The sequence below is a fragment of the Crinia signifera genome, chromosome 19, assembly GCF_055691185.1.
Source record: "Crinia signifera chromosome 19, ASM5569118v1, whole genome shotgun sequence".
Classification (NCBI taxonomy): Eukaryota; Metazoa; Chordata; class Amphibia; order Anura; family Myobatrachidae; genus Crinia; species Crinia signifera.
The window spans coordinates 28,674,884-28,819,062 of NC_139226.1; the positions used below are offsets into that span (position 1 = coordinate 28,674,884).

The 144,179-nt window shown below is 46.7% G+C and overlaps 2 protein-coding genes across 8 annotated transcripts in view; both read left to right on the forward strand.

The window, feature by feature from the left end:
- The first annotated feature begins 40,832 nt into the window (after positions 1 to 40,832).
- Positions 40,833 to 89,377, forward strand: LOC146042297 (carnitine O-palmitoyltransferase 1, liver isoform-like). Of its 4 annotated transcripts, none has more exons than XM_083162245.1 (19): positions 40,833 to 41,060; positions 49,864 to 50,029; positions 52,707 to 52,846; positions 54,193 to 54,361; positions 59,769 to 59,870; positions 60,843 to 60,980; positions 61,985 to 62,062; positions 62,741 to 62,848; positions 65,266 to 65,353; positions 71,656 to 71,851; positions 72,052 to 72,240; positions 72,562 to 72,667; positions 78,922 to 79,038; positions 79,196 to 79,360; positions 82,898 to 83,032; positions 84,366 to 84,518; positions 84,606 to 84,719; positions 85,255 to 85,347; positions 86,376 to 89,377. In XM_083162245.1, exons 2-19 carry the CDS (start codon positions 49,889 to 49,891, stop codon positions 86,451 to 86,453), a joined length of 2,310 nt encoding a protein of 769 aa, XP_083018371.1. In that variant the 5' UTR covers positions 40,833 to 41,060; positions 49,864 to 49,888; the 3' UTR covers positions 86,454 to 89,377. The 4 variants fall into 4 exon arrangements, with proteins under 4 accessions (XP_083018371.1, XP_083018368.1, XP_083018370.1 ...); XM_083162242.1 differs by having other exon boundaries at positions 40,836 to 41,060; positions 54,190 to 54,361; XM_083162244.1 differs by lacking the exon at positions 65,266 to 65,353 and adding an exon at positions 66,220 to 66,304 and having other exon boundaries at positions 40,837 to 41,060; positions 54,190 to 54,361.
- A 22,043-nt stretch (positions 89,378 to 111,420) lies between these two features.
- Positions 111,421 to 144,179, forward strand: part of LOC146042299 (AP-2 complex subunit alpha-1) — a 40,425-nt gene continuing 7,666 nt past the window's right edge. Inside the window, exons 1-22 of one of the 4 annotated variants that reach the window (XM_083162247.1) lie at positions 111,421 to 111,756; positions 118,804 to 118,872; positions 120,940 to 121,082; positions 123,051 to 123,244; positions 123,403 to 123,532; positions 124,356 to 124,457; positions 125,587 to 125,695; positions 125,775 to 125,925; positions 126,980 to 127,148; positions 127,697 to 127,834; positions 128,514 to 128,696; positions 129,272 to 129,369; positions 129,464 to 129,695; positions 130,478 to 130,642; positions 137,348 to 137,502; positions 137,858 to 137,920; positions 138,894 to 138,959; positions 140,716 to 140,798; positions 140,885 to 140,974; positions 141,772 to 141,895; positions 141,968 to 142,084; positions 143,177 to 143,246. In XM_083162247.1, the coding sequence (XP_083018373.1) occupies positions 111,690 to 111,756; positions 118,804 to 118,872; positions 120,940 to 121,082; positions 123,051 to 123,244; positions 123,403 to 123,532; positions 124,356 to 124,457; positions 125,587 to 125,695; positions 125,775 to 125,925; positions 126,980 to 127,148; positions 127,697 to 127,834; positions 128,514 to 128,696; positions 129,272 to 129,369; positions 129,464 to 129,695; positions 130,478 to 130,642; positions 137,348 to 137,502; positions 137,858 to 137,920; positions 138,894 to 138,959; positions 140,716 to 140,798; positions 140,885 to 140,974; positions 141,772 to 141,895; positions 141,968 to 142,084; positions 143,177 to 143,246 (2,718 nt within the window). In that variant the 5' untranslated portion in view covers positions 111,421 to 111,689. Of the gene's footprint in view, positions 111,757 to 118,803; positions 118,873 to 120,939; positions 121,083 to 123,050; positions 123,245 to 123,402; positions 123,533 to 124,355; positions 124,458 to 125,586; positions 125,696 to 125,774; positions 125,926 to 126,979; positions 127,149 to 127,696; positions 127,835 to 128,513; positions 128,697 to 129,271; positions 129,370 to 129,463; positions 129,696 to 130,477; positions 130,643 to 137,347; positions 137,503 to 137,857; positions 137,921 to 138,893; positions 138,960 to 140,715; positions 140,799 to 140,884; positions 141,010 to 141,771; positions 141,896 to 141,967; positions 142,085 to 143,176; positions 143,247 to 144,179 lie in introns of those variants that run through there. The other 3 variants (XM_083162248.1, XM_083162249.1, XM_083162246.1) reach the window with 3 other exon arrangements.

The window sequence follows — 144,179 nt, forward strand, 5'->3', positions numbered from 1 at the left end:
CGGGTTGATAGACCAAGGAAATTGATAAAGGCCCTTTCACATCACACAGAGAACCAGGTCAACCAGGCAACATCCGTGGACCGACATGGCTTATTTTTTGTGAAGTGAAAGGGGTATTAGATGGGTGGGCCTAATTCAGTAGTGAACGTAGACTACGGAAACTTGCTAATAGGTGATTTGGTTGTAATCTGTGCATTCCCGCTCATTTACAACCCCTTAAACTGCGGTCTCTTTCTGAAGTCTAAGTGCAGGCACGCGGGGGGGGGGGGCTCTCCCACTTGTCATTACTGGCTGCAAACTGCATGGGAGAATATTACACTGTCAAAACACAGAGTGAAGGCAGTATAAACTTGGTCAATGGGTAACTGCAGGGGGGGTTAATATAAACATAAAATATATATATTAAAAACCCTCCCATTAAAAACCCTCCCATGACAAGGCCGCTGCTGCTGCTATCCTCCATGGGCCAGAGAAGCATATGATGAGCTCCACCAAGCAAAGCTCAGCATAAGCCTCTCAGCCTCTGACCTCTTGTGCAAAGTCTCATCGGACTTAGTCAACTCCCAGTAATGCACTGCACACTTATGCAGTCAGTGTGCCTTGGCTCCCAAAGCTCAGCACCATTAATCATTGTCACATTGGCAGATAGGTGAAGCTGCAGCACTACCCCACTCCCATGCACAAAACCTTTAGATAAAAAAAAAGTAAAAAAAAAAAAATACATGCCAACCACAGCGGGCCCCTAGATAGAGGGGGGGGGGCAGGGGTACTGAAGTACAACTAATACTGAATCAGACCCATTATCCTTTACGCAGGCTAGTAGTCCACCTAATGAAAATGGACTTCGTATTGGCCCATATGGTCTACAGTATAGCACTGCTCTCTGCCCCAATTTTAAAACTAAAGGGAAGTTTTTGAAAAGTGTTGACTGTGTTCCACATATAGAACCTTTGGGGAATATTTACTGAAGTGTGGGTTCTTAGAAGTGGAGATGTTGCCGTAGTAACCAATCCAATCAGTTTCTACTTATCATTTATCTAGAACTGCCTACAAAATAATAGCTAGAATTTCATTGGTTGCTATTGGCAACATCACATGGAAAACCTTGATAAATCTACCCCATAATACGTACAGAACATAAAACGGTAATTTGGGGAGTAGTGATCCGCGTCTTAAGATATTTTCCGCTTTATTATAATACATTTTCCACTGAGGGAGATACTGTAAACATACGAGATGTAAATATATACTGTATATACACACACACTACAGATATTTATAGTTTTTACATTTTATTGTATTTTTAAATGATATTTCTAAGTTATATATGGTTGGGAATTGAAAATGATTTATATATATATATTATGTGACAACACTTTGCTCAATGACAAACAGTATGTATCTTGTTCATCAATTAAAAGGATGTTTATTCATATGAAAGTGTGATGTGATATATACTGTACTTTAGCTGTAACCTGATGTATGGAGTTTTATTATTGACAACATGACATTGGGGGAGATGTAGAAGCAGTGATAAGGGAGGAGAATTGAGCCAGAGGAGGAGTGGCCTATGGTAACCAATCAGCTGCTCTGTATAATTTTATATTATGCAAATTATAGATGTTACTTCAGTGCTGATTGGTTGACCCCCATTATGATAAATAACTGTTCAGGCAATAGTCAGCCATGTTAACTATCAAGCAGTGACATCATCACATGAAGATACCACAGGTATTACTTCATCACAAAATGGCTGTCACAACTATGCCCAGTACACTCGGGGACAGATTCAGACCTTTTCGCTCAGGTCCGAATTCGGCCCCACCTCCAATGGTGGGGAACTACGCATGCGCATAGGCGCTAATGCGCAGACCCCCGAAGTGAGAAGGCATTCGATGGTGAGCAACCATCGAATGATTTCTCTTCTGTGCTGGCGCTTGCGAGCGATTGTGTTAGCGTACACATCCACTTGCAGTGTAGCGAGGGGATCTGGTCGCCGGGGCAACGTTAACCAGTTAGCTAGGCTCCAAATACACGCAATGTTTTGGGGACTAAGCGTGCACATGGTCTATGTGTGAATGGATTCAGAGACTTGCATCGTCGCCGAGCCATTCGCAAGCATCGGGGCGGGCCGGGGACGGACGGTGACGGGAATAGGCCCGCCCATGGAAACGTCCAACGTTTTATGGGCGTCCCCATGAAAATGCTAGGGGTTCCCATTGGTACAGAGACGGGCCGATGCCTGCCGTTAGTTAGTTGAGACTGACTTTTATTTGTGAAGGCAGGAGAAATCGTCGGATGGTCGGTTTCTCCTGCAGTGGAGGCATGCGAGGGGGTGTGTTCTCGTACACATCCCCTCCCATGTTTCTGAGGAGATTTGGAGGCAGTGGGGGCATGTATTTGGCCGGGAGGCAGGCGACGTCTCAGGCACTCGGTAAGCAGCGATGTGTAGGAACTACTCCTGATCTGCTCAGACAGAAAAATACTGGAGGGAGCCATGTGATAATAATACCATCTCAGATTCCCTGTGGTTCTACTACTCCTACTCTGACAGAAAAATACCATTGGGAGCCTTGTGATAATAATCCCTTATCCGATTCCCTGTGTTTCTACTACTCCTGCTCTGCTCTGACAGAAAAATACCAGTGTGAGCCATGTGATAATAATGCCATCTGATTCCCTGTGGTTCTACTACTCCTGCACTGCTCTAACAGCAAAATACCAGAGGGAGCCATGTGATAATAATGCCGTCTCAGATTCCCTGATGTTCTACTTCTCCTGCACTGCTCTGTTAGGTGCCAGTGATTGGCTATGTGTGTATAAAATCATATACTGATCACAAAAAAAAAAAAACCGCACACTGCTGCCCAGGGATCAGTGAATGAGGGGCTCACTGGCTCTGTGACCCCGGTCATTCCTAGTCTTCGGATATCGCAATGGGGTTTATTTGGGTGACTTTATCACATCCCATTCGATATGTACCATCTTTACCTCTCCTATGCATGGGTTAGCTGAGTATGCGCCAGGCCTACGTGTCCTCCAAGCAGGTCTTCAGTCAGCTTTTCTACGCATGTGATCAATAATACCCAGTACTGGCTAGAGACAGATATACCGCCACAAAATGATCCGGACTCATTATCAGACATACATACCAGCAAAAGAATACAGTTGTGTATTACCACTAGGGTAATTACCAGGCGCTGCACAGGGCCCCTTTTTTCAAATCAAGCAGCAGTTAAAATTAGGGATAGTCAGTCCCTGATAGATGCAAGAGAAAAAAGGGTACTTGTGTAGTTTCACGGCGCCACCGCGCGCACAGTCTGTAACAGAAACTTGGCAGCCTGCCAGAGGCTCTGTTTAACTGTGCGCGTGCCGCTCTAGCGCTGTCTGACTGTGCTCGTGCCGCTCTAGCTCTACGTTAACAGCGTAGCGGCCGGCCAGCAGCAGCAGCGCGCTGCCCAGGCGCTGACAGGTCACTGTGGTACTTGTAGTTCCACAGTGAAATAGGCAGCGCCTGGGCACCGCTGACAACGGGGGGCATGTTAAAGTGGACCTGTGTGTGTGGATCCTGCTCTTAATGGACTCCACGGACAATGTTAATTCTGTTTATTAATTAATAAATTGTAAAGAATAATTGGGTACTTGTTTCCTAGCACGGCGCCCATCGGGTCCCATCGCATACCATAACTTAAGGTATGCGATGGGACCCGACGGACACGATTTTCCGGCTTTTTTGAGGTTTCCCGACAAATGTAAAATCGGGTCCATTGCATGCCATTATAATGGCATGCGATGCGACCGACGCGACCGACCCGATTTTACATTGTAAGCATTGTATGTAATGTTAAATTCCTATGTAAAATCGGGTCAATTGTATGCCATTATAATGGCATACAATGCGACCAATGCGATGGACCCGATTTTACATAGGAACCAATGTTAAATGGCCCCCCATACCCAATTTTTGATTGTATACCCACCCTGATGGGTAATTTGTATGTCAAATGCCCCCCATTGTTAAGCCACCCCACGATGAACGCCAACCCGAAACATGGCAAGCGCAAGCCCGCAAAGGGCGGCGGTACGCGTCCTCCGACCTTTTCATACCCCACTATCCACATCGGCGTGGAGTTGATTTTATATAGTGTGGCGTGCGCAGCGAGCCACCGAGCCCGAAGCTTGGCGAGCGCAGCAAGCCCCGCGAGGGGACGCGTAATACGTCTGAAGTAATGCGCGGCCCCTCGCGAGGCTCGCTGCGCTTGCCACGCTTCATGCTCGGTGGCTCGCTGCACTCATCACACTATATAAAATCAACTCCACGCCGACGTGGATAGTGGGGGTATGAAAAGGTCAGAGGATGCGTACCGTCGCCCCTCGCGAGCTTGCTGCGCTCGCCACGCTTCGGGTTCACGTTGATCGTGGCATGGCGTTAACAATGGGGGGGTATACAATGAAAAATGGGGTCTGGGGGGCTTTTAACATTGGGGCCAATGTAAAATCGGGTCTCAGGGACCATTTAACATTGGTTCCAATGTAAAAAATCGGGTCGGCACTTTGGTTGCATGCGATGCGATTGACCCGATCTTTGCAACCCGATTGCATACATTAAATTAAAATCGATGGCGCCGTGCTAGGAAACAAGTACCAATAATTGTGTTCAATTTTTTCCTCAAATAGAGCAGTTACAAAACTTTTTTTCTCATACATACCAGCAAGACAGCCGTATACTTAACCTCCAATAAGCCGGAGGTTAACTATATGGCACCAAAGGGCAGAGGTCAGAATCATAAGGGAAATGACCCCAAAAAAGTTTAGTTAAAAAAAAAACAACAACAGAGAGACTGAGTCTTGTAGAACATTCCACCCCCTTCTCCCATTCCTTGCCAAAATTGAACTTCTTAAAGGATAAAAACAGGATATACGTTTGTCTGTTTATGTCTGCTCTATTTACACTTCATCGACGAACACAGAAAAAACAGGCGAGGCAGACAGTAAGTTATGAAAGGGGTATAAGGGACAAAAGGAACATAACAAGCAAGAAATTAAAAAATATTGCTTTTTTCTAGCTAAGATGCTGGGAAAAAAAACACTATTTTTTATTTTTTTAAAGGTGGTGTGGCCTTCAGTCAAAAGGCATTGTCCAATGGTTGCAGTACTCCCGCAATGCAATGCCTCCCCCCCCCGAGCAGGATCAAATCGGCCCCTAAGTGCACTAAGCCAGCAGCCTGCCAGTGGGTACGCTCTTTAAATCTCTCTGCACATGTTCATCTGCCCACCTGCAGCGCAGCACGGTTTTGCACAGTTGCATGCTTTTTTGCTTTGCTTGCCAATCAGAATGCTTAGATATCACACACATTTACTAAGATGGGACTTCTATTGAAGATCGCATGTTGCTATTAGCAACCATTCAGTTTCCATCTATCAACTTCTCTAGAAGGTGCTAAATAAATAAAGAAGTAGATTCTGATTGGTTGCCCGTAGCAACATCCCATGTTCAATAGGACTCCCATTTTCGTAGATAAACCCCTAAGTTTGTAAAGTTGTTTGAATACTACACCGCACCTATCGGACCCCTGTTGTTCTTCATAAAGAAGGTTGAAGACCGACTCCGGTCTGCCCTAGGTGTGGTGTCTCTGATGCTGATTTTTGGCATATGTTATGGGGATGCCCACCGGTATTTGCTTTCTGGGAGGGTATATGGGTGGGTATATGGGCTGATATCTTCCACCTATGACACCTAGGGTGACATTCTATGCTATGCGAGTATCGTTATTTTGCGGTAATTAGACCACAAAATGGCGATATCGCATTTTCCCATTAAATCGTTGATTTAATGGGATGCGCATAGGGGCTGAAATCGCATATTTTGTGCGTTAAGGTCTGGTGAATAAAAATGCGAGATTAATTCGCATTTTTATCGCATCCAGATGTTTGCGCACAGAAAAGTATACAAGTCGCTTATTTAATGCTATGCGCATTTGCACATCGCATTTTTTAAGTGACTAATTTTCGCACTAATTTCAGACCTGGGTCTGTTAGGCGAATAAGCCAGAACCCTGCACAGATCGCAATGTTCCATGCAGGGTTCTGCTGTAAAAAATAAAACAAATGGTTAAATTAAAAAAAAAAAACAAGCGCGGGGTCCCCCGCCCGAGTGTAACCAGCCCCGGGCTCACTGAGCCGGTGCTGGTGACATAAAATCAGGGTCCCCGACAAATAGGGGTCCCCTTGATTTTATGAAACCAGCACCGGGCTCAAGGTCCGGCGCTGGTTCCCAAAATACGGGGGACAAAGTGACTAGGGGTCCCCCGTATTTTAAGAACCAGCACCGGACACAACCAGCCAGCAGGGTAATGCCACAGCCGGGGGGAGACTTTTTATACAAGTCCCCCCGGCCAAAGCATTAACCCCCTGGCTGGTCAGCATGGGCAGGGGTCCTGGGGAAGTGGGGACCCCCCCAATGAAGGGGTCCCCCCCCCTCCAGGACTTACCAGCCCATGCTGATAGTCCGGGGCTGTCCTCCATGCCCCTGGGCTCTGGGCATGGAGCTGATGCTTTGTGTAAAAAAAAGAATGATAACTATTGTTTTACACTGGCGAACTATGAGTCCCAGCAAGCCTACCCCGCATGCTGGGACTTGGGGAACCACAAGTCCCAGCATGCGGGGCATTAAAGGGCCCGCTGGCACTTGTAGTTCTGCAGTGTAAAAAATAGTGCACAAAATCACACTGACACCCTGTAAAATAAAACTTTAATACACACAAAACACACTGATACTTACCTACCTTGAGCCCGTAGGTCGGTCCCTGGATCCTGGATTCTTCCTCCGGGGCTCCAGGGCAGAAGAGTCCGGTTCCGGGGCCTTGGTCCTGGTTCCGGGGCTGGTCCTGGGGTTCCGGGGCTCCTGGCGTGAAGAATCCGGGGTCCGGGATCCGTGGTAGTCCGACTCCAGAGGGGTACCTAAGGAGGAAAATCCTACTCACCTGCACCCCGGCGGCGACCTCCGGTGACAGCGCTGCTCCAGACTGGTACCCGGCTTGCAGGAGGTTGTCCGGCGCTGAGATGTTTCCTCCTCGCCGTCTCTGAACAGAATGATTTCTCGGCCAATCAGGAGCCGAGAAAGTCGGCTCCTGATTGGCCAGAAATCATTATGAATATAGACGCCGAGGGAGTAACATCTCAGCGCATCCAGAGCTGAGATATTTCCTCCTTGCCGTCTCTGAACAGAATGATTTCTCGGCCAATCAGGAGCCGAGAAAGTCGGCTCCTGATTGGCCAGAAATCATTCTGAATATAGACGCCGAGGGAGTAACATCTCAGCGCATCCAGAGCTGAGATGTTACTCCCTCGGCGTCTATATTCAGAATGATTTCTGGCCAATCAGGAGCCGACTTTCTCGGCTCGTGATTGGCCGAGAAATCATTCTGTTCAGAGAAGGCGAGGAGGAAACATCTCAGCGCCGGACAACCTCCTGCAAGCCGGGTACCAGTCTGGAGCAGCGCTGTCACCGGAGGTCGCCGCCGGGGTGCAGGTGAGTAGGATTTTCCTCCTTAGGTACCCCTCTGGACTACCACGGATCCCGGACCCCGGATTCTTCACGCCAGGAGCCCCGGAACCCCAGGACCAGCCCCGGAACCAGGACCAAGGCCCCGGAACTGGACTCTTCTGCCCTGGAGCCCCGGAGGAAGAATCCAGGATCCAGGGACCGACCTACGGGCTCAAGGTAGGTAAGTATCAGTGTGTGTGTTTTGTGTATTAAAGTTTTATTTTACAGGGTGTCAGTGGGATTTTGTGCACTATTTTTTACACTGCAGAACTACAAGTGCCAGCGGGCCCTTTAATGCCCCGCATGCTGGGACTTGTGGTTCCCCAAGTCCCCGCATGCGGGGTAGGCTTGCTGGGACTCATAGTTCGCCAGTGTAAAACAATAGTTATCATTCTTTTTTTTACACAAGTCATCAGCCCGATGCCCACAGCCCAGGGGCATCGGGGACAGCCCCGGACTATCAGCATGGGCTGGTAAGTCCTGGAGGGGGGGGACCCCTTCATTGGGGGGGTCCCCACTTCCCCAGGACCCCTGCCCATGCTGACCAGCCAGGGGGTTAATGCTTTGGCCGGGGGGACTTGTATAAAAAGTCTCCCCCCGGCTGTGGCATTACCCTGCTGGCTGGTTGTGTCCGGTGCTGGTTTTTAAAATACGGGGGGACCCCTAGTCACTTTGTCCCCCGTATTTTGGGAACCAGCGCCGGACCTTGAGCCCGGTGCTGGTTTCATAAAATCAAGGGGACCCCTATTTGTCGGGGACCCTGATTTTATGTCACCAGCACCGGCTCAGTGAGCCCGGGGCTGGTTACACTCGGGCGGGGGACCCCGCGCTCGGTTCTTTTTTTGACAACCTTGCGCTGTCCTGCAAATGTGCGATTTTCAGACATGAAAATCGCACATTTTCAGGACTAAAAACAGCGCACCACTTCGCTGCAAATCGCCCCTCTTCGCACTTTTCAGCCTCCAATGCGCATCACATTAAATATGCGCATTTAGGCAGAAAAATGCGATTTCAAAATAGACGATTTGCGGCGATGTGGTGTGCGAATTAAACATGCGCATTTAGCGCATAGCATAGAATGTCACACCTAAACTCTGCTCATTTGGTCTAGAGTAGACCTGAGCAATCTCATTCCTTGTGATATACTGTACAAATATGTCTTGTGTTTGACAAACTTGGCTTAAGTCATCATTGCAAGAAATTGAGTAGAGCGCATGGAGCTTGCAGGGACTGAGACTCCAGTGCCGGGATCTCGCGATATCGACACCCGGAAGTCTCGTCCATTGCATGCTCTGTGGAGTCCGGCAGGTAGTACGGTCCAGGCGCCAACCATAGCCACGGCGGGATAGACAACGGCGTGGGACCGAAGGAGGGATCTGACAGACCACACTACACAGGTTAGAGGTGCACTGCGGGCGGGACGGGATGCCAGCCCCCCACACCACCAGCCGATCGTACTTTCCCCTTCCCCTACTGTGCCACTACCCCACCAGCCCCTGTGCGGCAATTACCACACTGCCTACTCACTCAGGGCCTTATTCTAGTTCACTCTTTCTGACAAAATCCTTCTTAGATGGACAAAACCATGTGCACTGCAGGGGGGCAGATGTAAAATGTGCAGAGAATTAGATTTGGGTGAGTTATTTTGTTTCTGTGCAGGGAAAATACTGACTGCTTTATTTTTACACTGCAATATAGATCTCACTTTGAAGTAAAACCCCACCCAAATCTAATTCTCTCTGCACATGTCACATCTGCCCCACCTGCAGTGCACATGGTTTTGTCCATCTTTTGTCAGAAAGAGTGAACTAGAATAACACCCTCAGTGAGAACCCACAGGCAATAGTGTATATATTTATTCATTTGTGTATATTTTCATTGCAATTTATATACAGCATTTGTATTTTCGTATTTTATCACCTTTTCACTGAGATTTGTCATTTGTAACCATTGCAGTGCATTACGTAATAAACGGGTTTTCTTTTTGAACTCACACATTGGGATATTTCATTCTTCTCATACACACATTGAGCGCAGGCCTCATAACCCCCTATCTCCATTGCATGAAATTGGTTTGCTGTATCTCACCCCAATCAGTGGCATAAGTTTGTAGAAAAAGCCCGAAGGCAAGACTAAAATTGGTGCCCCCCCCCCCCCACACACACACACACAAAGCTAGAGGGAGGGGGGGGAGAGAGAGAGAGAGAGAGAGAAATCATTGTCAGGGTGACATAGACTCACCCTCCTGCGCTGCAGCGTCTCCCACCCAGCTGCCGGCTCTTTCTTTCCACCTTCAGTGACAGTCATCTCACACGCGCACTGGCTGTGTGAGGTGGGCTGTCTCCGCGGCCCGACTCCCTGCTGTTGGCTCAGTCCTCAGGTGACTTCTGCCGCGCTGCCAGGCGGCAGGGAGGAGCGGCGACGCAGCAGCTACACACAAGGGAACGGGGAGCTGCCTGCCCAGCCCACCCGCAACACTGCACGCACGGGTACGGGGGAGGGGGGTCGCCCGACCGCATGCACCAATGCACGCCGCACAGGGCTACGGGGGCTACCCAACCGCAACACTGCACGCACGGGTACGGGGGAGGGGGGGGTCACCCGCCCACCGGAACGAACACTGCACACACGGGGGATGCACGCTGCACAAGGCTAGGGGGGACGGGGCACACAGCGCCCGCACTGTGCTGCATACCATAGGCAGCGGCACTAATGAACATCAGAGACAATGGAGCCAGTGCCCCCTTTAAGCCTGGCGCCCGGCGGCAGATGACTCCATTGCCTCAGGGAGTTCTGCCACTGAGCCCAATATATACCAGTAGCAAGCATTAAGGTGCCCATACACTGAGCCGATTTGGACCGATTTAGTCAGATTCTGACGAATCGGGCCATGAAATCGGCTCAAATTGATGTCGCCTCAGGTTTGATGCGTGGTCCTGTGTGCATCGGACCTGAGCTGGTGGTCGGACCTGCTGGTCATCCGACCACCCGATCTGGGACCTCCCTCCCCGTTTGGCGGGGGGTGGGCAGCATGATCCATTGGGTGGGCAGCTCCTAGTGGCGGGGGGGGGGGGGGGCAGGCAGCTCGTAGTGGCTGTCCGGCCAGTCATTTCAAAATATTCATCAGCTGCATCCTGCCCCGCCGACTGCCAAAATGCGGCTGCAAGCTCCCAGCCGCCACCGCCGCCGCTCAGACGGCTCCTGCTGCCCGCAACTTCGAGCCACCACCACCCCGCTGCCCACCTCCCGCCACCACAGCAGCTGCCTGGGAGTATTACATAAATCGCATTCGATTTATTGCATGTAAAAATGGCACATTGAGTGCCAGATCGCACGTGAGCCTTCCAGGAAGCTGCCGGGGACTCTCACAGCCAAACTGGTCAGACTTATCCTTAAGACAAATCGTTCCATTGTATGGGGGCCTTTAGGTAATGAGGACTCGGGACATGAAAGATTTGACTTCCGTTCACGTGGCACTAGGGTGGCCAATCCCGGGATCGGGATCGGCGGGATCCCGGGATTTGGCCCCCAAAACGCCGGGATTTCAATCCAATCCCGGGATTTCGGGATTAAACTGCGCATGCGCAGTTTAATGCCGGGCAGCGTCTGAGCACTCAGACGCTGCCCGGCTTCTCCCATACCCCGCAGTGCGCAGCGTGACGAGGTCACGATGCGAGGTAACGCTGCGCAAGGCACAGCCGCACATCCCCCTCGGCCACCGAATCGCCCGCCCACCCAGCGCTCCCGGCCACCCGCCCTCCCACCCAGCGCTCTCGGCCATTGATAAGATGTTTTGTCTGCTGATGTGATGGTACTATTGCCTCTTCAACCATTGTATTATGTCACCTAACTGTTTATAACAATTCTATTGTGTTCTGTTAGTCTGATTTATGGAACCCAGCTTCTATACTTACGGACATGTTTCTGTTAGAGATGGGGCCGAAGATTTGGATTTGGATTCGTCGCCGGGATTTGGATTAGGCTTTGTCAAACAGCAGTGAAAGGCATTTTTTTAGTCCCTAGAGTAATAATAACCTCAATAACATAAATGTCCAGCCCTTTTCAGACAATTTTGGCCACTTTACACCTCACAATATGGATTTTAGGGCAAAAGGTCGCACCGAGGTAGCTGGATAACTATGCTAAGCCACACAAGTGTGCGGCATGAACACGTGGCTCATGTAAGAGTGGCACTGCAGCGGCAGACAGGATGGCAGTTTGAAAAAGTAGGCCTCAAAAAGCACATAATGGCAAAAAAAAGAGGTGCAAGATGGAAATGTCCCTGGGACACACACCCACCTTCTGACAGCATATATTATGGGTGCACTACACACAAAGAATGAATAAATAAAGACAAGAAAATTTGATTAGGATTTTTTAAATGTAATTTGTTTTTAATGCGCAGCTTGTATAACGCTGCTTGAACACAGAACAATCACACACGCAACTTGTGGTGTATACTATTGGAGTGCAGTATACAGCAAAAAAATAAAGAACGGCCAAATGTATTTTTATATTGTATTTCTTTTTTATGGACGGTCCTTGGATAACACTGTGTGGACTGTGGAGGCAGAACAATCACACATGGAACTTGTTCTGCTTCTTCTGACAGTATATATGGTGTATAGTCTGCACTGCACAAGTTCACAACACCCCTCTGTCTGCACTGCACAGCACCCCTCTGCAGTATGCACAACACCCCTCTGTAGTCTGCACAACACCCCTCTGTCTGCACTGCACAACACCCCTCTGCAGTCTGCACAACACCCTTCTGAGTCTGCACACTAATGCAATGATGACTGAGTGATTGATGACAACAAGTACAAGTTCAAGGTTAAGTTAAACACCCCGGTGCCAAACCCCTCTGCAGTCTGCATGCACTGCACACAACACACCTGTTTCTGCTCTGCACTGCACAACACCCCTCTGTCTGCACTGCACAGCACCCCTCTGCACACTAATGACTCTGAGTAATTGATGATGACAAGTACAAGTTCAAGTTAAACACCCCAGTGCCAAATCCCTCTGCAGTCTGACTCTGCATGCACTGCACACAACACACCCCTGTCTGACTCTGCACTGCACAGTACCACTCTGCAGTCTGCACAACACCCCTCAGTTAAAGTTTAAAACACCCCAGTGCACAACGCCCCAGAAGCCTGCCACCTCCGTGAACGGCAGAGCTGTGCGCAGCAGGAAGCGTGACTGTGAAATGTCGCCGAACTCTCGGGACGCCGAGCTTTTATAGACTCGGTGTCTCGTGAGAATCCGATGCCAGCTTCCCGCATTCGGAAACTCGCGAGTGCTGCCTGTGGGCACTTAGGCCGGCTATCGGCTATGTTCGGAGCGGTTCAGATTCCGTGGAATCCGAACCGCACATCTCTAGTTTCTGTAACTAGATATATGCTCTATGATGCTATGAATGACTAATGACCCTGTTTTTGACATATCTGTATTATGTTTATTGAAATTCCTCTTTAAGGTGCCCATACATGCTGCTAGAATCGCTTGTGTTATGGACTAAATCGCATCGCACGCATGCGTTTTGCATGCAATGTGAATGCGATGTGATGCGATCCGAAAGCAGTACAAAAAGTATGTGCAGCACATCCTTTTTGTACTGTGCGATGCGATGCCCGACGGAGTGCGCATTGCATTGCATTGCACGCTGTGTGCTATCGCAGCGTGTATGGGCACCTTAACAGGGACAAGTGCTCTTTTTTTCTATGTAATGGTTTTTATTTATTTTGTATTTTGAATTTTTCAAATTTCAATAAAAATCTACACAATTTAAAAAAAAGGTAAATACTGTAATGGTAGCCAAATTATTCCATTATCATGACACAAAGGGGGTCTATAATCCAGTATTTTAGGAGAAAACAGTACTTCCATGTACTTTATTGAGAAGTGTGAACAAAACTTTTTTTTTGAGATGTTGAAAATATCTGCTAAACATGCCAGCATCACTCACATTTGTTATGTACATTCAAATAAAAACTGTGTAATAAAAAAGATGATAATTCCTATATAAGGTAATATTATTGGTCATTATGAAGAATACAAATGTTTGCTTGCCAATTTTTCCACCTATTGACAAATTCACTTGGCACTCAAAGGGTTAATTAAAAGTAGGTACACATTGCTCAGAACTGAGGCCCTTATTCTGGTCTGTTTGGATGGCTGCGTGCGTTCGCATGCAGCCAATGTTTCTGATTTGCGCATGCACATACGCATTTCTGCGCATGTGCATGAGTTCGGTGCATGCACACACGGTGAACAGACTGTTCAAGCACCCAAGATAGCGGGCGGGGGGACAGAGAGGGGCGTGGTGTGGCGGGGTGTCCCATTAGCATATGGGAACGCCCAGGGTTTCATGGGCGTTCCCATGAGAATGCTGGGTGTTCTCATGGTAATGGGTCAATGACACGGGTAAAGGCAGCTGCCTACCCACTTCACAGCTGCCCACCCACTTCACCCGAGCGCCCACACATATATGGGTCGGCGACCTTCGAATGATGGCGATGGCGCACATATATAAAAGTGACTCGGAAGTCACTTATATATCAGAACCAGAATCTACTTTATTGGCCATGTATACATGTGTACACTAGGAATTTTTTGTGGACAACTGGTGCTGCTAGTAATATACACATGTATACATGGCCAATAAAGTTGATTCTGATATATAACTGACTTCAGAGCACCATCATTCGAATGATATGGGCGGATCGCACAAGGCTGCGAATTGATGTTGCTGTGTAACATCCATTATTTATATGTAATATCCAGATTTATATATACTACAAATGCATACTGCTTTATCCGGAAAGAAGCTCTAGTGCCATCTTATGGAGAGAACAGGAATTGCTCACCTATTTTCATTTCCAATAATTCTGTCTGCATGAGCCTTACCTTGCGGTGGCGAAATTCACCAGTTCCAGATCCACCAAAACCGTCAATCCCCAACTGGACCCACCAGTGAGGAACGACGACCCTTTCGGGAATCAGGGATATTTAACATATTAAAAATGCTTGATGTGGATCCCGGTTGGGATCGGGGAATCAGGATTTTTACTTAATATTCCTGATTCTCTGACCCAGCTGGCTGGAAACATTGCAGCAACTAATTGCTGATTATTCGGCCATTATATTATTTAAAAAAATAACAAATGATATACAGATATACAACACAACATTTCTCAACTGTTTAAATGAACAAAGATGGCTGCTGTCCTGACAAGGTTACGGTATAAATAGTAGACCATGTCTAATGGTCGATGCCTTGGAATGGCTGAAATGCTCAAGGTCGACACAAGATTATAGTCCACATATACATGGACGACATTAGTAAGGACATGACTTGTTCAAAATTTTTTTGAATTGGGGGTTATTCAGTCTTGATCACTGCTAAATTGCACTCAGGTGTACGCTGCCCAATCAGAGTGACATCACACCCAGTGAGCCCCAATAACAGTAACGGTGCCACCCTCTAGTGGCCGACGCCCATAGGCAATTGCCTAAAGCTGCCTATTGGTCAAGGCCGGCTTTGTCTCTGGTCAGTACGGATACGTTCACTAGGTAGACAAGCATTAGGTTGACACCACTAGGTCGACTCGATATGCATGAAGGTGGACATGACTTACAGTTGACATGCAGGAAGGTCGACATGACTGAAGGTTGACATTGGTTAGGTTGACAGGGTCATAAGGTTGACATGCATTAGGTAGACATGGGGAAGATTGACAGTCACAAAGGGTTTTTCATTTCTTCTGTTTTGAGCCGACATGCGCCGACAGGCGGTATCTCATGCCTTACCATCCACTAGGGCTAGGTGGGAGAATAAAATAGTGTGCGGAGCGCAGCGGAGCACCGTGCCCGAAGCAGGGCGAGGGCAGCGAGCAGACACAGTGCTACGTTTCAGTGTCCATGTCGACTGTGTTGACAATCGGGAAAAAAAGTGAGAAACCCCATGTCGACCTTCCCCAGGTCGACCTAACCCATGTCAACCTTCAGTCATATCGATCTTCAGTCATGTTGACCTAGTGGTGGTAGTAGCTAGGTGCTGTCTGTCCAATGATCCATACTCGGTCAGTAGGCAGCTCTGTCCGAGGCCACACGTGAAGCAGCGCCGAGTGGAGGCATCATGATTATGGAGCCGGGTTGGAAGCTCTGTAAGCGTGCGACCATCCGGAGATGTAAAAAAGAACCTACCAGTGCATTCCTGTATTATGGGTGGAAGCCAGAGTATTGAGGAAACTCACACAAGTACGGGGAGAATATACAAACTCCGCACAGATAGGGCCATGGTGGGAATTGAACCCATGACCTCAGTGCTGTGAGGCAGTAATGCTAACATTACACCGTCCGTACTGCTCCTAACCATAAAAGTATAAAAAGTCTATACTAGTTGGGAAATAAGATTAAAGGGTTGATAGAAGCCATTAATATTTCCTAAAGAAAGAAAACTCCATCTGCGCTGATATTAACTCTTTGAGTGCCAACATTGCTTGTCCGATCATCGAAATATCTGCTATACATGCAGACGTCGCTCACAGTAAATAAATACAAATACAGCCAATTCATTGAAGTTTAGTTAAATATTGCACCCAGTGCCAGATTAAGCCTTCGGGGGGGGGGCCCGGGGTACTTTAGCCAGGGGGGCCCCCTTGCACTTGTCATTACTGGCCACACACTGCATAGGAAAATATTATACTGTCAAAACAGTAAAAGGAAGTATAAACTTGGTCAATGGGTAACTGCATATATATATATATATATATATATATATATATATATATACACACACACAAACACACATACACATAAATACATACCATATGAAAAGCCTGTGTTTTGTCCCTCTGCACCTTACTCTGTAGGAGACCTCACAGTCCTAGTGCTGCCTTTGATTAAAAACCCTCCCATGACTAAGCTGCTGCTGTTCTCCATGGGCATGTAATGAGTTCCACCCATTAGAGCTCAGCACAAACCTCTCAGCCTCTGCCCTCTGGTTTAAAGTATCATGGGACTTAGTCAACTCCCAGTAATGCACTGCACACTTGTGCAGTCAGTGTGCCTTGGCTCCCGATGCTCAGCACCATTAATCATTGTCACATTGGCAGATAGGTGAAGCTGCAGCACTACCCCACTCCCATGCACAAAACCTTTAGCTAAAAGGTGGGGGGCCCAGGGGCACTAACCCCTTGTGCCTCCATTATAATCTGGCCCTGATTGCACCTAAGAAAAAGGTGCGGTGGCAGAGTCAAGGATGGGCTGATCTGTTGCAATGCCGAGGGGCGGTTCGAGGGAGATGGAGGGCTATTCGGGATGGTTGCCCCCCTTTCCAGAGGACTGGGAGGGAGACCCGATTTCCATAACCAGAGTTGCCTACTCTGGTTATACCCCTTTCCGATCACAAAAATAACCCAGGGAATCGCCTGGCAAACCTGGCAATTCGACCTGGGTTATAAGAAGGGTTAAAAACTGGTAAATGGACATAGTGAATAGATTGACACAGCATAAGGTTGACAGGAGTTTTTTTGTGATATTCTTCAAATTTTTTACTTTTTCACACTTTACCATCCATGATGACAGACTGCTATTACAGTTGTGTGGAGACTGTTAGCGCAAGACTTCTGATCTTATTCCTGCATCTGGGTGATAAGTGCCTTGCATTGTAACACCTACCTGATTTCTTGGCCATAGAGTTCTTGAGTATCCTGAAAATTCCTGGTGACTGGATCCTGTCCCCACAGACGTTAGTTCTTCAACGGTCTCCTTTAGCCTAAATTTACTTCACCGTTTTATTGTTTCCAGGATCTCTATAGTCTATTTTCTATGGGCAGTATTCAATGAGAATTATGACGATGTGCAGCGAATCCTGTTTAGGATTCGCTGCACATTCGCCACTGCCCGCCACGTTCCGGAGCCTCGCCGGCTCAGTATTCAACGAGTCAGGGGCTCACTGCCCCTGACCGGCGAATTTTAACTCCTGCGGCGATGCCGCAGGGAGCCTGAGGACGGCGGCAGGCAGGGAGATGGAAGTCTCCCTGCCTGCCCCAGAACGTTTGTGGGGGGGAGGTGGGCTCCCCGGGATAGCCAACAGGGGACCGGGTATTCACTACACCCGATCGTGCATATGTAATGATCGGGTGCAGTGAATATATGAATATCTAATGAGCGGCTCTCGGCTCCAGCCCCCTGCTGGCTGCTGTGTAAAAAAAAAAATTAAATTAAATATATATTCATGTGCTTACAGCACATGAATAAAAATAGCATGCCCCTCCTCAGAATAAAATTCCTGATTTTTTGACACCAAATGTAAAAAACAAAACACTTTATTTTAAAAGTTCACATTCCACTTCACCATAAAAAGCGATTGCTACTCGGTGAATCATGGCGATAAAAACCTTGAAATGTATTCGCCATCTGGTCATTGAATAGGGTGATTCACCGTTTTAGTCAAAAAAATCGCCGTACAGCACGAAAATAGCACAAAATCACCATAAAACATGGCGAATCAGCCTCATTGAATACTGCCCTATGTAGTATTTCTGCTGAGTCATTGGGCAGTATTCAATGAGGCTGATTCGCCATGTTTTATGGCGATTTTTATGGCGATTTTGTGCTATTTTCGTGCTGTAAGGCAATTTTTTTGACTGAAACGGTGAATCACCCTATTCAATGACCAGATGGCGAATACATTTCAAGGTTTTTATCGCCATGATTCACCGAGTAGAAATCGCTATCTTTTTATGGTGAAGTGGAATGTGAACTTTTAAAATAAAGTGTTTTGTTTTTTACATTTGGTGTAAAAAAATCGGGAATTTTATTCTGAGGAGGGGCATGCTATTTTTATTCATGTGCTGTAAGCAGCCAGCAGGGGGCCGGGAGCCGAGCCGCTCATTAGATATTCATATATTCACTGCACCCGATCATTACATATGCACGATCGGGTGTAGTGAATACCCGGTCCCCTGTTGGCTATCCCGGGGGGCAGCCTGTGCTGCTTGGCTCCCGGGGAGCCCACCTCCCCCCCACAATTGTTCTGGGGCAGGCAGGGAGACTTCCATCTCCCTGCCTGCTGCCGTCCTCAGGCTCCCTGTGGCATCGCCGCAGGAGTTAAAATTCACCGGTCAGGGGCAGTGAGCCCCTGACTCGTTGAATACTGGAGCCGGCGAGGCTCCGGAACGCGGCGGGCAGTGGCGAATGTGCAGCGAATCCTAAACAGGATTCGCTGCACGTCTTCATTTTTCTCATTGAATACTGCCCTTAGTTGCATATCATCCTATATAAAAAAAAACCCTGCTGCTGCTCCTCACCTTGATGGTACGCTGACAGCCATTAGATGGCGCCACTGAGCTCTCTCATTTTGATGAACTGGTAATTAGTATTAAATATTTCTTTATTGCATTTACTATGTAGACCCCGGGTGTGAATGCTTAAACATGGGATTGCTGTATCCCTAATGATACAGTAGCTCATGTTTGTAATAACCTCATTCTGCCTGTGCTGGGCTGGGGTAAGAGGCTGCTTCTCTCTCAGCCAATCAGAGGGCTGCCCAGTATTTTAAATAGTTTTTTTCAAATTCTGCAGCCGCCACTGACCCCCGCTGTCCGCCATCGGTCCTGCGCGGCACTGCGTTACATCGCCAAGAATACTCTTGACTCCCACTCCCCGAACTCGCCACCAGTGCTGCTGCTGCCGATCGATATGGTTAAACCACATGTGATCGCTCATGCAATTCGATAGATATTATGTGCAGCACATAATAGCTATCGATGTGACATTCGACAGGTGCGCCTGCGCATTGCGTCGGGTCAAAATTGAAGGATTGCATGCAATATCGCCCTAATGTATGGGCAGCATAAGTGCAGGCACAGGCAGAGTCTAATCCAAGGTGAATAGGATGAATGGCTTCAAGGACAACAGCTACAGATACAGGTAACTGCGGTGCTTGTATTGGCGTCCAGCTAATGACGTGCGCAGATAAGCTCGTACAAGGCAGCGGATCACATTCACATTCTGCTCCCCTATAATCTGTATTGCTACTGACTATTCCTTTCCTGCCTTGGCTTCTGTGCACTGATGGCATGCTTCTGTGCGTAGACAGAGGGTCAGGTGTGTACTACACAGAAACTGGTGCATGCACCTAGGGGGTTATTCTGATTCACTCGGAAAGACACAATCACTCTCTAATGGACAAACCCAAGTGCACTGCAGGTGGGGCAGATGTAACATGTGCAGAGAGAGTTAGATTTGTGTGTGTGTGGGGGGAGGGGGGGGGGTTGTACTTCAAACTATGTCCTCAATGGTTAAAGTGATGATCCTGTGGGAGTGATCAAGGATACATCGGTATCTGTACTAATTGAATATTCAATTTATATTGTAATGTATTGTTTTGTTTGTTTTTGTATTTAATAAATCTTTTCTATTGACTATTTTTGTACCTTTGAGCGTCCCACGATCCTTTTTTTCTTGTGCTGAGCTTTGGAGGCTGGCATTCCTCCAGCGTGGTGGCTGCAGGGTGACACATTACACCACTCGGTACTTGTTTCCTAGCACGGCCACAATCGTGTGGATCCTGTACCTTTAAGTTAAGGTACACGATCCACACGATGGACCCGATTTCCTTTGAAATCAGGTCCATTTTGCCGGCAAAGGGTCAAAATCGGGGGCATCGCGTCGGTCGGGACCATTAACATTGGTCCCGACGCGACCGACGCGATGCCCCCGATTTTGCCATAGGCTTCAATGTTAAAATATTTTTTAACATTGAAATCGGGAGGATCGCGTCGGTCTTGTGCCATTATAATGGCACAAGATGAGATGGACTTGATAAAGTCCATCTCACCTTTAAAAAAATGTGAAAAATGTGAAATGGGCCAATATGACCCATTTCACATTATAGATGTCCCCGTCGTCACCCCACGATAGACGCCAACCCGAAGCGCGGCGAGCCCGCGAGGGGCGGCGGTGCGCGTCCTCCGACCTTTTCATTCCCCTACTATCCACGTCGGCGTGGAGTTGAGAATAGAATAGTGTGGCGAGCGCAGCGAGCCACCGAGCCCGAAGCGTGGCGAGCGGACGCGTATAACTTCACAGGTATACGCGTCCCCTCGCCACGCTTCGGGCTCGGTGGCTCGCTGCGCTCGCCACACTATTCGGTACTCTTTACCTAGAACGGCGCCCGCGATTAGAATCGCGGGCGTCGGGGGTAAAAAATCGCGGTCATCGCGGGCATCGCGGGTAAATCGCGGGTACATAAAAATCGTGTACCCGCGATCACCGCGATTTTCCCATAGGGAACAATGTTAAAAAGCCTGATTGACCGCGATTTTACTTTAAAATGCCTCAATGCCCGCGATTTTCACATAGGAATCAATGTTAAATGGGCTACAGAGCCCAAATAGTCACAATTAACCCTTAAATGGCACCCCAATTTTTGTACGCCACCCCACGATCCACGCCAACCCGAAGCGTGGCGAGCGCAGCGAGCCCGCGAGGGGCGGCGGTACGCGTCCTCCGACCTTTTCATGCCCTACTATCCACGTCGGCGTGGAGTTGAGAATAGAATAGTGTGGCGAGCGCAGCGAGCCACCGAGCCCGAAGCGTGGCGAGCGCAGCGCGCCCCGCGAGGGGACGCGGATACCTTCACAGTTATACGCGTCCCCTCGCGGGCTTCACAGGTATCCGTGGCGAAAAGCGGACACCTGTGAAGCCCGCGAGGGGACGCGTTTACCTGTGAAGGTATCCGCGTCCCCTCGCGGGGCTCGCTGCGCTCGCCACGCTTCGGGCTCGGTGGCTCGCTGCGCTCGCCACACTATTCTATTCTCAACTCCACGCCGACGTGGATAGTAGGGCATGAAAAGGTCGGAGGACGCGTACCGCCGCCCCTCGCGGGCTCGCTGCGCTCGCCACGCTTCGGGTTCGCGTGGATCGTGGGGTGGCGTACAAAAATTGGGGGGACATTTAAGGGTTAATTCTGCCTATTTGGGCTCTGTAGCCCATTTAACATTGATTCCTATGTGAAAATCGCGGGCATTGAGGCATTGAATGCAAAATCGCGGTCAATCTGGCTTTTTAACATTGTTTCCTATGGGAAAATCGCGGTGATCGCGGGCATCGCGTCGCGGCCGTTTATGTACTGCCCGCGATGTCGCGATCACCGCGATGGGCGCCGTTCTAGGTAAAGAGTACCCACTATTCTATTCTCAACTCCACGCCGACGTGGATAGTAGGGGAATGAAACGCTTCGGGTTGGCGTCTATCGTGGGGTGGGGTTTACGTCGTTAAATTTGGGGGTCTAGGGAATATTTTACATTGAATCCAATGTAAAATCGGGTCCCAGGGACCCGATTTACATTTCATTCAATCAAAAAATCGGGTCGGTCGCGTCGATCGCATCGCATGCGACCAAATCGCATGCGATGCGATCGACCCGATTTTTCCGACACGACCACCCCGATGTAAATCGGGGTGGCCGCGCTAGGAAACAAGTACCCACCACTCTATTCCCTAGCGCTGTAGACACCTTTTTCTATTACCTCCCAACTGTCATGATATTTGCTGGACAGTCCCATTTTTGGGGGGACTGTCCTGCTGTCCCACCAGTGTGCAGCAGTGTCCTGCAGGGGGTGGGGTGGGGGGCAGTTAGGGGACTTGCTTATCAGAGGGGCTCACAGGGCATGTCCCCATAGTGTAAAAAACGGGGGCGTTGTAACAGTGTGCCCCGGTGCTGGGACAGCATCCATGCTCCCAGCACCGGAGCTCCAGCAGCAGGCAGGGGAGATGGAGCTGTGTCCCCAGCGGGACGCAGCTCCAGCTAGCTCTGGGATGAAATAACTGATCCTGGCGCTGAAGGTCCAGGCGGGGGAAGAGGCGGCTGTTTGTAATTGGCCCCTTTGTGGCCGCCAATGAAAGCCGCCGCTCCCGACATTTGAACAATGGCGCCCTTCGGGAGCCAATCACGGCTCCCAAATTGGCAGCCAATAAAAACCATCCGCGGCGAGCCAATCAGAGCTCGCCGCGCTGTAATCGGCCCCGCCCCCGGCATCTGACGTCAGACGCCGCCGGGAGGTGAAGAGGAAGGAGGAGCAACGGAGGAAAATGTCAGTCACACAAGAACAAATTATACAGTAGGACCCCCAGGTATATTACAATATTTGATGTAACCATTCCATATACGGAGGTGTGCTACCACCAGAACAATGGGCAATATCGAGAAAAAAAGAGAAAAAGAGTGTCCTTTAATGTGGGTGCACCTAGTGCTAATAAAAAGTAACTTTTAATAAGCAATTGTAAAATAAACTGCGAAATATGTTAAAAATATAGCAAAGACAAACAACAATAATAGTAGGAAATCACACGTAATTAAAATAAAGGTGGCAAGTAGATCGCTCTCTCACAAATATTCAGGGTAATCTGAGTTAGGTTGTTATAGTTGTGTTGCACCACACACACTTAGTCAGTTCTAGGGCTTTGTGTTGTAGTTAAGTAGTCGTGACACATTTAGGTTTCGTTAGGCTCTGCACGGGTCTGGTGTTTGTCTCCTTACAGGGACCTGTGAGGTGAACCGAAGGTTGGAGTACAAGAGTGAGGACGGTGAGTGTCATCTTGTCTGTCCGTCTGTGTGTGTGTTCCTGCCTATCTCCCTTCCTTCCTCCATCCAGGGCGTATGTGGACCTTGCACCCCCCAGGTAAGTGGTCCGACGACACCTGCACGGAAGCAGGCACCACACCACACCGCACCGCCCCTACACCGCTCTCACATTGTGACTCACTCTTTGCATAAGCCACACCCCTTTTCTGGCTTATGTTGTGGGGAGTTCCATTTTAAATAACCACACAACGGCCACGAAGCCACTGCTTGGCACATCGTATACATTGACACTGCTTGGCACTTCGTATAATAGGCACTGCCGGGCACAATGGCCATGTAATCGCTTTGGGGCTGCATATACAGAAAGGTAGAAGGAGATATATTATGGTGAGATGTAATCAGTGGCGGATTAGCCACGGGGCAACAGGGGTGGTCACCCCAGGGCCCCCACACCCGCCACTCCACTGCTGTGGTGGTGGGAGGGTGGCAGGCAGCGTAGGGTCGGACAGTCATGTATTGCTGTCGGGCAGGGGGTCCCTGCGGCGTATGTGAACTCAGCGGTCCCATCTGCCACAGGGACCCTGCCACTGACTGCCCATCCGCCGCAGTGACCCCCTGCCCGCCAGCAGTACATGGACCCTGCTGCACAGATCCCTGTGCTGCCCAGGTACGGGGGGGGGGGGGGGGGGGGGCAGGGGGGTGATGCCTCCATCCGGGGAAGGGGGGAATGATGCCCCTGTGGGGGGGGGGGTGGTTTGGTGATGCCTCCGTGGGGGGGGGTGTTTGTTAATGCCTCCATCGGGGGCGGGGCCGACAGACCTTTTTTGTCCAGGGCCCCCACAGTCCTTAATCCGGCCCTGCATGTAATATAGAAAGATGTCTGTCCACAGCACAGGCCTACAGTCAGTGATGGAGTCATGTGAACGGGTGACAGGAATGATAAGCAGGATGAGAGTTCCTTACAACCACAGACATTCCCAGTGGGCTATTTTCCATTCTACACAGTAAATGATTACACCGTGTGCAGCTCTCGGTCTCTCTGAAGTGTTTGCAGCAAGGCGAGCTTAGCCAGTGTCTCCTATGTCTGTATTATAGAGATACATCTGTCTCACGTGTCACTCTGCCACCTCTACACTCAGCAGGTGTCAGGCAGAGGCTGGTGTAGCTACAGCACGCACCCATGCTGTCATATACACTCTGCTGCTACTGGGTGCTGAGGCCTTATCTAGGAAAGTGATAACAGGCATACATCGCTCAGTAGCAGCATGCGGTGGGGAAAATGTGTTATATGCTTGTGTGTGATACTGTCTACTCTCCAGCAATAACTGGGAGGTATCCAAAACTTGCGTGGTGCTCCAAGTCACCTGGGAAAGTGAGCAAGTCTCCCAGACCATGGTTGCCTACCCTGCCAGAATGGCCAGGAGGCTACCAAATATCGGATCCCCCGTCGTGCCCCCCCCCCCCCCCCCCACCCCCCCATCTCCCCGGAGGCAGGTAGTTAAATTGACACGATTCTCTGCTTCTCAGGGGGAGGGTGGGGTTAAATATGCAAATTGTGCCCTTTTAGCCCCAACCCCTCCTCAAAGACCCACAAATTGAGGCTTTTGCATTACTGGAGGCAGGCCTTGATGACATCTACATGTGGCCACGCCCCCAGAAGTTGCCCCGGAGAGGAGACTATAAAAGTAGGCAAGTATGGCCCAAACCCTCTACCCAGTTGCTGAGATTTGTGCTGAATCACCCTAACCACACCCCCTCCTGTACAATGAAGGTAATCTATGCATGGCATGACCATGATAATGTGATCATGGATGTCACACCCTTGCCTCTCCCCAAATGCACTGCCCCCTGTACCTCCCACACAAATACCTCCCAACTGTCCCAATTCCCATGACCGGAAGTGTCCCGCGTGGGGTGGGAGGAAGTTTGGGGTCCACCCGGATTTCACTGATCTGCTGAGTAGAGCAGCATGAGTAGATGTACATGCGTACAATGTCTATTCACTGAAGAGGGGCTAGGGGCATGGCCAGCAGCTCACACAGCGCTGGCCATGTCCCCTACAGCTCCGACAATGGGGGTGTGGAATGCGGAGTTTATGCGGTCATAGGCTACGCCCTCAACCACAAGGCCATGTCCCTAATCTGTGGGTGAATTCCTTTAACTCACACAAATGTTCCCAATCATTTTACATGACAGTTGGGAGGCAATCGCACACGCACCCACTGTGATAGTGCATCCCACCCACTGAGTGATATGCAGGCAGGTGGTGATATACAGGCAGGCAGTGGTATGCAGACAGGGGGTGGTATGCAGGCAGGAGGTGGTATGCAGGCGGGAGGTGGTGTACAGGCAGGAGGTGGTATGCAGGCAGGAGGTTGTATGCAGGCAGGTGATGGTATACAGGCAGGAGGTGGTATGCAGACAGGGGGTGGTATACAGGCAGGGGGTGATATACAGGCAGGTGTGGTATACAGGCAGGGGGTGGTATACAGGCAGGAGGTGGTATGCAGGCAGAGGGTGGTATGCAGGCAGGTGTGGTATACAGGCAGACAGTGGTATGCAGGCAGGAGGTGGTATGCAGGCAGGTGGTGGTATACAGGCAGGAGGTGGTATGCAGGCAGGCGGTGGTGTGCAGGCAGGCGGTGGTGTGCAGGTATGGGGTGGTGTGCAGGCAGGTGGTGGTATGCAGCCGGTGTTATACAGATGGGTATGGTATAGGGTTCCGACAGTCGGAATCCCCACAGTCATAAGCCCAACTTCGGGATTCCGACTGGCTGGTCTCAGACAGCATGGCGAGCACAACAAAGCCCCTTGTGGGCACGGTGGCTTGCTACGCTCGCCACCTATTCTATTCTCTCTCTATGGGGGTCATGGACCCCCACGAGGGAGAAAAGCTGGTGGCCGTCACGAACCCGTCTGTCAGTGTTTTAACAGTTGGGATCCCGACATCGGGTAAATGACTGTCGGGATCCCAACATTGGGTAAATGACTGTCTGGATCCCGACTGTTGGGACCCCGTCTGGCACCCATACAGAAAGGAGGTGGTATGCAGGCAGCTGGTGGAATATAGATAGGAGGTGTTATTCAGGCAGCCAGTGGAGGTGGTACAGGTAGGAGGTGGTATACAGGAAGAAGGTGGTATACAGGCAGATGGTGGTATACAGGCAGATGGTGGTATACAGGCAGATGGTGGTATACAGGCAGGAGGTGGTATACAGGCAGGAGGTGGTATACAGGCAGGAGGTGGTATACAGGCATTTGGTGGTATGCAAGTAGGCAGTGGTATACAGGCAGGCGGTGTGTCAGCCACTCTGACAGACGGTGCTGGTTCCCTAGCAACCAGGGACAACAGGGCACTTCTGCCCCGCCACGCCGAATCACATCCACCTGGCTCGGCGACAGGGCACTTTCACCCAGCAGGGCCCGGCTATGCCGCATCACTTCTGCCCTGCACAGCAGTGTCATTTCCATACGGCGTTGCCCTATGCAATGCCAGCAATCCGCCCAGAGGTGGCCGGGAAACAGGGGACCCCGGACAGCGCGCCCTTCACCACTGGCCGTGTTCAAGGCCAGGGGCAGGCGCACATGGTGGCAGCTGATTGGCCATCTCATCCCTTTAAAGGGATGCTGCCTTGCCCAGCCCCGTTGGTGATATTGCCATGTTGTGGACATCACTTGCCCTCCTGTCAGCTCCTGTCTTTTCAGCAGCTCCGGGTTCCGTCTTTGGCTGCTCCTAGGTCATCGTTGCATAAGTGGTCCTAGGTCTGCGTCTGGATTGCTCCTGTCCCTGTAATTGGCCTGGTGTCGGTAGACAGTTACCCCTCCAGGTAGTCCCCTATTAGGTAGCCATCTTTTTGACCTTGCACCTCTGAAGATCGCTGATTCCTTGTCTTCTCATAAGACCTGGTTGCACTGGAGTTGGGGCAGACCTAATTTGCCCCTTCAGATGTAGCGATTACAGGTGGAGTCTTAGCTTTTGCAGGTTTTAGCCATCTAACAGAGGTAGCATAGGGCCCGCAGTGACCGCTCTAAACAACGGTCCCAGCTGTGGGTTCACGCCGAAAACCAGAATATTGCTCAGAACCCTAACACGGTGGTGTGCATGCAGGAGGTGGTGTGCAAGCAAGGGAGCGTGGTATGCAGGCAGAGGATGGTATGCACCTCCTCCTACATTTCCATTGCTTAAATCTGGCATATGGTAACCTGCTGCGAGCAGCTTATCATACGCGATCCAATCTGAATAAGGCACATCGATCGCAGTTCACTACTAGTGTACAGAAAAGTCACTTTCGTGAATTGCAGATCTGATCTTGGGATGAAAATGATCTGATCATCACTGTGAATACCTGCAATGTATGGGCGTGGATTGGTGGACTGGAGAATAGTCACATCAGGAAAAAAAAAGCAGAATCTAAGAGTTGTCTCTAGGTGTGATTGCTGGTGTAAGAAACACTCATATCTCAGGGAGAAGTTGGCTTACGGCTGTTTCATTTTCAGTCTACATCTTCCAGCCCTTGTGACTCTTATTAGCAAACTGCGGAATTCTATTATAGAGCAGGGTTGCCGACTTTCTCATTCTCCTCTCCGGGAGAAGCCCGGAGAGGAGAGATTCAGTAGCCGCTCGGGGGGCGGGGCTTAAGCGTGACATCACTAAGCCCCGCCCCCATGCTGGTAAACCAGCGAATTCAGTGATCTCCGTGGAGGGGGCGGGGCTAAAATGACGCGATTGTGTCATTTTAGCTCCGCCCCCTCCTCTGAGACCCGAGGATCGCGGCATTTTAATGCCGCGATCCGGGGGACAGCGGGGGTCCCCCCTTAATCCGGGAGGGTTGCCCACCCTTCCGGGGGGCCGGGAGGGAGCCCCGATTTTCGGGAGACTCCCGGAAATTTCGGGAGGGTCGGCAACCCTGTTATAGAGTGTTATAGAGGCTGTTACTTGTTATGTTTAACAGCGTAGGATAAATTCCTCTTTCCCATAGAAATGCAGGGCATGTCATTCAGAAATATTTGAAGCAAACAGAACGCGTCACCTCCCATCCCCAAAAGTCATAAAAATGGAGTACATTACCTCAGACGACCCTGTCAGGGAACATGTGTGCCTGGCTTAGTTCCTCCTTAGACCTACAGAACCTGAAAAGTGGAGATTGGAGCTAAGCAATTGCAAATAAATAACAAGGGAAGTAAAGAGCACAATAAAACACTACCATAGTAAAGGACTGACATATGTAGGGCATGTGATCAAAGCAGAAGACAAGTGACACCCAATCTCCAGGATCTCTGTTGGTAGATGGAGTCCTGCCAATGCCAGAAGCGATGATGAATTTTTACCCCGGCTCAACAACCCAGAGCCGCGTATCGCTATTTACCTGCTCGCCTGTGGGTGCAGACAGTTAGATGGGGCGTGCCACGAGGCCAAGTCCACTTGACTTGTGTACCCATTGGCTGTGGCCACGCACCCTTGTCGTGAAAAGCTACACATTGCGGAGGGATTATTAGAGACCTTGACCGACCCCCGTCACTGTGCTGCAGACGATAGGAAGACCCATTAGAACATTTTAGATGGTTGCTTGTATAACGGTTAGGCCCTGTCTGCTATTGAGGCTCTTTAGATTTGAAATCACTATAACAGTGAAAAATATATTAAATATTTAAAATATTGATAACATTTCGCCCTATATTTACTAGCAAAAAACCCCAAACTAATAAAACATTATATTCTTGAGTATCCCTTATAATTGGTCCTGTTGTGACTCAGACAGGGGCGTAACTAGATATTTGTAGGCCCCATAGCAAAAGTTTGTAAGGGCCCCCTATTTAGCAACTGATGGTGATAAATGTATGCAAAACATATTAGTTTGACAGCAAAGATGGGCCCCCTTCAGCTCTGGGCCCCATAGCAGCTGCACCCCCTGCACCTATGGTAGTTACGCCCCTGGACTCAGATAAAGGGCTTATTACCAAGCGCGTTGCACACAATATTGTTTCCCTTGCATTCTTTACATTTAAGTTCCATGACACTCCTCTTCTAACCGGTTTACCTTCGAGTAGCTGATTTACTATACCTCAGGCATTCCCTCCAAGTGCTTCGATCACTTTTCTTCCTGGTTCCCTCACTTCCTGTCTTCAGACATTCCCTACATTAACTTCGGCAATTACCACATCCGAATTTATACCCTCACAGAGGGCCTTATTCGAATTCACTCTTTCTGACAAAATCCTTCTTAGATGGACAAAACCATGTGCACTGCAGGGGGGCAGATGTAACATGTGCAGATAGAAATAGATTTGGTGCTTTTTTGGTGTTCTTTGCAGGGTAAATACTGGCTGCTTTATTTTAACACTGCAATATAGATCTCACTTTGAAGTAAAACCCCACCCAAATCTAATTAAATCTGCACAAGTTACATCTGCCCCCCTGCAGTGCACATGGTTTTGTCCATCTAAGAAGGATTTTGTCGGAAAGAGTGAACTCGAATAAGGCCCAGAGTCCCCTGCCTCTAAACTCCTTCACCGCAAATCATCACTTGGTTTTCCAAGTGGACCTCCTGAGACTCACATCTGCATACCTCCCAACTTTTGAAGCTCTGCAGGCGGGACGATGCTCCTGCGTGCCGGAGGCGTGCCGAAATGTACGGGGGCGTGGCCTAATTTGGGGGTGTGGCCTATACTCACGGCTCTTCCGCGAGGCCACGCCCCCATTTTGCCGCTATGGGGGCATGACCCAGAGGCTCTGTGAGCCTCTAGCCATGCCCCCAGTCCCCTGGCTGCGGGAATAGACGCTGTGCGCATGCGCACAGCGTTTATTCCCCGCTGCTTAGCAGCTGACAGGGGGGACTCCCAACAGCCCCCCCACACCGTGGGACATTGCCGCCCGTGGGTGGGACATCGGGACAATCGGGACTGTCCCGATAAAATCGGGACTGTTGGGAGGTATGCATCTGGTCTTCATTCACCGTTGTAATATTTTAGCTTCTCCAACTCCCCATTTCCCCTCTCTGACCATCACCTGTTCTCTTTTAACTAATCTCTCTATCTATGGGTAACATTGAGGCCATTGACAGTTTCCTTATCCTCCTTGCTTGTCTTGCTTCTCTCCTATACTCTCTCTCTCTCTCCTGTCCTGAACAATCAACCTACCTATACAATGCTTCCATTGTATACTTCTGTTCTTGCCTTTGGTGCTTTAGCAACCCTTATTCACCCTTGCAGATCAATAATTCAACCCTAGCACTCCAAATTCACCCGATATCTGTAAAAATGTTCACGTACCGCTGAGCATCAGTGGCGGAAATCAAGCTCTAAAGCGGACTTCCTCCATTTCATGTTCTCATCCTACAGTGCTGCCCTTTCCATCTCTACACAGTCATACTTATAGAACCTCATCTCCTCTCAATCTTTTAACCCCTTTACCACTATTAATTCCCTTCTCTGCCCACCACCACCTTGACTCCCTTCTTTCCTCTCTGCACTTGACTTTGCCACCTACTTCACATCCAAAATTGACTCCATGCATCAAGACATCACATCCCAACAAACCCTCAATATCCTGCACAATCATTTAACTAACCACCCGTCCCGATCCACCTAACCAACTTTTACTTCTTTCTCCGCTGTATCTGGAGATGTATTAATGGCCCTCATCTGGTAAACCCCCACCGCTTCCTCCGCTAATTCTCTCCTTTAGGGCGAGATGTACTAAAGGGAAAATGCGGTAAAACCCCCGTTTTACCGCATTTTCCTATGTACTAAAACCCGTTCGCAGCGGTTTCGCAGGGCAGGGTATCGCCACCTTTGGGTGGCGATACCCTATAGAAGCCTATGGGCTTCTTTTCGCCGCCCGCCGCGTCGCCGCAACCCGCCGCCTCGCCGACCCCCCCTTTCCCCCCTCCCTTGGGCTTACCTTCTTGCAGGTCCTCCTGGACCCCGGAAGGTAAGCCCTTCCTCCCCCTAGCAACGCAGCCGGACGTCCTTCCGGCTGCAGGGGGAGGAGGAAGCGCCGGGGACAGCTTGCTTAGCTGTCCCCGGCGTGTATGCTGCAGAAGCCGGCTGGGAGGTGACGGAGACCCCCCGCACACCACAGTACAGGTATCGCGGGGGGCCTCCGTCACCGCATCGCGATGCCAGCCGCATATGTTAGTACATATGCGGCGGCATCGCGGCGGGGGGGGCGCGAAGGGCGGCGATGTATTTTAATACATCCCGCCCTTAACCTGTTACCATCCTTGCTCACCTCCTCAATCTCTCCCTCACATCACACAATGGGGCAGATGTATTAAGCCTTAACAAGAGATAAATGCAATGGTAATAAAGAGAGATAACATCCAGCCAATCGGCTACTTACTGACTTTTTTCAAACACAGTCTGTAACATGGCAGTAAGGAGCTCATTGGCTGGACGTTTATCTCTCTTTATCACCCTTGCATTTATCTCTTGTTAAGGCTTAATACATCTGCCCCACTGTCCCATCTGCCTTCAAGCATGCCCTGGTCTCCCCATTCTAAAAATAATCTACTCTTGATCCCAACACTCACTCCAACTACCAACCCATCTCTCTCCTCCCCTTTGCCTCCAAACTACTTGAGCGCATTGTCTACTACAGTGGTTTTTAACCACTTTGCCATGGCCTTGAGCTGTTCTCAATTGTGCCCCAGATCTAGAGATGCCCAAACCAGTTTACAGCCACCACCAGTCTCTTCTTTTCTTGTAAAGGGCCAATGTATTTTATTTTTTTCCTGTAGGGCCATTGTGTTTTGCCCTGTGATCTCATGGAGTGCCTTGGCAATTTTAAAATCTTATGTAGTGTGCCGCAAGGTAAAAAGGTTGAAAATCACTGGTCTACTACCACCCTACTGCCTTTCTTTCATCCCACTACCTTCTGCTTTATAGAAACTTAGCAACATTATTAAGACTGCTTTTGTTTTCAGGTAAGGAGAAGGCTTTAACATTACAAGGTCGATTCCTCTTTGATTTTTATAGTCTTTTTGTTTGGAAGTAACCACATGACACCAGAAATTATCTCATGTTTACTTAAGTTAATGATGTCAACAGTGAGTCACTTGACTTTAACATTCCTTACTTAAATCAGGAACAAACGTCGTCAATGCTAGAGTGTTAAGGAACAATAAAGCTTATTGTGGAAGTGACTTATAGAGCAGATGCAAAACTCTCCATCTGCACAGACTGGGTTATAGGTGTGAGGTAAATCATGCTGAATAAAAGCCTCATATATGTGGTGTTTTATCCTTGTCCTTTTATTGAGAACTAAGGGACCGATTCACACTTGCTCTGTGAGCAGCGAATTTGTCCCCGTTTTCGATGGAGTGGGCACGTGCATAGTCGCTCATGCGCATACCCCCAGAGCGAATGTCTTCAGTAAATTCGCTAAATGATGGGCAGGCAGGGAGTGGTTGCTCGGGTCCGCCCAGCATTTTATGGGCCTGCCCATGCATGTTTGGGGCGGGCAGCTGATGTAACATGGCCCGCCGCTGCCACCTGGGGCGCCGGAGAACGGGGAGGAGGAGGAGAAGTCGGTTCTCCTGCATGCAGATCCGGTGTCTCCTGGGCTGCATCACGGCAGCTACAGTGATCGCTCAGAAGGCCACCACACACGCAGACATGTTGTTGGCCTTCTGAGGGATGATAACAAGCAGGGCTGTTCTGTATCGCGGTCATGTATCGCGGTCACACTGGGCCACACATTTGTATAGCTGTGCGGGCTACACACACAGCGATAGTCAGCCACTTTCTGAGCGGTTTAGTAAAATCACTCAGAAAGTGGCTGAATATTGCTCCATGTGTAGGGCCCATAACTCTAGTTCAAGGGGTATATTCAATTCAGCCTCACAGGATGTGAGCTTTGCTCCTACCGGCACTTGTAATAGAGCATCTTCTGCCCGCAAAAACACTGTTTTAAGTTGTGTCCATTGACCATAATGATGTAACTGAATTGTTATTGGCACTTAAGCCATATATATATATATATATATATATATATATATATATATATATATATATATATATATATATATATATCCAGCATATTTCCAAATGAGGATAATGTGGAAAATCCAGACCAGGTTTTAGAGCAGCAGCAGCAGAAAAATTAGATCCAGTCCAGGTTTTGTAACTGATGTGGTCAGGGTTGGGCTGATTAGCAGCATCTGTGGCTTCCTGATATAAGTGTTTCCAGGGCAGGAGAGTGAGTGTTCCTGATGGTGGAACAGCTGCCCAGGTGATAGGCCGGGGGCGGGGGCTATGGTAGGGACCACTGGAACATACTGAGGAGTTTGTACTATTCTGTGACATCTGTATGCTGTAATGCTGTTACCATCTTTTGTCTATGATGATTACCTGGTATGTTGTTTACCTGCTACAAACACCAAGACTTCATCTTATCCAGTGTATGTGATTCCTTGTCAATATATATATATATATATATATATATATATATATATATTTATACAAAGAGAGAGATGTGCACCCTCATTCAGCCAAAGAACAGGCCAGTTCCCCTTTCATGCAGACCAGTAAGGATGATAAGTCACGAGACCAAAGGTCACCAGCACTAATATCCCCGGTGTACGGCATGTATAGAACTGCTAGTTAGGTATTGTAAGGAGACAGGCACACCTCTAACCTTCCATCAGCTGTTACTACTGGAACATATGTCTAGTACTGAATCTTCAGCCACTCCTACAACATTCCCTCTGTCTGCACTTATTTATTTATTTATTTATTTGCAGTTTCTTATATAGCGCATTCAATCAGGCCTGCTTTTCCCTTCTCACATTTGCAAATTTGAGCTCCGAGGCGTTGACTTGATTATTACAAACATGTAGAACCTGTTTGGTGGAGCTTATCTGGAGCTGGTAGTAGGGAAACTGAGCTAAGTGAATCTCCCCTACTTTATTTTCTTGCATTTCTCCAGAAGAACCGTCACTTGCTAAGGTAAGAAGCTAAGAGGGGATATAGCAAGGAAATAAGACCTTTATATTGGCTGAGAATAATGAGATGAGTTTATTAGATAGTAGATATACAGTAAAACACGTGGTAGACATCCGGCAAAAAATTGTGCAATCATTTCACAACACGTTTATGTTCTCTTGTACACTGTGTATGGAGACCTGTTGCATTAGGTTCCTGGTTGGATACAACGCATGTATGTTTCTCTAGTGCTGTCCAGGTAGGAACATTAACATATGCAAACCAGTAGAACTGTTGATTAATATGAAGTGTGACAGTGAAATGTTTTACACCCCCTGATGACAGGGAAATGTTTTACACCCCATCATGACATGGAAATGTTTTACACCCCATCAGTGGGAACAGCACCATTAACCCCCCTTTTTTTTTTTGCACTTTTTTATACATTTGTCTGTAAAGAGCATAAGAAACAGGATAAGTGTGCTGTGGTGTTCTAAAATCAGATCAGAACAGTTCAAGTTCTCCATATCTTATCTAGGAGGTATTAGCAGACAATCTTCAAGTACTGCGATATCACAGATCCAGGAGGGAAGTTCCACATAAACCCATCCAGTTTTATCTAACTTCTTTGCAAGATAATATAACTAATATACAACTGCAGTAAAATAATAAATGAAAATGATTGATATGAACACAAAAAGAAATGCTCAAAATGTAATTTTTAACACATGTGATGTCACTGCTGGCAGCTACAAATGATTGTGCATTTACTTTGCTGTTATTGATTGTTATGGTAAAGAAATGCAAGTACCGTTCCATGCATTTGAAAGTAAATGATTTGCTCTTTAAAAAATGTTGTGGGTTCAGTTGAACACTCAAACGCACAGCGTAGTTCACAGACATATTGTGACTGCTATGCAACACAGCCGATACCCGATATAGTGGTGCATCATGCTATTTCCCTTATTCTGGTTCACTCGCAAAGGCAAATTCCTTCTCAAAGGAAAAAAACCATATGTACTGCAGGTGGGGCAGATGTAACATGTGCAGAGAGAATTAGATTTGGGTGGGGTTTTACTTCAAAGTGAGATCTATATTGCAGTGTAAAAATAAAGCAGCCAGTATTTTCCCTGCACGGAAATAAAATAACTCACCCAAATCTAATTCTCTCTGCACCTGTTACATCTGCCCCACCTGCAGTGCACATGGTTTTGTCCATTTGAGAAGGAATTTGCTTTTGTGAGTGAACCAGAATAAGAGCCTATGTGTACGGGCATCTATCACCCACACACACGCTGCACAACTAGGCAGGCGCATGTAACTCCCCTCCAAGTTCTGACATCAGTATGTATCCACTAGAGAAATAGCTGCAGATCAATTGATTTGCAGATATATATTGACAAGTGTGTTTTAATGGTTGTTTGGTGCATATTTTCATGCACATCGCTTAATGCGCGCTCCCTCGGGTTGTTACCAACCCCCGCCGTCATCTATACATGCAGTCAAATCCTGACAATCTTGTCAAATACATACACAGTTCAATGTATATGCACTCTGGACCTTCTTCTGGTTGATTCACGAGGCTGCATATTCGCAGCGCCCCCACCCCCCACAATGTTGACTCTACTTCTCATTTATTTGACACCCTCTAATCTAGAAGCTAACAGTTAGAATTTGATTGGTTGCTATGGGCAACACCCCTTCGTCAATCAAACTCCCATCTTCATATATTTACCAGAATAAAACAATTCCAAAAGAACATCATTTTAACAAACTCACAAAGCAAAATGTGAATTACTGCACAAGGAAACAAGACAGAATAACTGTCAAATATGTGGTCCAACAGGCTGAGGACTCTCGTCTCACCGGTGCTTAGCATGCCACGGGAGTATGACAGATTGCTTATTCTGTATTAGTGAATGAGTAGAAACTATATTTTCATTTAGGCCCAGGGTATATTTCTCAAGGCTTGGTGAGAGATAAAGTGGAGAGAGAAAAAGTAATAGCCAATCATCTCCTGTCAAGTTACTGTGTTTAATAAAATGTTAGGAGCTCATTGGTTGGGGTGTGGACTGACAGTCAATAGGTCAAAGGGTCGACTTGCACTAGTCGACACTGGAAAAAGATTGACCCGCATAATTGGTCGACACGGAAAACACATAAGGTCAAAAGCAGTTTTTAACTTTTTTTTTGGTGTCGATGTCGACACCTGACCATGTGGAACCCCAATTAGTGTACCTCGTCCCCACATGGCTCGATTCACCCGCGATGCTTTATTTTAAGGACACAAAGTCAGCGTGGACGGAATGTATGAAAAAGTCCAAAAAATCGTTAAAAAACTCATGATGAGCTTTTTATGTGTCGACACATCCGATTTGGCCCAATTTCTCGGCCCGATCCATTGGACTAGTGTACAGGGGCCTTAAGCTTTGAGAACTATCCCTATAATAGTGAGTGGCGGAACTAGTTATGCAGAGTTGACAGAATGCACTCGATGATTGCACCACCAACAAAATGGCTACCATGTGCAGGCAGCTGGGGACACTTATTATACGGTTCCCACAGTTAACACTCTCAGCATTGATTGCACCTTAGGAATGGCCATCAATTATTCAAAACCATCGATGGATTATGGTCGATGTAGAATCTTTTTGCCATCGATAGGGGAGAACCAGACGTTTCCCTCCATCATTGTCACCCATAAACTAATAGTTTTTTTTTCTCCCTTTTTTCCCCAAGGGGCCGGGACACAGAGCATAGCTCCGCCACCAACACCCATGAAGCCCCGCCCCATGTTTTGATTGGCCCAAAGGCCAATCAGTCAAAGAAAATAGATTACCATCGATAGGTAAAAACATTGATGGTCAGCCTTCGCATAGTATGCAACAATTGATGGCGAGTTGCACTATTTTAATTGATGGCAATGGCGGCCATCCCTACTGAACCTTGCTCCCTACTTTCTTTAAAGTTTGCATCCTTGTGCTTTCCTTATATATAATGTATCTTTGCATTTCATGACCCCGGCTGACATTGGACACTACAGATATGTATATTTGCCAGTGGGCCCAAAGCCAGGAGGAGTGGCATGGAGTATTTCCTAGTTTAGTCATGGTTCAATTGTAAGTTGCTACATAGCCCATGTATGACATGCAGAGAACATGTATAGAAGTAGATGAATAAATGCTAGAATAAATAAAGAAGCCGTTTTATCAATAGGCCAATATACCTTACATGCCATTGGATATATTATTATTCATATTTATTACATATATTACCTGGAAGATAAAGATGACATATGTAATGAATTTACTTAATCTTGTGACACTACTACTGACAAGAAGTGGGGTGTAGAGTTTGTGGGCTAAAAATGGTCACAGCCCAAAGTGAAAGTAATAACTGTCACAGCTCAAAGTGAAAGTAAGGTACTTGTTTCCTAGAACGACGGGCATCGCATGTACATCGCATGCCATTATAATGGCATGCGATGCGACCGATGCGATGTCCGCGATTTTACATAGAAATGCATTGTAAAATGTAAATCGCGTTGGTCGCATCGCATGCGGCCAAAAAAAATTGCATGCGATGCGACCGACGCGATTACCGATTTTACATAGGGAACAATGTTAAATGGCCCAATTGACCCGATTTCACATAGGGAACGATGTTAAATGGCCCACAGACCCCAAATAGCCACCCTGAAGTGTGAAATGGCCCCCCCCAATTGTTAACGCCACCCCACGATCAACGTCAACCCGAAGTGTGGCAAGCGCAGCGAGCCCGCGAGGGGCGGCGGTACGCGTCCTCCGACCTTTTCATACCCCCACTATCCACGTCGGCATGGAGTTGAGAATAGAAAGTGTGGCGAGCGCAGCGAGCCCCGCGAGGGGACGCGGATACCTGCGAAGCCCGCGAGGGGACGTGGATAGCTGTGAAGGTATCCGCGTCCCCTCGCTGCGCTCGCCACGCATCGGGCTCGGTGGCTCGCCACACTTTCTATTCTCAACTCCACGCCGACGTGGATAGTGGGGGTATGAAAAGGTCGGAAGACGCGTACCGCTGCGCTCGCCAGGCTTCGGGTTGACGTTGATCGTGGGGTGGCGTTAACAATTGGGGGGGGCATTTCACACTTCAGGGTGGCTATTTGGGGTCTGTGGACCATTTAACATCGTTCCCTATGTGAAATCGGGTCAATTGGGCCATTTAACATTGTTCCCTATGTAAAATCGCGGTAATCGCATCGCATACGATTTTTTTGGCCGCACGCGATGCGACCGACGCAATTTTTTTCTTTGCGATGCCTAAGATCAATATCCTGGGCGCCGTTCTAGGAAACAAGTACCGAAAGTAATAACTGTCACAGCTCAAAGTGAAAGTACATTGCAGAAGCCATCAATTTCATAGGCTTTGAACTAGTGGACAAGAAAACGGCTATATGCTACAGATCAGGAAATGAAAACACAAATAGAATATTAATATAGATATTTGTTCTTTATTACTTAAACCACATAAAAAACTGAAATGAAAACAAAAAATAGACTCTGGAATAATGGCTTATTTATAAAAAAAAAGTAATAAATAATATCCACAACTAAAGTAAAACACAATAAAAAACACAGTACAAGTATATAAAAAAATCTTTCTTTGGTAATAAGTACCGGCCGGTATAGTGAAACACTAATACCCCATTTACTCCACCGCAAAAACCCGGGTCAGCGGTGGTGTAAATGGGTCACGCTGTGTCCCTTTACCCAGGACTTCTACCCAGGACTTCTATACTGTGCAGAGAGCAGCGGCGGCGGTGAATGGATGCCTGTGTGCGGCATCCATTACCTTGGTGCTGGGCTGCCCCCATCACGGCGATCAGTGATCCTGGCGGGGATGACTGCGGTCCCGGCGCTTGGAGATGATGTCCGTCTACACTGCGGGTAGGCACCGCAGTGTAAATGGGGTAAATCCCGGATCCGACCCAGCTTGGATCCTTGTTCCAAATGCCGGGTCGGATCTGGAATTTTTGGTGTAAAAGGGGTATTATATAGATATGATAATGATATATTTAAAAAAAACTGTTTTTTTTTTTTAAATTATATTATTATATCTATATAAGTGTATCAATATATCAACCGGTACTGCTTACCAAAGGAATAATTTTTAATATACTTTGTACTGTGTTTTTATGGTGTTTTACTTTAGTTGTGGAAATTATTTATTACTTTATATTAATAAATAAGTCATTCCCACATCCCTCCTAACTAGTCCTAAATCCGAGACCGTAGGGGGCAGCGTGAACGTGCGGACATGCGCAAAGTTCCATTATCAGGTTACTATCCTGGGGAAAGATGAAAGGTAGATGGCTCATTCTGTCCCCATTATGTCTATCTCAATGCTGGAGGAGACAATGGGCTATTTCACATGCTCCGGCTCCTGCCCGGCGGCGAAACCCCCCATGGCCAAGAAGCCGTGCTGCACTCAGAAGTTTACAATGGTGGGGATGGCCACAGCCCGGCAGCCATCCTTTCCAGTGGTGGGATCCGGCTGCAACCGGGCCGTGGCCATCCCGTGTGAATGGACACAATCGTGTCCATTATTAACTACTGTGTGCAGCACGGCTTTTGGCCGTGCGGGGTTTTGCCGCCCAGCAGGAACCGGAGCGTGTGAAAGAGCCCAAATGGGTACACACTAGCTAGGCATAGGCAACCTGTAGCTCTCCAGCTGCTGTGAAACTAGAAGTCCCAGCATGCCACAGTTTTAGCACCACCTAATAGCAAAACTGTGGCAAGGCATGCTGGGACTTGTAGTTCCACAAGCCGCTGGAGAGCCACAGGTTGGCTACACCTGCGCTAGGCGATAAATCGGACAACTTGTAGTTTTGAGACAAATCAGAATGTCAAATCGTCAGTGTTCTAGTGTATCCCGTGCTATGCACTATCCAGTCGCAAATCCATATGTAATTCACGAACCATCGACTGGTTTTTGCAAATGTAAGTCTGACCCAACCGGGGGGGGGGGGATTGTGTTTACGATCCATATGTTTCTTCTGTCACTATTTCCCCTCGCGCATGCACAGAGTATGATCGATTGATCTGTTAATTCGAAAAACAGCGGTCAGCTCAGAATTAGGCCCCCGTATCAGCATTTCAAGAGAGAACGGGGCGTATCCAGCTTTCATAATGGTAGAAACGGAGACGAGTTTTGGCGATACATTATCCTGACGCAGTGGACCGACATATCACTCACGTCGGCCAATGTGCATGTACTAGTGGATGCAGCCACTGAACTATACATCGACCAATTGTGCTCGGCGCGCCATATCGTTCAATGTGTACGGCCGAGCGACATTTCATACCATCGGTATGCATCGACCGATTGTGCGCCATATCATTCAGTGTGTACGGCCGACCGACATTTCATACCATCGGTCCTGTAGCCATCCATGATCGACTAGTGCAGGGCTGGGCAATTGCGGCCCTCCAGATGTTGCGGAACTACACATCCCAGGATGCTTTGCATTAGTTTTGCTATGTGGCCATGCTGAAACTAATGCAAGGCATGCTGGGATGTGTAGTTCCTCAACATGTGTAGTACTCAGCTTCCACAATACTCCACTGACTTATCCATGTGACAGCGTCTCCCTCACTGCCACACCACACCCCAAGAAAGGTGATGCGTTAATTGCACTGCAGCATATCATGCACCCCCTGGTGTAGCGCAGTTCCCGGGCTTTGCACGCTCCCGCTCCCTGTCCGTGCTTTCTCCCGCCACCACCGGTGACGTAGCCCCTTCCTCCTCACATGCCTGCCCTTCCTTCCCCTTCCCCTGCTGCTGCTGCCGCTGCCGCCTGCGCCGGCCGGGCCCCGGGAGTACTGGGCACGGGGCAGGGGCGCATGCGCGGAGGAACGGTTGCTAGGGTGGTGGGGGGTTACCGGGCCGCGCGTCACCGCTTCCTGGCTTCTACACACGAGACCGCCTCCTCCTCTGGCGCGCCCCCGCACGGTGAGTCCCGCCGCCGGTACATGACAGGCACGGAGCAGCCGCTCTCCTGTATTATCTCTGTGCGTGTGTGTGTATATAGAGATGTCTGTGGTTACCGACGCCATGAGTGACTGGTGTGACGTCATGGGCTTGTGGCAGCACGTAATAGCTAAGGGGGGCAGTAAGCAGCCCTCTCTCTCCCTGCCCACATACATTAGGTTCCTGTCCCTCCCATAATAAGCCTTCATAGCAGGATATATATATATATATATATATATATATATATATATATATATATATATATATATATATATATATATATATATATATATAATTATACTGTTATTATGGTGTATACATTATTATTGTATACTATGTAGTAAGCCTAAAGAGTGAGTGAGAAAGTGGCTGGAGATAAAGTACCAGCCAGTCTGCTCCTGTCACAGTAACATGGCAGTTAGGAGCTGGTTGCCTGCTACTTTATCTCCCCTCACTTTACCCCCTCTCCTAGGCTTTATACATATGTGCCCTACTTGCTTGGTGTGTACAATTATACAGTATATACAGCAGTCAGTGTGCTGATACGACCGGGTTATAATGCTACACCATACCTTATGGGGCACTTTTTTTTCTGGGTTATTGATTTTCATAATTTAGTGAATTAGGCTTAAAATCTCTGGTTTGTTTTGCATTGTTCCCTCCCCCGTGAAGCTGTTTTGCAGTGGCCGGGCTGTATTTCTTAAACTGCAAAATGCACCGTCAGGTGACTGCCAGCGATAGTTATTCGTATGTTGCTGAAGGTGACCCTCCCCTGCTGTATGATTTACTGTGGGGGAGATGTACCAATCCTGAGAGAGCGGGAAAGTTACCACAAAGCGACCAATCCGCTTTTAACTATCATTGCTAAATCCTCCGCCGTGATCCTCCCTTAAGCTACCTGGGAACCTCCTGGGTGACATGACTGCATGCGATCTGCGGCCTTTTTGAATACGATGTATCGTATGCGATCCCAGCGGCTGCAGTGCGCCACATCTCTCCTGTAGTCCGTTCAATTTTCAAGTTTCGATGCAATGCGCATGATCGATTTTGGATGCTTTTTATACCATTTACCGCCGCAATTGCATAAAGTGACCACTCACGTGTATATTGCCCTAGTGAATGGGCACTGTAAGACTGTGCCTGATTCTGAGATGTACACAATGGCAATATTTTTCGAGTTTAGCAATTAACGTCTGGCACATAGATGGTGGTTACCTGAGCGATGTCACTCGGAGCCAGGATTCATTCACTAAGTGACTGCCAGTCAGGGAGAATTTGGGAGAGGTAGCGGGGCGTGGCAGAAAAACCACAGGTGTGACAGGACTGTCTTTGCTGCATGTCTTGTCCTACAACTGCGATCTTGTGCCCAGTACACATGGCGCCAGCATGTTGGTTCCCACGGCCAATCTGCAAAATCATTGATGTTTAGTAACTAGGGTGGCCAATCCCGGGATCGGGATCCCAGGGTTTGGCCCCAAAGTGCTGGGATTTCGGGGTGAGACTGCGCATGCGTGGTGGTCAGAGGTCACGCTGCGCAGGTCGACCAGCTGCTCTGCCCGCCCACAGACTCACCGAATCGCTCCCCAGCCCCGCTTCAGCTGCCCGTCCGCCAGACGTGCCCACCGTAACTGCCACTGGCCCCCCAGATGCTCTGCCAGCCTCACAGCCGCCCTTCAGCACAGCTCCTGGCCGCAGGTACATATGTGGGGCGGCCAGGAATTTTTTTTCTTATTAGGGAAGCCAATCCCGAGATTGAGCATTTTTTTTTTAATGCTGAATTCCCGAATTTAAAAAAATGCCCCAGGGTTGGCTTCACTATTAGTAACCTATGGGGGATGCGGCCGTAATCAGGCAGGAAGGATCAGAGAATCCTGCTGCATATATTTTGGTGATACTTTATATTTGAAGGTAACCCCCCGAGTGTTTTCGGGGAATAAGCCACAAATATTATTTGATAAATGGCCCCCTTACTAGGTAAATCTCTTGAATGTGTTTCAGGACCTTTGGGACTGTCATCCAGAGTGCAGGTGTTTTCATTAACCTGGTGTTTTGGAAGAGGTTCATGAGGTTTTTGTATAGATTTAGTCAGTTATTAGGTAGAAGTTGAACTTGTCCCTTATTATCTCCTTGTGTGGCTTCTGGGTGTGTACAGTGCAGCCGTTGTGCCCTTTACCCCACAAACATACTGCACATGCATTACATCACCAGTCACATGGCTGAGGTACAGGTTACAGTAATGTGCATTTGGTAACTGTATAATCCTAAATTGTATCCGATTCATGTAATGAATGAAAAGTCTTCCCACATAACAGAGTGTGCCATTCATACAATGATGCTAAACCACATTCTATGCACTCAATTCCAATAGTGCTTATGTGCACTGTGGAACAATATATTCTACATGGCAGGGTTATTGATGTTTAAACCTTTGAATGTCAAAAAATGTATATATTTTTTTAATTTGAATGTATATAACAAATGTGAGCGGCGCTGGCGTTTTTATTGGATATTTTACACATCTGTCACAGATGTTGGCACTCACACGGTTAAAATTTGTTTCACTGGAGCAATCCATTGGAGAAGTTGCAATGGTTTATGGGGATGTAAGGATCATCATATACCTACCAACCTCTTATCTGGAGTTGGGTTCATAATGACGGGCTCTATAAATGGTTGTGAGTACGGATCGCCGGAAATATCGGCCGTTTTCGACAAGATTTGGTCAAATTTACATTCCACCTATTCAATTTAATTTCCGAGCTTCTGACTTTCGGAAACATTGCAAAAGTCGAAAAAGATGTGGATCGGCAAATCCGCTTCATTATGGTCGGAAACGGGCGCTAATTCAACACTTCAGAGTCCGTTTCCTACAACGCAGATCTGACTTTTCAACAAACGGCGGCGAGTTGCCGGTATTGAATAGTTCCTGGCCGATATTTCCGACTATCGGAAATATCGGTCAGCATTGAATATCCCTCCCCCGAAGACGGAATCACCAGTTTGGTACAGACAGGATCGGACTGATAAGAAAGGGATTTGGAATCCCTGTGTCAGGTAAGGACAGTTCAGAGGAACAGGTTATACTGGAAAGATGATATTGCAGTTTTTAGACCGGCAAGCAGCGTTTCTGTGTCACAGTTCGTGTGACAGTATTGAGCCTTGTGCTGGTACAGGGGAGAATGGGTCACATACGTTACTGATAAAGTGTACACTGTGTCAGTAGTGACTTTATCACCCTGGCACTGGAGACTTCAGGAAATGTCATTATTTACCTGTAATAAGTAAGGACATCTGGAATGTCTTCACTGGCTGCGATTCAAACACACAGGGCAGTATTCAATGCTCTTTAGCGAGCTGTGATGGCGAGCAGTGCTGATTGCTCGCCGCCACAGCTCGCGGGTCAGTATTCAACTGGGTTTGTACAGAGAGGTGGAAACAGCATGTGCGGCTGCCAAAATAGCGAGGCTCACTGCATTAGCCACGAACCTCGCCGTTTGGTGGAATCCACACCGTCCTTTAACAGCGAGGATCCCCCCCCCCCCCCGGAACGCTGAATAGGGTGAGCAGCCGGCGCGGCGGTTAAACGGCAAGGATCGCTTGTTTTTAGCAATCCTTGCCGGCTGCATTGAATAAGGCCCAAATTCTGACTGCGATGCCTCAGCAAACATCGCAAGCCTTCCCTGACTGTGCTGTGTGGTAGAATAACGAAGTGGAGAACATGTCATGTTGTCATCTGTGTATATTGGTCTATTATCATTGGTTGCATTCAGGCCCCAAAAAGGATCATGGAGGCTGCTGGGGAGGGATGAGAATAATCCCTTTGCAGTGATGATGCTTCCATAGGAACAGAGCAGCTTGCGCCATGTGGACAATGCTTTAGCTAACCAGGCCTAGCTCCGAAAAGCTGTTTCGGGGGCTTCGGAAATTGTTGCGGATGAGAACAGCATTACTTAGCTGAATGCAAGCTGTGTGTTTTAAAACAACGGCTGTTCCCCTCTGATTTATGGGGACGATAAGCTTTATAAACAGGCCACCTTTGTCTCTATCACTCACCGGCTGCGTGTGGTTGTGATTGTCTTCTCTACTCCTAGAAACACCAACAGTTGCACTTTACAACAACATAAATCACATATGCAGTGTTTCTCAGATCCATAGTAACTGATCATATGTAACTTTATAAATGCTGTCCTGTAGCACAAGTATAGTCTGTCAGTGTTGCTGTGCCGCCAGCGGCAACAGGTTTTCGTATAACCCCAGGCAACATAAAGGGATAAATTCTGGGAACACCCACGGTCTCAGCAACCTCATACTAGCATCAGCAGGAATCTGTTGCTGATATGCTGCTTTGGTCACATGTACATCTCACCCGCTTTACATTAGACGGTACTTGTTTCCTAGAACGGCCACACAGATTTTGATCGGGCCGGAAAAATTGCGTCGATCGCATCGTATGCGACCAAATCGCATGCAATGCGATGGACCCGATTTTTACATTGAATCAAATGTGAATAGGGTCCCTGGGACCCTATTTTACACCACCTGATGGCTCAAATGGCCCCATTGTGAATGGCACCCCACGATTGACGCCAACCCGAAGCGTAGCGAGCCTGCGAGGGGCGGCGGTACGCGTCCTCCAACCTTTTCATACCCCTACTATCCACGTCGGCGTGGAGTTGAGAATATAAAGTGTGGCGAGCGCAGCGAGGCAAGCGCACGCGCATTACTTCACAGGTATACGCGTCCCTTTGCGGGGCTCGCTGCGCTCTCCACGCTTCGGGCGCGGTGGCTCGCTGCGCTCGCCACACTTTATATTCTCGACTCCACGCCGACGTGGATAGTAGGGGTATGAAAAGGTCGGAGGACGCGTACCGCCGCCCCTCGCGTGCTCGCTACGCTCGCCTCGCTTCGGGTTGGCGTCAATCGTGGGGTGCCGCTCACAATGGGGGGGGGGGCATTAATTTATAGGCATAACGGGGGCATATACAATGAGAAATGGGCCATATTGGCCCATTTCCCATTGTTAGCTATGTAAAATGTGCTTAATCGCATCTTGTGCCATTATAATGGCACAAGACCAACGCGATTACAATGTTAAAAATATTTGAACATTGAACCCTATGGCAAAATCGGGTCCAACGCGACCGACGCGATCAACGCGATTTTGCCTTTGCCGGTAAAATGGACCTGATTTCAAAGGAAATCGGGTCCATCGCATTCATCGTGTACCTTAAGTTAAGGTACCCGATTACTCCCAATTGTGGCCGTTCTAGGAAACAAGTACCCATTAGACCAAAAGATCTCAAACTGTTGGCATGTGGGCCAATATCCTCAAGTGTTTACACTCAATATCGTTAACGGTGCTCGCTCCTGCACGTCGTTAATAATGATTGAAGTCTTCTAAACACAAAGGTCAATTTGGCTAAATGAACCGCATGTTCAGCAGGTCCTTGTGACATCACCTGAAGGATTTCGTTTACTGATATCTTTCGCTATGTACACACAATATTGGGACCCGGGGCCGATATTGTTAATTTTATCGGACGCGGCTCCTGTCGTTCAGTGTGTATGGGGCTATAGTGGTGTCCCAGTTGCTCGGGATGTTGATAAGCTGCATTCTCATTCATGTGGTCCCAGACCATAAACTGGTTACTTCCTGTGTGAATAGACAAGGTCCATCACAAAAGCATATGGAAGACCACCCACAGTATTGGAGCGCTGTTATGGGCTACCAGCTGGCGAGATCTAGCTACAGCTGCCGCGTCTGTGTACACAGCGGCTGTGCTAAAATGTGAAAAAGCTGCCGGGGGGCTATTGCTAAAAGACTGAATCAGATTAACTGCGTTACCATGGCACATCGGCCAATCCACGCTGCCAGGGCCAGTGAGCACCATGTCACTCATGCCTTGGCATTGGGTATGAGTCATAGGGTCGAAAAGAGGAAGGTCGGCATGCATCAAGGTCGACATGGGGTTAGATTAACAGAGTCATTAGGTCGACATGGGAATGGTCATCAGTCAAATGGTCGACATGGGGTTTTTCACTTTTTTCCCCCCAGAATGTCGACATGGACACTAAAAAAGTTTGCTGCATCCCCTTGCATGGGTTGCTGCGCTTGCCATGCTTCGGGCACAGTGCCTCGAACGCACGGCACACTATGTTATTTTACCACCACACCCTAGTGGATGTTAGGGCATGAAATACTGCCTGTCGGCACATGTCGGCTCAAAAAACAGTGAAAAAACCCATGTGGACCTTTTGACTCTCGGCCGAGCCCATGTCAACCTAATGACCCTGTTGTCCTAACCCATGTCCACTTTCAGTCATGTCGTCCTAGGGGACATCGCCATCCTGGTTCTGTGCAGGTGGAAAAACACCAGAGATTTGTGCACCTCTCATACTGAGGCCTTATGTTTATACACAGGTGCACACGCCATACAGTGGGTTTGTCTTGTATCGTGATAGTATATGGATTATTTTTCTTATGTTTTTGATAAAGTTTTACATGATCTTTTAACCCTTTTTGACCCATTGCATGTTTCTGGTGTATCCGAGTTGGGACACTGGTAAAATAGAGGGATGATGCCCTACTGTATGTAGCCCCCTAATAAATGATTTGTTCATTTGGGGCCAATGTCCAGCCTATGGATAATGATTTGCTAGCATACGCCTGAACATCACAATTTGCTCTTACTCAATATTCTGATACTTCAGCGTCTCCAATTACTGTTCGCATAATGATTTCTATAAAGTACAACATTTTCCTTGTAAAGTGGGATACTCGCTGGGGATGGCCATTGACCATCGATGATTAGAAATCATCGATGGTTTATGGCCGATGTAGAATAGTTTTGCCTTCGATGTAGATGGTTTCCTTCCATCGATGTCAAGCATAAACAAAAAAAAATGTTCTCCCCCCAAGGGGCCAATACACGGAGCATAGCTTCGGTTTCGATGCCCGTGAAGCCCCTCCCCTGTGTTTTGATTGGCCCACAAGCCAATCAGTCAAAGAAAATATATTTCCTGGCCCCACAAGCAACCAGGAACCAGCCAGGCTGAGTAAGCAGCAACCTCGCCACACTTGTACACTAATGCAATGGGATTCGATGTGACATCGAAGTACGATGTCCATCGAAACCGATCACATTTTTGGATGCAAAAGTCAGCACCCGATGTCCCATACCATCTTCCGATGGCACATCAGGTGCTGGAAGAGGGCGGGCAGGGGGCGGCGGAGTAGTGTATGCTAGCAGTACGCTTGCGGGCGGCGGGAGTCAGCGGTGGCAGAAGATTTGTTTAAAACACTGGGCTGCCCTGTGATTGGCTGAGCTCTCTCAACGAATCACAGGGCAGCCCAGTATTTAAAACCATTCTCCCTCCACCGCTGACTCCCGCCGCCCGAAAGTGCTAGCGCTACACTACTCCGCCGCCCCCTGATACGAGACGCAGGTACGCCGCCAGCGGTCCCTAGGGCCCCCTCTCCCCAAACCCCACACCTCTGAATGCATCCCCTCCGCCCCCGGATTGTATTCGAGTGATCACATGTGGTTAAAAACCACATGCGACTGCTCCTACAATTTGATAGATATTAATTTGATAGATATTATGTGCAACACATAATATCTATAGACGCGACATTCGATGGCGTGCCCATGCATTGCAATGATTGTATACAATATCTCACAAGTGTATGGGCAGCATAACCATCAGATCGTACATGCAATGCAGGATGTGTCTATTTCATACTGACGCCTCTTGTTGCCTGCGCATATTGGTGGACTGAATTACAAAGCTTGTTTGCGCCTCTGCGAATTTGTCCATCTCTGTTTGGAGCCCCCTGTATCTGCACAGTCACGTGTCCGTACAGTATTTCCCCTTGCAGTAGACTGGGACCACAACTAATGAGTATTTCCAGCCAACGTGCCCATTGTTGCTGTGCTGCTGACAATAATGCAGACGGTTGATCATTGATATTTAGCAGCCTTGGGCTACAGCAATTATTCTCCAGCCCTATTGTAGTAATGTCTGAGGTCATTAGAGTGCATTACCGTGTGTGCGTGTGTGTATATATAATTATACAGGAAGGTGACATTAGAACGTGGTGTTGAATGTTTTTGTGCATTCAAACGGCAAAACTGAGCTGCTTTCAGCTCAAGATCTCTGTGTGTATGGACCTATAGGCTGCGGGGAGTGAGGGCCAGGGATCTTATTGGCTATTGTCCGTCACGTGTTTTGAATAGCCTAAGAACAGTTTGAATAAATCTGAACTTGCACTAATTTGGCGGTAAGAACCGGGTAAATCTGAAGCCACACATCTCTACTTTTGAAAAGTCTCGTGGAGTGTGCAACAAAAATTTTTTGGGATTGACATCTAAAACTTGTTATAATGAGCCGTGTTTCAAATATGCCTCCATATTAAGCTGTTTTTACTACAGGTCAGGTGTCCCTTATCCGTGTGTTTAGAAAATCATGGTTTTTCAGGACGTCAGGGGACCAGGAAAGTATGGGGGGGGGGGGAATATTCCAAAAATCCCTTATCCAAAATGCACATGGTCCCGAGCATTTCGGATAAGGGATACTCAACCTGTATAAATATTTCTGCATGGCAAATTACACAAGTATATTGTTACTGCAAGCGGTTGCATAAAGTGTATTCTTCAAACTAAGTGCATCACTTTAAAGTTTGATTTTTTTTTTTTTGCTCGTTCATGCACCAGGAATAAAATAAAGGAGATCATTTATACACCAAGAGTAATAAATGTCCACATGTCTCTCTTATTATTTGCAGTGTTTGGGATTAAAGTGTTACCAACATGGCGGAAGCCCACCAGGCCGTGGCGTTCCAGTTCACAGTTACACCAGAAGGTATCGACCTCCGCCTGAGCCACGAGGCGCTAAAACAGGTCTACCTCTCCGGACTGCGATCATGGAAGAAGAAAGTAGCCAGACTCAGGGTGAGTAACGGACTCCTGTCCCAGCAGCATGTGACCCGTTCTGTCAGTAAGGACTGCTGGAGGGAGGGATGGATGATGCTGCTCGCTGCTGTGTGGGCTGGATTAGGCAATCGGAAACTGAAACCTGCAGGCGTTGTTAATAGGCTGTGGTTTTGGCAAAACCTGTTGGCACAGTCTTCTCGCAATCACCACAGGTGTAAGATCTCAGGGTGACAGCGAGCGTCTTGGCCTGGTTCCTTTTATGTTTTTGTGTATCTCAGCTTGGATTACAAAGCTCATATGATGAGGGTTACACTTCAGATGGATCCCAACCTCAATTAAATAACAGGGACTATGATTTGGTTTGTGGACCTGTTGATCACAGGGTATCTGGCTACAAAATGTCTAATGTATCCGATATTGACAAGTCAACATGATAGTGATTGGTTAACACAACATTTATAACCTTTTAAAAAAAATTTTGTTTTAATTATACTCTATCATTAATGCGGACTACGACTGGGAAGAGTATCCTGCCCGACTCTTCCTGTGTCGACATTTGTGCCCTAGCAAGGTTTTTCTACCTTTTTGTCCTAATTATCTTGTCGACCTTTTGACACTGGGACCAAATTATTGTGTATACGGTCGTTAGATTGACACAGTAAATGTCAACCACTGAAGGTCGACACCTGAAATTGGTCAACATGCTTACTGTCGATATCGTTGGAAGGTTGATACAAGCATTTGGTCGACATTGTCAAGCCATACTTCTTTTTATTTTTTTAAGCCGACATCTGCCGACAAGCGGTATTTCATGCCCTACCTTCCACTAGGGCGTGGAGGGAGAATATAATAGGCAGCGGTGCACCGATACGGTGCCCATGTCATCCATTGTCGACATTCGGGAGAAAAAAGGTGAAAAACCCATGTTGACCTTTTGACTGTCGACCTAGAAACTGTCCAACTTATGCTTGTGTCGACCTTCCAACCATGTCAACCTTAAGTATGTTGACCTATTTCAGGTGTTACCCTAACCCATGTCGATCCAGTGACCCATACCGAATTATTGACTGTCCACCTAATTGATCCATACCTGATCAGAGAACCACAATGTTAGACACCACTAGGCTATCCCAGAGAACCCTGTTGGGTGTTCTTTAGATGGGTCGGTAGGAGGAGGTGTCCCCTTGGGAGAACTCTAAGGTGTTCTATACTTGTGATGTGCTGCAAGCAACATTCGCCCTACCTGAAACAGGAAATGGGGTTATCTGCACCTTTACCCTACTACAGGGGTCCTAGATTACTGACATCACCTCACCTGTTTATTTCTTTTTCTGGGAGGAAATGTAAATAGATAAAGACGTTACTGGAACATTACCGCTCTCAAGTGACACTTGTGACTGTGGGCCTAGTTCAGACCTGCTTGCATGGCTGTGAATTAGCAGGCTGGGCGATTATCGATAGATACAGCCAGTAGTACGCATGCTCTAGGGAGTCCTGCGATAAAATTCTGCTACTTTTTTATCGCCGGCCGTTCGAAAGTTGATTGACAGGAAGCCAGCGTTTGGGGGGTGGCGACTGGCCATTTTCTGGGAGTACAAAGTACAATATAGTATTGTTTTGCGCTAATGACCAGATGCAGCAGGTTATGACATATAGGAAGGTCCACCAACCTTCCAAAACATAAAACAACAGTGAAAAGGGGGGGATATGTCAATGATCCAGCGCTTCGGAGGATTTGGGACTTACACTATAATAGTAACAGGAAGTCCAGAGAATGGTATTTCTCTTATTGAAGGGGAAAATCCAATTTTTTCCAGACCGACCATAGGGAATTCAATATGAGCAGAGACTTCGATAACCGATAACCACACACAAAGGGGGGGAACAATAAATTGTTCCCCCCCTTTGAAAAAGGGTATTGCGCAATTTTTTATCTCTTCCTAGACTACCTGAGAATTTGGGTTTGGAAGTGTGTGGTTATCGAAGTCTCTGCTCATATTGAATTCCCTATGGTCGGTCTGGAAAAAATTGGATTTTCCCCTTCAATAAGAGAAATACCATTCTCTGGACTTCCTGTTACTATTATAGTGTAAGTCCCAAATCCTCCGAAGCGCTGGATCATTGACATATCCCCCCCTTTTCACTGTCATTTTCTGGGAGTGTCAAGGAAAACCCAGGAGTGCCCATGAGTTTGAGAGCAAGTCATGTGACGTCAGCTCAGGCTTCGCAAGGCCTGCACTGGGCAGGATGTCACTCTGGTGGGGTAGCATGTACCTAATAGCAGCCCAGCGATCAGGTCTGAATTAGGCCCTGGAACACAGAATAGGGGTCACTCCAGGTCTACGCACCCCCATGTGTGCCCACCATAAACTAAGGCAAAGGTATAGTAAAATCTAGACTAATGCTGAACCCACACAGGATCTCTGTCAGTTCCGCACTGTAGGAGAACAGTAGGATGCCCTCTGGCATCTGATCAGACAGGTATGAGATAACAATCCTCTTCAGACCGCTTTTACCATCACACCCAATTACAATCCCGGTGATTTGGTGACTGATGATGTTACGGGAATTTCCAGCATTACTGGTTTGCAGCAAAAATATTTCCTTGATCATACATGTTGCGTTCGTTTTACACTGCTGTGAGTTTTTTTTTTTTTATGTTGGGATAACTGACCCCTTTATTTTCTATTTTTAGAATAGTTTTGTCACTGGAGTTTATCCTGCCAGTCCTTCAAGCTGGTTCTTTGTGGTAATTGCAATCTTGGGGACCATGTATGCCCGTGTGGATCCCTCCATGGGAATGATTGGAAAAATCAAAGAACATCTGCCAGCGAGGTATGTACTGCTGCAGGAGCGACGGGGGAGAGCATGCATGTCATGGTAGCACCACAGACAATGCACCTGATATGTCACACCGACCTGCAGGATCGGGCGATATGTTGTCTAGTGTGTTCCCAGTTTTAGCAGCACAGACAGAGAAATAAAGTACCAGCCAAACAGCTCCTGTCATTTTTCAAACACAACCTGCACCATGACACGTAGGACCTGATTAGCTGGTACTTTATCTCTCTACTTTATCTCCTCAATGCTTATCCCCCCCCCCCCCTGTATTTTGTATTGCAGATTCATATGTCCATGTGTTACTATATCGCTACTCATTCTATTATAAATATACTCAGAAACTTTGTGGTTGATTCAGAGCTAAAAAATGCCCCCCCAAACCGGCTGCCCCGCACATTTACTTATGCAGCAGCGTTGAGGTCAGGAGCGTTGGTACTGGAGTGTGGAGGTGCATCCAGGAGCGGTGCTGTGTGGGAGAGTGGGCGGTGCAGGCTGCGCAGCGTGACCTCTGACCATGTCATGCTGCACAGGGCCGCACAGCCAGATACGGGATCAGCCGGGCAGCGTCTGAGGTGCTCAGACACTGTCCAAAATCTAATCCTGGCAATTTTAGGGCCGATCCCGGGATTGGCCACCCTAGTCTCAAGGGAGCTTCATAATTTACAAAACACCTTTTAATACAGAGCAATATACCCCAATTGTTGGTGTAACCTATTTACCTCTTCGAAGCTCGCTGCCGGCGCGAGCACTCCTGGAATATTTCCGGGCATGCCCGTGGTGCATTCAGTAGTGCACCACCCATCACACACACACATCCCATCGTTCAATCCCCCCTTGTCGCTCATCCCATAGATTCTATGCCCCAGCTCCTCTGACGCATCCAGGGGACCAGCGACAAATCCTTCAGTAGTGAACCTACTGGCCTGGGAGGTTTGTCCTGCACCAGAAAAACTCACCACTGAAGGGGTTCATATTTTGTGTTGCGTATCTCGCCCCCTCCCCGCTCTTTTTTCCCACTGTATGTTTTCCTTGCTTTCTGTGTACCCCTCTGTTTTCCAGCTCAGTCTTGCAATACATCTCTTGACATATCTCTTTTGATTACTTACTTTTGACCTTGTTGGTGTATTTGATGTTATTCTGCATGACGTACATTATGTATTTCCTATTGGGCTTTTATATTACATAATTTTTTCAATAAAAACAAGTAACAAAGTCTTGTGCAGAATCTCATCCTGTTCTTTCATGACCCTTCAGAACTTTACAGTTTATTTTATTATCTTTTTAAATGTGCAGGCTTTATGTATTTTTAGTAAATATGCCCCCTTGTATCTCTGCAGCAGCTACCTCTCTCACCAAGGACAGAGTATACTCAGCGCCGTGCTCTTCTCCACTGGCCTTTGGTTCGCACTTATCACGACGATGCGCTACATCCTGAAACAGCTCCTGTCGTACCATGGCTGGATGTACGAGCAGCATGGCAAGATGTCGGCTACCACCAAGCTGTGGCTGGTAAGGAGCTTGCCTTCATTTTCACCATTAAACCTCCAGATTCAATTTGTAGTTGTTTGCTTTACTGATGTAACGGTTAGCATTACTGCCTCACAGCGCTGAGGTCATGGGTTCCATTCCCACCATGGCTCTAACTGTGCAGAGTTTGTATATTCTCCCCGTGCTTGCGTGGATTTCCTCCGGGTACTCCGGTTTCCTCCCACAATCCAAAAATATACTGGTAGGCTAATTGGCTCCCAACAAAATTAACCCTAGAATGTCTGTGTGTGCGTGTACATGTGGTAGGGAATATAGATTGTAAGCTCGACTGGGGCAGGGACTGATGTGAGTGTTCAAATATTCTCTGTGAATCGCTGCGGAATATGTGTGCGCTATATAAATAACTGGTAAAAAATAAATGTATGTATTCATTTTCATCATTTTCATCAACATTGTCCTGTAAGTTTCATTCCGCAATAGCTTGATAGCTAAAGGTATTCAGGATGATCTTTGTGACAGCCTCTGTCCCCACCAATGTGCACGATGCTGGTCCTACTATGCATCGCAGTAGCTGTGGTGTTCTCTGGGTGATTGCTGTTTGACTTTGAAAATGAAATCCTAAAGGTTCCACTGTGGTCTTCTCAGATCATAAGAAACTTCTCCTTCATCCAGCCTGATGCACACTGCTACTGTGCATTTGAGTTGGATCAGTCAGTAAATGTGTGTTTCTTTTTGCAAAGATGACTTTGACTTTCTATTTATGATGTTGACGATGTTTTCCTGAGACATGTCATTCCGATTCCATTTTGCCATACTGTAACCCCTGTGTCCAGAACACAGGAAGTGATCTGATAGAAATTCCTGCAGCTCCCGTTACGTTGCGTTAGAGGCCTTGTGGTGCCTTCCACATACTACAACAACTCCGGAGAGACCTTCTGGTCTTGGCGATGTCCATGTTGTGTCACATTTTCTCCACTTGTTAATGGTAGCTATCAAGGAGCTTCATAGTACGTCTTGCCTCCCTTTCTACAATGAGATCCTGTACAGGCTGCAAAAACTCCTTGCGGATCATGGCTGTACCAGAAGGGTGCAACCAAGAAACTGCAGGGAGATCCTACAGGAAGAGCTGGTCATTGAGATTAATCACAGTCCCTGTCGTTACTGGCAGGTGTTGGTTGAATAGGTTTAAACAACATTTTGATTGTAATTAGTTAACTCTGAACACAGGTACAGCGCAGTCATATTGAAAGGGTGTGCGCACTTACACAACCATGGTGTTGTAGGGTCTGTTTTTCACCTCTTAACACCTTTTCCCTAAAAACATTTTTTTCTTTTTTCTTTTCTACTTAAGTTTTGTTTCATGAAAGGTGAAAAGGGACTGATATGATTTATCTTGAGTCCAGGCTTCACATTGCGGAATCTTAAGGTGCTCATACACGGTACAATTGTTGGGTGCGAAAACGATGCGTGCTCCTGTCACACATCTCATCGCACAGCTCAAAAAAGTATGTGGTGCATACTCATTGCATTGCAAAACCTATGTGATGCGATGAGATCTAGACCAAATTATATACAATAATTGTACCGTGTATGGGCACCTATAAGGTGCCCATACAAGCACCGATTTCCCGGTACTTTTTGTGCTAAATCGCATTACATGCGTTGTGCGTGCGATGCGATCAAAAGACAGTACAAAAAGTATGTGCAGCCCATAGTTTTTGTACTGTACGAAGAGATGCCGCTGGAGCGCGCATCTCATCGCATAGCATTGCACCCGGAAAATCGGTGCGTGTATGGGCACCTTTACACTTTGAATAAGGGTTGTTTTTGTCCCCTGTATCTTGTAACGTCTAGTATAACAGTGGTAGTGTATAGTGTAGTCTGTGCCTTACAGGTGACCTCTGACACCCATCACCCACCTACCTTGTGTAATGTATAAGCGCCAGGTACGGATGAATCATTTGTAGCATTAAACTTTGAACTTTTTGATGCTGGGTTTGGTCTGCATTGGTGAGAAATGCGAAATATCTCTACTGCTATACAGAAGAGGGTGGAACCAATAATGGGAACAATTCAGCGCTGCATAGCTCATCATTGGAGATGAATAATTGAGAGGGAGGGGGGGAGGGGGCTCAAAGAATGAGATACTATTTGAAAATCTTTATTTTTCAACAACAAATGCATTTTTCCACTAATTGATGCTTCCCTCCTTCTCTTCATACTGTTATCTACTGGTGGTGATATACCGAGCTCTTTCAGCTAATTTTTACTTTTACCAGGTACAGTACCTTGCTAGGGGTGTTACAACGGGCCCGCCCAGTGTTTCATGGATGGGCCCCTCAGAACGCCCCATTGCGGGCGACTTTCTCTGCATCAGGCCACAATGCCTTATGGTTACTATAACTGATGTAAGTGCAGTCCTCTCTCACACGCCTCCTTGGCAAAACCCAGAAAAGCTGCGATCAGAACCTGCGCTGGTGTTTGGCTGGGATACATCTAATGCACCTCTGCTAGTACACATAGTCCTGGCATTCTACAGGACTGTATTGTTAAGAGAAAATAGGTCTTATTTCATAACATGGTTATAATAGAACTGATGTGTTCTATTCTAGAGCCGCCAATCCAGTATTCACTTTCATCAGGCTAATTTGCTAACCGGACCGGCCATAACTATTATAGTCAGATGATACCATTGGAAGATCGCTGCAATGTTTGTCCTGTGTTATTTTACACCGCCACAAAAACTCGGGTTTTCCCTTGTGGACCCTGGACAGCGGCAGTGTAAAAGGGGTTAACCCGTGTCCATATGCACGGGACTTCTGGCCAGGTCTTGACCAGGGTAGAACATGGGCAGGACCTTGGTAGCACGCAGTGAAAATGGGTATGCCAGATCATCCGACCCGGCTTCAGATTACAGCAATGGGGGCGTAAACTGGAGGTCGCGCGAGGGGCTGTGCAGACAGCAGCAGAGGTAGGGAGGAGGTGAATGGATGTCTGTGTGCAGCATCCATTCACCTCGCGGACGTGGGCTTGGGGGGGGGGGGGGGGGGGGTCGGTCACTGGAGGCTGAGGGTAGCCCAGCAGCTTTTCCTTGGTGCTGGACTTGCCCCAGCGCGGCGGTCGGCAGTCCCGGCGCTTGGAGGGGATTTCAACTCCAAGCGTCGTCCCCGTTTACACTGCGGGTCGGCACCGCAGTGTGCACGGACCAAAATCCCGTATCCAACCTGGCTTGGAAGTTGGAACCGTGTTCCAAATACCGGGATTTTGTTGTAAAAGTGGTATAAATGAAGTCTTCAGTAATAGAGATCTACGTATATTTTTGTATAAAGCAGCATGTGCAGGAATTGTGGTTAATGTGAGAAATGCTGTGTAGAATTAGTGAATTTCTTATTATTAGGCAAAGCAGAAAGAATGTGAGTAGGACTGATACCAATTGGGACCAGTCAACTCACAAAACCTGGCGCTCTTATATAGTGATTTAATTTCTGTGCTCAAAATATGCACCTATGTGATTTAATTCACTTGCTGCTGCTGCTGCACGTGTTATGGGTTTTCAACACATCGCGCTGCTAAGTGATTAATAAACTCTGTGTAGTGATTTATGACCAAAAATAACACTGGACACTCTTTATAAGATTATTATTTATATATTGTAAAAATATGAAGGAAAAAACATACAATTAAACAGTACAATTTATACTAAAAAAGCACCTTAATAATAATAAAAAGCATAAATATCTCAATAATTAGGCACGTGTGTCTCCAGGGATTAATTGGGCTCTCCAATGAAACAAATAATCAAGTATGAGCAGTAATTATCCATTTAAGAATCACAAGTTCCCAGTACGCGATGGTAATTGTAATGCCAATTAGCATGTATACTAAACATGCACTAGATGTAAGGCCGTTCATCCAAAGGCAACAGTAACTGTAGTTGAATTTGTAGCAATAAAGTTTCTCACCTATAGATGGTTGTGGTGGCGGGGAGCTTACTTAGCTGTGGCTCAACCCTGATGTGCTGTTTGTAGAAGTGGTAGATGCGCATTTATACAAATCTTCTAAAGCAGGGGTGTCAAACACAAGGCCCGCGGGCCAAATCCGGCCCGCCAGACCTCTTCATGTGGCCCGCGCAGCCGCCGCCAGCCTTCACCTTTTATTCTCGATTTTATTTTTTAAACAAGAAAGTCGCCTCTTCAGCGCATGCGCGGCAGCCTACAAGCCAGAGAACGTCTGCCCTCTAGCGCAGTGCCGCCGGCCGTCAACCCCTCCTCCGCTCCCACCTGCTGTATAGGAGCCAGAGAGAGGAAAGAGCAGGTCCGTCGTGGTGAATGGTGCTGCTGCTGCTGTGCGCTCCAGGTCACTTACTGCTGAGTGTGCACTGCACAGTGACCGGGAGCACGCTGCACCCCACTCCTGGATTGATAGTGCGAGAAGCGCTACTCACAGGAGGGAGGGGGAAATGCGCCTGTGTGAGAGCGCAGCTGTGTCCTTGGTGGTGGAGCAGCTCAGACTGGAGTGGACGCATCAGAGCGGGTAAGTGTCAAACTCTCTGCCTGTGTGTGTGTGTGTGCACTGGCACTTTGCAACCCATCATTAATTGCTGTGTCCCATGATAATAAGCAGGACATATGCCCTAAGACTGAGTGCTGCCCCCCTGTGCAGGCAGCGTGTGCCCTAATGCACTGCAGTTCACAGCAATAGCAGGAGGGAATGCTACTGCTGAGTTACAGTGGTATTATTTGGGACATACTTGTATGAAGGACACTATTATGATAATAAAGAGTGGACACATAGTCCTACAGATACAACCGGCCCTTTGAGGGTGACCAAACTGCTGATGCGGCCCCCGATGAATTTGAGTTTGACACCCCTGTTCTAAAGAGTGTCCAGTGTTATTTTTGGTCATAAATCACTACTCAGAGTTTATTAATCACTTAGCAGCGTCAATGTGTTGAAAACCCATCCATTTCTCCAATGTATTATTATTATTATTATTAATTACGTTATTTATATAGCGTGCACATATTCCGCAGCGCTGTACAGAAAATATTTGAACATTCACATCAGCCCCTGCCCCAGTGGAGCTTACAATCTATATTCCCTACCACATGTACATGCACACACAGACATTCTAGGGTTCATTATGTTGGCAGCCAATTAACCTACCAGTGTATTTTTGGATTGTGGGAGGAACCGGAGTACCCGGAGGAAACCCACGCAAGTACGGGGAGAATATACAAACTCCACACAATTAGGGTCATGGTGTATATTGCTCTATGATAAGTTAATGGTGCTCAGATAGCTGTAAAATAAATGTATTGGGTTCCCCACACTTGTGTTACAAGTTTATAGAGGAATCCTTTTTTTTTTATTTATTTTTTATATTATAGTGTTTCACTTCTATTGTATTCTGTATTTATCATTTTAGACTTTGGTGAAGATATTCTCGGGCCGTAAACCGATGTTATACAGTTACCAGGCGTCGCTGCCTCGCCTTCCCGTTCCAGGAATTAAACTGACAATGCAGAGGGTGAGTCCGTACAGACGGGTGCACGGATTATTATGACCTTTGGGCCTGCTTCTCCCTCATTGGATATCAGGATGCCGCATTGTACCGCAGCTCGCACTCACTGCATTCTCTGTAGGTCCTAATGCAGCGTTCATTGGGAAAGTGGCTGTCACACCATTTTCCCAGAGACCTGTGCATACGCAGTGGAACAGTGCTAGGGTACCTTAGTGCCCAGAGCCTACACCGCTGCCTGCTAGAGAGGAGGGGGTGCCTTTCTAGAAGCGCACATGTACAGTATATTATATAGGTGTTGGATATAAACATTGTACACAACAGCTGTACAACCCAGCGACTCAGAATGTGAGGAATGCAGAAAAAGTGTCTCCTCTCTTTCCCTTAGAAAGCACATTACATGGCACTGCTTGCATTCTGCAGTGTAAGGGTTAGAACAGTCATGCCAAACTTCCCCCATCGGCAAGCCTAGTACCATTGCACTCTGCAAATGTCTGACTTTTATTTTGCAAAAATGCATCTTAAAGCCCCCATTCACTTGCAATTTAGGACGGTTTCTCCCAACGACCGTTCGGGCCGAAAAATGGGGTGAAAACATCCCAAATCACATGTTATTTACATTCCATCTGATCCGATGCGTAGTCCCATGCGCATCGAAGTTGGAGGCCGGTCTTACCTGCATGTCTGACCTCTGGCTTTGTCTCAGCGGCGTGGAACGGGATCGCATGCAGAAGGACCACATGCATGCGATCCCGGGCGGCTCAGTGGGGATCGGATGGCCATACACTGCTCCGACTTCCCGTAGTAGTGTACGGCAACCTTAAAGCCCCTGACATTAGCAGCATTGTACGGGCTCTGACTCGCTCACGCCAGTCATCTCCCACTGCATGACTTATTGAGGTTGGATGTAGGAGGACACATCTGTACAGTGCTGTGTATACAGTATGTGTGTGTTTATGATGAACACCATGTTGTCCGCAGTATTTGGAGTCAGTGAAACCCCTGATGAGTGACGAGGAGTATAAGCGGATGACTGCACTAGCCAAGGACTTTGAAGTGACTCTTGCACCCAGACTGCAGTGGTATCTGAAGCTGAAATCCTGGTGGGCCTCTAACTATGTAAGTGTACAAAAAATTGATCACCAAGATAATGTCCAGTCATAGGGTAGACTCCCTAGTCCAGTAGCGATGGGGGTTTTCTCATGTTAGATGTGGGTCGTTTCTAGATCTGAGCGTATTTCTTTTTGATTGCTGTACATAGTGGCGGCTTTGAACTCTCTGGGAGAAATAGAGTTTTCTATAAAATGTTGTCTCGACTCCTACCTCTTCCGCATCGACGTCTTTAAGGGGGCAATTCAATTGTTTATTACCCCCTGATCTCCTGTCTAAAGTGACGGTGATCACAGAGATATACAATTGTTGCTTTTTATCGCACGTATCATGCTCATGATAGTTGGATATAGCCGCACATAATGGATAAACCCAACGAAACAAGCCTCAGCTTGCCTCCTTGGAGGGAGCTGAAGTGCAGGCACTGGCAGCTGATTGCGCTCCAACAGAGCAGCAATTGAATTGCTCAGCTGGATCGAATTGATAAAACAATTGAATTACCCCCCTTCCCTGTAAATAGGTGGAAACGTCGCCACTAGAAGTAGCAGCAGGTAAAAACTCCGGAGTGGCTGAAGCGCAGACCATACTTTGCGTGGTAAGGGAGAGCTGGTTAGCACACATAAGTATACATGCAATGTTATATGTACAGTAATATATGTTGTGATTGTCCTACCACAGGGATCAGCAGCGTTGTTTGTTTAACAGCAGCATTCTTCTTTACTTCTCCTTCTAAGCCCCCCCCCAGACTCCCATTGGCTAGTTTCACAGGAGTCTGGGGGTGGGCTTAGAAGAAAAAGTGGCGTTGAATTCCGCTGGGTCCCGGGTGATGCGGCTGTGGGACTGCTGATTCCAGAGGTTAGACAGCCGCACGTGTATTTCATATAACATTGAAATGTAGGTTTAGGTGCTGTTTGAGAAGTCCACCCTGTATACTGTGTATCCTTAAATATTAATTTCCTGTAATTTATTCCTGACTTCATTGCATAAACAACATGGTTATCCCTATATCCTAGGTGAGCGATTGGTGGGAAGAGTATATTTATCTGCGTGGAAGAGGTCCTATTATGGTCAACAGCAACTATTATGCCATGGTAAGCAATGAGTAAATCAGCCGTTATGTCTCTCCGCTAGGGTAAAACCTAATGTATACAGCAACTCGATTATTACCCAGACTGGTACAGAGACGGACACAAGTACATTAGTGTGGTTCTGGAGAAATCTCAAATCTGCCGCTTGTGTAGGAAGACACCCAATAAACGACCTTGTGAATAAACCCTATGGGTGCCCAGCTTGACCATCAGAAGCCATGTTTACTGTTTAAACGATTGTGGTTTCAAGCCATGTCACACACTCCTGAGATGGTTACGACCTGCCTGTTTGCGTTCGGCAGGGAGGCGTTTACATGCTCGCTAGGCAGAGAATATATGTAGCTTAGCGAGAAGGTCTGAATCAGGCCCCTTACTCCTAGAGTGTCTTCTGTAAGTTTTACCAGGATATATTCTCAGGGGTAAATTTACTAAAACTTCCAAAATTTCCCAATCACTGAGAGGGGTTTGCACAAGTCAGGGTGGGTGCCGGATGACTGACCGCCGACAGTTGGGCTCTCGTCTGTATAACTGCCCAACAGTCGGAATCCCAACAAACAGGGGCTATTCAGCTGCATGAAGGGAAGGATCTGCGTCAGGAGCTTCATTCATACCTTGCTATTGGGAAATAGGGGACATCTGGGATTTGTCAAACATTTTATAACTTGTGCGTATTTATTCTAGGACTTTCTCTATGTCATCCCGACCCCAATCCAGGCAGCGCGGGCCGGTAACGCTGTCCACGCTCTGCTCTTGTATCGCCGCAAACTCACTCGGGAGGAACTGAAGCCGGTAATGATCCTGTGCTTGTGTGTTGTGGAAGACCTGCTTGTGTTACTCTGCCTGTGGTGTTCAGTATAATATGTGCCCTGCTGCTTATAATATACTTTGGGCCTAATTCAGACCTGAATTCTGTCCCGTTTCCAATGGTGGGGCTCTGCACATGAGCAAATATATGCGCAGGGGAACCCCCAGCGTTTTCTGGCCGTCCCCATGAAAATGCTGGATGCTCCCCAGCCGATGCTTGCTCGGGCGGGCGGCTGACGTCACATGACTCCAGCACCCAGCCCTCTTTTTGGCCCTCTCTGGCAGAAATAAGTCAGCCTAGATTTGACTTCAGGTCTGAATTATGCGGCTGCATGCGAGGGGATATGTAAGCGTACACGGGCCCTTTATACCACTTGATGTGAATGAACAGTACAGAAATATATTATATTATGGGTGAGATTTAATAGGATGAGAGATTCAGGAAGTGAGAGATTTGGTGAGAAATCTCCAGGTTTTTTTTTTTAAAGCGGCAATCATTTACACTGCAAAACCAGTGTGATTTTGTAGTGTACATGATTGCCGCTTTAAAAAAAAAAAAAAAACCTGGAGATTTCTCACCAAATCTCTCACTTTCTGAATCTCTCATCCTATTAAATCTCACCCTGTGTTTTTTAAGCTGGCGTGCAGGGAACACCTAGCCAACAATCCAACAGTCCCATCCACTAGGGGGCACTAAGTGCCGAAGACCGGACTATTCTCTAGAACGGGTACGGTATATTAGATCTACAATGCCTACAGTCATAAGGTCGACCACCATTGGTCGACAGGGTCAAAAGTTTGACAGTCATAAGGTTGACCTTCAAAAGGCTGACATGGACAGAATTTCGACATGAGTTTTTCATGTTTTGTTTGGTGTCTATGTCGACATAGGTCGGTATGGACACCATCTAAGTGTACCGCGTTATTAGATTCTCCCACCACGCCATACTGTACCACCTGTCGACACATGTCGCCTAAAAAAAAGCTAATTTTTTGGCCATGTCGACCTTTTTACTGTTGACCTAGACACTGTAGATGTAATGACTGCATACCCTCTAGTACAGGGGTTCTCAACCTCGGTCCCCAGGACGGCCCAACAGTTCAGGTTCTCCCAGTCACCTCGCAGGTGCACTCATTACTCACTGACACATTTGAATAGATCCACAGGTGGAGATAATTACTTCACTTGTGATTCTGTCTGGAGACCTGGAAAACGTGAACTGTTGGGGGAATCCTGAGGGCCGAGGTTGGGAACCGCTGCTCTAGAACCTTCTTCAATTTACCACTAGCCATAATGGTATATTCAGCGTGGCATGGAGAGCGATTCTGTGTCCCCCGATCGTGCTGAAGGAGAAATCTATAACGGTTTTGTGTTAATTCACCATTAACTTGTAGATTTGATTTACTGGCTGTATTACATACAGGTTTTCCAGGTAATTTTTTTCTTAAGGTGCTAGGACACACACCCTTGCTACTAGTGCTGGCCGTTACGATTTCAGTTTATCTTTCATCTATGAAATAGGCTTAAATATAAATATACCAGCACTTATCAGGGATTTGGTTTTGTCTGCCTAAGACAGGCAAAATCCTTTCTCTGGTAACCATTCTTTCTGCGATAGCTGTCGATGGGGCGCCAGTGTAGTACTGGATTTTTCAGGAAATTTAGGGCCTTATTCTAGTTCACTCTTTCTGACCAAATCCTTCTTAGATGGACAAAACCATGTGCACTGCAGGTGGGGCAGATGTTACTTGTGCAGAGAGAATTAGATTTGGGTGGGGTTTTACTTCAAAGTGAGATCTATATTGCAGTGTAAAAATAAAGCAGTCAGTGTTTACCCTGCTCAGAAACAAAATAACTCACCCAAATCTAATTCTCTCTGCACGTTTTACATCTGCCCCCCCTGCAGTGCACATGGTTTTGTCCGTCTAAGAAGGATTTTGTCAGAGTGAACTAGAATAAGGCCCTTAGTTCTACTTTGACTTCTTCTTTGAGAAAATGTTTTGAAAACTCATGCATAGAATATAAATGTGTCCGTGTATTTTCCTTATAAATGAAACAATTTGAATAACCGTTCTAAAGGATTCCAAGGCCTATATTCAATCAGCGGCAAAAATGCTGCTGCGCACGTGACCACTTACTACAGTATCCTATGGTATATTGCCTGCATGCTGCAATGGCTTGCTAGGAGAAATCTGTGATGTTAGTGATCATGTGAGAACGGACAGAACGCCGTCACCTCACAGCCATTGCCGCTCATTGAAAACCCCCCCCATTAGTGTGTTTTTTCTGTCCTGATGGGTTGAGTGGGTCAGAATTTCAGCTAGAGGTTCATCTCAACTCTCTCACATTGTGTTATCTCCCCTCATGGCATGTCTGCGATGGTTCCCTTGCCTAATAACAGAGCAGGGTTCCAGGATCCATTATCCCGCTGTGCTCGTCTCAGTGGGAGCGGACCTTTAACACCACTCGCATACCCGGAGAGGAGACAGGTAAGAGAGAGCGGGTGTTCTAGAATCAGACTCATCCCCTCGGCCTACATGGTAAATGGGATCTAACAACCGACCAGTTTGTTTCTCTCTCTCTTTCTGATTTGTTTGCGGAAACTGCTTCCATGAAAGTTTTTGGGTTTTGTATTTAGAGCTTTGCGTCAATACGTCTTGGGAGCAACCATTGGCTTTTCACAATGTGGCGCCATATGCTTTTGAAACTTTACCGGTTTCCTGTGTAAATCGGCATCTGGTTTATTCCAAGCCACATTTTGTGTTTTGTTTTTTTAAATCAAAACTAACTAAAGAATTCGAAAACACAAAACTCATAAAAAATCTCCAAATATAATCCCCAAAAACCTAATAACAATTAAACTAGCGACCGGAACTCCTTGGAGGGGGTGATGGTTCATCTGTCATATTTCTGCATGTGTGACCGCTGATATTAACATGGATATTTGTTCTGTTAATATAGTATGTTCTTCCTATGACGGTGGAATGTCTTTAATGATTACTGTACTCTTTGCCTCCCCTTTTTCTCCCCCTTCTTTTTCTTTCTTTTTTATTTTGTGCTTGTTTTTTTTATGTTGTCCGTTTCCACCATGCTTTGTTTATTAATCGATCACCCACAATATGCACAAATCAACCCTACTTATTTTGCGTTACACCCCGTTTATGTTTTTCATTTGCACGATGCCCCTTTTCCCACCAATCTTTGTTATTTGCACTCATTCATCCATGGACCTTGCTGCCTCCCCCCCCCCCCCCCCCCCCCCCCCCTGCTCATCTATCTCCCCCCCCCCCCCCCCCACCCCCCTCACCCCACCATATGTTTTGGTGTGCGGCTTTCGTTTCCCCCTCCTATGCAGCTGATGATCCAAGATTGCTTGCCGATGTGCTCAGCTCAGTATGAGCACATGTTTAACACGGCACGTATCCCAGGATTAGAGACAGGTAGGAATAATCTTGTACATCTGGATCAATTATATAGAAACGCCTAGGGCCTCATCCTTACTGGCAGGCATTTTATTAGAGCATCTTTAATGATGAGATAAGTAGACTGGTCTGGAATTAGCACCCATTGGGCATAATTCAGAGTTCTACGTAAATGTAACACTTAATTCAGAACTCCTCTGTTTAATGATCAGCGCACGTAGTAGATATGCACTGCGTATTAGCTGACCTTGGCTTACGATCTCGCTCGCGGTGTCCTACAGGCGGTGCATGATTGGATGGGCGGCATTCCGTAGCTTGAGCCACTTTTCCTGGCTTTGGCAGCACCCCCCATATCTTTGTAGGATGCCAAGGTCTGCTTGCTGGCAGGGGAGTACTGTAGTACATTCTGACGACCAACTGTACTGTAGTACATCCTGGCCGCAAGGGTCTTCAGATGCAGATCTGCGATGCCGGCAGGAGGTGGCTTTTTTTTTTTTCAGGCTTCTCCAGCGGCATTAGCATATTTCGTCTTTGAACACAGCCGCGATAGAAATAGCATCCAACTCTGAATTAGGCCCATTGGGGCAGATGTATTAAGCCTTAACAAGAGATAAATGCAAGGGTGATAAAGAGAGATAAACGTCCAGCCAATCACCTGCCAACTGCCATGTTACAGGCTGTGTTTCAAAAAAAAGTCAGTAAGGAGCTGATTGGCTGGACGTTTGTCTCTCTCTTTAGCACCCTTGCATTTATCTCTTGTTAAGGCTTAATACATCTGCCATAAAGTTTCTAATGTTGCCTAATGTTTCCGAACCCATCTCACCTGTGAAATATGCAGTAGAGAATGCTACAGCCAGCTACACATACTACAAAGAGTAAAGCTGCTAATGCAATGCCAGTGTGTGATTGGCCCAAGGCTTCTGGAAACGTACACGTCACTTTTAAGCATGCCACATTGTTTCATTGTCAGCGGTAACTGGGACACCTCTTTCTAGTAAGCCACACATTCTGGGTAATAAATGGTTACCTTTGAGGTTCTTCCTCTATTTTCACTATATAGTGAACATTATCAAAAAGCACTTTTGTTCCTGAGTCTTGTAGAGGGAAATGCACATAGGTCAGGTGTTTTTTTTTTTGTAGTATGACTAGGACGCACGATGAGACTGTGTGCTGATAAATTTGATATGCAACTCTGTGTGCGACTAAGGTGACCAATCACCGGATTGGAACAGGCGGGATCCTGGTATTTGGCCCCAAATTTGCCAGGATTTGAATCCCAGTATTGTTTTTTCCAATCCCGGAATGTCGGGATTAGACTGCACATGCGCAGTCTGATTTCGGGCAGTGTCTGAGCACTAGCTCAGACGCTGCCCGGCTGTTCCCATCCCAGCTGCACAGTGTAACGTGGTCACGCTGTGCAGCCAGCCAGCCACACCGCTGCTCTCGAGTTCTGCCCACTCACCACCAGGGATTCCCTGCCGCTCCCACACGCCTGTGTAAGTTAATGGTGGGCAGTTTGGGGAGGCTTTTTTTATTTTATTTTTTATTAGGGAGGCCAATCTAGGGATTGAGCATTTTTCAATTCCAAAATCCCGGGATGGAAAAAATGCCCCGGGATTGGCATCCTTATGTGCGACTGAGTCTCTGAATCTGTATACAGACTTTTTTTCTAAGCCAAGTTCTACTGTGCTTCATATACAAAGTCACATATTGAATCCGTCACATATCAGATTAATAGCACACTTTCTCCGTGTGTCATAGTTGCTTTGCAGAGTTACCCAGGTCCTGTTGGTTCTGTCACACCGGGAATGTCCCTCTGTGGGGCATATTGAGAATAGATGTATGTAGAGCACATTCACAGTCCACACACATTCAGTCCATCCCTCTATATTGGCTATAAGTAAAGGTTTGATACTACCTGTTAGTTGTCATATTTTCAAGTCCTTGATCTAGTCACCCCCAATACAGAGAGGAGAAGCTAAAGAGCTGGAAGAGGGAGTAAGGGGATTATGGGAAGAAAACACAAACCCAATGGCTGCTAGTATGTACAACGGGGAACACCGCATGTCAGCGTTATATAATACAACCGAAAATAAAGAGAGACCAGACTTCTCTCGTAGCTGATTTGTCTCCTTTAGTAGACGAATAGACTGTCATCTTTCCTTTCCTTTTCTTAATTTAAAGATGTTTCACTCTCAACAAAAATCATATAGAAACAGAACAATACAATTGTGTAGTACAGGCATGTCCAAACTATGGCCCTCCAGCTGTTGTGAAACTACACATCCCAGCATGCCTTGCCAAAAGTAAGTATTCCCTAATAGCAAAAATAGGGCAAGGCATGATGGGGCTTGTAGTTTCACCCACAGCTGGTGGGCCATAGTTTGGACATGCCTGGTGTAGTATGTCCAAAAAGTGGTAAATATTCACCATCGTGATGCTATTAGAGAGAGGGCTTTGTTGTAGGCGATCAAGAAGCTCCTCCCCCCCCCCCCCCCCACCCGCGCTTCATTATACAGATGATAGATGGCATAAAGTTCTTATAATAGTGAATTTTAACGAGGTCTAATATATGAATAATATATCATACCCCAACTTGTATGAAGAGAAATGGAGATGTACCTATAAAGGTATCTTTAAATCTTTACAGAAAGAGATGTGTGCAGCGGGGAACCTGATTTCTTTCAATAATAAATGTCATTCCCCAACTCACACAGATCAAGGTGTAGATATAGACAGTTATCTTTTTGTCTTCCTCTTTCTGACAATAAACCTAGTACCCAAATTCACAGCACACAGAAGGTAAAGATATACTTGTAAAGGTTTCTTTACATATATGTCTAATAGGAACACTGGACATACTACACTATTGGGATACATGAAAAGATGTCATGTTGTGAGTAGCAACCAATCAGATTAATGCTGTGTACACATGGTCCGATTTCCTTTCCGATGTTGACGATATAGTCAACATCGGATCGGCATCGGATCAACATCGGATGCAGATCGCAAGGGTTTTAACCCTTGCGATCCAGATCCGATCCCGATGCGCGTTCACGTATCGGAAGCCAGAAAGTCTTGGCTGCCTTGTCTATATAGTGCAGATCTGCACTATATAGTCAAGATAGGATGCAAATCGGATGTGCCTTAAGATCCTATCCACGATCCTATCTGATCAGATCGTGGATAGGATCTTAAGGCACATCTAACGTGTGTACACACCATATGTCTATCGTTTCTCTATTGCATTTTGGAAAATGATACAGACTCTGGTTGCTATGAGAAACATCCACTATTTTTCAACAGTACATTTCATGTACTAAAAGAGATGAATCCGATATGAGTGAAGCCGGGTATCTCTTTTTTGCTTGTGTTATATATATATATATATATATATATATATATATATATATATATATATATATATGGCGTTGACTTTTGGTTTTCCTCAGATGTACATATTACGTGATTTCAAACTGTGATGTAATGTTTTTAGGACCAGATGTCCCAAGCTTCAAAAAGTGATAAAGTGGAGAATGATAAAACAACCAGCCAATCAGATGCTACCTGTCATTTTTCAAACCCAGCCTGTAACATGGCAGGTAGGAGCTGATTCCCTGGATGCTTATCACTCTACACGTTATCACTCTTTGAAGCTTGATACATGCAGCAGCTTTGTGTGCCAGCAGGTAACATACTTCCCTTACACAGTATCTGCTGGTGTTATTGTCAGAAAAGGGGGTGTGGAACCGCGCTTTATCTATTAATAATATGAAACAGGTGAATAATTTTGAAAATTAAAAAAGTACATTTATTCACATACACATTTAAAAAGATAGGTACTGGTACTAGTTTTCATAAAAATGGAGCAGAGATAGTCACCCAATTCTCCAATGGGATAATGTCCATGTGTCCGTTCCTAGGTGTGCTTCCTATGGTTGTCCCATGTAGGTTAGCCGATAGTGGTTTAAGGGACTGTTTAGGAGTGATGGTATCCTCCAGCTCAGGGAGCCCCTGTTGGTATAGGGCTCGACCTGTTTGTATAGGGAGCCCCTGTTGGTATAGGGCTCGACCTGTTTGTTCAGCAGAATTGAGTCCTGGTAGAATACGGCTGCAGGGATCTGCTGGGGAAGCTGGTCCGGTCACAATAGGAAAATGGGTGGAAGATCCCAAGGTGGGTGTCTGAGCTCCAGTGTACCGACGCGTTTCGCTCTTAGGGCTTTATCAAGGTGATGTCTAGTGTACCTTGCACCAGTAATTTATACCCCTAGTAATGGGGTGAATGGGTGACACCTGTTGCATGTAATAATCACTTGCTTAACTAGTTAGTAAAAGTCAATATCGGCTCATATTGTATAAAATAGGAGACAGAACTGATAATAATAAGGCCGTTTTCATCAAAAAACGAGCATTAGAAATAGTTAAACACATTTCATTACAAAGTACACTGCAAGGTACACTAGACATCACCTTGATAAAGCCCTAAGAGCGAAACGCGTCGGTGCACTGGAGCTCAGACACCCACCTTGGGATCTTCCACCTATTTTCCTATTGTGACCAGACCATCTTCCCCAGCACATCCCTGCAGCCATATTCTACCAGGACTCAATTCTGCTGAACAAACAGGTCGAGCCCTATACCAACAGGGGCTCCCTATACAAACAGGTTGAGCCCTATACCAACAGGGGCTCCCTGAGCTGGAGGATACCATCACTCCTAAACAGTCCTTTAAACCACTATCGGCTAACCTACATGGGACAACCATAGGAAGCACACCTAGGAACGGACACATGGACATTATCCCATTGGAGAATTGGGTGACTATTTCTGCTCCATTTTTATGAAAACTAGTACCAGTACCTATCTTTTTAAATGTGTATGTGAATAAATGTACTTTTTTAATTTTCAAAATTGTTCACCTGTTGCATATTATTAATAGATAAAGCGCGGTTCCACACCCCCTTTTCTGCCAATATCTCTGTCTGTTTGGGTTGACCCCCCCCCCCAACACACGGAACCGCAGCTTACTGCAAAGCCACCCATTTTTTGGCGCCCTCTCAAGACACCCAGTGCCCCACAACCCCCTTATCTGCTGGTGTTAATTGAAGTGAATAGAATCCCTTGCATGACATAGTGTAGTTCAGGGGAAGGCAACCCATGACACTCCAGCTGGTGTGGGACTACACAGCTCAGCATGCCCTACAAAACTGCTTGAGGGCATGATAGGACGTGTAGTTCCACAGCACCTGGCATGACATATTATAGCTCATGCAATGAAAAGTACATGACAACCGGGAGGAAATATTCTGACTGTTCCGATAAGTTGGGTGTGCATCATCCGGGTTAGACACGTCTCATTCTGTGTGCAGACACCATCCAACACTACTCAGACAGCAAGCACATTGTAGTGTACCACAAGGGATGCTTCTACAGAGTCTGGGTGTACCATGCCGCACGTTTGCTGAATCCCAAGGAACTCGAGCTCCAGTTCCAGCATATATTGGATGACCCAAGCCCACCACATCCCGGGGAAGAGAAACTGGCTGCCTTAACAGCAGGAGACAGGTGAGAGATCCTCGTCCCCTAGAACCTGTTCCTGTTTTGTGTTTGCTGCAGTCTTTCTCAATGTGTTGTGGGTCTGTGCGTATGGACATTGGGTACGTGCGATAAGTGTTGTTACTGCTTAGAACTCTGTATAACGTCACCAGTATCCTCCGATCGCCTGGATTAGAATGACCGATTGATTTTTATCATCCCCGCTGAAGGACGACTTGGGCTAAAGCGCGGAAGTCCTATTTCCGCAGCGGGAAGAACCTGCAGTGTCTGGATCTTGTGGAGAAAGCCGCTTTCTTTGTCACATTGGACGATAGTGAGCAGGGACTCAACACAGACGACCCAGTAAATTCTTTGGATGCCTACGCGAAGTCCTTACTACATGGGAAATGCTATGACAGGTCAGAACACATTGTATCGGTTCTCAGATAGGACCATTGTCAATATACTGGTGCTAAGCTTTCAGGTAGCATGACGTAAAAAACAAATCTGATTGGTCGGAAAACACCAAATATAGAATTTTATCTGTCGATATTTTGTTTTCTTTTACAAAATAGTTGGGCGACTGTTTTCTTCTACATTCTATATGGGGAACACTGCTATATTATAGGGGGGTGTAGATGGCGCAGAATGCATCCATGGGCTATTACGGCAGGTAGCTACTTCTTACTGTCCGGTTCTCTGTGTAAGTACCTGACCCCGTATTACTCTGCCTCCAACAGGTGGTTTGATAAATCATTCTCACTTGTGGTGTTCAAAAATGGAAAGGTGGGGCTGAACGCCGAGCATTCGTGGGCAGACGCCCCCATTATTGGGCACTTGTGGGAGGTAAGTGACTCACAATACTGCACATAGCATTACATTTGGTAGCAATAACCGTATTGTAACGCTGAAATCATTCTTGGGAATTCCCCAGAGACGCAATGGTAGATAGAATATTTGCATTGCCTTGTTCTCGAAATAAAGCTACCTTCCTTATTTGTAATGTCCTAATATACTACGCTCAATAAAAGCTGTCAAAATGACGGCTTCTGCGATGTGTTTACACTTTCAAGCCATGACATGTTTTACTTTCACTTTGAGCTGTGACCGGTTTTAGACCACAAACTCTCCACCCCACCACCAGTCACTATCTGCTCCTACCTCCTATCTCTGTCTTATGCGGGGTACACACCAGGACGATCCGCTCACGATCACACGGTGCGCACGACCCGCTCACAATGTGCATAGTGAGCGGGTTCCGATCCGATGGCAACCCGCAGCCGGGTGTATCGTCGTTTCCAGATCCTACCTGCTGCAGGTAGGATCTGAATAACGAACGACCGACCCGCGGGGCCGGGCAACCGATCGGAATCGGATCAAAACAGGACAGAAAAGGGCCCAATCACCACACAATCTACATCCAATCGGTCGGAACTGGATCTAGATTGATGGGATCGGACCCTCGTCGTCCTGGTGTGTACCCAGCATAAGCAGCTCCCTCTCTTCCTATTCAGCAAGTTTGAAACAGATATGTGTCCCAGCAAAAATTGCTTTCACTTTCTGTTATGACCTCTTTTAGAATAAAAAAAAAATGATTTGGTCCGTCTTGTGGCCAGTGGTGGAACTTCACCTCATAGAGCCATATACAGTATATTTAGACTGCAACGAGGCAGTAGAGACTAACCCCCCAAAACAAGTGTTTTCGGGGAATTAGCTGCATGTATTGCATGGTAAATGGGCCCCATAACCCTTAGATGTACTGTAGAATACACACATTCTGATTCCTCTAGATCCCAAATTGCCCTAAAAATAGTTAATCTGTTCCAATCAGAAGAAAATAGTCTATAGGTCTGAGACCAGCCCTTATGGGAGACATGCAGTTAGATTTTGCTGTAGCAATCCAGGATCGTTCTAGAGCAGGGGTGTCCAACCTTTCACCTTCCCTGGGCCACATTAGAAGTTGAAAATTTGGTTTGGGCCGCACATAAAATAAAATAACAGTAACGATACCTGATCATCCAAAAAAACATAGAAAACATAGTTAACATATTAAACTTACTTGGAAATGAAGTTAGTGAGATGTTTGACATTGTTTCTCAGCCACCAATGCATCCAGATTTGCTTCGATGGAACTTGTTGCAATTCTCAGCGAGTGCTCAAGGTGCTCATCAGATATTTTGGTTCTAGTTTTATTCTTTGTGTGCTTCATCCTTGAAAATAGCTGCTCACAAATGTAGGTGCTTCCAAATAGCGATGACATGAATAAGGCATGATTGTGAAGTGCAGGATATTTTTCTATATATTCTTTGTGAACTGCTGCACTCATCCCCTGTGTCAAGAGCTGTGGTGAGTGATCACTACAGGGGGCATCTCTTATATATTTGGCTACATCTGTCACTCAAAATGTGTCTGAAGCTGTAACGCTGGGTGGAGCCTCTGATTCACATGACTGACTCACACGACAGAGAACCAGCCCAGTGAGCCCACAGACAGTGCCAGACACCCTCTGCCTCTCCATGTTACACAGCAAAGACACAGCTACTCACCAGACACACCAGGTGAGCGCCCCATACCTCCATACCTCCCAACATGACCCTCTCCAGGAGGGACAGAATGCTCTGTTTGTGGACTTCCATCTTAATTTATGATTGTCATCACCTGTTTTAAACAGGGTAATTGATAAGAAAGGTGTTTAAGCACAGGTGATGGTAATCCATAAATTAAGAAGAAAGTCCAGAAACAGAGCAATGTGTCCCTCCCCCCCATTCACGGCAACCCCACGATTAAATGGCACATGCAAAACACTGACATGGCTATGGTCGACAATGAAAAAGGTTGACAAGATTTATTTTTCACTTTTTCAATGTTTTCATATTCATTCTCATGTGTCGACATGGACACCAATGAAGTGCCACACTTATGTCAACATTTACATGTGTTGACCTTTGTGTTGATTTTTTCTTGTGGCGATTCGCGGCACCCCCCGGCGACCCCCCTTCCGCGATTCACAGCACACACACCCCCCAATTTGCGGCGATTTGCGGCCCCACCCCGTGACACACCCCCTCCTGCGATTCGTGGCACCCCGCGACCCCCCCTCCCACGATTTGTGCCAACCCCCCAGGCCCCCCCTTCCTTGCGGTACCCCCCACCCCCCGCGACCCCCCCCCCTACCGCGATTTCCCCCCCCTGTCATTGCGGCAACCCCCCGCCCCTGCGACCCTCCCTCCCATGATTCACTGCAACCCCCCGCGTCCCCCCTCCCACGATTCGCGGCACCCGCGGCCCCCCCTCCCGCAATTCATGGCATCCACCCACGACCCCTCCTCCCGTGATTCGCGGCCACACCTCACCTCCTCCTCCCCCCCCCCCCCCCCCCCCCCCACCCCCGCTCGCGATTCACGGCAACCCCAGGATTAAATGGCACATGCAAAACACTGATACGGCTATGGTCGACAATGAAAAAGGTTGACATGAGTTTTTGAAGATTTATTTTTCTTTTTTGAATGTTTTCATATTCATTCTCATCAGAGCCGGCCTTAGGCATAGGCCAACTAGGCAGTTGCCTAGGGCATATGGAATGCCTAGGGGCACCAGCAGCTTCTGCTGATTAAAATGATATGCAGCATGCCTATATTCTGTGTGTGAGTGAGGATGTATCTGCATATGAAATAGTGTATTCATGGAAATCAATGTAACATAGCATTCCGTATGCAGGTACAGCCACAGTTGCACACAGAATATAGGCATGCCGCATATCATTTTAATCATTGGAAGCTCCTTGTGTGTCCTGGTCTCATAACAATGAAAATAAGACAAATTTTCAGAAAAAAAGGCACCCAACGTTAGCAGAACTGGCCAGGAGCTGCATGGCCTATTGAGTCAAGATGTATGAGGAAACATCTGTATCCAAGCAGAGGCAGAGGCCACAGTGTTAGCGGCTGTGCGAGCGCTGTCTGCGGGTGGGTTGGTTGTGCAATAGTGTTCGGCATATGTGTAAGGGGCATAATATGTGTCATGTGTATAAGGGCATTAATAATGTGCGACATATGTGTAACATGCATTATGTGTGTCGTGTATAAGGGCATTAATAATGTGCAACATACGTGTAATGGGCATTATGTGTGTCATGTTTATAAGGGCATTAATAATGTGCAACATATGTGTTAGGTGTCATTATGTGTATGAAGGGAATTAATAAAGGAAAGGTTGGCATAATGTGTAAGGGGCATTATGGTTATAAAGACATTAATAATGTGTGTCATGTTTAAGGGGCATTACTGTGTGGTATTATAAGGGGTGCCCCCCCCCCCTCCCACAATTCACGCCCCCTCCCACGCTTTGCGGACCCCCGCCCTCTCCCGCGATTCGCGGACACCTGCGCCCCCTCCCTCCCTTGATTCACGGCACCCCCCACGCCCCTCCCACAATTCACGGCACCCCTAAGCCCCTCTTTAGTCCCCCGTATACTCACACACCCCTATCACTACCCAGCTTCCTGCTCTCCTGAACCGTAACTTCCACCACTGGGGAGTCGCTGACGCTGTTTTGCCCACATGCCCCTATCATGCCTCATAGCCCAGCCTCCTGCTCTCATGTACCCTAACACCCACCCAGTAGGAGGAGACACTGACTCAGGGCCACCATCCTGTACTCCTGTACTGCCACACTGGACCCTCACCCACTGGCAGAAGCTGCACAGTATCTCCCACCCTCCTCTTTAGTCCCCCTTATGTCCACACACCCCTATCACTACCCAGCCTCCTGTTTTCCTGTGTCGTGACCTCCGCCAGTGGGGAGCCGCTGACTCAAAAACACCCTACTATACTATTGCACACACACACACCTAAACAACATGCACACACAGCCGCCCCCCACACCCACAAATGTCACTGTACCATCCACACTATCAATGTACATCTAACTCTGTAACCGCTTTTTAATTAAACAAAACAATACACACCCCCTTACACATCATATGCTCTCTATTTAACACATTTCACCTATAACTCAAGTTGCAATACAGGCCATCTTTCATACAATTCTAACCATCTCTTTCATATAACAATGTGCACAAATTAAGGGGGCGCAGCCCCTTAAGACGGTGTGAAGAGCGCCCGTAGGGCGCGATGAATCACCTAGTTATAAATATAAGTGGCATTACCAGGGGGCATTATGAATATAAGTGGCATTACCAGGGGGCATTATGAATATAAGTGGCATTACCAGGGGGCATTATGAATATGTGGCATTACCAGGGGGCATTATGAATATAATGCCCCCTGGTAATGCCACTTATATTCATAATGCCCCCTGTAGTGATCACTCACCACAGCTCTTGACACAGGGGATGAGTGCAGCAATTCACAAAGACACTGATGGTAGTGGGGGTATGAGAAGGCACCGCTGGCCTGGCTGCCTGCTCCTGCCGCCGCCACCACCACCCATCAGATCATCATCCAGCCCTGCGCGCTGCTGGGATGGATCACGTGGGGGAAGCGCCAGCTCAGACGTCCTTCGGACCGCGGGAGCAGCTGAGTGCGCCTGAGCATTCGCACCAGCGCTCCTGCGGCCATTTTAGGTTTGGGAGAACTCGATGCTGGCCGCGCCATCTTTACTTTGGGCACAGTGCCACGGCCAGCACGGAGACGCTGCTGCGGGCGGATCAGGTAGTTGCCCTAAATATATTATACTTAGAATTTCTTAAAATGCACTGGGCCGCATTACTACCCGACATGCCTGTTCTAGAGTCTATTGTGCTTAAAGGACCTTTAGGACTACATCCCTGGGACCCAGGTGGCTGTCTGATAATAATCGGTCCAGTAACAGAGGGACAGATGCATTAAGCCTGATGAAGTGGTAAAGCGGATCCCAGAACGGGGTCCTAAAGATCCCGAAAGCACTGTTGTTGTAGCTGGAGATGCCATCAGTTCCACACTCCAGAGTGAGGGAGACGGCATTGTGGGAAAGCCTTTTTAGAACAAGGCGCTAAGGTGGTTTTCCCATGATGCTAATTCATTTGTTGTATAGACCAAATGTTACCATAATTGTCACGATCTGAGAATCCCGGCCACGTGACACTTCTCCTGGGTACCCCAAGCGTGTGCGTATTTCACCACGATTCCGCTTGCCACCAATCAAAGTAAGCTTTTTGGACTTAGTCCGCGACAGCTTTGATTCTGCCGACACACCAAATTATGAGTTACACGGTAGCGCTCTGGCGAATTCGTCAGAGGCTTGGGCCGGAAAACAGCAGATACCAGAACTAATTATGACTTTTAATTAAGTGAAAACACTACAAGGCTTACAGTATATTACAGAAACATTAGTTACAAGATATATGATTAATAGGTAAGTCAAACGTAAAAAAACAGTTTAGAAATAAAACAAAATGGGAATAAAGAAACAAACCGCTTCAAGGACACACAGCATGAAGCGGGGTTTGGAGTGGAAATCTCTCCGGATACTGGATCATTTCAGAGACAGGTATCGGACCCATCCCATTCCAAAGAAAATGAACAACAGGTCTTGTGATACACACACTTTTAAGATTTGCAAAACACACAATCACAGCCCCCACCTCAGGAATCTCCCTGTCACGGGGTTTCCTTAGGATATACCCAGGGACTGGCTAATTTACCTTTCTTTTGAGCATGAGCAATTTAGCCATTCAATCACCCCCGCCTCCTAATTCTTATCTCAAATAAGGTGTCATTCTAGAGTTCGGGAATTGCTTTCCTGACATCTCTTCTGGTCTGGGAAGACATTTGCCAGAGACCCTGGACTTCAGTACAAGTTTTATAGATGCAGGGGGGAAGGAGCTAACCTCTGCTTTCCTGTTGAGTTTTCAAACAGATGGGCAGGGGTTGTTGGAATAACCTTTTTACCCACCATTTCTTCATAAAAATACAGGATACATGCAGGTCACTTATCAATAACATTGTATGTACAGTTAGGCCCATTCCGGCATCAGAATGGTACTAAATCATGACAATAATAATGGCCATAAAGCCGCATTTAGACATGAATGGGATCCTGTAGTAGTTCTCGTATTGTCATTACATTTTCAGTGCCCTGATTTCTCTATTTCCCCTCCCCAGTCTATGTTGGCTACAGACAGCTTCCAGCTTGGGTACAATGAAGATGGACACTGCAAGGGACAGGTGGACTCCACAATTCCTCTGCCTCAGAGAATGCAGTGGGAAATCTCCAGTGAGGTGGGTTCTAACTGATGTCATGTGGCTAATCGCACGTTGTACAAGACCATGTCATGGCCGAGCTGTGTGTAATAATGGGCAACTGAAGACGGGAGGAATAAATGCCCTAATAACCCCAGATGTTCATCCTCACATTCCCTCTGTGTTTCTGTTACAGTGCAGTGAAGTCATCCACAGCTCCCTGAAAGTCGCCCAGGCCTTAGCAGATGATGTCGATTTCCATGCTTTCCCCTTTAACGACTTTGGTAAAGGTCTGATCAAGAAATGTCGGACCAGCCCTGACGCGTTTATCCAGATCGCTCTGCAGCTCGCACACTACAGGGTGAGACCGTTATTACACTACATAGGTTTATATAGGACACATTATCAGCAAGTGTCTCCCTTTACCAATAACATTTCCTGACAGATTGGCAGAGCATTGCTTAGTGTTAGGGGTAGCAGCACAGCAGAGCATTGCTTAGATGTAGGGGTAGCAGTACAGCAGAGCATTGCTTAGTATTAGGGGTAACAGCACAGCAGAGCATTGCTTAGTATTAGGGGTAGCAGTACAGCAGAGCATTGCTTAGTATTAGGGGTAACAGTACAGCAGAGCATTGCTTAGTATTAGGGGTAGCAGTACAGCAGAGCATTGCTTAGTATTAGGGGTAGCAGTACAGCAGAGCATTGCTTAGTATTAGGGGTAGCAGTACAGCAGAGCATTGCTTGGTGTTAGGGGTAGCAGTACAGCAGAGAATTGCTTATTGTTAGGGGTAGCAGTACAGCAGAGCATTGCTTATTGTTAGGGGTAGCAGTACAGCAGAGCATTGCTTAGTGTTCGGGGTAGCAGTACAGCAGAGCATTGCTTGGTGTTAGGGGTAACAGTACAGCAGAGCATTGCTTATTGTTAGGGGTAGCAGTACAGCAGAGAATTGCTTATTGTTAGGGGTAGCAGTACAGCAGAGCATTGCTTAGTATTAGGGGTAGCAGTACAGCAGAGCATTGCTTAGTATTAGGGGTAACAGTACAGCAGAGCATTGCTTAGTATTAGGGGTAGCAGTACAGCAGAGCATTGCTTAGTATTAGGGGTAGCAGTACAGCAGAGCATTGCTTAGTATTAGGGGTAACAGTACAGCAGAGCATTGCTTAGTATTAGGGGTAACAGTACAGCAGAGCATTGCTTAGTATTAGGGGTAGCAGTACAGCAGAGCATTGCTTAGTATTAGGGGTAGCAGTACAGCAGAGCATTGCTTAGTATTAGGGGTAGCAGTACAGCAGAGCATTGCTTAGTATTAGGGGTAGCAGTACAGCAGAGCATTGCTTAGTATTAGGGGTAGCAGTACAGCAGAGCATTGCTTGGTGTTAGGGGTAGCAGTACAGCAGAGAATTGCTTATTGTTAGGGGTAGCAGTACAGCAGAGCATTGCTTATTGTTAGGGGTAGCAGTACAGCAGAGCATTGCTTAGTGTTCGGGGTAGCAGTACAGCAGAGCATTGCTTAGTATTAGAGGTAGCAGTACAGCAGAGCATTGCTTAATGTTCGGGGTAGCAGTACAGCAGAGCATTGCTTAGTATTAGGGGTAGCAGTACAGCAGAGCATTGCTTAGTATTAGGGGTAGCAGCACAGCAGAGCATTGCTTAATATTAGGGGTAGCAGTACAGCAGAGCATTGCTTGGTGTTAGGGGTAACAGTACAGCAGAGCATTGCTTAGTATTAGGGGTAGCAGCACAGCAGAGCATTGCTTAGTATTAGGGGTAGCAGCACAGCAGAGCATTGCTTAGTGTTAGGGGTAGCAGTAGAGCAGAGCATTGCTTATTGTTAGGGGCAGCAGTACAGCAGAGAATTGCTTATTGTTAGGGGCAGCAGTACAGCAGAGCATTGCTTATTGTTAGGGGTAGCAGTACAGCAGAGAATTGCTTATTGTTAGGGGTAGCAGTACAGCAGAGCATTGCTTAGTATTAGGGGTAGCAGCACAGCAGAGCATTGCTTAGTATTAGGGGTAGCAGTACAGCAGAGCATTGCTTAGTGTTAAGGCTAGCAGTACATGACAACATTGCTTAGTATAAGGGGTAGCAGTACAGCAGAGCATTGCTTAGTGTTAGGGGTAACAGTACAGCAGAGCATTGCTTAGTGTTAGGGGTAGCAGCACAGCAGAGCATTGCTTAGTATTAGGGGTAGCAGTACAACAGAGCATTGCTTGGTGTTAAGGCTAGCAGTACATGACAACATTGCTTAGTATTAGGGGTAACAGTACAGCAGAGCATTGCTTAGTGTTAGGGGTAACAGTACAGCAGAGCATTGCTTAGTGTTAGGGGTAGCAGTACAGCAGAGCATTGCTTAGTGTTAGGGGTAGCAGTACAGCAGAGCATTGCTTAGTGTTAGGGGTAGCAGTACAGCAGATAATTGCTTATTGTTAGGGGTAGCAGTACAGCAGAGAATTGCTTATTGTTAGGGGCAGCAGTACAGCAGAGCATTGCTTATTGTTAGGGGTAGCAGTACAGCAGAGAATTGCTTATTGTTAGGGGTAGCAGTACAGCAGAGCATTGCTTAGTATTAGGGGTAGCAGCACAGCAGAGCATTGCTTAGTATTAGGGGTAGCAGTACAGCAGAGCATTGCTTAGTGTTAAGGCTAGCAGTACATGACAACATTGCTTAGTAATAAGGGGTAGCAGTACAGCAGAGCATTGCTTAGTGTTAGGGGTAACAGTACAGCAGAGCATTGCTTAGTGTTAGGGGTAGCAGCACAGCAGAGCATTGCTTAGTATTAGGGGTAGCAGTACAGCAGAGCATTGCTTGGTGTTAAGGCTAGCAGTACATGACAACATTGCTTAGTATTAGGGGTAACAGTACAGCAGAGCATTGCTTAGTGTTAGGGGTAACAGTACAGCAGAGCATTGCTTAGTGTTAGGGGTAGCAGTACAGCAGAGCATTGCTTAGTGTTAGGGGTAGCAGTACAGCAGAGCATTGCTTAGTGTTAGGGGTAGCAGTACAGCAGATAATTGCTTATTGTTAGGGGTAGCAGTACAGCAGAGAATTGCTTATTGTTAGGGGTAGCAGTACAGCAGATAATTGCTTATTGTTAGGGGTAGCAGTACAGCAGAGCATTGCTTAGTATTAGGGGTAGCAGCACAGCAGAGCATTGCTTAGTATTAGGGGTAGCAGTACAGCAGAGCATTGCTTGGTGTTAGGGGTAGCAATACAGCAGAGCATTGCTTAGTATTAGGGGTAGCAGTACAGCAGAGCATTGCTTGGTGTTAGGGGTAGCAGTACAGCAGAGCATTGCTTGGTGTTAGGGGTAACAGTACAGCAGAGAATTGCTTAGTATTAGGGGTAGCAGTGCAGCAGAGCATTGCTTATTGTTAGGGGTAGCAGTACAGCAGAGAATTGCTTATTGTTAGGGGTAGCAGTACAGCAGAGCATTGCTTAGTATTAGGGGTAGCAGCACAGCAGAGCATTGCTTAGTATTAGGGGTAGCAGTACAGCAGAGAATTGCTTGGTGTTAGGGGTAGCAATACAGCAGAGCATTGCTTGGTGTTAGGGGTAACAGTACAGCAGAGCATTGCTTGGTGTTAGGGGTAGCAGTACAGCAGAGCATTACTTAGTATTAGGGGTAACAGTACAGCAGAGCATTGCTTAGTATTAGGGGTAGCAGTACAGCAGAGAATTGCTTGGTGTTAGGGGTAGCAATACAGCAGAGCATTGCTTAGTATTAGGGGTAGCAGTACAGCAGAGCATTGCTTGGTGTTAGGGGTAGCAGTACAGCAGAGCATTACTTAGTATTAGGGGTAACAGTACAGCAGAGCATTGCTTGGTGTTAGGGGTAACAGTACAGCAAAGAATTGCTTAGAGGATGACTTTACATATAAGACTATTCTCTTTCTAAGGATAAAGGAAAATTCTGCCTAACATACGAGGCTTCCATGACGCGACTGTTCCGAGAAGGAAGAACGGAAACTGTGCGATCATGTACCGTAGAGTCCTCGGCCTTTGTCAAGTGCATGATGGATCCATCAAAACCAGTGAGTGCCAGGTTATTGCCATTGTGGTAAAGCTTTACATTGTCCATGTAACTGAAACACATTCTCTCTGAGTATGTATGATGTAGTGTGATAGATCTATAGATAGTAAAACCTGAGGCCGCGCTGACCGAGCATCTGGTTCAGGTAGGTATGTACACTTACTGATCGGAATGTCAGCCACCATATGACAGCTGGGCGGGCAACTGAATATTCACACGTAGCTGTGTATCACTCCCTGCAGCCAGTGTACGGGAAGTCCCTGTACACATAGCCAGATGCATCATTATATCTGCGCAGCAGCGCCAACACGATACATCGTTCAGACATATCATTTGTATCCACTTTCTTGACCCACTGACGATTTATCTGCCAATTAAATGTTGCCCAGTGTGTACATAAGAATGTCCTGGAATGGTGCCTGTAACAAATCGATGAATACAGTTTATTGCGGCGCCGTCTGCGGTCGTCAGCCAGAACGCCATCCATTAGAGCATTTGTGGGATGATATTGGGGATATAGGATCTTCAGATTACACTAGACCTCAAACACCAGCCTAATATGTGAGACACTAGGTTGGCTAATGCTGGCGGTTCGTTTACCAAGACTCACAGAAAGTCGGAGCAGGTTTCCAGTAATGTCTGTCTTACCAGTGTAACATTAGACTCCTAAATATAAAGCTTGGCCACACGTGGGTTTCCAGGTCTGGCAGATGACACAGGCTCTGCTCAGTGTAGGCCCCGCTACACTAAGCCAGTTAGATGGTATATGGTCATATTGGGTCGACCACTGAAGGGTTGACGTCTGAAATAGGTCAACATGGAAGGAAGGTTGACAATGGCTAGGTCGACATGGGTTTGTCACATTTTTTTATTTTTTGGAGCTGACACGTGCCGACAGGCGACTATTTTCTGCCCTACCGTCCACTAAGGCTTGGAGGGAGAACAGAATAGTGTGCCGAGCGCAGCGAGCCGTGTGAGCGGACGCGGTACACTTAGACTGTGTTCATGTCGACTGTGTCAACATTCGGGACAACAAAAAATGAAATACCCATATCGACCATTTGTCTGTCGACCTTCCATCCATGTCGACATATTTCATGTGTCGACCTTAGCCATTTTGACCTTCAGTGGCCAACCCAATGCATGGAGACATTAAGTCGGTTGATCCAATGACCTATACCTGGTTAGATGTTGACCAGGATTACCGGCCTCCTCAGTCCCTTATCTAGTGTTAGTCCCGCCTCTCACAGTCACATGTTCTGTCCTAGTGATTTGGAGTACACTCGGCCTATTGCATGATTGTATAGATAACGACGTGCGTCTGGTGTCCACAGGTCCAAGAGAGACTGACACTTTTTAAAGCAGCAGCAGAGAAGCATCAGATGCTGTACAGAAATGCAATGACCGGAGCTGGAATTGACCGGCATCTCTTCTGCCTCTATGTAGTCTCTAAATACCTTGGAGTAGATTCGCCATTCCTGAAGGAGGTAAGAGCCCTGAAATGTGGATGTTCCCACTCTCACTGATTGCTTCCACTCCTGCTGGTGTTCTCTAACCTCAATTTATTTTCCTAGGTGCTGTCTGAGCCTTGGCGTCTCTCAACCAGCCAAACTCCCATTCAGCAAGTTGAGCTCTTTGATTTAATCAATCATCCGGAATACATCTCGTGTGGAGGTGGTTTTGGGCCTGTAAGTTATTTCGAGTTGTGATAATGCGGTCCTAGATGGGCTTATTCTGCCACTTCGTCTAGGAAGGGGGTAGGGGAGGGTTTTAATGATTAATTTTGAAGGTCTGCTTACATTTACTGCCTAACACTAGCCACGCCCTCGGGCTGCTGAGCCCTAGCCGCCCCCCCCCCCCCTCCGGCTGCCGAGCCCTAGCCACCCACTTCGGCTGCCAAGCCCTATAATAAATATTGGGCTATATCTAGAGTTTAGTCAGCTGTACAGTGCAACCTTTTCATTCTCCTTTTGCTGGGATAATAATCATTCACTAGTTGCTTACTGCAGTTGCCACATTTCCCAGCCTCGTAGCTTATATTCATTTTATTTTATTCGTCTGTCCCTGTTTAGTGGTTGTGTTTCTTTGTAAGCTTACACATAACCGATATCTTTACAGTATTGGCCGGAAGGTTCCGGCGACATCTGTTTCTGCTGTCCCTGTGCTGCAGGAAATGATGTTCCCACTGGTCAGTGTCTCTTAATCGGTTTCCTGTTTTTCCAGGTGGCTGATGATGGATACGGTGTCTCCTACATTATCGTTGGTGAAAATCTGATTAATTTCCATGTGTCCTGCAAATTCTCCAGCCACGAGACCGTAAGTTCCTTGAGCCCTTGCCAGAGACATTCCTCCACCTGAATCTGCCACGTAGCTCGTTTCTGAACAGTCCACAACCACGAAACATCAGTCACAGAACATTACCCAAAAGTCCCAGCTTTTGGGTAATGTTTTAATATTTGGCCTTCTTTTATACATATCAGTTTCTTTATTATTCAACAGAGGACAGTTTAACCCTAATATGAGTCCCATCCAGAAATTGCTCATTAGTTAACGAGAGAGAACTAAAAGCTATATTTGATTACAATGGAAACGCGCAGATAAGCTAATCAACCCTACATGGCTTATGTTTCGCTGATGATCGCTGTGCAGCGTGACCTCTGCCGTCACCCCACACCACGCACAGCCGGGCAGCTTCTGAGCTCAGCACTGCCCAGCATTAAGATTGCACATGCGCCGCCCAATCCTGAAATACCAGGATTGAAATCCCGCTGATTTTGGCCTAAAATACTGGGAACACCCCTGATTCTGGGATTGGCCACACTACGTGTGACCCCTGTGGATATCTGCATGTAGATGAGGGATCCGGGGCTGGAATGGAGAAGCAGAGCACTGTAGTGGGGGGGAGTGGGGGGGGGGGGGGGGAGCTGAGCTGCCTGATGACTCCCCAGATCTCTCAGCCAGTGATCCAAGGATGCTTAGTAACGTACAACTGATTTTTCAGACTCATCGGCTGAGAGATCAGAGGAGTCACTTGCCTTACAGAATAATAATAATGAACTAGGGACACTCTTTAATTAGTATTAATTACCTATTGATGCTAGCAAACTGCCCCAAGCCAATGAAGTAGAAAATGTGTATACGTCACAAGATGTTTCTTGTATACCTTGTCAGCTACCCTCTGTCTTGCCCATGCTGGCACTTGCAGTTTCACAGCTCCCAGGGATTGCCCAGACCTCCCTCAGAATGCAGCACACCCTATATCCTCTTATGAGTACAGTATAACCTACCTGCTAGCCTTTGTGTTGTACCCAGTGCATTAATCAGTGCGTTACTCCTCTCTGCAGGACGCTCACCGCTTCGGCAAACACATCCGAGAGTCTCTTCTCGATATTCTGAGCCTGTTCAAGCTGGGTAACAAGTAGAATGTGTATCGCAGATGCCATTGCCAGGCTGTCAGACATCTGCAAGTTACCCATAAAGGAGCAAGAAAAGAAAATACAAATAAATTGCTGCAGAATACTGGGACCATTGTGTTCTTTCTCAGCCGCAAAGACGTACAATAACTCACCGGACTGCATGAACGCCTCATCACGCTGACCAAAATGTAACCTCACATACGTGTTTGGACAGCAGAGTATGGTATCTCCTGTGTACGAGGACTATTAACCAATCGGAGTGGGACTCTTATGACTGATGCTTAATGTGTATAGTGCAATGTGGAGGACACACCTTGCACAGTGAGTGGGACGGACGCGTTCTGTGTGTGAGTTGGTGCCTTATCTGTTCCGTGGAAGTTCTTACTGCTTATAGTGACGTGTACCGCGCAATGACAATTTTACAGGCTCTTTGATACTTGTCAGATATAAGCAAGCTGCCTGTAACTCACATTCTAGTTTGACCCTCAATCTCATAATACCTCTACATTTGTGTTCATTGTTTCTGGAAGTTTCTGCTTCGTTCAGAGCTAAGGAGAGGATCTGATTAACTGTCGTAGTTTTATTTTACAGATGTTACTGTTGAGAGTTTTTTGTTTTCATATTGTTTTTGTTTGTGTTCCTGTTTTTAGCCACGTTCATTGCCATTCCTTAGTCATGTCCATAGGTTAGTTTGTTCTCTGTTTCGGGGTTGCACAGAGGGGACAGGTAGCCATTTAATCTATAATATAGCTGCTTTTGTATTTGGAAGCCACTCCTCTTCCCCTGGCTTATTACAGCGTCAAAGTGGCTCGGAAATCGGACTGTCAGGTGCCTGAATGATTGATACATCCTGCTTATGCTATAAACATACGTCTCCCTTAATCCTTCCAGTGTCACAGATTCACAATGTGGCTCGGATTCTACTGTACTGTGCTGCTTAAGGGACCACTAATTCCTACAATGAAATTCGCCTTATTTAAAGCAGAAGTTAGACTCATTCCCATGTCTTAGAATGTGTAACGGGATCGCTTCCATGGCTTAGGAGAAGAGATGTCCAGGTTCGGATTTACCCGAATCTCAAAACTGGATCTTACTGGCTATCCCGGCTGTCACATGCTTTGGCACCAAATCATGTGACAGCCGATAACCAATAAGATCCCGTTTTGAGTTTGGGTACTCCAAACCTGTGCATCTTTATTTAGGGTGACAAAAAAAGGTAGAAAACAATCGCAAGCAACCAAACGATCTACCACTTACACATTTTGATATACTTGCTTTTATTTTTCACTGTTAACGTTCGTGACTTTTCATGTTGGCTTCACAATCATTTGCTAATGCTGTGTGTTGCACATTCGTCAAACACATACACAGCACAAGCACATGACCCTAAATCTATACAGTCCATGGATAGCCACCCCCCAAATAAACATCCCTAGCCATAACGCCGGACACCTATTTTGAAGCACAGTGGGAAATAGAGAGTCCGGTCTTGAGTATGATTGACAGATGACCATACCCTCATGTTGACAGATGCTTTCGGCCAATCGGATTTCCAGATATACCTCGAAATTATCCAATCAGATTCAAGAACCCTGTACAGCAATGTGTATGGTCAGAATATGTTGCATTAGCAGAAGATATGTCATTTGTAATGGTTACTGAGCCAAAGAGAGGCGCAAGGGGTGTAACTTAATAGAATGTGTCACCTATAACTGACACCGTAGAAGGATGGCCAAGAATGGGGGGTCACTAATATGTTAGAAACACAACCATTTTGTTTCATTTTCTTTTCTTTTACTGGTGCAAGTCTATGACTAAATTATTTATGGATCATACTTGAGGCAATGCCAAAACGGGTACAAAATGACCTTATTTTCTGTCTCGCACTCATTCGAAAGGCAAAGCCGCACACATACAGTGCATGTCTATTATGTGTTTACGGTTTCCAATCCACATGTTTACTATGATTGAGGGGGTATTTTGTGTGACTTCTACAATGCCTTTATGTTACTGATTTACTCACAGCACTGAACGACTTTAAAAGTAAATTCAAAATACAGATTCATTTGTGACCAGTTTTAATCGATAAGCAAATACAGAGCATTCCCATCTTACGCATGCTGGACGCAGCAATTCGGCAGATTTACCATTATTCATGAGACTCTGGTCAGCCTACCAATTCTTTAGCAACCAGTGACCTCACTGAGTGCAGCCAGTCATTTCATGTGGAGCCTGTGACATCACTGAGGCTGCGGCCTATCCTGTCGCTTGTAACAGCTGAAACCTTGTGTGCCTTACTGATGCCACTGGTTCCTAGTGAATTGGTAGGGTGCAGTCTTGTCAAGTATATAATGACCGCATCCACTGTGTGTGTAGGTGATGGGTATGCAATAAAGTTGCAAATGTTCAAAGCCTGCTTTCAGCGAAATAAATTGTATGTCTGTAGGCCATTGTTACAGATGGTAAAGTACAGGAAAGTTGCTGAAATACTATTCATGAAACCATTGCAGAGAGGGCTAAATAATGTGGGGTTTTGCAGACGGTAGTAATTAATAACCCCATATAATACATTCATTTACCTAAGAAATTTGCCACTTTTGGCATAAACAATACATTGCGATCCACTTATAATTTACTATAGGTTTAGAAGTGCCAACTATAAGTTATGGATACTTTTAAGTTATGGTTCTAAGTTTTATATTACTCCTGAGCAAACTATAAAAAGGTTTCATGCACAAACACCATTCATTTATATTAGTCAAATGCAGTTTTATTTTTCATTATTATATAAAGCTTGCTTTTTTGTTGTTACTTGCATTTATTGTGTTTATTGGGGAAAAAATGTATTTTTTGTTGTTGTTGCCATTATCAATGCAATTTCAAACCGGGGAGGTCTCGAGGGCAATAAAATGTAATAGTTATAACTTTAAGCATCTTTCATTTATGTTCATTTGATGATGGTTATATTATTATTATTATGTGAGACCAATGCTGTCAGATGGTACAGTCATTGTTCATGTGCATTACCCAGCATTCCCTTAAGCTGGCAATACACTATGGGGATTATTTTGGTGGATTTACTTGGATGCGTTTCGCATACTTGCAAGTCAACCTAACCCCCGCCTTGCGAATAGTGGCGCGCCTGCCCACCATTCGCAAGGCATGTACAATTGCACTGGCTGCGAATGGATCTTTTACATCTGGGATGGGGAACCTTTGGCCCTTCAGCTGTTGTTGAACTACACATCCCAGCATGCCCTGCAACCATTTTAGCATGGACAAATAGCAAAGCTGTAGCAGAGCATGCTGGGGGGTGTAGTTCGATAACTGCTGGTGGTCCAAAGGTTCCCATCCCTGTTTTACATAAACATCCATTCACAGCGTGCTCTGAGGCACCTTTACATATGTGGGCAAGGCAGTTTGTCAGAGCGCAAATCCGCAATATATATAGCAATAATAAACCTGAATCTGCAGCTGTCACTATCAAGGGAATACTCCTCCCCTTGTAGAAAGGACAAATGGGAAAGAAATTAGTGATAGCGCTGACTCAAGTTTTTTTGTAAATATATCAAAATTTATTTAAAAGAATTAATATCTTTTATGATAGCATTTAGTCACCGGCCGGTGTTATACAATACACAATTATATAAATTTAAAACAATAATCAAAAAGAAAAAGGGGGATGGGGGTAAGTTAATTAGGAAGTGATTCCTTTTGGGGGTGCCAAGTAGATTTTTAGTTCAGCCTGTATTAGGAAAACTGGCGGTTTGGATGTTAGCCTTTGAATGATGAGTTAGTCCAATTTAGACAATAGGTGGCTCTCTCACAGCCCCTATATATTAAGGGGTATTCTTGCATGCAGTAACCAATTAGTGGGATTAGAGGTTATGATATTGGCCTGAAGGTTAGCCGGTTAGTCCAATTCACACTGGGCAGCTCTCACAGCTCCTATGTGTCAATGGAGGTTCACATGCAAAACCAATTAGTATTGTTAGTGCTTGAAAAGCTTTGATAACTTGCCAGGTTCCGGATTTTTTCAGCTGCAGATTCTCTGCAAATGCAGTGCAGCCAGGCGGACTCGTCCACGCTCCCGGAATGTAGGGCAGTCAGTCAAATGCTCAATAAGGGGTACCGGTGAGTGGCTCCTTAACGTGTTTCCCCGCCTTTAGTTTCAGCGGCTTCCTCAGAAGGACACATTGTGTCCCCAGTCCAACACTATCAATCATGCACTTACTAATAGTTAGCCAAGCAGGTGCCCCAACCATTATATTCCCCGATGGGGCCTTCATGCCCCAATTCAACACTGTCCGCTACTTGTGCATATACTGTAGCTCATGCCCAGCAGTAACATGACCAACAATGAGACATTATGCCTACATACTGTCCTTACTACAGTTGGATGCACCAGGCTGTATTACAGTCCAGCAACTGAAAGGGGGGTTTGCCAATCGCACTGGAAGGTAGGAATTAAATATATTTGTTGGACCCCTTTATTACAGTCAAGGACAATATGGATTGTGGGGTGTGCTGCCTAGGGACAATGAAATTGTAGTCAAAGAAAAAGGAAGAGATTGTCCATGTAAGGCGCACGTAAAGAGAAAAAGATTTATAAAATATAACTTTTATTTCTTATTTTAAGAACTGCGACATATAAAACACATAGGGGGAAATTTAATACAGGAAATTTGTAAAAAAAATAGGTGTATTTGTATCCAGAAATACACTTATTTTTTACATTTACTATCCTGAAAATACGGCAATTCGTATTCATATTGATGTGCTATCAATACGAATACGAATTGCCGTATTTTCTGGATCGTAAATGTCAAAAATAAGTGTATTTCTGGATACAAATACACCTATTTTTTACAAATTTCCTTTAGTAAATTTCCCCCATATAAGGGTAAGACAAGGTAAATATAAAAGTGGGGAATGACCCCGCGTAGTGGATCCCCTCTATCCCCAATTAATCTGTTATGATGCGTTAGTACTAAGTGTCAGGTAGGCTCTGCGCATTAAACAATATTTCCTTGGTTCATTGATTTATAACAGAGCGGAAAAATGTGTATAATGTGCTGTTTCCAGCTAATGTGTACAGTTAGCGGACAGGTGTTTATTGTGGTATGGAACACCTCAGATACCTGGCTAGTTTGTTTGCCGTGGGTGTCCACTATTATTTATTTCTGCTTACAACAATAATACTTGGTGTCATTGTACATGTATTAGACACAGGGAATAATCTTCAAGTCCAGTGCTATTGCCCCTGGAGTAATTGGCTATTGCTATCGTCGGGGGTTATCCACTGAACTTGACCTGTGTATATATACAGATGAAATAGATGAAAATTCAGTCAGACAAGATGCTGAACCATAACAAAAACACAGTACGAGTTTTTAATGGTCAAAAATGTCAAGATACCCACACTGTACTTGTTACCAAAAATCCACAAATGCGAAACTGTCCCACCACAGATATGTTTCGCAAGAACACCGCGACAAACTCCTTTCTTCATTGTGAAAGTGAACACTTTCCTCCGGTGATAAAAGGACTCCCCAAAGGGGAATTTTTGAGAACAAGAAGAAATTGTTCCAAACAAACAGTGTACAATGAAAGAGCGGCCCAACTCGACCAGAGACTCCAAAACAGAGGTTACAGTAAGAGAGCAATACGCAAAGCCAGAAGAGAAACTGATCAGTATGATAGAGGGCATCTGTTGGTACCAAATCCAAACAAGGAAATAGACCAACCAGAAAAGATAAGGTTCATTGGTACCTTCTGCCAGGAATGGCGAGAGGTGAAAAAGGCTCTCAATAAGCACATTGACGTTCTCAAAACTGATAAGGATTTGGAGAGATTTCTGGGAGATAAAATTGACGTGAGTTGGAGGCGGAGTAGTAATCTCAGGGACATCCTGGTACATAGTCATTTGGAAAAAGAAAATAAACCAACTATCCACAAGTAAGGCTCATACAAATGTGGCACCTGCCAGATGTGCACATATATGATCCCGCAAAAATCTTATACAGATAGATACAACAAAAAATGGGAGATACAAAAATACATACGGAGCCGGTGCATGTGAAAGAGACAACTGTCAGGCAAAAAGCCGGACAAAGTGTGTCCGGCTTTTTGCTGTCCGGTCAAAACCGGAGTGTGTGAAACTAGCCTTAAGGTGATATTATAACAAGATTACCACGTCTAAAACACTCACGGTGCGACCCACACGGAAATAATCAAAATTAATAATAAATAATAAAAATAAACAAGAAACAAACAAGGTCCTTACACTACTGTATGAAGAACCTGTATTCATGGAAAGAACCGGACAACAGAATATTAAAAAAGGATGGTCTCTCGTCAATGCCCGTTTGTTTTGACCTCCCAGCACGCTGACCCTGAGTGGAGATTTTTGATTTTGACCCTTGCCTCCTGCTATGCCCCGAATTCTAAGCAGGTGTCCTTCTGCAGAAAATTCCTTGACACCCTACAGAAGCAGAGTAAGGGAGCTTTATTAATCTTAGGTGACTTCAATATGGTCCTAGATCCCATATTAGACAAGTCTAGATCGCTACAACACAAAAGTCTACCTAGACAACTTGACAGTTCGGCACGGTTTTGCTCCTTATTAGCTGAATATGAGCTCTACGATCTGTGGAGGGCTAAACACCCTTCTGAACGTGACTACACGTTCTACTCGCATGTCCATGGTTCATATTCTCACATAGACTTAGCAATGGTTGACAGATGGACCTTACATACTGTAAGGAGAGTTGACATACTACCGATTAGCTGGTCTGATCACTCCCCATTAACGATTTTGTGGTCGGTGGATAAATGTAAAGTATGCCCAGGACCTTGGAGGATGAATACACATGTTAAATCAGCCTCTGGCCCAAAAAGCATTACAGGAGTCCTTAGAGGTTTTCACTGATACGAATAGTGTTGAGGATACATCCATTTTCGTACACTGGTGTGCTCTAAAGGCTGTACTGAGGGGTTCGTCGATACAAATTGCAGCCAGGCTCAAAAGAGAACATAATCAGAGGTTTGCTAGTGCGGAGCAAGATGCTGCTACTTTAGAAGCAGCCCATAAGGCTGACCCCTCTAATAAATCTTTATTTAACAAACTACTAGCAGCTAGAGAAAAGGTAAATTCCTTCTCACTAGCGGAGGTGCACCGTAACATACGTTGGCTCCACCAGAAGTATTATATTTTAGGAAACAAACCAGGGCGACTCAGAGGTCATAGGGCTAAAGATCGGATCCACGCCATACACACATCTAAAGGAGTTAAGGTTTCTGACCCCACAGAAATAACGGATGCCTTTGCTGAGTACTACTCGCATCTCTATAATTTAAAAAATGACCCGGACACCCCCCAACCAACCATACCTGATATAAACAATTTCCTTCAGAGCCTGTCCCTCCCTGCACTCGACTCGAGTGCCCGAGACCTAATTAACTCGGCGTGGACGCTGAGTGAGGTTGAGAAAGCCATAGATTCTCTTCCCCTAGATAAGGCTCCAGGCCCGGATGGCTACCCTTCCAACTTTTATAAGAAATGTAAAGCTAAGATTGCCGCAATACTTGTCGCGGTTTTTAATGAAGCCTCTTCCTTGACAACTTTCCCTAAGGAAATGCTTGAGGCCCGTATAATTACTATCCCTAAACCTGGTAAATCTCCCACTAATGTACAAAATTACCGCCCCATAGCCCTCCTTAATGTAGATATAAAATTATTTGCAAAACTGATAGCTACTCGAATCTCCCCCTTATTACCTAGTCTAATCAACCCTGATCAAGTAGGTTTTGTGTTAGGTAGGCAGGCATCGGATAACACCCGCAGAGTTATTATGTCATAGAATTCTGCCACACCCGTAAACACCCTCTATTAGTTCTTTCACTCGATGCAGAAAAAGCTTTCGACAGGCTTCACTGGGGCTACCTGCGCTCCACTTTACATCATTTTGGTTTCTCGGGATACTTAGCTCTATCTTGGCCCTATATTCCCTTCCAAATGCTAGAGTGTTTACGAATGGATGTTCCTCCTCCCAATTCGATATTACAAATGGCACCCGTCAGGGCTGCCCCCTCTCCCCTCTAATTTTTGCGTTAGCAATAGAGCCCCTGGCTGAGTGTATCCGTTCCCAAGTCCATATCCATGGTCCTCTCATAGGTGGGGTCTCCCACAAAATCAGCCTATTTGCGGATGACGTGCTAGGTTGTCTTGAGGATCCTGAATCCTCTCTTCCCCACTTACATAACATTCTTGATGCTTACGCTAAAATCTCCTACTACGCTGGCCCTGATCTGTAGTTGGTGGCTCCTGTGGTCCTCGTCCAGAAGCCAGCAATAAGAGGGGCGTGGCCTGGCAAGCAACCTGACCAGACGCGCAATACCAGAGCTCCGGACTGGGACGCTGAAAAAAGGCTATAAGCAGCCAAAAAACCCACCACACACCTACCCCTGCAATCCGTCCTTGCTCCCTAACACCCGGACGGCAGTTGACTGGCGTCGCGGAGCCGGGGAGTGCTTTCCGGCGCTCTCGCGGGTTGCGGCCCAGTCACAGGTCCAAGCCGGGGCCTCAATTTCTGCAGCGCCGAACGAGCGGGACCCGCGAAACGGTGCCGCGGGACGGACGGGTCCCAGAGAAACAGCAGCAGGAGCAGGGGGTATCCGACCTGCGGGAGCCCCCCAGCAGACGCCCACCCCAGGTCAGGCTTCAGACAGGAGGGACCGGCACACGCGCGCTGCTACACCAGAGCGTGCGCACCCCGGACGGAGGCCTCCCAGACCTTCACAGCAGCAGCACACACAGCACAAGCCTCAAGAGGGACCGTGCACACAGTAGGTGACCAGGGGGACGATGAGATAGCCTCCACTGGGTGACGCAGCGGGAGGACAGCCGCCATTACCCCACGCCAGCCATACTAGAGCCCTGAACTCTGGGTAACTGCTTACTACCACAGTCACCACCAGCAACGGATACCCCCCCAGAGATACTGTCCCAAGCAAACTCCTGCATTTACCCACCCCTCCCTGCCCCCAGTTCACACTAAGAGGGGAAGTAAAAGTGAGACAGGAGCTTATACAAAGCCCAAAGCTGAGAAGAGGGGTACTACCCCCCAGAGCACCCCTAACGATTGGACCAAAGTACCTGTTTCCCTCTGTTCCTGCCCTCACAGATCTGGCAGCAAACAGCATACAATCTCAGCTGCCTTCCAGAGACTATAGGAATCCCATATGATATGCAAGACTGCCCTCTAGTGTCCATAAGCACTAAGCACAGTCAATAACTTAACAAGGCAAGCTACTGATAAAGTGAATACCCTATACCCCAACCTATCAACCAGCCAAAGTAGTGCAAGCCAAACCTCTGCCATCACCTCACAGCAGCGTTTACAGCGCCCAGAAGTGAGAAAGGGTCAAAGCTCTCCAAATATGACACATCCTAAATGAGGATGTCCCCTTGAAGCCAGGTCCCCCGGGAGTCACCGCCCAATGAGATGAGCTGTTTCAATGTGAGTGCGACTTAAGACAACCCCTCTGGATCCGAGAACCCACCCCCCCCCCCCTTTTTGTTCTACACCAAGCTTCTGAGCTAATTATGGTCAAAGGCAGAAAGGCTCTACAGAAAGTCACTACTCCTCTTCCCAAAGAAAACATGTCTCAAGCCGATATGAGACCGTTTCTACAGTCCACCTCATCTACGCAAGCAGATGGCACGCCAATCCCTGCATCACCTGCTCCGCCTTCGACTTTCCAGACCTCCATGCTGGCAACGGAGCTAGCCGAAATCAAGAACGCCCTATCATACATGAAAACCCTCCCAACAAAGCAGGATATTCAAGATACGGTTCGCCAAGAACTTGCTGCTGTACGACAGGACCTGTCCCAGCTATCCAATCGCACCACCTCCCTAGAATTATCCCAAGATGCAACGAATACATTCTGCAATTCTCTCACGGAGACCCTCGCCGCTCAAGCCGCGGAGATCCGCTCTCTACAAATGCACCTGACAGACTTGGACAACAGGGGGAGAAGAAACAACCTCCGCCTGCGAGGACTGCCCGAGGAAGTCACACAGGAAAACCTGCAAGACGCACTCACCAAGATCTTCAACGAGATTCTTGGAAACGACCCCTCAGAATCTATCATCCTGGATAGAGCACATCGGGCACTGAGACCTAGAGGATCACCGTCCGACCGCCCACGCGACGTGATATGTCGTCTACATTATTACTCGCAGAAGGAGAATATTGTACGCAAGATACGGCAACTTGAGGGTATAGACTTTAATGGCTCTACCGTACAAATCTATCAAGACCTGTCCTGGCATACACTCCAGCAGCGGAAGGCGTTAAGACCACTCACCGCCGAGCTCCGCAAGCGACAGTTAAAATACAAATGGGGCTTCCCCTTCAACCTGCAAGTAACCTCAGCCGGCAAACACCATGTGCTAAACTCCTTCTCTGACCTTCCGACGTTTTGCACAGCCTTGGGCCTACCAACTCCTGATATACCCAATTGGGAGTTCAGCAATCCAGATCTCCCCCCTCTTCAGCAACGACGACAAGACCAACCCTGGCAAGAATCACAACATGCCAGAAAGAAACAAAGCCAAGCTTGGATACCCCCCGATCTCGGATCCACCTGAAGATCTACAAGCCCACTTTCGCCAAGACCCTTCTCAGATCTTAGACCGTACCCAGGACTGGTGATTATAATGTTATATTATGGTGATATTATAATGTAATTCTAATTTAGCTTAATACATATCACTGGACAGTTAACTTCTCTGTGTACGTCTAAAAGGAGATAGCCCATTCTCCCCTGTTAGTATCGTTTCAAGTACTCACCCACTGGGGCTGTAAATGTGTAATGCCCCCCTTTCTCTTTCCTGTTCTTAGTTGCACTTTCATTCTCCATTATCTCTCCTTTGGGAGAAATTACGCACTGTTTAACGACGGTGACTCCCCCTGCCCCACACCCGCCTTAGGCTCTACTGCCCTTTGAGACGCCAGTGGCCTCACACCACTGGTCGCCTCACAGCGGGATTGTACTGTGTTCTTTGTCCCCCTTTGCTTAGGTTCCTTGTTTTTTCTGTTTTTTCTTTCATGTTCCTCTCTCATTGTTATTTCTGTGTTTTAGAAATGTTTAAGCGTTCCTCCTTCCTCCATGCCTCCTCCCCCCCCCATCCCACCCCGCCACCCCTGACCTTTCACAACAATATGCAGACCAAACCTTTCCTCGACAATTATGACCTCAACAGGTAAACTAAAAATCATTTCCATTAATGCCAAGGGCCTAAACACCCCGGAGAAAAGAAGCAGCCTGCTCAGGACCCTCTGGGCAGAAAGAGCAGATGTTGCCTTAATCCAGGAAACACACTTTAGGTTATCCGCTAAAAACCCATCTCTTTCCAACCACCGTTTCCCTACTGCCTACTACTGCAATACCCCTAATAGCAAGTCTAAAGGAGTGGCAATAATGTTTGCTAGACATCTCCAGCTCTCTGACGTATCAATTCTGAAACCAGTCCCCGGTCGAATACTCATCATAAAATGTAAAATTTCTGCACAACCCTACACTTTCGTAGTGGTGTATGCCCCTAATCAAGACCAATATTCATTCTTCCGCACACACCTGACACATTTAGACTCTCTACTGGAAGGTACGACAATCCTAGGAGGAGATCTCAACTGGACCTTAGATCCAACTACTGATACCTCCACAGGCTCCAGCAGATTTACGGCACAAAAATATCTAAAAATTCAAAAGATATTCCATGACCTACAAATGGCCGACTCTTGGAGAACTCTCAATCCTTCTAGTAGAGACTACTCGTTTTACTCCCATCCCCATCAGACATACTCCAGACTAGACTACATATTCCTGAGTCACAGACACCTTCCCCTACTCCTAGACGCATCAATAGGCTCCATTACCTGGTCAGACCATGCCCCAATCTCAATAACGCTAGAAACTCCCCAACAGACCCCTGGCCAATGGACATGGAGACTCAACGAGTTACTACTACAGGATACACACTGCAAAGCAGAATTAGACAAAGCACTGTTAGAATATTTTGAGCTGAACGACACCGCAGGTATATCCGCAATAACCCTATGGGAAGCACATAAATGCGTTATCAGGGGCAAACTGATACAGCTGGGCACATATAGGAAAAAACAAAGAGCTGCACAGATTTTGGCGTTACTAGAAAATATCCATAAGCTTGAAACCCTACACAAGTCTGGGGCCTCACCATCACCCCTAACTGAGCTAATCGAATCCCGAAACACACTGAACAAACTCTTAGCCGAACGCACCAAAATGGAAATACGTAAGTGCAAGAATAAGTACTATCAATGGGGTAATAAGCCTGGTCGTTTGCTGGCGCAAGCTCTAAGAGCTCAAAGATCCGCCTCCTTTATCAACAAGATAAAGAAAGATGCAGACACCTACTGCTTTAAAACCCCGGAGATTGCGTCATGCTTTAAAAACTACTACTCCTCACTATACAACTTACACAAAGCCCCCTCACCAACAGAACATCTACAGAAAATGCTTCAAGCAAAGGAATACCTATCCTCAGTTGCTTTCCCAACCCTCTCCCTTAACGACAGAGACCTACTTGAAGAACCACTCTCCCAGATAGAGCTAGATTCGGCCATATCATCCTTACCTCTAGGCAAAAGCCCCGGCCCAGACGGCTTTACAGCAGTATACTATAAGACCTTCAAAGAATTACTCATTCCCAAACTATTACAGGCCTTCAACTCCATCTCAGCAGAAGCACACTTCTCCAAACAGTCCCTAGAAGCACACATTACGGTGATCCCGAAATCGGGGAAGGACCCCTCGATGTGCTCCAGCTACAGACCCATCTCCCTCCTCAATGTAGATATTAAATTATTTGCAAAGTTGATGGCGAACAGACTAAACAGATTTCTCCCCGCTCTGATCCAAAATGATCAGGTGGGATTCGTTCCAGGCCGCGAGGCGAAGGACAATACCACCAAGGTACTAAATTTAATACATCTAGCCTCTCGCCACAACATCCCCACTATTCTTATCTCAACTGATGCCGAGAAGGCGTTTGACAGAGTATGCTGGGATTTCATGCGGTCTGTGCTGGAGTACATTGGACTGGGGTCAAAAGCCCTCCATAGAATTCTGGCCCTATACCATACGCCCACAGCAAGAGTGAGGACTAACGGCCTTTTATCAGACCCCTTCCCTATTAACAACGGAACAAGACAAGGCTGTCCCCTCTCGCCACTGATCTTCGTGTTATGCATGGAGGCTCTGGCCAGGGCGATTAGAGCAAACACAAACATCACTGGTATACGAGTTGGAGAGACAGACTACAAACTAGCTCTATTTGCAGATGATCTACTGGCAATCATCACACAACCAGCAGCATCACTCCCCCACTTCCTAAATGAATTAGAACGATTCGGCTCCCTCTCAAATTTTAAAGTTAATATGTCCAAGTCTAGCATTCTTAACATCTCCACTCCCCCCGGGTTAATCCCCCAGCTCAAAAGCTCCTTCCCATTCGCATGGCAACATTCCCACATCACATACCTAGGCATCAAACTACCCAGCGACTTAACCCGCCTATACACCCTAAACTACCAGCCCCTTCTCAGATCCCTCCGCGCAGATTATAGCAGATGGCACAACAAACAGCTATCCTGGTTGGGGAGAATAAACGTCACTAAAATGAACTCTCTACCCAAGCTACTCTATATACTCCAGACCCTACCAATCTTTGTCCCTGACATATGGTTCAACAGTATTCGAACGCTGACCCAACAATTTATTTGGCAACGCAAAAGACCCAGAGTTAAGCGAGAGATCCTTGCGAGAAGCACCGAAAGAGGGGGGTTCCGGCTGCCCGATATTAAGAAGTACTATCATGCCATCCACTTAAATAGAGTTTTGGACTGGACCAGGAATCGTGTAAGTAAGCAGTGGGTAGAACTCGAAGGAGTGTGTATGAAACAATTCCCTGAAATATTTCCCTGGCTACCCACACTCCCCAAACCGCCACCCTCTCACCCAACCATCCCCCCCACACTGAACACCTGGAAACTTTTACGCCGAAACCCACTCATATCATCCGATTTTGGCCCACTAACGTCATTTTTATTCAACCCGGACTTTCAACCCGGGCTAAGCACACAAGACTTTTCTCACTGGGCACTAGAAGGCCTCTTCAGAGTAGGACAGATGATGCTAGGCTCAAGTATGCGCTCTTTCTCAGACCTACAAACAAAATGGAATGTCCCATCAAGGGACTTCTGGAAATTCCTACAGGTCAGACACTACATACAAACAGGCTCCAGAACACCCCCCTCATCCCGAGAACTGACAGCGTTTGAAAGACTCTGTATATCCACTTGCGACACTACCCACACAATTTCACTGCTATATAAACTTCTTCAAGACTTAAACAGCGATATCACCTCATCATTCACCCGGGCGTGGGAAAGGGACCTTAATTTACACATATCTGATAGGGAGTGGGAATCAATTTACATAAAGGCCCACACTAGCTCTATATGCATCCAAACCAGAGAAACACAATACAAATTAATTATGAGATGGTACAGACACCCCTCCATCCTACACATCATGAACCCTAGCACCCCAGCAACCTGCTGGAGATGCAAGAAGTCCACTGGCTCCCTCATGCATATATGGTGGGACTGCCCGCTAATCACACCCTTCTGGAATGAGGTCATAGAGACCTCACAGAAAATCCTCCATTCCCCCATCCCCGCGACTCCTGCCTTCTGGCTGCTGAACCACTCTACCACTCCCCTCTCCTGTTATAAAACCTCTTTGATAAGACACCTTGGCAATGCGGCAAGAGCCAGTATACCTGCCTTATGGAAATCCACAATCCCACCCACACGCAAATCCTGGTTTACAAAAATCGAATACTATATGTCTATGGAGGATGTGTTGCTTTCATCAGTAGATAAACTCTCCGAATTTACAGTCACATGGCTCCCCTGGATGGAGTACAAGTCCACACAGGAATACAAGGCCCTTTTCGTGTAAAGAAAATACCTGAACTAACACTAGCCCACACTAGCTATAAATGCATAAACAGCACTATGTAAGGGAAAGGTCACCTCCCCCCCCCCCCTCCTCCACCTTCTCCTCCCTTGCCCCTCCCCCCTCCTTCTCTGTTTCTCCCCCCAATTGTATTCGTCCCACTGACTCCGATTTACTAATTTTTACCGAATAGACGCAATGCAACCTCTCTAGTTTAACTCATGTTATTTGAACTGTAATAATGTTGGAGGAAGATATTAGCAGCGTATATGCTATTATTTTTTATTTATTTTTTTCATTTCATCTCGCTGCGTCGAGATCTGTTGGCTGTTTACGTGTCTCATCTTATGCCTCCCACGTTTCCCTATTTTCCTTGAAAATCAATAAAAAATGATTATATAAAAAAAAAAATCTCCTACTACAAATTGAACACCGAAGCTTTTCCGCTTAACGTGCCAGACAGTGTGTTAATACGCCTGAAAGACAAATTTAAATATATTTGGAAAGATAAATCGATTAAATATCTTGGGATTAATTTAGCTAGGGACTGTGACATTATGAACCTAAATTACGACCCTCTGTTACGCGCTTTTAACACCCTTACTAAAGAATGGTTGATGCAGCAGGTGTCTTGGGTTGGTCGAATAGCTGCAGCAAAAATGGTACTCCTAACCAAATTAATGTATTTGGTTCAGACCTTCCTCGACCCTTTCCATCCGCGATAAGTAACAAATTCTAGAAGTTACTGTCCTCCTACATTTGGAGAGGCGCCAAACCCAAAATAGCGAAAACCACCCTATCCTTTTCTAAAATAGACGGTGGCCTAGCATACCCGAACTTAGAAAAATATCACTCTGCGTGTATATTGAATCAAGCGAGGGATTGGCACATGAGGAATTGCGTCAAACCCTGGGTGGCAGTTGAAAAAGCCGCTGTGTATCCTCTTGACCTCCCTGAATTGTTTAGACTGCCTCCAACAGCCGCCACATCTAAAAGTAGTACATGTAAAGCTTTTCATACTACACTTCTCAAATGGCATAGGTTGATTGTCTCTAGTACCAACATCTCATTGCCATCCCCTCAGTTAGCATTGAAAACCATCGCAAATCTAATCCCAGACCTCAATGTAGACTCCTGGGTGGGCCTAGGATTATTATCTCTGAATGACATTCTTGCCGATGGAACAGTAGTTCCCTTTTCCCATCTACAATCACAATACCAAGTCCCGAAACAGGACTTCTATACGTATTTACAGATTAGGCATTGGCTTAGTAGCTTCCTTCCTAAACCTCCCGACCAGCTGTCGGTACCTAAACTACTACTAGCTCTCATTGAAACTCCAGCCACAAAAGGTGGTATCACTCGCTGGTATAAATATCTGATTTCCAGTTGTTTGAAAAGTAAGTTCCCTTCACAGCACCGATGGGAGAAGGATTTGCCAAATGCCTTTTCAGATGAGGTGTGGAAATTTGTTTTCCACTCATGCTTCAAGATTTCTAAATGCATCAACCACGTAGAGATGTACTATAAATTGGTCCATAGGGCCTATCTTACCCAGGGCCGCCAAGAGAAATCCTGGGCCCCGGTACAGCAACTTCCTGGGGCCCCCACGGACGGAGATCCCCGCACACTCTGCGGACCTGGTGTTACGCCACTGCTTCCAAGGTGGATACACGTACAAAAATTTACACTGTAATGCCTATTACACATGTCACACACCCATTACACATTATACCACATGCCATAATGCTCATTACACGTTATACCACACACCGTAATGCTCATTGCATATTAAGAAGTTAACATGCTCTACCAGGGGTTAACATGCTCTGCCAGGGGTTAACATTCTGTGCAAGGGATTAACCTGTCTGCCCTGATTTACATGCTCTGCCAGGGGTTAACATGCTCTGTCAGGGGTTACATGCTCTTTGCAAAGGATTTACACATACCCTCCAACATGGCCCATTTCATTAGGTACAAAATGCTCTGTTCCTGGACTTCCCTGCCAGTGGCAATTACAGATGTGAGCCAGCAGCACAGTCCAATATTCAAAAGTGGGGGTCACATATACTGCCACCCCAAGCATCACTGTCCTGGACTCACTGGCAGTTGATGTGACACCCCTCTTTGAATTTTGGACTGTGCTGGAGCGCAACCTCATTTTGTACCTAATGGAATGGGTCATGTTGGGGGTACTTGCCACCAAATAAAAAAAAAAACTGTGTGTCCAGACTAGGGCCCCCCTGACAGGCCCGGGCCCGGGTAAATTGTACCTGCTCCCCCCCTCTCTCGGCACCCCTGATCTTACCCCAGACCGACTGCATCAGTTTTGGCCTTCCGTCTCCGCCCGGTGTTGGAGAGGATGTGGCTTAGTTGGAGACATTCTGCATATTTTTTGGTCTTGCCCAAATTTACATTCCTTATGGAAGAAAATCTTTCTCCTTATCTCCAATGTATTAAAACACTCTGTACAAATGGACCCTCTTATTGCTCTCTTCCACTACTGCCCAGGTGTGCTTTCTAGCAGTGATAATTACCTCCTTGGTCATATCTTGATCGCGGCTAAAGCCTCTATCGCCCAGTTCTGGAAATCACCTGACATACCAAACATCCATATGATCGAAAACAAGATCCATAAACACTTCCTTTTTGAGACATCAGATGTGGTATATTCCTCCAAGGCATCTTCCATCCACCTTAAATGGAACAGTTGGAGCGAATACAGGGAAAGAACAGGCCAGCCATGTTCCCGTAATGCCGTTAGACCTATTTATACTTGATTCGCCTGGGCAAAATCCCAGCTCTGATCACTAATTGCTGTGAGCAATCCGAATTGTTCCTTTTCCTATTTTCTACATAACCTGTGTCCTATAATAGAGAGTCCCTTTATCTATTTTTCTCCTTTATTCAGTTTACTCTAGTCAACCTGACATGTACTAGTCTACAGTTGATACCTGTAATGATGTAACACTTATGTATATGTATATTTTTTTTTTGTTTGTCTTTTTCTTTTTGTATGCAATTATTTCTTTGCTTTTCCCTTTGTTTTTGATGCTTGGTTTGTACTCCTTATTTGAACATGTAAATTCAATAAAAATTTAATATAAAAAAAAAAAAGGATGGTCTCAGCAGATGAGTGGCATCAATCACAGAACATAACAATATATCTCTATCCAAATAATAATTTCGATGAACTAAATGAATAATGTCTCTCCCTGCAAAGTGACAAGTAAGCTATATGCGAGAGATAAAATCAGGCGACTTTGACTCTCCTCTTGTTAAAATGATATGTAAATCTCCATTCTATACCTTGGAACCCTATAAACGTATCAAGCAGATTAAATCTCACTAACACAACAACGTCTTCTCCGTGCGGCTTTGAAATACATCTACCTTGCTGTATATGACAAACAAAATGAAGTAACATATGCTTTCCTAGAGGAAATTGGTAATACAAAACCTCCACTTCACCCAAGAAATATTAAAAATAAAAAAGTAAAAAATAAAGATTAGAATAAAAATGAAAACAATGAAATACAAATAAAACAATAATAATGAGGATTCCTGCTGACAAAAGAATTTATCCGTATAGCATCATGTGTGTTTAACACTGTCCCAACTCCTGATCCATTCTATATAAGAATCAGCACACATAGGAGAATGTCACGGAGTCTGCTCTTTGTACCATAAGAAACAACCTATGCTGCAATAGCATTAAAGTACTATATCAATCAGCGCTAATCTGACTAACTGATCATATAGAAATAACATCAGATGAATGTAACAATAATACTGCTTTCACATTGCAGAAATGGGTCTTCTTAAATGGGACTTTAAAACGGGTCTGAGCCTTGAGATCTTTCACATTGCAGGTGAAAACCGTTTTAAAAATCATTTAATACCATTCAAACATTCAACCCGTTTAACCCCCAAGGGACACGTTTCAAGCCATTGAAATAGAGCTGTTCAAACTGCCAAAAAAAACGGCTTTGAACCATGTAGGACTCTGCTTTTTAACCGTGTTGAAATACCGGTTAACTTTAACCGGTAAATCAACTCTGGCACTTTCACATTGCAGCCTTAAACATTTAAAAATGGAAAAAAAACGTCAATATACCGTTTTAAAAGTGCGATGTGAAAGGGGTATAAGAGTATAACAGGCTGTCCGATCAGATTAATGGACACAAAACAAAGATATGTACAAAAGCAACAATAAAAGCGTTTACAAAGACTGAAAGGCTAACAATAGGCGGACACTCCAACACCTGAACTGATTAATATTCATGAGGTGTGCAGGTATAAGAAGGACTTCTGGGGGGAGACCCGGTTGGTCCTGATGAAGCTGGTGGCGACACGCGCGTCGACCAAACACATGTAGTGTGTTATCCCCCCTTTCCCCTCCCCACTTGAATGCATTTTGATTTATGTATTAGATAGGCAGCGCTCCTTGAACTAAGGTGACCGGACTTGGATCACACGAGCACTCACTGCTGGTGTACCAACACGAGTCCGAGACCCCTCACTGCACGGGCACACGTGTAGTTAGTGTCCGGCGCGGCTCTCTCCAACTACCACAAGGAGAAGCCGGCAGACAGACTACACTGACACAGAAGCGCCAGTGCACGCAGTGTCTAGTGCGGCTCTCTCCCACTACCTAGGGAGAAGCCGGCAGCGGACACGTTACTGCAGGGATTAGTACTGATAGAGATATCCCTGTGTGCTGTTCCCCAGCATTGTGGCACTGTGTGTCAAACAGTATATATACACAGGTCAAGTTCAGTGGATAACCCCCGGCGATAGCAATAGGCAATTACTCCAGGGGCAATAGCACCGGACTCAAAGATTATTCCCTGTGTCTAATACATGTACAATGACACCAAGTATTATTGTTATAGGCAGAAATAAATAATAGTGGACACCCACGGCAAACAAAATAGCCAGGTATCTGAGGTGTTCCATACCACAATAAACACCTGTCTGCTTAACTGTACACATTAGCTGGAAACAGCACATTATACACATTTTTCCGCTCTGTTATAAATCAAAGAACCAAGGAAATATTGTTTAATGCGCCGAGCCTACCTGACACTTAGTACTAACGCATCATAACAGATTAATTGGGGATAGAGGGGAACCACTACGCGGGGTCATTGTCTTACCCTTATATGTGAAAAAACAAGGGCTTCCCGACAACACCGCGCCTCCAAATCTGCAGCTCGGTTTCTGTCTCAGGAGCACCACTCCTCCACAATACAGATATACAAAGAAAAAGATAGAAACCAAGCGCTGATCCTATTCACAATTGGTGGGAGTAAGTTCAGGTAGGACCTTGTCTCGAACCGCCCCCAGAGTATATTTCTTCAGCTGTAACAACCTAATGGACCACACTGACCTTAGTGATGGTCCCTATGTACACATAGCGTTTTCTTTTACTCTTTTCATTCAGAGGTCATCTACTGCTTCAGAGGTTAAGGGTGGATGTACTGACCTGGATATTGGTCCCTATGTTCACATAAGGGTTTCTTGACAACTGATCATAGTTAAAAACTGCCTTTACACAGTACAAATAATAAATTATTAGTAACAATAGTATATTGTTTCATACCGTGAACATTCCGTGTATGTAAACTGTATATTGTTTTATGAATTTGGAAGAAGTATGAAATTTTGGCATTTGTTATAGATGTTATACATGTAAATTTTATTATTTGTACTGTGTAAAGGCAGTTTTTAACTATGATCAGTTGCCGGGTTTTATGCCCAACCATTGAGGAGAAGGGCAGTGATCCCTCCCACAAACACTCACCTTAGGGTATAAAAACACTCAACTACCATAGTGAAATTACACCCTGAGGAATGACCCTGTCAGAAACGCGTTGGTGTAATCAGGAGGCCAGAACCAGGAAGGATCAACATTTGCCTTATTCCATCTGGGCGCACATTCCATCCCAATCTCATCCCGGGTGAGGAGGATTACAATGTTTTTTGTTGGTTCCACCTGGTGAAGGCTCCTGTGCAGTTTTTAATACTATTTTTATCTGGTTTGGATTTACTTTTTATTTGGAGCAATAAAACTTTTGGAAAAAGAAACCTGCTATCAGTACTGGTGTTGTGATCTGGGGGAACCTGAGCTCCGAAAAGAAACCCTTATGTGAACATAGGGACCAATATCCAGGTCAGTACATCCACCCTTAACCTCTGAAGCAGTAGATGACCTCTGAATGAAAAGAGTAAAAGAAAACGCTATGTGTACATAGGGACCATCACTAAGGTCAGTGTGGTCCATTAGGTTGTTACAGCTGAAGAAATATACTCTGGGGGCGGTTCGAGACAAGGTCCTACCTGAACTTACTCCCACCAATTGTGAATAGGATCAGCGCTTGGTTTCTATCTTTTTCTTTGTCTTACCCTTATATGTGTTTTATATGTCGCAGTTCTTAAAATAAGAAATAAAAGTTATATTTTATAAATCTTTTGGTACTCTTTACCTAGTACGGCGCCCGTCGCGGGCATCGCGGGTACATTTATGTATGGCCGCGACGCGACCGACGCGATGCCCGCGATTTCCCATTGACACCAATGTAAAACATGAAAATCGTGTCGGTCGCGTCGCGGCCGGCCATAAACGTACCCGCGATGCCCGCGACGCGATGCTCACGATTTCCCATAGGAATCAATGTTAAAAGCCGCGATGGACCCGATTTTAGTGTTAAATGCCTCAATCCACCCGATTTGGCCATAGGAATCAATGTTAAATGGGCCACAGAGCCCATTAACCCTTAAATGTCCCCCCAAATTTTTAACGCCACCCCACGATCCACGCCAACCCGAAGCGTGGCGAGCGCAGCGAGCCCGCGAGGGGCGGCGGTACGCGTCCTCCGACCTTTTCATGCCCTACTATCCACGTCGGCGTGGTGTGAGAATATAATAGTGTGGCGAGCGCAGCGAGCCACCGAGCCCGAAGCGTGGCGAGCGCAGCGAGCCCCGCGAGGGGACGCGGATACCTTCACAGTTATACGCGTCCCCTCGCGGGCTTCACAGGTGTCCGTGGCGACCCGGACACCTGTGAAGCCCGCGAGGGGACGCGTCTACCTGTGAAGGTATCCGCGTCCCCTCGCGGGGCTCGCTGCGCTCGCCACGCTTCGGGCTCGGTGGCTCGCTGCGCTCGCCACACTATTCTATTCTCACACCACGCCGACGTGGATAGTAGGGCATGAAAAGGTCGGAGGACGCGTACCGCCGCCCCTCGCGGGCTCGCTGCGCTCGCCACGCTTCGGGTTGGCGTGGATCGTGGGGTGGCGTCAAAAATTGGGGGGGACATTTAAGGGTTAATTGGGCCTAATTCAGGGTTAATATGGCCAAATCGGGTCAATTGAGCCATTTAACAGTGAAATCGCGGTCAATCAGCCTTTTTAACATTGTTCCCTATGGGAAAATCGCGGTGATCGCGGTCATCGCGGCCATCGCGACCATCCAATTTTACCCGCGATGCCCGCGATGACCGCGATCACCGCGATTTTTACCCGCGATGACCACGATTTTGATCGTTGGCGCCCTTCTAGGTAAAGAGTACCAATCTTTTTCTCTTTACGTGCGCCTTACATGGACAATCTCTTCCTTTTTCTTTGACTGTATTACAGTCCACACAAGGAGTTTCCCAGCCCTTACACATTTGGACTTACAGCTTTACACAAAAGTACAGATGGAGCGTCTGTTAGACAGCCTGAGGAATTGTCAGATCTCCTGAGCTGGTGCAGGCTGGTGGACAAGAGTTCCATCTGACGGGGACGCGCGAGAACCTCACACGCCTGCGCGCCCCCCTCAGCATGGCGGCGGGGAGTGGATTCCCTGCCTATATCTGCTTCAGGGAGACGAGCTACAACATAAAGGGGCGCGTGAGTGCACGTCTCAAATAAGAGCTGCTCCATCTGTAAGGCTTTAATATTGCATTACACTTTTAGGAGGAGATGTATTAAATATTAGAGAGAGTGAAATAAGGTTGAGAAGTCAGCCATAACAGTAATAAAGCTTCAAATGGGCAACCACCAATAGACAAAAACAATGGTGCATCCGCTCCTGTTACCTGCATGGTAATTCTGATTCATTCGCAAAAGCAAATTCTCTTTCTAATGGACAAAACCATATTCACTGCAGGTGGGGCAGATGTACTATGAGCAGACAGAGTTATATTTGGGTTTTATTTTGTTTCTGTGCAAAGTAAATACTGACTGCTTTAGTTTTACACTGCAGTCTAGATATCTGTTTGAAGTACAAACCCCACCCAAATCTAACTCTCTCTGCACGTGTTACATCTGCCACACCTGCAGTGCAGCATGGTTTTGTCCATTAGAGAGAGAATTTGCATTTGCGAGTGAACCAGAATCAGGCCCATAGTGTAATCTGCATACCCACCTCACACTCGCTGACCCAGCAATGTTCTTGTGGTGTGTTCCCAGCATTGGCATCAGTTGCGTATGGCCACATCGCTGAGTGCATGGTACTATTTATTTTTGTTTTGTTAGTACATTGACATTTTTGGATGTTTGTGTGAGTACAGCACAAAGTAATTAATTCTCTCTGGACTACACACCCTCAGTAAACACAATGGCATGGAATAACACTGTAAGATGAACTGTGGATCATGGACTCTATTAACTGCATTTTAATTCATTGTTCATACATACCTCCCAACAGTCCCGATTTTAGCGGGACAGTCCCGATTATCAGGGCCTGTCCCGCTGTCCCACCCGCGGGCGGCAGTGTCCCGCGGTGTGGGGGGGCTGTTGGGAGTCCCCCCTGTCAGCTGCTAAGCAGCGGGGAATAAACGCTGTGCGCATGCGCACAGCGTCTATTCCCGTAGCCAGGGGGCTGGGGGCATGGCTAGAGGCTCACAGAGCCTCTGGGTCATGCCCCCATAGCGGCAAAATAGGGGTGTGGCCTCGCGGGAGAGCCGCGACTATAGGCCACGCCCCCAAATTAGACCACGCGCGCAGTAGCAGCATCCCGCCTGCTGAGCTGGTAAAGTTGGGAGGTATGTTCATACCAGTGTTCAGTATGAACAGCATGCAGGGGCATAGGGGGGGCAGCTGCCAGTGGGGGAACTTGTGGGTGGTGTGCCGAGGTGCAAAATATAACTTTGGCCCCACTCCTGCTTCCGATCCAAGTTCACAATATGCAATACAGCAGTGGGTGACAGGGAAAAACAGTGGGTGCCAGGGGCAGCTGTGGGCCACTTAGTCCTCAGGGGCCATTGCACCTGCTGCAACAATGTTAGCTCTGTCTCTGGCGGCTTTGATGGTGCGCAAGGGAATGTTGCAAATAGCAACAAATCAGATCTATTTCTTATTTATTTAGCACCTTCTAGATTATAATAGAATCTGATTGGTTGCTATGAGCAACATCTCATCTTCAATAGAACTGCCATCTGAGTACATTTACACCTTTATATTTTTATTGCATGAATTACACCTATTTTTCAACTAGCTCCGCACCGGAAAACACTGTATAACTGTCTCAGAGACACATTGGATCATTTATTTGTCTACTCTTTAATGGCTATATTATCACAATAATGGCATAAACATTCCGCCTTTCCCCTCTCTGCAGAAAGTTACTATAACAGCGTTATGTTATCGCAGCGTTATGATCACAGCGGCACCGCTTGTTTACAAACGTACACAGGCGCAGGGAGTGGCCGCATAGAAGCCCCGCCTTCGCCCTGACGCTAGGGGCTGTTGCAGCCAACAGGAGCCGGCTCTGAGGGCCGCCTTTGCTGTGTATGCTAATATCCCAAGTTCCAAATTAGACGTCATTTCCCCGTACACACCCTTCTGTCCCCGCCCTCTGGCTGCTGTCAGACCGACAGACGGCTCGTCCAATCATCAGCACGATGCTTCTGTCGTGTTCCAATGGGGTGTTTGGAAGGGCGGGCGAATCCCCTGCGGCGGATTTCCTGCTGCTGTTCCCCTGCTCGTCCCTCAGCTCCCGGCTCTCGCCTACTCGCTGATTTATCATCAGGCGGGGCCCCGCTGCCGGAGAGAGCTGCCCACCCCCGTGTCCCCCGGACAGGACACTGTCACCTCCGCCGCCTTTCCCTCCCCTCAGCGCAGAAGACGCCCGCCCGCTACGGCCAGCTCAGCAGCAGAGTGAGCGCACACAGCGGAGAAGATGCCGGCCGTGTCTAAGGGGGACGGGATGCGGGGACTGGCCGTGTTCATCTCCGACATCCGGAACTGTGAGTGTAACGGCGGCCTGGTAGAGCGCGGGGCGGCGGCCTGTGCTGGGGAATTGCCGGTCTGGGGGGAGGGGGCTGCTGTCACCCGCTGGAGGTCCTCGTGTGCTGGGGGCATGCTCCGGGTGTGCCCTGCGTGCTGTCACTCTGGGTGACCGGTGGTAGAGGGGCTGGGAATGTCGTGGGGAGGCTGGAGCTGCAACAGGTGATTGGGGGCTGGTCATTGGCAGAAGTGGGCAACTGTTAGTGGTGGGGGGCGACTTGTGGTAGTGGTGAGCAGAGGGAGGGCGACTGGTGGTGGTGGTGGGGCGCAGAGGGCGGGCGACTGGTGGGGCGCAGAGGTAGGGGGACTGGTGGTGGTGGGGGGGGGGGGGGCGCAGAGGGAGGGCGACTGGTGGGGCGCAGAGGGAGGGCGACTGGTGGTGGTGAGGCGCAGAGGGAGGGCGACTGATGGTAGAGATGATGACCCAGGTGGGTGCGACTGAAGGTGGTGGGCATGACCCAGGAGGGTGCGATTGAAAGGGGTGTGCATTCCACAACATGCAACTGATTGAGTGAGGAACAGCAGCAGCGGCGATATGAATTTGCAGATGACTGGAAGAGGGATATGGCCATGGAGTGTGCAACTAATGGAAGGACCAGTTGACCATAGTTCTTATGTTTCAAGATTGGGCAATGTTGGCATAGGACTGCGCAACTAAGGGTGGGTTGGGTACTGACTGATGGGGAGCATTAATGAATTTGGTAGTGTCTAGATCCCATGCAGTTTAGGTAATTTTCCCATCATGCCCTGGGTCCACGTATACCTGGAGGGGGAATATAAATCTGTGGCGAGCGAAGCGAGCCACCGTGCCCGAAGCGTGCGAGCGTAGCGAGCCCGCGAGGGTACAATGCTGCAAAAATAAAACAAAATAAACGACACCTACATAAATTACACATAAATTTAAAAACGTTGTGAGGGCATCTAACAACTTCCGCCCTCACTGAACGTCACTTCCTGTAAGCTATACTGCATGGGAACTAGTCTCTACCTAATGAATTTGGGGAAGGGAGGGGCAGCCCTGGAGCATGCGTCTGATTGGCAGATGACGAGCCAACCCTGGGGTGGGCAACTTACTGAGCATTGCAACCCACCCTGACACTGGGGGAGAGGCATGACTCGAGGGAAGACCCTGGTGCACAGACCTGATTGAAGTAAGGGGTTGACCCTGGTGCATGCGGCTGATTGGGGCAACAGATTGTGGGAGGGGGAATGATGATGGGGCAACTACCCTCGAGTACATGTGACAAATGGGAGGAGCGCAGTAGACTTCCGTGGGGGTTACCTAGATGTGTGCATTGATTAATGGGCTGTTTATCATCCTACAGCGCTTAGCTGATACTGCTTTTACACCAAAATCCCGGGTCGCACCCGGATCTGTGCCGTTTACACTGAACGTGGGTCAGCCCCGCTTTTCCTTGTGGATGTTATTAAAAATGGCCCCTGTGCTCCCCCTCAAACAAAAATGTCACTGAGGTGGGAGGAACGTCACTCACCCTCAAACTGTTAGCACTGCCTGTCAGTGCAGCGTCCTAATGCCGGACAGGGCTGTGGCCCGTAGAGCGCCAGGTAGTGCCCAGAGCCTTTGTGTGCGCTCCCTGCTACCCGCTGCCATCTTATGCCGCTGACTTCCAGTAAGCACGTCCCACACTCCTGGTATCAGCAGCGCTGCCCCTACCTGGATGTCCCAATCCATGCTGGGACCATTTACCTACTCGTAAATGAACACTGGTTGGTCCCTTATACACCACCGCTAACCCGGGTCCATGAGGCAAAAACCTGGGTTTTTGCTGTGGTGTAAAACTGGTATTGGGGTGGTAGGGGGAAGTGATCTTGGAGCGCATGACTGATTTGTGGGGTTGTGACTGTAGCATGTGTGGCTGGGAGCAGGAGGAGGAAAACCCTGGAGGGCATTATGTAGTCAGAATTGCACCGTGTGTATGGGGCATGACACAGGTACAGTTTTCTTCTTGCAATCCAGTAAATTTGGATGCTGGGAGCACACTGTAATATCAGACACTTGGGCCCTTATTCTAGTTCACTTGCAAAGACAAATTACTTCTCAAGTGGACAAAACCATGTGCACTGCAGGGGGGACAGATGTAACCGAGCATTAGATTTGGGTGTTATTTTGTTTCTGTGCAGGGGAAATACTGGCTGCTTTATTTTTACACTGCAATACAGATCTCACTTTGAAGTAAAACCCCACCCAAATCTAATTCTCTCTGCACATTTTACATTTGCCCCACCTGCGGTGCACATGGTTTTGTCCATTTAAGAAGGAATTTGCCTTTGCGAGTGAATCAGATGCCATCAGATATCGTGGCCCTACACTGTGAGACCATTCTCAGTGTTTGGCCACATGATATGAGTTTTACATCTGTGGGGGAAACGTTTCTCTTCTGTGAAGGAACAGGAAATGTTGGGCTATCATCCGTGGCAGCTAATACTGTCCAATATGGCCGACTATCGTACATTCTGGAAAAGGGACACCGTTAAGGAGGACAGGATGCCGGAAGTCAGAATACCGATGCTGGCATCTGGACTTGCTGCCGAAAACCAGTTCCGGAATTCCGACATTGTTACGGATGCGAGAATCAGGACTGCTGCTACCTTGATCATAAATATTCGGGGCAGGTTAGCATAGGCCTGGGGTGGTTAGGTTTAGGTACTAGTGGGGGAATGAGGTGTTAGGCCGCAGGGAGGATGGGTTAGGGTTAGGGCGCGAAGGTGGGGGTAGTGGGCAGGAGAAAGGTAAGTATACTTACCGTAACATCTGGGTGCTTGTACGCTCTACAAAAGACTGCATCTCAAAACCCAGCATCAGAGCAAGGAGGGGACTAGTGAGGGAACCAAGGGGGTAGGTTTAACAAAGTCTTCAAAAATGAAAAGTGTTGTATTCAATATTTTGAATATTTAATTTTTACACTGTAAGTAATGGCGATAATAAATGACCATTATCAGTTCTGATGATTGATACATATGCCATTTATATGTTTGGGTTTCTCTTATGACCCTCATTCACCCTTCACTGCTTGAAGCTGGCAGTGAAACGCGTCCACTTTTATATTTATACTTTTTATTTGAATACTTTTTTTTTTTTCTTTTGGTTTAAATTCGGACAATGATTTTAAGGGTGTCATTTTATTTTTTATTAATAATAATAATAATAGTAGTTTATTTATATAGCGCTCGTGAGCCAACAGGACTCAAGGCGCTTGTATAGCTCTGACATCTGTTTGTTACTTGTAAAATACATATTTTATTTTTCTATCTGGGGGAGTATAGGGGAGCCTGGTCACCGTGTTATCATAGACACATTTAATAATAGGATTACCGTTCGTATCCTCCCAGCGCCCAATTGTAAATTAAATTTGTCTTTCAAGGGTCGGGAAACACACATTTCTCCCAAGGCTGCAGATACAGGTTACATTTTAGGGCCATATGCAATGCGGCCGGCAAGGGGATTAAATGACGAGGAAACAAGCCAACCTCGCCATTTAACCCCGCGCAGGCCGCTTGCCCTATTCAACGGTCAAATGGCGAGGTTACCCTTTAAATGCCTTTTTGATTTGTGAAAATTGGCAAGCAAACATTTTTATTCATCATAATGACCTCGCAGAGATGTTGGCACTCAAAGGGTTAAACAGGACATAGATTTATTTAATAGTACCGATTCCACCCAGGTAGTGAGCAGTGAACACTGGTTCGACCCGGCTCACTGTACAGTGTCAATGGTTAATCCGGGTTGATGGGACCCGTTCAATGCAATAGCAGGCATTGGGAGATGCTCTCATCTCCCAGCGCTGGCTCAGGAACCGCCTCCGATGATGTCACCCACCCAAGATTATGCCGGGTGGGGACGTTAGTCTGAAAGGGCACACAAGCTGGGTTGCAGCCGGATACAAAATCCCAGGTATGACCCGGCTTGTAGGTTTAAAAGGGGTATTAGCGGCTATATAACCTGTAACTAAAGAATATGCCAAATTAAGACCGAACATGATGATCACCATAATCTGTCTTCTGAGTGGTATTGAGAAGAGTAATTAAATTTCTCTAAAAGAATGAGGAAGCCTAGACTACCTGCATTCATGTGATCACTGGTATTTATATTATAAAAAGCTTTTATTTTGAGTCTATGGGTGAGATTTAATAGGATGAGAGATTCAGAAAGTGAGAGATTTGGTAAGAAATTTCCAGTTTTTTTAAAGCGGCAATCATTTACACTGCAAAATCAAAACTGGTTTTGCAGTGTAAATGATTGCCGCTTTAAAAAAATGGAGATTTCTTACCAAATCTCTCACTTTCTGAATCTCTCATCCTATTAAATCTCACCCAAAATTTCAGTCCTGCCTATCAACTGCTCTGTACGCGACTGGCCAGTGTGGACGGCTGGATGGACAGAAGTCTTCACAGAAGCAGAACCACATCAAATAGCTTGTGGTGTTGGGTAGAAATTATGAGACTGTTTGTGGTCAGATTTTTTTTTTTTTTTTGTCCCTGTTGGAATCTCTGTGAGGTGCAATCCTACCACTAGCCATTCCTCAGTAACCGTGAATGATTGGTGGTAGCAGGGATGTGGTGGGATGCTTTTCCTCAGTGGGGAAAGTGCAGAACACAGTGATATGTTAGCTTGCAGCTGTCTAGAAATCTAAAGCTTGGGAGATGGGTCACCTTCCAGCAGGACAATGATCCCAAGCTCAAGACCAAAGCAACATTTGTGGTTTAACAATAAAAACGTACGTGTTCTGCAGTGGCCATGTCAAAGTCCAGGGGCCACATTCAGTACGGCAAAAAAAAGCCCTTTTATCTCGGCAACAAACCATGATGTTAGGCAAGGGGAGCAAATGCATTTATATGGTTTGTCTACAGGGTAAATACTGGCTGCTTTTGCATGTTGCCCACAGATGTTAAACTGGCCATACACTAGTGAAAAATTGACAAATCGCATTTTTGACATCCGATGTGCACTTTTGGATTTCAGTTTAAACACACCCCACCCAAATCTAATCTCTCTGCATCCTGTTACATCTGCCCCACCTGCAGAGCAACATCTGCATGCTTTTTTGATTTGCTATCCATGCTAAATCAGGCCCCCACAATCCAACTGGTGACATTGCTGATTGATAAAGTGAATGATATCGGTCAGTGGACCTTATTCAGGTGCGTTCACAAGTGCTGCTCGTTCGCACAGGGACCGATGTTTCTTGCATGCGCTTGTTGCGGGTTCTCGCAAGGAATCTTGCAGGCAGGGGGAGGAGAGTGGTGTGGTGGGCTGCGCCACTACCAAGGAATCTTGCAGGCAGGGGGCGGAGAGGGGTGTGGGGTGGTGGGCTGCGCCACTACCAAGGAATCTTGCAGGCAGAGGGCGGAGGGGTGGTGGGCTGCGCCACTCATGGGCATTCCCATGAGAACACTGGGTGTTCTTATGCTAATGAGGCATGACGGACAGGCGGGAGGTGGGCAGCTGACATCACCGGAGCAGACCCGCATCTGTAAGGTTGCTCTAAGGCAATTCGATGGTTGGCGGATCCCACCAGGCTGCGAATGAATGTTACTGTGTAACATCCATTCTATTGCCCTGCATGCAAACTTGCCTTGCGAATGGGTAACGGCCCGGCCACCATTCGCAAGGTGGACTCGCAACGCTGCGAATTCGCAGCCTTGCATATCAACTAGAATAACCCCAAGTGTGTACACACTATTTTGTTCTCCCACGGCAATACTGACCGTGCCGGGGAAAAGTGTGTTCCCAGCTTTAGAACAATCTTATTTTCATGCAAACAAATCTGTTGACTATTTAAGAGGGTTGAATGCTTAAGCTGGCCGCTGTATTCCCGCGTTACCGCCTTTACGTGCAATGTAGGAGGGTAGAGTATTGTGCTACATTTCTTTCTCTGGTGTGTCCCCTTCAATTGTAACTTAATTTCCTGGTCTGTGTTTTTCCTCCGGTTCCCTGTTGTGTGTTATAAAAATGTGAAATAAAAGGCAGAAATTGGGGACCGCTATAGAATCCCTAGTTTATATCAAGCTTGGCCAGAATGCTGTAACACGCATTGCAAGTTAGGGACTGTGGGCCTTATTCTAGTTCACTCTTTCTGACAAAATCCTTCTTAGATGGACAAAACCATGTGCACTGCAGGGGGGCGGATGTAAAATGTGCAGAGAGAATTAGATTTGGGTGAGTTATTTTGTTTATGCGCAGGGAAAATACTGGCTGCTTTATTTTTACACTGCAATATAGATCTCACTTTGAAGTAAAACCCCACCCAAGTCTAACTCTCTCTGCACATGTTACATCTGCCCCACCTGCAGTGCACATGGTTTTGTCCATCTAAGAAGGATTTTGTCAGAAAGCGTGAACTAGAATAAGGCCCTGTGTGAGCGCAGTAATTCGCTAAATGCTAACACATCAGTCAGGCACACTGCTAAATCGCCAGCGTGTATGTACAATGTTACCTCCATGTCCACCTACTTGTTTTCATGTATAAAACTGGTCACACCTGGCCTTGTTAGGAAAGAACAAATTGTTATACAATACCCGTCATGGTCAAACAAAATATTTTGGCCAAACCAGTCTGCCGATTGTCTGACTTACATAGGTCACTTAGCTACTGCGCACACCACTGGTGGTCTTCACCCTAGCTTTTTTTTTCTTTAGGCGGGGTGGGGGGGCTTTTTTATTTTAAAGAGAAACGGTTGTGGGTAAATGAGAAAATTGTGTTGACTGTTTCATGCATTGACCATGTTCGTGTCGATGTTTTGCTTGTGCTGACAATATGTTAGTGTCGACATAGAGTATTTTTAGTGGTCAACCTCACTGTCGACTGTTCGTGGTTTACCTAGTGATTTGTCGACCAGATACTCGTTTGATGCCTGTGACCTCTAAGTTCTGCTTCTGCCAGGATAGCAGGCAGTGTCGCTGCAAATTTCTCATTAAAAGTAGAGTTTATAAATTCTCCTTGATTTAAAAAAAAAAAAAAATTCTAATTAGATTTTCCTCTTTTTAGGTAAAAGTAAAGAAGCGGAAATTAAAAGAATCAACAAGGAACTGGCCAATATCCGCTCAAAATTTAAAGGTAAGTGACCACAGTCTTGAAGCAGCAGCCCCTTCGCTGGCTTAAGTCAACAAATAGACTTTTAGTCAAAAAGGTTTGTTGTGTATTTTACAAGCAGCGTACACTACATGATCAAAAGTATGAGCACACCCATATGTGCTTGCCGAAAGCCTGCTTATAAGTCTGCGGTGATTCGTATCTTGTTTAGCCACAAGAACACTGGTGAAATCGGGAACTGGTGTTGGGTGATGAGCCTAGATCGGCCCTCCAAATCATCCCAGAAGTGTTTGATGGAGCTGAGGTCTGGGCCCTGTGCAGGCCAGTCACGTTTAAACCAAACCATGTATTGATGGCAGTTGCTATGTGAATTCTGGCATTGGGATAATGAAACAGGGATGCGCTTATTCAAAGTGGTTATCAAAAAGTGCAAAGCGGAGAGATCTCTAGAATATTATTATATTCTTGGCATTCCACTGCACATCTGCAAATGTTTTGCACGCTTCTTGTATACCTATTGTAGTCTGAAAAGATTACGTTGAAATTCGGGACAACATTTTTTACTCATGTCGACATTTTGATGGACGAACCTCCCGTTGTCAACCTTCTGACCGTATGACCCATAACCCATCTCATTGTCACCCTGCTGCTCCAAGCATAAGTATCCTTAATCTGATGAACTCTTCCTTCCTGTATTATCGGTAACCCATACATTCCAATCTTGTGATGTTATCCCTCATGTCCTCATCCTTTATTTTTAACCCAGTCGTCATTAACACCTCTCACAACTGGCGTAATACCCTCTGATTACTCGTCGGAGAATAACTATATATCCTGAGTCACGCAGGGCAACCCTTCCCAAGGAATCGGGTGTGGCCCAATTTGTAGGTGCTAATTCCTGCGGTTTATTGAGCCCTGCCTTATTCTGTGTATTCCCAGAACATGTATAAATACCATGAATGGGGAACTAATGCAGCGGCCTGTTCTTGTCGTTAGCTGTAAGCAGAGTGTTCGTCCTGCGTGCAGCATTGCCATCTTCTCAGTGCATAGGGCCTGTGACAGAGATTTACATATTTGTGTGATCGCGGTTGGGCTACGGTTGCAGGAAGGATTTATTCACTGTGACCAACAGCCAGGGACCACCTGGGGGGCAGGAAAAACCATATGTGTGCTGCAACTGCTTCTGTAATATCAACGCTTCCGACAGCAACACTGTATGCAGTAACCATTTCTCTGGCATCTTGCTTCCAGCGGCCATAGGATTACTCAGATGGCTGATATCTGTCCAATGGTTGCATCCTTGCACAGCGGTATTGTCCAAGGCTCCTAATATAGGCATCTCTATAAAACTCCATGTGGTTTTGACATTCGCGTATTGCACACAGCCTCTGTCTAGAAATGCATTTGTGTGTATATACCAGAAGCAGGCCCAGAGTATAAGAGGGGTATTCAATGCTCTGACGGCGAGTTAACGATAATTTACTATGGCTTTATTCGCCAACAATCGTCATGGAGCAGAGCTGTCGCATGTCCCCTACACCATGTTCAGGGCTCATGCACCTGTACGCACAGGGATCCACACTGTTAAAAGGGGTTATCGCATCTGGTGTAGATGTAACTGCAGGAACTTGCACCGGGTTATGTCACCTGGGCGTAAGAGTGATCTGAAATGTGTTTTTATCTCTGCATCCTTTTATTGCTTGAAACGTATAGCTATTGTGACAAAGAATCGCATACTCGGGATGAGATGAAGTCTCGGTCTTTATTTTGTAGCCGGTAAGCAGCATACCAGGTAATCCGCATAGGCAAGCACGCTTACAGGTGTCAAATCATAGTACAAACTCCGCAGAAGGATTCAGTGGTTCCTACCGTAGCCCACACTCCCAGGCCTATCACTTGGCCAGCTATTTCACCACCAGGAGCAATGACCCTGGAAACACTTCCATCAGGAGAGCACAGGTGCTGCTAATCAGCCCAACCCTGACCACATCAGTTTTCCTGCTGCTTCTGCTCTAAAACCTGTTCTGTGTATACAGTTTTACCTGTTTGTTCTGTTTTGTCATTGGCTCTTCCAATGTACTTTTGTTTTAGGAGACAAAGCCCTGGATGGCTACAGCAAGAAGAAATATGTGTGTAAGCTGCTCTTCATCTTCTTGCTGGGACATGACATAGACTTTGGACACATGGAGGCTGTCAACTTGCTGAGCTCCAACAAGTACACAGAGAAGCAGATCGTAAGTGACGAGATCTCCCATATTCGTTCCCAGTTCTGCTCGCAGCTGTTGTACTAGGAATTGTGCCCATGTAGTTACATGTACGTCTGTTGGGCGCCTATCCCTAAAGAGATGCAGGATTAAGACAGCGGGCCGTCATGCCTGATAGGATTACATTGCAAATTTATGTCTGACTTGGTCATTCTTTATAACGGACATGGCCATTCCCAACTGTTCCTTGGTAAATGGGGTTTCCTATTACAAGGATTTCCTTTGTTACTACACTTATGTAAATATATTAATTTGTTTATTTGCAGTATAGCTGGGTCATTGTTTTTCCGCTCACATCCTGTCTGGGCGACACTGCTTGACATTCGGGTTAGAGGAGATGCAAATAACTTTCTTCTCTGTACCAATCAACTTGACCCTTTCCACACAAGGCCCCTCCCCCTTTCCACTAAAACCGCCAGTTTAACCTGCACTGCAATCATTACCTCACATAGCAAAATAATGGGGTTTGGATCATTAGGTTGACAGTCAATTGGTCGACCACTGTTGGTCAACAGGCAAAAAGTCAACATGCATTATAGGTCAACATGGTCAAAAGGTTGACACAAGCAAAAGGTCATGAGTTATTTTTTTTTTTTTATTGTGGTTTTTTTTTTGGGGGGGGGGGGGTGGGCGGGGCTTATGTTGGCACGGTACACCATATCCGTGTAGAACATGACAGTGAAACGGGTCATGTCAGCGGAGATGTGTTCTCTGGATGCAGTCAATTTACCTATAGTCAAAATGCAGACATTCATTATGTCGACACATGCAATCCCAACCTTTATAGTGTGTACACGGTACTTTTTGCCGTCCGATGTTGACGATATAGTCAACATCGGATCGGAATCAGATGCAGATCGCAAGGGTTTTAACCCTTGCGATCCCAATTCCGAAAAAATCGACATGATTTTTGGGGGGAAAATGTAAACCGACTTTTTCTTGCGATACGATCCAAGTGGGCATAACGTAAGGCTATGATAATGTGCCCGAATCTTGCCGAGCGCAGCGCTATATTTATATGGGATGCGGTCATTTGGTCTACAGCATTATGGTCGAGATGGGAAAAGGTTGACATGGTTCTAAGTCGAAAGGTCATTAGTTCGACATTGTCTATGTCGAAAGTCAAAAGGTCGACATGGAGTTTTTCACTGCTTTTTGGAGCCAACATGTGCCGACAGGCGGTATTTCATGCCCTACCATCCACTAGGGCAGAGGTGGGAGAATAAAATAGTGTGCCAAGCGTAGCGAGGCACCGTGCCCGACGCATAGTGAGCGATGCGAGGTGATGCGGTGCACTTTAAACTGTGTCCATGTCGACGGAGTTGACATTCAGGTCAAAAAACTGTGGAAAACAGGATGTCGACCTTTTGACGTGTCGAACTAATGACGTGCCGAACTAATGACCCTTCGCCCTAGAACAATGTCAACCTTTCCCCATGTCGACCAGAATGCTGTAGACCAAATGATCCCAACCCGATTATATGGTGACCATGTCGACTTATGTCGCCATAGACATAAAAAATATATATTAAACCATGTCCACTTTTTGACCTGTGGACATTTTAAATGTCAGCATTTTCACCATGTCTACATAATAAATGTCATCAGTTTGAATGTGTCGGTATTCAGACTGACTGTATTTGGCTGGCTGATCATACTGAAGTGGTCTTATCCACTACAGTATCTCTCCTGTCAGCCCTAGTCCTGCTTGGTGATCTTCTCACGGTGCAGCGTCTCGGGGACTTGACTTGTCTCCTTTTGGCTGCTTGTGATGGGTCCATAGCACAGAGAAACCAGGGAGTGTAACCACCCTCATATTTGGCTAATATTCCCCCCCACATAGAACACAACCTGTGTATTACTGTATATGTATGTTCTGGTTCTAGACCATTTTTGTGTTTAGAGTGCCTCTAACAGGCCATGTCTCCCTTGTTCTAGGGCTATCTCTTTATCTCGGTCCTGGTGAATTCCAACAGTGAACTTATTCGGCTTATTAACAACGCAATAAAGAACGACCTGGCCAGCCGTAACCCCACCTTCATGTGCCTGGCCCTGCATTGCATCGCTAACGTTGGCAGCAGAGAAATGGCAGAAGCGTTCGCATCGGAGATCCCCAGAATCCTTGTTGCGGGGTAAACCTTTCCCTAAATTCCTTTGTCCGAGAGTCCCGTGACACCTGTAGCAGCGGTGCTTTGTTCTGCTTCCCGTCAAGTGTTCTAAAATGATTTCTCGGTCACAAGTGGCTTCTGTAGGTTTTCAGGTGATGACTTTGTCGTTCTGCCCTTAACAGGGACACAATGGATAGTGTAAAGCAGAGCGCTGCGCTGTGCCTGTTACGACTGTACAAGACATCACCTGACCTAGTCCCAATGGGTGAATGGACGTCACGTGTGGTTCATCTCCTCAACGACCAACACATGGTATGTTGCTTCCTCTCACCTGCTGAAAACGTATTGTGTGCGACTTTCCTCCTGAGCGCAGGTAGACGTATCTGACTGTTCTGAAGGACTTGGCGTATCTGCAGCAGCCCTCTGTGTGTCACATCATTACCTTCTGTTCTTCTTGTATGAGTCCATGTAGCAATCTGTTCTGCTGCTTTCTGCTATCTGAGAATGCAGAAGATAAAGGTTGCTTTATGGCCCATTTGTATATTGGGGTGTATTCAATGCTGTCGGAGAGCTCCTGACAGCAAGCAGTGCCAATAGCTCGCCATCAGATTATTCAACCCCTACCCCTTCACTCGCCGATTTCAGCAAGGTGGAAATGGTGAATGCGGCCATCAGAACGGCGGGGCTCGCCACAAAATACAGTGGATTTGCTGCATTTGCGGTGAACCTCCCAGTTTAAGGGGATCGGATTTCTCCCAAACATCGCATATGGCGAGGGGGTTGGACGGCGATGATGGCTTTTCCTTGCCGAACATAAGCCATCTTCTCCATACAAACCCCCCCTCGCCGCCGCATTGAATACATCCCATAATCTAGTAGTTTATGGTATATCTACATTATATGGGGTTGTATTATTGCATTGCCTCCATACTATCCTGATTTGTTCAGGCCGATTTACATATCAAGTTCAACTTGCGATACCTTGAAGGAAAATATAGTGGTCTTACTTTGTTTAGTATAAATGTATTCTAGATACAAATACGGTTTTGTTCCTGGTGTTAGTCATTGTATGGGGCATTTAGTTCCATGTTGCTCCTTTGCTGGCTCTTCCTAATTGATGTATTTATTCTGCCAGGGAGTGGTGACCGCAGCGGTCAGCCTCATTACCTGCCTGTGTAGGAAGAATCCTGATGACTTTAAAACGTGCGTCTCTCTGGCCGTCTCCAGACTCAGCAGGGTAAGGTATATTAATTAAGGCTATCGTTCTGTGGGCATTATTTAATGCAATAGGGCTATTGGTTACAGCTTCTGTTTACTAGCAAGGAAAGCAAGTTCTACAATCTGTATGCTACATTCTCTGTTCTCCAATTGTGTTCTACTATCTCATAATATACTGTCTTCAGTCAACATTGGTAGTCTACTATTTCACTATGTACTATCTTCAAGCAATTGGTGGTTATTTTATTATATCGCTGTGTACTGCTTTCATGCACCTCAGGGGTGTGTCCTAATCTCATTCTATGTTGCTTTCATGCATCCTCAGAGGTGTGTCCTAATCTCACTATATGTTGCTTTCATGCATCCTCAGGGGTGTGTCCTAATCTCACTATGTTGCTTTCATGCATCCTCAGGGGTGTGTCCTAATCTCACTATATGTTGCTTTCATGCATCCTCCGGGGTGTGTCCTAATCTCATTATGTGCCCCTTTCAAGCATCCTCAAGGGTGTGTCCTAATCTCATTGTGTTGCTTTCAAACAACATTGGTGAAGGCTGTCCTACTTTTATCAGTCACTTGATGTATTGCTATCAAGCGTCATTAATTTTAATTGTGAAATCATTTTTGAACTAAAAAAAAAAAAATTGCAAAAACTCTTAATATGTATATCATATGATATATATATATATATATATTACAGTTGGGAAAAGAGGTGACTAAAGAGAAGCCGGAGTAAGGGTGCCCATACACGTTACAATTATTGTATACAATATCGCATCTCATCGAATATCGGTTATGCGATGAGATCAGGTGAGATGAGATCTAGTACAAAAAGTATGTGCTGCACATACTTTTTGTACTAGATCTCATCTCATCTGATCTCATCGCAAAACCGATATGTGATGAGATGTGATATTGTATCCAATATTGTATACAATAATTGTAATGTGTATGGGCACCTTATGGACTATATTTCAGCTGTAGCTTGTAACAGTGTAGAACTGGCTGAATTTTTGTCACGTAATGCTCCAGAAATGAATTAATAGAACTTAGACTTTTTCTTTTTATATGTATTTTTTGCCATATGATGAATGTGTAAGTGTTAAATAATAAGTGTACATTGGTCTCATATCTGGACCCCTCTTTCCAGATTGTTTCTTCAGCCTCCACTGACCTGCAGGATTACACGTATTACTTTGTCCCAGCACCCTGGCTTTCTGTAAAGCTGTTACGTCTTCTCCAGTGTTACCCGCCACCAGGTAATGGGACGCTCTTGGTGCCATGTAACATTGCGGTATCTGTCCGTGTGATCTAACCAGGGACTGTGTGTGTTCTCAGAGGATGCTGCCGTAAAGGGGCGACTAGTGGAATGCCTGGAGACCATCCTGAACAAAGCACAAGAGCCTCCCAAATCAAAGAAAGTCCAGCATTCCAATGCAAAGAACGCCATACTGTTTGAGGCGATCAGCCTCATTATCCATTATGACAGGTGACTCTGTGCTGTGCTTACAGCATTACTATTCTTTTACGTGCTAATGTACTATGTATGGTAGGTTTTTGAAGGATATTGGCAAATGATGGCAGATTTTGGCATCCCAGACTTAACTCACAGCGATGAAAGGCAGATCCACATTTTTGGAAGACCTACAAATGTCATTTGTCCTTGATCCCTGGGGGACGTTGGAGCACTTATGCTGAGGTATAGAAAGGGGTGGAACCTGATATGTTCAGAATGAAATAAGTCTGAATTGGCTTCATCCCTCCATAGCCCAGCAAGCCTGACGAGCTCAATTTAAATTAAGTGCCTTATGGAGCAGGACTCTCTCTCTTTTTATTGGTCCATACTCCAGCTTCTAGTCTGCTTGTTACATGGGATACATCCCAGGATTGGTATCCCCAAAAGAAAAATTCCCCCATCCCCCAAATTGACTGACTTGGGGGAGCGGGGCAGACAGCAACGTTGCAGGCCTTGTGGGGCGCGAGGAGAAGGCAGGCACCCGGAGCAGTCGTTGTGCCCCCAGGAGTGCTAGACATGAGATGGATGGTCCCGGCAGCGGAGATGCGGCCTGCGCAGAGTGACCTATGACCAGGTAACACCACGCAGGTCGCATGACGAGGTCGGGAACAGCCGGGCAGCGTCTGAGCAAGTGCTCAGATGCTACCCGGCATTAGACTGCACATGCACAGTCTAATCCCAAAATCCCGGGATGAACAAGCTGCTGCAGTTGATCAGAAGCAGTGTGTCATAGAATGTGAGAAAATAGTCATTTATAATCATCAAGCGCAGTCATAGTGCCAGTATAAGGCCCCAGACGTATTGGAAGAGTGCAGTACTCCAATGTATGTGGAAACAATACACTTAGCAGGTCCCAAGCGGGTGTACAGCACTGACGGGCTAACCTTATGCTGCTGCTATTGATGGCGGATCCACCACCTAACAGGCTTTTACCACTGTCTGTGATAAAGCTTATCCTTGTCAAACCATGCGCGTCTCGTGTAAGCCATGCTAGTACAATTAAATGGAGTTTCCCGTTTCCTTTCAGTGAACCCAACCTGTTGGTTAGAGCCTGCAACCAGTTGGGCCAGTTCCTTCAGCACCGGGAGACTAATTTGCGGTACTTGGCTTTGGAGAGTATGTGCACCCTGGCCAGCTCTGAATTCTCCCACGAGGCGGTGAAAACCCACATTGAAACGGTCATCAATGCCTTAAAGGTGAGTAGTGTGTCCAGATTTGCTCTCCATTATTCCCTTGCCCTGCGATCGGGCAGGTTTGTATAACAACATTTTACGATCTGTGTATATAAAAATGACCCGGGTTAGGTTTACCCAGGTGAAGGGGTGGGCCGGGATCCTCTGTCGTACCCCCCCGTAAAACAGAGGATCCTGGCCCACCCCTTCACCTGGGTAACCACCACTCAGTGACAAGTTCTGCTGTCCACACCCCCCCTCTGCCCGGCTAGGTAAGAAACATTAGAGGTCGTGCGCCCGTAAAAATTGCCCTGGCGGGAACACTGATCAATGCCATGCTGCTGTTATATACATGAGGTTTTAATCTGTTATTATAACATAATCTACAGAGAGAAAACGAGTTTTAAGCTGGTTATGTTCCGTCTTCTAGAGGAGACCTTTGCCCCATCTGTACATCGCATTCCGCTTCTGGGAAAAGGGTTTTAAGGCTGATCATTTGTAGCATTTCCTTTTACGATACTTTGCTGATTTGACTAAAATCCAATTAATTTTGTTGTCCTGTATTGTTCTAGACTGAGCGAGATGTCAGCGTGAGGCAGCGGGCTGCGGACCTTCTGTATGCAATGTGCGACCGTACAAACGCTAAGCAGATCGTCTCGGAGATGCTGAGCTACCTGGAGACTGCAGACTACTCTATACGGGAGGAAATCGTAAGTTGCTGTGTCTGTGCTCTAGAACGCCTGCGTGATTCCGCATGTTGTAGTGTCAGCGTGAGCACAACGTACAGGAGTAAATACTCTCTGCATGCTACATCTGCCCCACCTGCAGTGCCCATGGTTTTGCCCATTTTGAGAACCAATTTGTACTGCGATCAGATCTGAATACGGGCCTACAGTATATTGTTACTGATGTGCACTCCCGCGAGGCGTTAATGTTCTCTGTCGTCTGAACATGTAGTCAAGCGTTGACTGTATCATCAATGACTGTATGTTGTGAGCGGGGCCTAGGTGATGTCACTGAACAATATCACATCTGTGTGTGTGTGCACTAGATCCTTGATGGCTCACCTTGACACTCCAGCTATTGTTGCACTACACATCCCAGCATGCTCTGCATCAGATTTACATGGCCAAAATAGCTAAACTGCAGCAGAGCATGCTGGGATGTGTAGTTTAAAAACATCTGGCGTGTCAAGGTGAGCCATCAAGGCACTAGATTGTTCTCCGGGAGTTAAAAAACACCTCAATGACCTCACACATGGAGCGTATCATACAGTCTGCAGGGGGCTTAAGGCAGTTTATATATACATCTATAGACTTGGCATTTTTGAAGGTTTTTTTGCACATACAACAATTGTCTTTGTTTTTCCCATTTTCGTTTCCACTCCAGGTCCTGAAAGTAGCCATCCTAGCAGAGAAGTATGCTGTGGATTATAGCTGGTACGTGGACACTATTCTGAACCTGATTAGAATAGCTGGGGATTATGTCAGCGAAGAAGTCTGGTATCGCGTCATCCAGATTGTCATTAACCGGGATGATGTACAAGGCTATGCTGCTAAAACGGTGTTTGAGGTAATACATTTTCCATATAATACACTCACACCAACCTCTTCTGTCCTTCTATGGGGACACACTTATGGTGCTATGGGGTAGATGTATGGAGAAGTGGCCCATGGCAACGAATCAGCTCTGAAATAACATCTAGAATTTGCATAATACTGTTATACAGAGCAGCTGATTGGTTGCCATGGGCCGCTTCTCCTCCTGTATCTAGAAGTGCTCAGTGTTAAAAGATGAGCAACTAGTCCTGAGCTTTTGTTTTCTAAGAGTCTGAGCTATGGGTTGGGTAAGGAGGGAGCTGGGTAAATAGTTAACCGCTTGGTGCCCAGGCTATGTCACCATCTATGCCGCACAGTGATCCCTGTGTCCCCCATGGATCTTTCCGCCCAGTCCAAATCTTGTTGTAAACACTATTGGTGTTTATCCAATGGGATATAGTCCTATCAACAAGCACAATGTCGACAGTCAAAAGGTTGCTGGTAGAAAGTTTACGTGAAGGCTTTCAAAAAATTTGATGTCAACATGTTTCACTTGTCAATGTTCTGAGGTCTATATCGTGACCAAATCTCATATCATTCTGTTTCCAGGCTCTGCAGGCTCCTGCGTGCCACGAGAACATGGTGAAAGTTGGCGGTTATATCCTGGGTGAATTTGGTAACCTCATTGCTGGAGATCCCAGGTCGAGGTAAGACCCCATTGGCCGGGTTGTGTGGTCGGGGATTTGGTTTGGGAGTTTACTTCAATAAATTATCACTATATATTTTTTTTCCCTTCACCAGCCCCTTGGTGCAGTTCAACCTCCTGCACTCGAAGTTCCACTTGTGCAGTGTGTCAACCCGAGCCCTCCTTCTCTCCACCTACATCAAGTTCATTAACCTGTTCCCAGAAACCAAACCCACCATCCAGGACGTGCTTCGCTCAGACAGCCAGATCAGGAATGCAGACGTGGAGCTCCAGCAGAGGGCAGTAGAGTATCTGAAGCTCAGCTCCATTGCAAGCACAGATGTCCTTGTAAGAACTGCCAAGTGTTAGACGACTTTGTCTAGAAAGCATAGAAATACAGAATGACATCCGTTCCAGCTTTGCTCTTATCTGTCAGGGAATTGCATATATGCTGGCGACTACTTACAGTGGATAATAATCAAACGCTTCGCTAGGGGCTAGTGACCTCATTTGGTGCCTCGATCAATTGCCTCTGTGATGTCACTTGTTCTCATGGTTCTTGGGTCTGCCCACACCTCTGTTGTGTATATGAGACATACATGCCAGTAAATTGCAGTTTCTATAGGCCTTTCATGCAGATTGTGAGGTTTCTTTTAAATGTTTCCTTTTCATAATCATATGACCCTAAAGCTTGAGTGTTCCTCCATGAGGAACGCTGGGGTATATAGTGCAGAGACATGAGCTTGGGCACTATAGCAGGAGATCATGTTCCTGGCTATTCTCACACAGTTTTGGGGCTTGGCACAATGTCCTGTGGGTCTACGATACTCACCTTCCACGGGGTGGAATTGTTCTTCGAAACAGACCTTCATTACAGTAGAACGTGGTTTAAAACTTGCACGTTGTGAATGTGGCCTTAGGCCAGGAAAAGGCTTCACAGGACGAGCACTTTCTGGTCCCTGAGCTTACCCTATAATAGGAACAGCTTTGGGATGTCCCCAGTCTTCCAGCGGACCCCATGGAGGAATCAGAAAATGTCTCTTAAATCCAAGAATGGAGTTCTCATTAATACAAACCCTCCATTGTATCCAGTTACGCATCACTTTTATTTCCATCCTCTTGTTTTGTAGGCTACAGTCCTGGAGGAGATGCCCCCATTCCCTGAAAGGGAGTCCTCTATCCTGGCCAAACTTAAGAAGAAGAAGGGACCAGGTGCGGTCAGCGAGTTAGAAGAAGGGAAAAAGGATCAAAACTCTGAGATGAACGGTGGGGTGGAACCATCGCAGAGCGCTGCGGTAAGAGCCGTCACCTTTGGTTGTACTTATAATGGAAACCGCTTCTAGGGCGGTAATTATCAAAGCATCGAGACCTAAAGCCCTAACCAATGAACTTATAACTTTTTACAGACTGTGGAGGTCATTCTGGTTGACACTCAGCGATGCTTGTCTTTTTCAGCCCGTCCGTCATTCGCATTACGGCCCCCCCCCCCCTTCGCACAGCGTATTCGGTCGCGCGGCTACGAATGGATGTTTTGCATAAATATCCGTTCGCAGCCTAAGGGGCGACACCCACATCATTCGATGGTCGCTGACTATCGAATGATGTTGAGCGCACACACAAAACTAAGGAACTCTCAGGTGTCTTAGCTTTTTGTGTGTGTCTTATAAGAGGACAGGGCGGGCACCTGACATATGGTGACGTCAGCTCCCCGCGTCATCACCATGAGAACGCCCAGCTGGGTGGGCGCCTCCACCCTCTATACACCGCAGCCGCTTTCACATGCACAGAAATGCGTATGAACAGAAGAAAAACATTGCGCTCCCGTGCAAATTCGCATGGAAGCGCATGAACCAGAATAAGGTCCTGTGTTTCACAATGAGCTCCTGTAATTTATTTTTTCTTCTACGATCCCCATGGCAGCCATGACAGTGGGATATTCCCCTCCTCCTACCAGATTAGACAGGACTTTTTTCAGGGACCGCCCCCCTTGGGTATAACAGCTCACACCTCCCTCACCTCTGTGTCTTTTTCTCCTGTCTCCGTCTAGATAGGACAGGCAGGGCGTTATTTTACTTTTAAACAGGGCTACCTCTCTATACTGTATGGGATGGCTTCCCGGGAAGAAGGAGAGTTGCGGAGGAGTGGGGCCTCTGAGATACCTGCCTCCAGCAACTATGCGGAGTAAGGACTGTGCTTAGCGCCAGTTGCTTACAGAGAACCCCAGCAGCATATGGCATACAAAAACCCCTGTTCAATGTGGGTGTATGGCGGCAGTACCTTATAGACTCTGGGCGGTGAGCCAACAAGAAGGTGAGCAGCACGCTGGAGCTGGTGTCAGGCGGCCGTCGGCGCGTGTAGCCGTGCGGCGGAAGTGCTTTCCGGCAGATACCTGGTATGGGAGCTGGGAGCAGACGCGGCGTGCTGCCGGGTGCTGGGACGCGTGCGGCGGAAGTGCGCATAGACGTCACTTCCGCCGGCATTGTGCACCGAGTGTGCAGCAGAATGGTGTCCCCGGAAACGGGGACCCGATTTTTTTGGTTCCGCATTGCGGAAATCAGCGCTGAAATAGCCAGGCTTAAGCGCTGCTGGCGGGGGAATGGTTAAAACTGTCCTAAATATAAACGGACATGGATTACAGCTGTGTTGGTGTTATACAGCAGCAGAACCATGGAGGAAAGCCAGCAGCAAGCACCTTCTTCCCAGCAGCCGGACATTGCCCCTTTGAGGTAAGCCCTTTGGTTTTGGGCATTAGTTTGATTTATTTTGCATGATACTAGTCAGGTTTCTGTTTTGTTTTCAGTGTGCCTGAATCGCCTGTTCATAAAAAAAGGACAGCTAAGAAGAAATTCCTTACCTGCACCTGCATGAGTTGTGATAAAGCATTTGCCAGTGCCGATAAGAGGACGCTGTGTGAAGAGTGTGACAGAATCCCACAGCCTAAGGTGGACAAGTCGGACCAATCAGATGTCCTTAAAAAACTAATGGATTGGATGCAGAAGTCATTCGTCTCTAAAGAGGAGTTCTTGCAGTCTCAGAAACCCAAGAGGTCTCGGGAGCAGGCTGGAATGCTGACAGAAGGGGGTGGTTCTTCGGAGGAGATAGAACCATTGGAGGCAGAGGACATTGAGGAAGGTGAAATAGAGGAAGATGTGAGATCTTTCAACCTCGAATTGGTGGAAAGTGTGTTGAAAAGCATTTACAAGTCCATGAATTACCCAGAAGTTTCAGACACCACAGCGGATCCACTCTTCGAAGATAGATCGAAGAAAGGAAGAACATTCCCGGTTCACAAAGTAGTCCGTGAGATGATCAACAAGGAATGGGTCAACACGGATAAAAGGATGGCTGGATGGGCGAGAGTGGATAAGATGTATCCTTTCAAGGATGAGGATTTCCTGAAGTGGTGTCTAGTGCCCAAGGTTGATGCAGCGGTGGCAGAGCTGACGTCTAGAACAACCATACCGCTGGAAGATGGGGCGGCGTTTAAAGACGCTATGGAAAGGAAGATTGAAAATTCGCTTAGGAAATTGCACCAGACCTCTGCGCTGTCACTTAAATCCAGCGTGGCTATCGCATCGGTGGCAAGGGCAATGAGGCTATGGTCGTCGGAGCTCCATACAGACATAACCGAGAAGATTTCCAAGCAATATCTGCTGAGAAGCTTACAAACCATACAGAAGTCTATCGAATACCTGTGTGAGGCCTCTTTGGACGCAGTGTCGTTCTCGGCTAAGGCGATGGCACAAGGGGTGACGGCCAGGAGGGCGCTCTGGCTCAAGCCCTGGAGTGCGGATGCCAACTCCAAAAATCGTCTAACTGCACTACCCTTTGAAGGCGGGTTCTTGTTTGGCTCAAAATTGGATTCGATGATCCAGAGAATTTCTGGGGGAAAATCCGTGAGACTACCCCAAGATAGGAGGAATAGGTTTCCCATCCCTACGTCTAGCAGACAAACTTACAGAGAGGCAAGAAGTTATCGCCCCGGACGCCAGTACTCCCGTAGGGGGAATCCGAATATGACTCGCCAGTCCTTTCGTCAGCAGTATCGGAGAGGTTCCAAGTTATGACGGTGGTTCAATGGTGAGAGTCGGAGCCCGGTTGTCTCAGTTTTCGGAAATCTGGAAGACATCGATCTCAGACAGATGGGTCTTCAAGATTGTGGAAAGGGGCTACCAAATAGAATTTCTAAGGAGGCCTTGGAAGAACAAATTCGTCAGGTCAAGAGTTCCAGTGAAGAAACTGGAGAAGAAGACTCTCACCTTGAAGATTCTACAGCTTCTACAAATAGGAGCAATAGAACATGTCCCGAAAGACCAAGTAGGTCTGGGGTATTATTCGAATCTCTTTTTAGTGGAGAAGAGTACAGGTGGTTTCAGGACCATCTTGGACCTGAGAGGATTGAATCTCTTTATCAAGAAACTAAAGTTCAAGATGGAAACTATAAGTTCTATCCTGATGGGTCTCAGGCAAGAAGACTGGTTAGCGTCCATAGACCTAAAAGACGCTTATTATCACGTCCCCGTGGCACTAGAGGACAGAAAGTTTCTCAGGTTCTCGCTCCTCGACCAACATTATCAATTCACCTGCCTTTCCTTCGGGCTCAGGACATCGCCGAGAGTGTTCACAAAAGTCTTGGTGACACTTGTGGCAGAACTAAGGAAGCAGGGAATCCAAATCTGGCCGTACCTGGACGACCTATTGCTGGCAGGAAGATCAGTGAGAGAGGTCCAGATGAGTGTCAAAACTACAATAGAATTTCTGCAGAAACATGGTTGGGTGATCAACCAAGAAAAAAGTCAGCTGCAGCCTTGCCAGACAATCAAGTTCCTGGGTGTCCTTATAGACACAGTAAGGTTTTCAGTGAGCCTGTCGGTAGACCGCTGCCTGAAGATACAAAATCTGACGCAACTGTTATTAACAAAAGGAAGATGCCCCCTGAAGGTGGCGCTACAACTTCTAGGGATGATGACATCATGTATACGTATCATTCCATGGGCCCAGTGGTACATGAGGAAGCTACAGTGGCAGCTGCTCCCATTCATGAAGAATCAGACCCACGAAGGGTTCCAGATAATCCTGAATGCCGAAACGAAGAATTCGTTAAGGTGGTGGAGCTCTGGCTTAAGGAGAAGAAGCTCCAGTCTCTCAAACCCAGAATTTGTGGTTATGACGACCGATGCGAGTCTTCAAGGTTGGGGCGCTCACCTCGGGAGGAACTCGGTACAAGGGTCTTGGACCACAGAAGAGAGTGCAAGGTCATCCAATGTCAGAGAACTGCTCGCCGTTTGGGAAGCAATCTGTTGCCTACAAGACAAACTTCAGAATACCAACCTAAGGATCATGTCAGACAATATGACAGTAGTGGCACATATAAACCACCAAGGGGGTACAAGGAGTTTACCTGTACTGAGAGTGTTGGAGAAGATCATGTCGTGGGCAGTGAACAACCTGCAATCAATCTCGGCCGTGTACATTCCGGGGCCAGAGAACACTGTAGCGGACTTTCTAAGTCGCAAGAGGATTCTGCCAGGAGAATGGGAGTTGGACTCAAAGGTGTTCAGTCAAATAGTCGCCAGGTTTGGCGAACCCGAGATAGACCTGATGGCGTCATTCTCCAACAAGAAGGTGAGCAGATTCTGCTCGAAATCCTTTCACCCACAAGCCGAAGCACTGGACACGTTTTCAGTGAAATGGGAGTTCACTCTGGGATATGTCTTCCCGCCTTTTCCCATGATCAGCAGAGTGCTCAAGAAAATCAGAGAGGACCGAGTGGAAGTACTGGTAGTGCTTCCATTTTGGCCGAGAAGAGCCTGGTTTACTTCAGCATTGAGGATGGCGGTGCAACCACCGTGGGTGTTGCCGGTGATACCAGACCTGTTGAAACAGGGACCAATATGTCATCCGGAGCCAGAAAGCTTCTCGCTGAGGGCATGGCGATTGAGCGGGCGACTTTGAAGCGCCATAACTTATCCGAACAAGTGACTGAACTGTTGTTAAAAGCAAGGAAAGAAGGTTCCTCGCTAATATATTACAAAACTTGGAAGAAGTTCATCTCATGGGGGAACTTTGAAGGTCAGTTTGCCGACATCTCTACGGCTAAGGTCTTGCAATTCCTGTATGAAGGCTTCGAGTTGGGGCTGGCGGTAGCCACCATTAAGTCACAGATTTCTGCTCTCAGTGTACTGTTGGACAGAAGATTAGCTGAGGAAAAGCTAGTAAAGAAGTTCTGTAGAGCAATCAAGGGAATACGGCCACCAAGAAAATCTTTAGTGGCCCCGTGGGATCTGAATTTGGTGCTGAAAGCACTAATGTTACAGCCATTTGAACCCCTGGAAGACTCTTCGGTGAAGTACCTAACATGGAAGGTACTGTTCCTGATAGCCATAACATCGGCGAGGAGGGTCAGCGAGATTCAGGCCCTCTGGATCAAGGAACCGTACCTAGTGATCTTCCCTGACAGAGTTGTGCTGAGAACGCACCCAGACTTCATGCCAAAAGTCATATCAGCGTTCCACTTAAATCAGGAAATTTCCTTGCCTAGGTTTTTCCCTGAGCCGATTAATGACGAACAGAAGGCCTATCATACGCTGGATCTGGTGAGAGCAGTTTCAGTGTATCTGGATCGTACAAAAGAGATCAGAAAGTCTGATCACTTATTCATTATCCCTGAGGGTCCGAGGAAGGGCTCTAGGGCTACGAAACAAACCATTTCGAGATGGGTACGAGAAGTTATCGTATTCGCCTACAAAAATGAAGATAAGAGACCGCCTCCAATCATCAAGGCACATTCAACCAGGGCAGTGGCCACATCATGGGCTAGAAGGGCCAAGGCGTCAGTATCGGAGATCTGTCAAGCCGCTACATGGTCATCCGTCCATACCTTTACTAACCACTATGCCTTGAGCGTGTCTACAGCCCACTTTGGGAATCTTGTAATTGAAGAGGCCTTGTCCATAAGATAAGTCTCTTGAATAAATCATTGTTACATTCATATTGGCTCCCTCCCGTTTATTGTGCAGCTTGGGTATGTCCCACTGTCATGGCTGCCATGGGGATCGTAGAAGAAATATGCGAATTATACTCACCGATAATTCCTTTTCTTCCTAGAGATCCCATGGCAGCCACTTATTTCCCACCCTTTGTGTTAGAAGTTTTTTCAGGGACGTTGGTGCGGAGACACTCGAAAGACACAGAGGTGAGGGAGGTGTGAGCTGTTATACCCAAGGGGGGCGGTCCCTGAAAAAAGTCCTGTCTAATCTGGTAGGAGGAGGGGAATATCCCACTGTCATGGCTGCCATGGGATCTCTAGGAAGAAAAGGAATTATCGGTGAGTATAATTCGCATATTTCTCCATGCCCTGATAAATTCCCTTTACTGAGATGAGTTGATATCTATGGGAGACCTTACTCTCTAGGTGCATACACACTGGGCGATTTGCGGCACCAACGATATCAGCAGGGGCAAATGGCTGTTAACAGGAGCGAGCATTATTTGCAGTATACACACTGAGCAATAATCGAAACAATATTGCTGGGAAGGGCCACAGTGAGTGATTATCGTTTTAAAAAATCACCCAGTGTGAACGCACCTTTTATAATGAACTCGTAACCACTTTGATTTGTCTCAGTAAGGTTCCCAGATCAAGGTAAATGACGGGGCCCGGTAAAATCTGGGAGGGAGCTGAACATGCCCCGTGAAAACTAAACGAGAGAGGCTGCAGCTCTCTCCCTCCCCCCAGCTCAGCAGGCTGCAGCTCTCTCTCTCTCCCCCCAGCTCAGCACTCTGCATTAAGTAGCATGTGCTGAGCTGGGGAGAGGCTGTGCTGCGGCAGCAGTCTGTCATCTCCCTCCCCACTGCTCAGCTCCCTGCAATGGAGGAGTGGGACCCGTGCCCGTGTAAAAAGTACCCCCTCCTCTCGACGCCACTGGTAAATGATGCGGCATAATCGCATATATCCAATTTCTGAGCATCTGTAATTGATAAATTCCATGTTCTTACAGTCTACGCCGTCACCGTCTGCTGATCTCCTTGGCTTAAGAAGTGTCCCCATTACAGGGGCCGCACCAAGTGCTGGCAATCTCTTGGTGGATGTATTTTCAGATTCGTCTTCCGCCGCCGGTTCTGTAGCTCCCGGTGCAGACGAAAACTTTCTAAGGTATTTATCCTATAAGGCCTCTGTGGCAATGAGAGAAATTTAGATGGTTTTCAAAAGTGTATTTGTCGTGAAAATATTGTCAATCCCAAATGTGTCCATTTATTTAAAAAAAAAAATTAACCATGAATATCGTTCCATGACCTTTTTTGTTGGATGTAAAAAATAACACGTTTAAAAATAAAACGAGTATTGTTTCTGTAATGTGTGTATGCCGCTGTATTTGTCTGCTGACTGTCTAATTGCACGTAGGTTTTTTGTCGTTCTTGTTTTTCTTTGTCGCTGTCTTGCTGCTGGTGGGATTGTTTCTTGTCTTTGTCTGTCTTGCTGTGCCTGCCTGTGATTGGATGCTGTACAGTGACTTCGAGCCGCCCTCTGAGAGTCCTGCGTCTCTATTGGTCGATGCAGCCCAGCCTTCAGAGTAAGGGCTGATTCAGTAACACTTAAGACATGGGGGGGGATAGTTGCCATGAATCAGTAAACCATTGTCTTCTACCATATATATTCATGATAAGTAGACAAATGTTGATTTCAACACATGCCAACAAGCAAGATATCTTGAATAAAAGTTATAGCCACCTACACAAAAATTGGTTTAAAATCGGTCAGCAGGTGCTTACATGTCTTTGCCCCGTGCAGGTCTGTGTCTGATCTGCTCTTTTCAAGTAAGAGCATTGAAGATTTCTCTATGAACATTGCATTTTTGGAAGTACTATAGCAGCTGAACTTTACTGCAGTTGCTAGCCGAAGCAGCAGGGGGCACTGCTGAGCATGAGAGCATCAGTAACCCTTTGTGCCTTCAGAACTTGGCAACACGTTGGCAAACAGGATTAATAGAATCCAGAACACGTGAACACCTGCTATTGATTTAAGCAAACTGTTATACATGGATAGAAATCCCCTAAAACGTAATGTGGCCCTTACATCAGGCAAAAACCAGGCGATACCCTCTAGGGGTATGGGTCATAATGTTGACAGATGAATAGGTTGACATGGCTAAGGTCGACAGTGTCAAAGTCGACACAAGCATTAGGTCGGCAATGGGATATTTTATGTACAGGTTTGTGAATGTTCATTGACGTTTTAGATCATTTTGAAGGTACTGCTAACAGTTCCTGTGCTGTCTTATTGTCCCCCACTGTTCCTATAGCCATTGTTCTGGAAAGCTTCTACAGAGAAGGATCATGTATAGGTTAAAGAGCAGTGTTTGGGTTGTAGAGCCTCTATCTCTCTCTTCCTATGTCCGATCGGTGGCGCTTCTGTAATTCTGGGTCATGTAGTCTTTAAATGTGGGGACTAACGCTCTGTGTCGCTAACAAATCATTTTATTTATTTTTTTCTTCTGGTTGCTTCCATTGCCTTTTCCTTTCTTTCCTCTGCCTCCTTGCTCTTAGTTCTGGCTCTGCTGCTTCCGAGGACCCCGCTTTACCTATCGCTGAGGCTGATGAGCTCCTGCACAAGTAAGACAGGCATGTTTCCTCCTGCATGTGTCGCCACTTGTAGGCCTACTCCATGTAACACCTACTGAGTGTAGGGGGGGCAACAACGCCGGCCGGCAGCATCATGTGTAATCTGAGTTCTCATTGTCCTTTTCTAAGCAATCCCTGTTCTAATATAGATTACCTTTACATTAAAGCATTTATGTATGTTATAATGTAGTGTTCCCTCTAGGAATTTTTGGGGGCAGACTGGGCCCGCCGACGTCATTGTTGTAGGCGGTCCCGGGCTGTCGCGTCACTAAAGGGGGCGTGCCCGGGCAGTCATCACCATCGTGCAAGGGGGGCCGGACCTGGCCCCGCCGAAGTCCCTGAGATGACGGGGAAGCCTAGCGCCGGCGATATAGCGATGCCTGGAGCTTCCCCGGGCACACCAGCAAGACAGGCAGCAGGCTCTTAGCGGGGCGCTGCTGGAGGGGCAGGGCGCATTTTGGCCTTTAAAAATCGGGAAGGTCGCAGCGCCCTGCTAGAACAGCCTAGCGGGAACACTAATAATGTGCTCCCTACTGTACATTATAAGGTTGTTACAAGTCTCGAAGCAATTCCATTACTGTATAATAGCACCAGGGATATTTAGCCTATACCGTAATATAGCGATACTGTTGTCTTAAGCTGGTGCTGTCCTGATAACTTAGGCCTTCAATGTTCTCATAGCCTTTCTGTATGGAGACTTGCACAATAGTTTGCGCAGCTCCAAAACTGTCCCCACTGTAGGGACGGCCAAAAGAAAAGTGCTCTTCCATTATTCCATTTAAGACCCTTCAAGTTTGCTTATAACAAGGGTTCAAAAGGAGTGTACAGTGAGGCCATGATTGGAATATATTTGGGGCCGCACATACAGCACCCCTTCTGAAACACTTGGCTAAACCGCCCACTCCCTGTAGTTCCAGGGTCCCCTATTACGTTATAGTGCTACACATGTCTACCTCTGCTCCTCCCCCTTTTAGAATTTGGTAACGGTAATGCAGATCTGTCTGCTATATGTTGTAACATTACATGGAAATGTGTATATGCACATCGCCTCCTGAGTGTTGTAGTATCAGAGTAACGATGTATACCTCCCTACATAAGATTGGAGCACGATGGACACCCTGCTATAATGTCGGTCATTCGTCAGTCCTGCGGCCTTATCAAAGGCGACATTGCTTTCCATGTATACATGAGACCCAATAGCGGTCGTGTCTCTATACTGTAAAGTTATAAATCTAGACTTCTAGGAATGTGTATGGGAACAAAACCATTACATTATGTGTTTAATGATTACTCCTGCAAGTATTGAAATTGCCATAAATGAATAACAATGTGTCATTTCTCTAATTAGTAATATCATGATCAATGTGCCACTTAACTACTTAAAGTAAAATTAAAAACAGGTGTATCATATCTACTGTAATCTGACCCAAATGGCTGCAGATATCTAGTCATGGTCACTAAGCTAAATCATCAGACAGTACCACGGTTATAGAGAACGTCAGCAATCCCTAATAATCCGGGACAAGCTGCCTCACTGCCCCCATATGGTGTCACTGGAGTGGTATGAACATCCGAATACAGGGGGTGTAGTGTTAGGTGTACGGTATTGTCAGATACAAGACGGTTATAACCCCAGTATTGTCTCTGGCCCCTGAGTCTCTGCTGTACCATTCCTCTCATTACGGTTCAGGTGTTATTGTCAGTACTGCTGGATGCATCGGAGTGAGTAATGGTCTTGTGGTCCTAGGTTTGTCTGCAAGAATAACGGGGTCCTGTTTGAGAACCAGCTTTTGCAGATTGGCGTGAAGTCAGAATTCCGACAGAACTTGGGTGAGAGATTTTTGTGTGTGTGTGTGTGTGTGTGTGTCAGTTCCTTATTAGTTGCACTGTATGATATTAATATTTTCTCTTTTCAGGGCGTATGTATTTGTTTTATGGAAACAAAACCTCGGTGCAGTTCCAGAGCTTCAGTCCGACATTGTCCTACCCAGGGGACCTGCAGAATGATATCCTTCTAACCTACTGAAATACATTACATAGCTGTGACTCACAGCAACCAATCAGATTTTGTCCTGCATGGTGTAAAACACAGGAGCAGACTGCTGGCAGGTTGCTAATAGGATGAAGAGCTGGTTCCTCAGCCCAGCTTTCCAGTCTCAGGCTCTCTAGAACAGTTCTAGTTCCCAACCTAGTCGGGTTGCTGGTCGGGCAAAAGCATGAGAAGTTGCTGACGGCGCTGCAGACGGAACTGACACAACGTCAGACACTTCTTGTGCCATTGGGAGAATACTGCCATTACCAATATTATTTTCCTAGTACCCCCAACTGATCTGCAGCGGGGATATGGTCATTTGGTCTACAGCATGTTGGTTGACCTGGGTCTAGGTCAACACAAGCAACAGATTTTTCACTGTTTTTAGAGCCGACGGGTGCTATTTCATGCCCTACCATCTACTAGGGCGTGGTGGGAAAATAAGCATTGTGAGCGAGGGGACGCGGTGCACTTTAAACCGTGTCCATGTCGACTGTGTCGACATTCGGGTCAAAAACCTGTGAAAAACCTCATGCCGACTTTTTGACTGTCGACCTAATGCTTGTGTCGACCTAGACCCATGTTGACCTAATGCTTGTTGACCAAGATGCTGTAGACCAAATGATCCCAACCCCTGCAGAGTACCCCAAGGGGTACAAATAGCCCAGATTGGGAACCGCTGCTGTATGTGGAGCCTGATTTATGTGTTGCTTTCCTGGAATACCATCCAGGTGTCACCCATACAGTATTTCCCTTAACTTGCCATCTTACAGCTGAACATTCAGACCAAGCCTGTTGATCCCTTGGTGGAAGGAGGAGCTCAGGTCCAGCAGGTGCTAAACATTGAGTGCTTATGTGACTTTCACGAAGCTCCCCTCATTAATCTGAAGTTCAGGTAGGTGACAGCTGCTGCGGGTACTGGAGCGATTGTGTTTCTGCTGCTTACACGCTGCGTTACTACTTCTAGGTACGGAGGAACCTTACAGAACATCACCCTGAAACTGGCAATTACCATCAACAAGTTCTTCCAAGCTACTGAGATGCCGTCCCAGGACTTCTTCCAGCGCTGGAAACAGCTGAGCCTGTAATGCCATTCTCTTATTCCGCAGCACAGTGTCACTATGAGACGAGTGGGCTGGGTTCAGGCTGTATGCTAATGCTGCAGGTGCCAATGTGTACGCAGTGACTGATTGTAACCAATGCCGCAGCCTCCTGGATTTGCATGGAAGTCTCAGCAGACGCTTCGGTCCCAGGTCAATTGATTATCAAACCTGGGACTGCGGTATACTAGTATTAACTCACCTATACCCCTTTCACATCGCAAATGCTTGGTCCCACCGTGGATTTGGACCCAGGTCTGTCCCGGCATTTGCAAGGTGAAGCTCCCCACAGCAACCCAGAAATAAACCGGGTTGCTGACCTCATTGGTGGGCGGAGCGGCGTGTCATCTGGGGGGGTGGGCGAGGAGGCAGCGCTTGGAGCGGACACTGCCTCCACCCTATAGTGTCAATGGGACCTGGGTTGCTCGACCCGGGTTACTCGTTCACATTGCATGGCAACCCTGGTACAACCCGGGATTAACCCTTATTTTAACCAGGGCTGGGTTGATGGACACCAGATTTTACAAAAGGCCCTTTCACACCGCACAGTGACCTGGGTCAGACCCGGGTTAATTGTGTGATGTGAAAGGGGTATTAGACGCCAGATCTTTAGTTATAGACTCATCCGTATAAGCTCGGTTACCCTGGTGGGGTGTAGCTGTACGGTCCTTTTGAAAAAGACAAATCGAAATTCGGTTTTATTTCAGGTTCTGCAAGAAATCCAGTTTTATGTTTAGCTTACTGGGCCGTATTATTAAAGCCTTAACAATAGATAAGGTGGAGGGTGATAGGAGCTGATTGGCTGGTCCTTTTATCGTTCTTTAACTGTCATTTCTCAAACAGCCATTAACACGACAGTTAGGAGCTGATTGGCTGGTTCTTTATTTCTCCATCACCCTGCACTTTATCTCTTGTACGGCGTAATACACCTGCCTCACTATGAGCAGCTGAAGTTACGCAGAAGCATTGACAGTTGTGTGTTTAGTTACACATGCCAAGGCCGTCCCTTTATATCCAATACCTTCATTATCTCCATCCACGGCCACACAGCTAAACTATGCCTTATGCATCTCCAGGCCGCAGCAAGAAGCACAGAAGATTTTTAAAGCCAACCATCCGATGGATTCCGAAGTGACAAAAGCAAAGGTAAGTTCCCCGCTGTAGTGTTCATGCATCTTCTATCTCCCATATCAATAGCCCACTGGATAAGGTGGTGCGGCACATGTGGGGCTATGGCAGTCCGCCTCTGCTCTGCCACTGGGAGCTGGTGTCATGACTGGTCACCCTGCCATTCCGGAGGTGCGGCTAGGTACGTTCCTATCCCCCTACTGGATACTGTAGAGGTTACGGTTAGGTCTTGTTTAAGGTTGAGGGACCTCCCATGGTTGCCAGCGTCCCACATGGTTAATAGAGAAAATAGGGTTCTTGGTTTGTACTTGGTAAGTTCTTTTCTCAGTCTATAGTAGACACTCCGGCACAGTGTTATGGTCTAGCTCTATGTCCAGAAGGAAATATTCACTAGGAATAATCAGGCGCTTTGACAATGAGCTGATCCTGCAATGTAAGCAGCTGCCTGGGTGTGAGGGTAGTCACTCCTCACTAGTAGAAAAGAAAGAGGTACTCGCACAAGGCGTGTTTAGGCAGCGCTTATATCAATGAATAAACCAAATTGTTTATAAAGGTATAAATTTTACTGTTTAAAAATGCATATGTATACAATTGTACAATCATAAAATAAAACAATAATTACAACTTAATAAAATTTAGAAGGTGGGGAATAAAAGTAAACTGGAATTAATGAAATCAAGTGAAAAAGGGATATCCCGCCTCAAAGGACATTATATTGTGAACATACTTTTGTGATCACTTAATTGTGGAAAGCAGGTAAGTGCACTTTACCAATTGGAAGTTCTGGATCTTTCTGAAGAAAAGGTATTTGTAGCTGGAAAATCCTCACGATATGTGCGGCTGCTTTTTGTGCCGCTGGAGGGGTCAGGGATCGCTAGGTGGAATCAGTCCTCTGTAGTGTGGTGTGAGACGGATGGAGATTGTCTCAAACACCGGAGGGATGTTACTGTG

Coding starts and splice junctions, on each gene's coding strand:
- LOC146042297 (XM_083162242.1), top strand. CDS start 49,889: ATGGCGGAAGCCCACCAGGCCGTGGCGTTCCAGTTCACAGTTACACCA. Junction 50,030..52,706: donor AGAAAGTAGCCAGACTCAGG/GTGAGTAACGGA, acceptor TTCTATTTTTAG/AATAGTTTTGTCACTGGAGT. Junction 52,847..54,189: donor AAAGAACATCTGCCAGCGAG/GTATGTACTGCT, acceptor GTATCTCTGCAG/CAGCTACCTCTCTCACCAAG.